This window comes from Urocampus carinirostris, chromosome 17 (assembly GCF_059441175.1).
Source record: "Urocampus carinirostris isolate Australia breed hairy pipefish chromosome 17, RoL_Ucar_1.0, whole genome shotgun sequence".
NCBI classification, from domain to species: domain Eukaryota; kingdom Metazoa; phylum Chordata; class Actinopteri; order Syngnathiformes; family Syngnathidae; genus Urocampus; species Urocampus carinirostris.
Window position 1 is genome coordinate 33,833,860 of NC_142365.1, and position 121,896 is coordinate 33,955,755.

Sequence of the window (121,896 nt, forward strand, 5' to 3'; positions counted from 1 at the left end):
CAGGTTACTCAAACAAGGATGCAGAAAACTTGAACGAAAATGGCGCACTACTAAGCTGGAGGTCTTCCGACTGGCCTGGTGTGACAGCTTGCTGAAATATAAAGTAGCTCTTGCCTCAGCTAAAGCATCGTTTTTCTCTAAGATTATTGTTAAACATAAGAATAATTCGAAATTTTTGTTTGACACAGTGGCGAAACTTACCAGACAACAACTTAACCCAAATCGTTGCAATTATTCTGCTAACGACATTATGGAATTTGTTAATAAAAAGATTCAACTAATCAGGAATGACATTTTAAAAGAACGCTCTGTATCCTCCTCCTATCGCAAATATGCGGAGGTGTTGGGTAAGGACCGTGTCGGCGGTTGTTCAGAAACATTCTCCAGTTTCAATGATTTGTCCCTTGATAATTTAGCACAGATGGTCAGTAGGGCCAAACAAACTACATGCCTGCTTGATCCGTTTTCAGCTTCACTGGTAAAGGATCTGTTTGGGATCTTAGGACCATCAGTTTTAGATATTATTACTATATCGCTATCCTCGGGTATTGTTCCTGTAGCCTTCAGACAGGATGCAATGTGTTAACTATGGCAATCTGACCTCTAAACAATCTAATGTCCCCTGTGGTGTTGCAGATGACACTCAACTGTATGTGCCACTGGAAAAAAATGGACATTTAAGTTGTAGAAATCTGGAGGCTTGCCTTACTGAGATTCAAAGATGGATGTCACTTAATTTTTTACGCCTTAACCCAGAAAAAACTAAAATGTTGATTATTGGTCCAGCACACTGTCGTCAGTTGTTTTCAAACACTACCCTGAACCTAGACAAATGTAATATGTAATAGTGACTCGGTCAAAAATCTAGGTGTTATATTTGATCCTAATCTGTCGTTTCAGTTACACGTGAAAAATATTACTAGAATAGCTTTCTACCACCTCCGTAATATTGCGAAGATTCATTCGATGCTGTCCCAATCAGATGCATAGGTTTTAATTAATGCGTTTATTACTTCTCGGCTTGATTACTGTAATGTATTGCTTTCTGGTCTCCCGATGTCTAGCATTAAAAGTTTGCAGCTGGTTCAGAATGCGGCAGCTAGACTTTTGACTAAGACCAAAAAGTTTGAGCATATTACTCCTGTATTGGCCAGCTTGCACTGGCTCCCAGTCCACTTAAGATGTGACTTATTAACATATAAATGTTTGCATGGGCTTGCACCCTCTTATCTTTTTGATTTGATTTCCCCCTATGTTCCTGCACGGAGTCTGCGCTCGGAAATGCCGGTCTACTTGTGACTCCGAGAGCCAAGAAGTCTGCAGGCTCGAGAGCGTTCTCCATTTGGGCCCCGGTGTTATGGAACGCCCTGCCTCCGGAGATAAGATCTGAAACCTCAACGGAAGTTTTTAAATCGAGGCTTAAGACACACTTCTATTCCAAAGCTTATGATTGATGCCCACCTCATATTCTGTATTGCCTGTCTTTTTCCGACTGCCTGCCTGGCTGATACGAAGGAGAAGGACAATTTGAGATGAGTCAGCGGACCAGCGTCTGACCTGAAGCATGTCAACCCCTGCATTTACCAGCTGGCAGAGATGGGAAGCTGCGTTGTGGCCGTCATAGACTTTCTGGACTAGTTTACGGGCTGGGGGTGTCGTTGGTGTCATGCTCTTTTCGGACATCTTCAACATCTTACCTAATGTTTACTACTCTGTGTACAGTAATGCTAATTCTAATTCACCCTGGTCAATCCTGGAAGGGGGATTACCACATACGAGGTCCTTTCTCAAGGTTTCTCTTTTTTCCTCACACTGAGGTTTTTGAGTTGTTCCTTGCCCGCATGCTGGTTTAAGATCAGGTAATTGTGCAATTTTGTAATTGTAATCCTGTGCATTCCTTCGAGACATTTTTGTGATTAAGGGCTATATAAATAAATGTGACTTGACTTGACACACATTTTCAATCCAGTTGCAGCTCTTGAATTTATGTGGCAAAGACTTGAACAATCTTATCGAAAATGCATTATTGGAAACAATTAAGGATTTCCTAATTATCAGCAATAAAGACCACATAGAGTTAAGAGAGCTAAGTGACATCATTGAGGATATAGAACATGCAAAAAATTGAGGATATCTTGCAGGCCTTGCATATCTGGACACAGCCCGTGAAGTGAATCCAACTGTGGCAAACTGGGCGCAAAACAACAGCTTGGCACGCCCATGGGAGGAGCCGAGACGACATCTTGCGGGGAGATGTGGGCCAAGAAGAGAAAGCTAAAGGACTTCAGATGAAGGCTTCACACAGACTCAAACGTCGCTACTTCTGCCGTCTTCGATGGAGTACACTTAGTTAAATTGTTAGGGAAAATAAATCTGCCCCCGTTGCAAATGTTGATTTTCCTGATCATTTTTCCCTCAAGAAATGAGCACGCATAAATTGTTGGGTGAATGTAGGTTCTGTTTGGTTAATGGAGTCAGATAACTAATTCGAACAATTTGGCAAATGGCACATTTTGATTATACATTTCCAACAAAGGACAGCAGCGAACTTTATAATTAAGTCAGTGGATAGGAGTGTAAAACTCCCACTCCCAAACTTATTTGAATGTGACATGATCCCAATGATAGGAGAGAAATCCCTTCTCCACAAGTAACGATGCAGTACCCACACTTGCAGAAGATTGCATACAGAATTCCCCCAGTGGAAGACAATAAACCTTCCCTCTTGCTGTTAGCAGGGATCAGAATGGAGATTTTCATTTTCAGCTGAAATAGCCAGCGTCCAGGAATAAACCAGGGCGGAGCCCCCCCCCCCCCCCCCCCCCCCAATTTTTCTAACGGCCGCCAGGGTGCGCCAGAGCAATAAAGGAAAGAGTGAGACAGTCGGATTTTGAATTTGTTTGCTACGCAAGAGAAAAAGTGAAAAAGTCGGAATGCCTTTGGGGTTCAAAAACAGCAGAAATCCGCGGATCCGCGGAAAATTCTGATCCCTGTGTTAGGTATGGATGGCATACATGTACACAAAGTGACACAAGTAATAAATGGGCCAAACAGAACACCCCACGGTCAAAGAATAAAATTAGGCTGACTAAAAGTCAGAGAAACCTGCTTGAAAAAGACCCAAAAGCCTTCTACTGTAAAACTTTTAAAAACCCATCTACTGCAGAATGATCGCGAATCATACATGAGCCCATGCAATAATTATTTTAAACTCAAACAGTGAAGTGATTTCAATTATAAATCCGTCACCACAGCTACATCAGGAAAGGGAAAAGTAAACAAAGACATTGATAAATTGGGACACTCACTTTTTGAGAAAACAAAAGATGACAACAAACCAGCACTGTCAGGAGAAGATAGACATGACATCATCAAATTATAAATCAGCAATCAAGTAGCGTTTTGTCAAAGAAAAAAGGGAAAACAAGACAGAACTTGTATCTATTTTGTAGTCATACAAATTAGGAAAAATAGGCAGGCCCTTTAAAGATGCATTTTCTCATCAACAATTGTAAGCTAAACAAAACAAGTGATTTGACCTTTTTTTTCTCTCCACAAAAACAACATGACATCACGGAGAAAGATGTGTTACGGAATACAAGTAACATTTGGGTGGCACCATTGCCATTTCGCAAATCTAGACTAAAACTTCCTAGTAACAAAGAGCAAGTACTCAAGAGCCTTCAAACACTTAGAGGAACACTGGATCAAAACCTTGAAATGAGAATACAATACACAGAAGTCATGCAAAACATGCTGGACAGCGAACATGCACAGATAGCGTCACCTCTGGACTAAAAAAAAAGAAAATTTGTGCCAACCACCACAAAGTAAAGCGTTTTGGCGGAAAACAACAAAGCAAATAGATTTGGATGAACCACTCTCTGTACAAAAGGAAGAAGGGAGCGGATGGAAAAATTCCTGTGTCTACAGATCTAGACAAGCCAACTCTTCTCACAATACTGCTTACACAGAATATCAACGTAGTATCACACCATCAGGATACTTTGTACCACCAGACCTCTACACCAAGCAGTGGAAACAGGTTCAGTGCCTTGCGGACTATTTTTGGGAGCGAAGGAGAAGTGAATATCTTGCAGCACTGCAACTAAGAAAGATATGGACTGAGGTAAAACCAAAAAAATGTGGGCAACATTGTTTTGTTAAATTATGTTTTAGCTCACAGAAATGACTAAGCTATTGGAAGAATTGTAGAAACAATTTTGAACAAAGATGGAAATGTGAAAGTATTTTTGAGACCCATTGTTGATATGGCGTTACTCTTACAAGATATGGCATAATGCACATTTTATTTTAATGTTTTGCTTACTACCACTTGTATAGTGGCACAATTGTATTGTACCAGGCGAGGAGTGTTCCGCCTTCGGGTATAAATAGAATGGTCTTAAGCGCTCTCTACAGTCCAACAGGTGAATTGTTTTGGCAAAGAAAGTGAAAGCATCAGGAACAAGGAGACTAATGCACTACAGAAGCACGGCGCCACAGTGGTTAGCGAGTGTGCGGCACAGTTTTGACGTAATGAGATTGAACATCCAGGGTGGAGTTTGCATGTTCTCCCCGTGCCTGCGTGGGTTTGCTCCAGGCATTCCGGTTTCCTCCCACATTCTAAAAATATGATTGCCAGGTTGATTGGCCGGTCCAAATTGTCCCTAGGTGAGAATGAGCGAGCTAAATGTCTGTCCCTGTGTGCCCTGCGACTGGCTGGCAACCAGTTCATGGTGTCCCCTGCCCACTGCCCGAAGATAGTTGGAATGGGCTCCAGCACCCCCGTGACCCTACTGAGAATAAGCGGTGCAGCTAATGGATGGATGGATAAATGCAAACATTTAAATAAAGTACTTTTTATAAACAATTTGCAGATTTTAGAAAAAAATCAGGGTAAGAAAAAGATATTTATTTACCCTGGTCATATCCCTAGAGAGGGGTGACCGACAGAAAGACAAACACATACACAAAAACAAAGAAAATAAAAAAGTAGCAAAAAACAAAAAAATTGACCATGCCCAAAAACCCAAACAAATTAGGCACCTCTGCACCCAAGTTGGTCATGCTTTCGTCCCTCCAGATGAAACGGGACTCAAGAAAGCGACCATGTCACTCTGGTCAGGGTGACACAACACACTCTTCTGTTCAACAGCAGGGCCCGACAGCTTTTACTGGTTTACCCCTGCCATATCTTACAGGTGCCCTGCCCATCCCTTAGAACACGTCCAAACTTGTTTTCACAACACCTCTCCACTCATTCTTATCACCAACAAGAGCTCTAGCTTCCACGACATTTAGACTTCTTTTTTCCAGTGCACTCATAACACCATCCATCCACATCAATCGCAGCCTTCTTCTTGGCTTCCTTCCAGGAGGAAGGCAAAAAAACCTGCAGTTTTTTTATTGTTATAAGAGAAAGATGCCGACATAAAATGTTGCTCCAAACAGAGAATCACCAATTTAACAAATGAAAGCACACCAAATTTTGTTTTTGTATACAAATTGGTCTCTTTAAAAAATTACACTCCTATTTGCTTTAAGATGTCGAATGAAAAAGTCAAAATTGAGTTCATTTAGGTTTAATAATTTCTATTAGAGTTCAATGACTGGTCCATGCATCAATTATCAGCACCGTTTATGTTCCCAGCCATTTTGGGGGGGGTGGGCAGGGGGACACCCAGAACTTCTAGCCACCCAGGGGCAGGGCACACAGAGAAAGACACAAATTCCCTCGCTCATACTAGGGACATTTATGACCGGCCAATTAACCTGACCTGCATGTTTTTGGCACATGGGAGAAAACCAGAGTGCCCGGAGGAAAGCCACGCAGGCACGGGAGAACATGCAAACTCCACACAGCAAGGCTACAGAAAGTTACATAGAGAACGAAAAGGAGAGAGAGAGGGAAAGAAAAGGGAGAGACACAAAAAGAACTAGGAACAGGAAAAGATGGAGAGAAAAGGAGAGGGAAAGATAATTAAAAGGGAGAAAGAAAGAGAAAGACAGAGAAAAAGACAAGGGGAAAAGGAAGAGAAAAAAGTAAATGGGAGAAAAAAGCAAGAACGAGAGGAAAGGTAAAGTAGCGGTGAGAAAGAATGAGAGAGAGAGAGTAAAAGAGAGGAAAAGAAAAAGAAAAGAAAAGAGAAAATGAGAAAGAAAGTGAGAAAGAACAAAAGAGAATGAGAGAAATAAAAAAAAGAGACAGCGACAGACAGGGAAAGAGGGAAAAACTGAAGGGATAGGGAGAGAAAGAAAATGGAGAAAGAGAAATAAAGAGAGAGAGAGAGACAGAGAAAAAGAGAGGGAAGGAGAGGAAGATAAAGAGAGAAAGAGAGAGAGAGAGAGAAAAGTGAGAAAATTGGGAAAGAAGGCTAAAAGGAAATAAAGGGGGAAAGAAAGAAAGAGACAAAGAAAAAGGGAGAAAGAGAAGACAAGAGATAAGTAGGAAGAAGGCTAAATTTGAATCAGTTCATCACAAAATCATTTTACTAGAAAATCACGATGACCAGCACTGGTGGGGTATTTTTAGAACAGGTCCGCGGGCAACTCAGCCGTCCTCAAGGTGCCCCCGAGCACTAGGTTAAAGACCCCCTTGCAATAAACCATACAGTGACATCTAGTGGTCAGATCATACACATTGTCCCTTTAAGTTTGAAAAAATTCCACAAATTTGAATCATTGAAATGGGCTCACTCGGTTTGGTTTTATTTCAGTCCACTCCCCAAATTGCAACGGATGTTTTTTTGACACTCAATGACATTCAAAGACACGGCCATGCACATTTAAAAGTTTCAAGAGTCTATCGCTTTGTCCACGATTCAAAAGACTTGATCCAAAACCTGCATGTTTTTTTTTTGCCCCAATCTTATTGTTTTGTCCTTTCGCAAAGGCGGGAAGGAGCCTTCTGATGTACGCCGGCTCGTGAGCACCAGGAGGGTTCCCTGGGGCTGGGCACCTAAAGAAATGTGGATGTAGTCATGAGGGCAGTCTGGGCAGTGCACATGCTATTCCATTCATATAATATGGTGTATGTCGTCGGACATTAGCGTGGACTCTCTTGCCCCCCTACAGCACACAGTATGTGTGACAGTCCATTTAGATTGTTTTTGTGCCTTGTATTCATATACATTGTATTAACAATTATTATGTAACAGTATACACAAAATGATTTAAAGAGGGAAAAAATAGAGCAGAAAAAGATTAAAAGACAACAGTTAAAAAGAAACAGAAGAAAAAAAGGAAATTGAAGATGGAAAAAAATAAAAAGAGAAGAACATCATAAAGGTATTGAAAATATTTTTAAAAATTAAATTAAAAAACAGGAAATAAATAAGAAAAAGGGGGAGACAATCTGTAAAAAGCTAGGACAAAAATAATTAAAAGAAGAAAAAAATTGTAGAAAAAAAGGAAAAAAGAGAGAAAAAAAGAAAAACATCATAAAGAAATAACTAATAAATTTTTAAAGAAACAAAAAAATGCAGGAAATAAATGAGGAAAAGGAAAAACAAGAAAAAGGAAAGTAAAAAGCTACGAAAAAAAGAAATAAAGAAACTAAAACAAAAAAAGGAAATATATAACAAAAGAAAAAAAGGAGAAAACATTTAAAAAGCTAGGAAAATTAGAAAAAAAGGATTAAGTATTTGTATATTGTATTCTTTTTGCTTTATTATTGTATTGTTCTCAGCTCAGGGATGCTGCTGGAAATGTAAATTTCCCTGCGGGGATGAATAAAGTATCTATCTATCTATCTATCTATCTATCTATCTATCTATCTATCTATCTATCTATCTATCTACAGTGGCTTGCGAAACTATTTGGCCCCCTTGAACTTTGTGACCTTTCGCCACTTTTCAGACTTCAAACATAAAGATATAAAGCTGCAATTTCTTGTGAAGAATCAACAATAAGTGGGACACAATCATAGAGTGGAACATACTTTATTGGATATTTTAAACTTTTCTAACAAATAAAAAACGAAAAAGTGGGTGTGCAAAATTATTCAGCCCCATTGAGTTAATACTTTGTAGCGCCATGTTTTAGTGTGATTACAGCTGCAAGTCGCTCGGGGTATGTTTCTATCAGTTTTGTACATCGAGAAACTGATATTTTTGCCCATTCCTACTTGCAAAACAGCTCAGTGAGGTTGGATGGAAAGCGTTTGTGGATAGCAGTTTTCAGTTCTTCCACAGATTATCAATTGGATTGAGGTCTGGACTTTGACTTGGCCATTCTAACACCTTAATATGTTTTTGGGTGAACCATTCCATTGTAGCTTTTGCTTTATGTTTTGGATCATGATTTTTTTGGAAGACAAATCTCCGTCCCAGTCTCAGGTCTTTTGCGGACTCCATCAGGTTTTCTTCCAGAATGGTCCTGTATTTGGCTACATCCATCTTCCCATCAATTAGAACCATCTTCCCTGTCCCTGCTGAAGAAAAGCAGGCTCAAACCATGATGACTTTGTGGATGGTGTGTTAAGGGTGATGAGCTGTGCTGCTTTTACGCCAAACATAACGGTTTGCATTGTTGCCAAAAAGTTCAATTTTGGTCTCATTTGACCAGAGAGCCTTCTTCCACATGTTTGGTTTCTCCCAGGTGGCTAGTGGCAAACTTTAAACCACAGTTTTTATGGATATCTTTAAGAAATGGCATCCTTCTTGCCACTTTTCCATAAAGGCCAGATTTGTGCAGTATACGACTGATTGTTGTCCTATGGACAGATTCTCCCACCCCAGCAGTAGACCTCTGCTGTTTATCCCGAGTGATCCTGGGCCTCTTGGCTGCATCTCTGATCAGTTTTCTCCTTGTATGAGCTGAAAGTTTAGGGGGATGGCCCGATCTTGGTAGATTTGCAGTGGTCTGATACTCCTTCCATTTCAATATTATCGCTTGCACAGTGCTCCTTGGGATGTTTAAAGCTTGGGAAATCTTTTTGTATCCAAATCCAGCTTTAAACCTTTCCACAACAGTATCTCAGACCTGCCTGGTGTGTACCTCGTTCTTCATGATGCTCTCTGTGCTTTAAACAGACCTCTGAGACAATCACTGTTCAGGTGCATTTACACAGAGACTTGATTACACACAGGTGGATTCCATTTATCACCGTTAGTCATTTAGATCAACATTGAATCATTCAGCGATCCTCACTGAATAATTAAGCACACCTACTTTTTTTTTTTATTTGTTAGAAAAGTTTAAAATATCCAATAAAGTGTGTTCCACTTCATGATTGTGTCCCACTTATTGTTGATGCTCCACAAGAAATTACAGTTTTATATCTTTATGTTTGAAGTCTGAAATGTGGCAAAAGGTTACAAAGTCCAATGGGGGCAAATAGTTTCGCAAGCCACTGTACATGCATTTCGTACTCCCCCAAGAGACTCATGTCTGGTGAGGCCACATGGCTCAGCACTCTCATAAAGCTTGACAAGAAGAAGAGTAATAATAACAATTTTAAAAGAAACATTTTTTGTTTGTTCTATTCTCTTCTTACATATTAATAGAGGAATGTTCACACCACAACGTACAGAATTTGACACATTCAGAAAATAGAAATGTACAATGGCAAACACAGCAAAGACCAGGGAGCCCACTTGAGGCCTGACCTCATATTTGGCGCCGCAAAGTCGCCTGAACCTTATTTCTTTGCGTCCTTGTCAGCCGGCCACACCCTTATACACAATAGCAAGGGTCTCCAACCTTTTCGAAGCCGAGAGCTACTTTTTTCTTACTAATTAATGCTAAGGGCGCCCAGTTTGAATTTCTTAATTCAACTAGGTAGCTAGCTAAATACCTAAGAAGGTAGCTTGAAAGTAAGGGCCCGGTCACACAGCCGTTTGCGTCTGTATCGCGGGTAAAATTTTGCGATTTTTTTTTTGCCCGTGGTTGCCCGCGATGGAAAATGCGCAAAATTGGCCAACCCGCTGTTCATCGGTGGTATGCCCGCAAAACAGACGCCGGCGACTGTTCCGCTTCCTCATCGCATCATTTCCGCGTGTGGACCACGGGTATCAAAGCTGCCGAGCCGGTGTTGTGCCGAGAAATGCACCCCCTGGCTACTATAACCACTTTGACCTGGTTTTATCTCACTTTTATATCACTTTTCAGGAATGTAATACATACATATAACCAAAACCACTTTGTCTTGCATTTGTTGGGAATGTAATACAACTTAAACCATTCCGTCTTTGTATTTGTTGTGAATGTAATCGAACGGTAATGCACACCGTATATAAATCACTTTTAAGCAGGTAACATGTTTATTTTGCCCTTTTCTATTCAAATCGCTCGTATTGAAACTGTTATGCACTCTACCATAAAGCTTATTTCAGCATAATAAGCTTTATGGTAGAGTGCATAACAGTTCTCAAAAGTGATTTATATACGTGTGCATTACCGTTCGATGACATTCACAACAAATACAAAGACAGAATGGTTTAAATTATATACATTCCCAACAAATGCAAGTCGAAGTGGTTTTGGTTATATCTTCGCCATCACATTCTCGAAAAATGATATAAAAGTGAAATAAAACAAAGTAAAAGTGGTTATAGTAGCGAGGGGGATGCAAATCTCGGCAGGGATGCATTTCTCGGCACAACACCGGGCTGTAGAAATCATAACCGCTCAAGACACAGTCCCGTGAAGATCAAGATTTCAAGCTATGGCACCGAAGAAGCCAATATGTTATTATTTTAATAGAGATTTAGCAAAGATGTTCTGGTCAGAAACAGAGGATTAGAAATTTGGCGGTTTTGTTCGATATGGATTACCGATGAAAATATGAGTACCAAACTCAGTTTTGCTCCAGCTCTTTTTTAAATTTGTTGTTTCGTCCGTGTGATTTAATTTGTAATCAATACTGAAATAAACTACAGCCAAACTCAGTTATAGTTAACAAGTAGTGTCGGATGAATGTTTCAGTGGGTGTAGGTGACTATTTATCAGGGTCAAAAGCTGTGACGTCCTTGGCCGTGATCAGTCTGATAACTGTCAGCCCAATAATTATTATGTTGCCCACATTAGTTACTACTGTAGGCATGTATAATTATCTTTTTTTATGTATTAGAAGCAATACATGGTCTCCTCTCTATCACTTTGTCATGTGTGCAAAGGATGGGAGAGCTTGAGATCAGCCGCATTGCACAGCAAGTGTACAGGCTGTTATGATTGTGCAGGCTTCTGATTCTTAGTCATTACAGTACATTGAGTTTTGTTTTGCTTTTATTTCGGTTTGCGGGGGAGGATCATAGCGCATACACAAGCAACAAATCGAGAGTTTTAATGGGGAAGGGGGAATAAACATAAGACGTTCTGAGGAGCGGTAGGAAGGAAACTAACAACAAGAAAACAGTCCATTTGAGGATGAGGCTGGTAATATAGCAAAGTCCTACACACAACTCTTGGCTAGCTGGACTGTCTTGGATGTGTATTACACTAGGCGATCTAACATTGAATGTTGCCTTTGAATGTGAGCGTCTTAATGAGCACAATGTTTGCTCAATTAACTAATCAGTTCAATGGTGCCCTCTGGCTGGCGTTGGCGTGCTGGAACCTCACAAAATTAATGAAAATTAACTGCTGCGCTAGTTGATTGACATGGACATCTGCAGACAGAGTCTGCAAATAAGTGTCTTTTTCAAGGCACAATATGTTACTTTTCTGTTAGACATTTTCCCGCTGAATCTGTCAAGACCGTGATATTACTCCATAGGGACATCGGGAATCTTGTTCATCACGCGCGTCACTAATTAGATGACCAGGCATTTGGCTACCAAGGAGATACAATTACTCGAGCTGTTTACCCATGCTTCACTGAATGTTTTCACTTTAATATTCAGAGTACTTGGTGGAAATCAAATTGCGTCATCACTTGCCATGTGCCCTTGAGATTCTTTGTTTTTATGAAAAAGTTGGTTTACCTGGTCCTCAACAGTTCTAAGACAGCTACCTTTTGCCATCCCCCTTACGAAAAAAAGACTACGCTGCATGGTTTTGTTAGCCGTAGTCTTTAAAATGTATAAAAAGGGAGCAACTTGTGTGAATTCACGGTAATCAATTCAAACACTATTATTATATCATGTGGAATAAAAGTGATACTGCGGATGCATACAAATTTGTGATTAAAAGCTGTGACAACTACGGCAAAGAGGGGAAAAGATTCCGAGTCAAAGTCCTAAAAATCCTTAAAGGGACAGTATGTATTATTTAGCGCCTACCAGGCCTGAAGGGGGATGGGCATCACCCGGCTGCATTAGCCCAAGACACAGGCACCAGGGTTCCCCCTAAGGACAACTGAGGTGCCGCAGACCTGTTCTGAAAATAGTGCACCAGTGCTGGGTCATTGTAACTTTTGTAGTCTATGTAACCCTATTTTCAAATTATTAACTTTTTAATAACATAGTAACAACATGATAAGTTGTTGTTTTTGAAATGTGAATAAATAAATTCCAAAACATGGGTTTCAGGGACCAAAAAAATCCATTCAAGAATTGATAAGCCACCAGTTCAGGGTGCACCCCCTGTGACCCAAGTTAGGATAAGCGGCGCAGAAAGTGGATGGACGGACAGAAATATTGATAAGTATTTTTCAGCAATTAATAATGAGAATAGAATGAGAATGTATGTGTATAAAACAAATGTATTTAATAATATTTTAATCAATTTAGTTTACAGAAAATGCAACTTACTACATTCCAATTTATGGGTTTTATAAAGCGAATCAGCAAACATTTTGCTGTGTATTTTAGCTAGCTATCTGGCTACCTTTTTAGCTTTGTAGCTTGCTATCGTCCTACCTTTTCAGCTAATTAGCAAGCTTTCTATCTAACATTTGACCTTTTTTGCTAGTTCTTGCTAATCTTGCTTTCTATCAGGCTATTTGGATAGTTTTTACTCTTTTAGCTAGCCATCTAGTTCCATTTTAATATTTCACCTCTTTACCTTTCCAGCTAAGTTACTTTTTAACTCGTTTCCAAACCATCTAGCAAAGTTACTATTTTAGGAATTCTTATGAAACTGGGTGCCCGTTGCGCTAATTAGTAACAAAAAGTAACCCTTGGCTTGTAATGGGTTTGAGTCCCCTGCACTACAGAATACATCGACATCTTGTGGTGAAATAATACAAACTGACCCTTTGAGGATTAGACATAATCAAAAAGTTGACCGTGGAGTCAGATTTGAGCCACATTCGGAATGAAATAAGAGCAATGGTTAGCCTAAAAAAGGCATTTTGAATTCAAGTTCACATACACATATTCGGTCCACTTGGATGGGGCAATGTGGGAGTGGGCTGGAAGAGGAAACTGCACCAAAAATCTCTGTTTTCAGGGGTTTGTCCCCCTTTTTTGGGCTGAGAAGAAATTGATGCCCTCTTCCTCACAGACTGTCTAGTAATACCGCTTGACTTTATATGTACATTGTACTGAAGATGTAAACAGCAAAAAAGTCTTTCTCAGCAGCACAGTGCCGTAATGTTGCAAGGAAAAACGCTGTTTGGGATGCAGGAGAGGGGTCGCCTCTTGGGACCCGTCAGGGATGCCGAAGGGAAATCCTCAGGACTCCACCCAGACTCCTTCATTGCCCCCCTTAGCTTCCTTTGATGCAATTTCTGCCATCTCAACACACAGTCAACGTTTATCTGAAGTAGCCTTGCTCCTCTAGAACTGCAGCATTTCTCAGTATGGGCGCCCCCTATCGACTGCTATTCTTTATGGCTTCCTTGGCAGCTACAATCAGAGGTGTCAGGCTGGATAGAGGCTTGGCCAGCTTGAGGAACGAATGCTGCACACAAAAAAGAAAAAAGAAGTGAAATAACAATTTTAAATGAGGATGGCTGTCAGGTCCTGGAGCTCCACCATTCTCCAGAAAGTGCCAACCAGGTGTGGAGCAAAACCTACCTGTACCTACCTTCTCCACACCTGGTTGTGATTACCCCATTTCTTTATAAGGACAACATACTGGGTCAGGTCATTATCATTATCCTTTGCCTCCAGTTCCATCCTGGTTTATGAGGTTTGTTTTTTGTTTGTAGTTTGGACAGTTTTGTTGTGTTTTTCCACCATTTGTTTGTTTATTACTTTGTTTCTGTGCTTTGTGATGAAACAACTTTTTTTCAAGCACCCCAGCCTCTGCTTTCCTGCATTTGGATCTGCCTAATATCATCACAAAATGACCCAACTACCAAAGGACCCAGCAAGAAGCCTCCACGTCCTTTGTCCTTGTCCTGATGGCAAAAACAGCTGCTTTCCCCCCCCATTCCAAGCTGCAGGGAGAGACCCTGGCCGATTTAGTACCCCTCCCCTGGCTGCCAGGTGAGCTTCCGGCCGCTTAAAAGATCTCTTTTTCGGCTAAGGACTGTGCTATAGCCTTAATGATTGTTTTGGGTCCGTCTGGCATCCAGCCCTTAAGGGAGAGGTAATGACAGGATCTTGCACATCACTGTTCCTTAAAGGGTGCCAACCTGGTGTGGAGTAAGACACACCTGTGCCTAATCTCTCTCCCTCGCCACTTGCAGACGCTGTTCGGTTATCATGTCAGTTTTTTGGGGGGGGTTCAGGTTTGTACATTTTCGTAGTTAATTTAAGCTCTTGTTTGTTTTTATTTGTTGTTTCTAATTTCTGTCAAATTCAATCCTTTGCTGAGCACACCTGCCTCAATGCGCGCTTCCCAGCGTTCGGGTCCACCTGCGCAAACGTAACAATAGCAGGACTAGTGCGTGTTAAACCATCCATTTGGGCTTGTATTTTATTTCTACATTTTGGACAAAATCCATGACCACTTTATCATGTCAAACTCATTTTTGCTAAGGTCAATATGGTAAAAAAACACTCAGTAAAAAGTATAGAAAAGTACAAAAATAATTACAAAAAGTACTAAAAAGCATGGAAGAAGTCAAATAGACCAGTGAAAAGTATCCATAAGTACTAAAATGTACATAAAGTATAAAAAATATACTGAAATGTATGGAAGGCAATATTAAAAGTGCTGTAAGGTATGAAAAAGCCCTGAAAAATATTGAAAAATGAAAAGTAAAAAAGTAAAAATTGTACAAAGTAAAAAAAGTTCTGAAAGTGCAAAAACCTATTGAAATTTACTTAAAATGTGTAATAAGAATTCAAGATAAAGTAATAATTATTGAGGAGAAGTATTGAAATTAGTAGAAAATTTGAGAAAATACTGAAAAACTCAAATGTTCGAAAAAGTTAAAAGTTACTGAAATGTATCAAAACATTCGAAACGTATTGAAACGTATTCCAAAGATCTAGAAGGAATGAATAAGCACTAAAGAAAAAAAAAGTAATGTTGGAGACAAAACGTAGTGAAAAGCACTAAAATAAAAAGTGAAAAGTAGCGGAAAGCTTGGGAATTAAGAGTGTGAACAATTTTGCAACCTTCAGTGGACGTATTTAAAAGTGCAGATGATTTTCTAGGCCCCAAAGAGTCGTTGTTTTTTTGACCTTTGCTACTTTTAGCGATTATTGGCGGGCTGGATCAATCCGTAGGTGGACCTGACCTGTCCCACTATCAGTATCAGGGCCTTCATGGGGTCCTAAGTCAAATTAGATACGGGCCCCCATCACATGACTTGGTCACTTCCATACCGACTATAGAACTCATTCTGTCATTATGTAATCACTTACAAGACTAGATGCGATATGTTTCTGGTGTAGTCCACAGCGAATAAAGTCACAGTAGCAGACAACAAATTTGCAGTAGCTCAGGGGGCGGCAGTAGCTCAGGAGGTAGAGCGCTCGTCTTGGGATCAAGGGATCCCATTTCGAATCCCAGCTCGTCCGTGTTACATGTCGAAGTGTTCTTGGGTAAGACACCGAACCCCTAATACCCCCAATAAGCATGTTTGGGTCTTACATGGTTGCAATACAAGGCCGCTATTGGGAAATGTGGAGCACATTGTAAAGCGCTTTGGGAAGTCATTGACTTGAAAAGCGCTATATAAATGCAGATCATTTCATTTCAGAAAAAAACTTTTTTCAAATTATCATTTGGCAAAGTGAGCAACTTCCCACGAGAATTAACAACCATCATTTGTTAATTGGTTGGATCTGTTAACTACTAGCATGGTAGGGGCATAATTTCCTATGGTGTGTCTTGGGCAGGTACAGCCTGGTAGCACTCATCCCTTTCCAGGCCAATAAATGTTTCCAACCAGTCTTGAATTGGGGACCTTTTGCATATTAGTGGATTCTGTTAACCACGGCACTACAAATTACTCCCCAAAGTATCTTTGCACACTACTGGTTGGTTAGTTTGATCCCTTAACCAGTAGGGAAATGGGGGCACAACTTCCTGTGATGTGTCTTGGGCAAGTAAAGCCTGGTGGCACCCATCCCTCTCAAGGCCAACATTTGTTTCCACCCGGTCTCGAACCAGGGACCTTACTCAAGTAAGCTAATTGTGCTAATCACTGCACTACAGAAACAATATAGCATGTTAAACATGACCATCTGTACCTATGACAACATCTTGCACAGGCTCCATTTAAAACAATGGACTGCCAGCTCCCTTCTAGATGCATTTCCGCCCTTGTGATTGGTCCCATGATTCTTTGTTGAGGGTATAAAGTAAAATGTATAATGTATAAAAAGCATAAAAAGTTTAAATGAATTAAAGTTAACTATAGAGTAAAAAAAGAAATGCTCTAGTAATTTAGTATTTTTTTAGATTAAAAAAACATTGTATTTTGTGCAAATTATTATTGGTAATATATTGAATCAAGGGAACCTCAAAATCGGTCTTTATTTCCTGTTCGTTTGTTTTCTTATTTTTTTATTTATATTTCCCCTTTTACTTCTCTTTTGTTTATTTTTCCCTTGTTTTTTCCACCTTTTCTTCCTTTTTTTCTTCTTTTCTTCTTCATTTACCTTTTTCTTTTTTTTTCTCCTTTTGTTTCATTTCCCTACATCCAATTTTCCATGGGTGGGCAGAACATATCTGTGGGTGGGCACTGCCCATCCCCGCCCCATCGACTTACGCCATGAGACCAATTTTTTACTGTCATGAACCAGGAACAGAGACAGGACCCAATTGCGTTTGTTTTACTCAGTTTTATTTAGAAGGAGGAAAGGACTTGCACCCACGATCCGGGAATCGTCGGTCACGGGTAGCAGATCGCTGGGAACGCAGAACTGGCACTTCCGTGTCGAGCGCAGGCAAAATCGAGAGCAAGGAAAAAACAAGTCGCTGGTCGGGGAGGAGGAGCAAAAACGTAAACGGGTTCAGAAAAAGGTCGGCAACGGGAATCAGACAGAGAACAGGGCAGGATAGAGTCAGGACCAATGTTCCCTCTAATTTTCCACGGCTCTGAGCGTTTACACAAAGTGAGCAACCATAATCCCAAGTGTGGCAAGATAAAAAATTATCAAACATGTCCAAAACTTGACATCAAGTTACATTTTGCTGAGTTTCCGGCAATGCAAAATTATTTTTCTCTTTTGAATGAATTGACTCATGTACTATTGCAAAGGTTGTACGGCCTACAAACGTCGTTTGTTCTTACAATTCTTTCACAAGATATCCATTTCTTTTTTTTTCCTGATATATTTTGTCGCATAATATTAACATTTTTGGGGGCTTATTTAGTCGGTTGCAAGATACAGAACTGTACTAAGTCACATTTTATAGTGGAAGTACAATGTTGGCAACAAGATTCACTTGATACAATTGGAAATTATTTGAATCCAACATAAACTTTTTCTTCTTTTTTTCCGTGTTTTTTTTTTTTTACTTTTTTTTAAATTCCTTTAAAAAAAGTCTCATTGTGTTTATTTTTTCCAAGCTGTTACTTTTGTTCTTTTTGTTCTCCATTTACTTTTTTCCTATGTTTCTTTTTTTCTGGCTTTTTTTCTAAATGTTTCCCTCTTTTTTTCTCTTCCTTTTGTTTCTTTTTTTCCCAGCTTTTCACTACTTTTTCATTTTGGTATTTTTTTTCTTTTTTGTTCTATTCCCCCCTTCTTTTAAGTCATTTTGTGCATAGTTTTACATAATATTTGGTCATGTTGGGATTAAAGTAGCAAAAACAACCTGAAGAGCCGTTTAGGACCCGAAAGAGCCGGTTTCCTTTTAGTGAGCCGAGCCGAAGAAGCCGGTTCTCGACAACCTATACTAACTTTACTTTTCAACTTCGTTTGACATTGACTTCAAAATACTGCATTTAGGACACAACGTCAGGGGAACCCGTGTATTTTTACCTTTATGCACTGCAACTTTGACTTAAGTTGCTTTTAATTAGTAATTTTGAGCCCTCATTTTTGCGCTGGCTAGATTTTCTTGTGCGCTGAGAATGTGCGAGTAGTGCGCAATTGCGCACGCGCGAAGCTTACAGGGAACACTGGTCAGGACTCACAAAAGTTTGCCTAGCATGTAGCGTAGGTTCACAAACGATCCGACGAGTGTTGTCAGGAAAGCGGGGGTTTAAAAAAGAGAAAGCAGCCAATCAGCGTCCGCGGCTGTTGGCGCCAATGGAGCAGACTCAGGTGCCCCGCATCAGTAATCATGACAGAATCACCCCCTCAAGGGATGGCTTTAGAAGTCCCAAAAAGAAAAACATCAAAGTACCAACACCAAAAGCATAAGTATTCCAGCACGTAGGACCAGCAAAAAATAAAATAAAGTAATGCATCACATAGGAACACCAACAACAGAAGTAATCCATCGTCAGCATCAGGGGGCGTGGCAGGATCCGGAGTAGACTGGGCGGACTGGCAGGTGTCGCAGCCGGATGTCGCAGAGGGGATATGAGACAGTCAAACAGGCAGACGGGCAGGCAGGCATCGTGACAGACCAGTGTTGAGATTAGCCGACGGGCGATCTGGGTGTGCAGGCAGAGGGACGTCGAGACAGGCGGACAGACGGACGTCGAGACCGGTGGGCAGGCATGCAGGCGGGCGAACCGGGCAGGCGGACAGACGGTCCAGGCGACCAGACGGGTGAATCAGGCAAGCAGACAGGAATCTCGGACAGATCGGGCGTTGCGGGAGGAGGCCTGGAGCGGACAGGATGAGAGGCTGTGTGTAGGCAGGTCCAGGGGCATTCAGCCCCCCACTCCAGAGCCCTCCCGGACAAGTAATTAATGGTGAAGACCACTTTGGCCGCTTCGGACGCCAAGCTGCGGGGTTGTAAGTCGAAAATGAGCCGGCAGTTCTCGAAGAATGCGCGCACCTGAGCGGGATCGCCACAAAACTTCTCCGTCCGCTATTGGCGCGTTCATGGACGGGAGGGGCGGGTTGTGCGACGGCACGGCAGGAGGAGAATTCCTGGGGGGCGGGGCCGAAGAGTGCAGCAGACTGGCAACCACCTCTGGGAGCGCGTCAAGTCATTGTTGCTGGCGCTGATGCAACTGTTGTTGCTGCCGGACCAGCCGAAGAATGGCAGACACTTCGCTCAACATCCGTCAGACCTCCTCCTCAGTCCGATGTGACCGCTGCATGGCGGGGGGAGTCTCCATCTTGCTTCGATCGGGGCTTGTAAGAGCGTACGCTGGGTCCCTTTGTCGCGAACCAGGAACGGAGACGGGACCCAATTGTGTTCGTTTTACTCAGTTTTATTTAGAAGGAGGAAAAGACTTGCACTCACGATCCGGGAACGCCAAAGTGGCACTTCCGTGTCGAGCGCAGGCAAAGTCGGGAGCGAAGAAAAAACAAGTCGCTGGCCGGGGCGGAGGAGCAAAAACGTAAACGGATTCAGAAAAAGGTCGGCAGACGGAGAACAGGGCAGGATAGAGTCAGGAGTCACAAAAGTTTGCCTAGCGTGTAGCGTAGGTTCACAAACGATCCGACGAGTGTTGTCAGGAAAGCGGTGGTTTAAAAAAGAGGAAGCAGCCAATCAGCGTCCGTGGCTGTTGGCGCCAACAGAGCAGACTCAGGTGCCCCGCTTCAGTAATCATAACAATTTACTGCAAACACAATCTCCTTTATTAGTTTTTTTAATTATTTGCATTAACTAGTGTACAAATGAACTGAATTTAAACTCTAACAATTACTTTAATAACTCACTCACACACAAAACGAAATATGTATCAATCCATTATCTGCCATGCTTGTCTTCAGTAGGGTCGCTGAGGGTGCTGGAGCCCATCCCAGCTGTCTTCAGGCAGTTAGCAGGGGACAACCTGAACTGGTTGCCGGTCAGTAGCAGGGCACACAGAGACAGAGAACTCACTCGCTCGCTCATTCGCAACTTGGGGCAATTTGAACTGGCCAATTAACCTAAGATGCATGTTTTTAGAATGTGCCGCCACACCCACACCCTCTCACACACACACACACACACACACACACACACACACACACACACACACACACACACACACACACACACACACACACACACACACACACACACACACACACACACAGACACACACACGTATTGGAAAACATTCAAAATGCTTGAGTCATTTTTATTATCCTACAGAAACTATTTCATTTTCCATTATCAAACATCATTGAAATAGCACTATGGAGCGACTAGGGAGCACCAAAGACCCACATGTGGCTCCAGAGCCACATGTTGCTGGCAACCACTTTAAGGTTTCCCCTTAACTGCCGTTAATTAAATCAATAATAAAGTACATAATTTTTGGGGCTGTTTTTACCTGAAGCAGCTTTTTGGCAGAACCTCTCCGGTCCACATCCATCTCCAAGCAACAATTAAGGAAGTCTCTGAAGACTGACGAGAGTCTTTCTGGGTTTTGGAGCTCAGGTGTCCCGTTTGTCGCAATCAGGTACAGCGCCTGGAAAAACAAAATATGGAAGCCGTTGTAGAAAAATACATCATTTCTGGTTCTGTGTTTTTCTTACCCTGAGAGGGTTCTCATTCAAGTATGGCGGTTCCCCTTCCACCATTTCAATGGCCATGATGCCCAAAGACCAGATGTCCACTTTGGGGCCATAAGCCTTGCGGGTCACCACTTCTGGGGCCATCCAGTAAGGCGTTCCCACCATTGTGCTGCGCTTATTCTGCTCCGGAGTGATCTGAGCACAGAAGCCGAAGTCGGCTGACAAAAGGGGACAAAAATAACCTATTAAGATCCACGAGACACTGGCGGTGTCATGGTTGGTGCCTGCAGTCCCTCTTTTCACCAAAAGATGGCAGCCTTATTCCATTATCCAATCTCCTTTACCTTTCCTTTCCTCTGCTATTTTCAGATAGAGAATCAGCTTCCTATCCTATAAATACACCAAAATCATTCCTTACTTTGCTTAACTGTTTTTATCCATAAAGCCGTTCACTCTCAAGTCAAGTCAAGTCATTTTTATTTGTATAGCCCTTAATCACAAATAGTCTCAAAGGGCTTCACAAGTTATTACATATAAGAAGTTTAGGTTATTCGTATGCTATAGAGTAAAAGTGAGTTTTAAGCTTGGATTTAAACATTTCCACTGAGGTTGTAGATCGGATCTCAGGGGGAAGAGCATTCCACAACACCAGTGCCCGGATGGAGAACGCTCTCGAACCAGCGGAACACTTCTTGGCTCTTGGGATCACCAGGAGACCGGCGCTCTCGGAACGAAGGCTTAACTCTCCAAAATGACAAGCCTTTGCCCTTCTCGTTCCAGTTTTGCCACACCATCTCCTCCTCCGGTTCTCTCCTTGTCCCACGATCATCTGCCCAGGCCGGCTTCTTTAAAGGTATTCCCAAATCTTCACTTAAAGAATTTTATTCACCCCAAGACCCCATCTCTGGTTTCCCTTGCAAACCTTCCATTTAAAATCTCAGTTTTTTTGCTGTTCTGGTCCCACACAGCCTTCTTGCCGTTTCATGTTGTTGTTTCGGATTAAATAAACGCCCCGTCTAAAGGTGTTAGACCACCATCCCTTGTGTCTCGTTTTTGGGACTGTCCGACACCTCATGACATGGCAGACATAGTCATACACTTGAAATGCGACAAAAATAAAAAGCAAACAACATCATAAACTAAGAGGTTTGAGTGAAGAACATACTGAGTTTGACAGATCCATCCATTCCCAGAAGGATGTTGTCACTTTTGATGTCTCTGTGTATGACCTGGTTTGAGTGGAGGAAATCCAAAGCCTGCAGACACTGAAAACAACACCGAAAACATAACTAGACCTTCAATTTGTACAATGTCTGCAATCTTTTTGTTGTCTGATGATGGTTCCTGTCCTTTCTTCTTTTTCAGATCTTTTCAACACAATTCTTAATGACTGGCTGATAGGCCCAAGAAATGTGATTTTGGTGGATTATAATTTTAGTTATTTTTCCATTTAAAAGTTATATGGTAGAAAATTTTTAAAAAACAATAATCGGAACAATCCACTATCCAGACAATGAATAGCATAAAAAGTTTGCCATTGCTTGAGGGATAGGAGTCTTATTCAAAGCTCAAAATGGTGATTCAGTGATGTAAGATTTGATTCTAAACCAATATTGAGGCTGTTTTTGTAAAAAAAAAAAAAAAAAAAAAACACAATTGAATACATTTCTACTACAGATTATTTAACTCAAGGAAACTCATGTAGACTGGAAAGTTCACAAAAGTAAAATAAAAACACTAATTTAAATGATTGATTTAATGATTTAAAAGTCTTTCTTCTTTTTTTAAAAATTTGGAATGCTTACCTGAATACGGGAACTTTGCTGTTAATTTCTTGTATATTACATAAGGGAGTTAAGGCTTCTTTAAACTACTGCAAAGACACCCAGGTGATCCTTTTTGAGATTTGTATTTTTCATATGACCTTAAAAAGCCCTTATATATTAGGGGAAATAAAATTTAGAATGGTTTCCTCAATGTTCTCTGGTTGATTAATGGCAGTCTGCAAATACAGCTAGAGTAGGGGCTTTGCTGGCTTTGACGACATCCAGCGGAAATATTTACAACTGAGTCATTGTTTTCTCATTTATCTATTGTGCTTCTCAGCATTATTTTCACAGGAAGCATAAAATGATGTGGTGGACCACATTTGGCCCACGTGTCACGAATTTGACACGCGCACTAGTTTAGTCACTGAGATGAAACCCAGATACAGTCAAAAGCAACAGCGGCTCTAGTATTGAACCTGGATTCGACTAGACCAAGATATCAACGTTTACTGCCAAACAAATTGATTCCACCAATCAGATTGTGTTACTTATTTTTTGTCGAAGCTTTGAATGTGTGTGTGTCTCACCTCCCTGCAAACAGCCGAAATTTGTCCCTCATCCATGCAGGTTTCGGTCACCACATCGGTCAACGAGCCGCCCGCCAAATACTCCATAACTACCCAAAGCTCGTCTCCAACCAAGTAACTGAAAAAAAACAAACAAGCCACACACATTTCAAACACAGATATTTTTTGTCTGTGTGCATGTGTGTGCTTTGTGTCAAAAAGGACAGAGGATTGTACGGGTTGGCAAATTGTTCCAAATATTAGGGGTCTCCAAGCTTCTTCAAGCATTGAGCTACTTTTTTTCACTAATTAGCACAAAGGGCACACAGATTGAAATGCATTTCAAAAAAAGCAACTTAGGTAGATGGCCTGCTAAATAGTTAAAAAGTAGCTTGATAGTTAGCTAGGAAGGTAAACAGGAAAAAAACTAAAATGGAGATAGATAGATAAGAGTGTAAAAACCATGTAAATAATTAGAGACACTAAAAGGCTGCTAGTGTGTCATAAGATTATACATTCATTATAACTTTCAAATTTGATCTAATTGTGGTTACACTTTCTTTGCATCACTGATTTAATTTTTTTTTTATAATGTGGATTGAAAGGTACCGTATTTTGCAGACTATAGGGCACACCTGATTATAAGACGCACCGCTTGTGAAAGATTTTTTACATACATAAATCATATGAGATTAAAATAGGACTAAAATATTTCACAGAACAGAAATATTGGGGAATTTGCTTTCACGACTAAAATTATTTAATTTATAAATGTATGTAGAAACATTTATGTAGTTATACATTTCTGAATGTCCTCTTGTATTTCCGGCTTTGAAAAGGTGTGCTGGATTATGAGCCGCACTCTCAAATCTCCTAGTCCAGTTTTCTTTTCTACTATTTGGCCACCGAGCTCAAATGAGTTTGACATTCTGCTCGAACTTGTTATTTAAGATGGTGATGACAACAAGATGCGGTTTGTCACGATTGCATTGTGACCTGCATATTTTTGCCAGAAGGTGAAGCTTTTCATGAACCTTCTCAACAATGACATAATTAAAATAAGCCTCTAATGCAGGGGTCTCGAATTTGCGACTCAGGGACAATTGCCAGATGATAGTTGGAGGCCCCTGGTCCAGATGGAGTATCCCCCCGACTGCTAAAGGCCTGTGTGTTGGAGCTGGGAGACCCTCTACAGCGCATATATTCAACCTGAGCCTGGAACAGGGGAGGGTCCCTCAGCTGTGGAAAATATCTTGCATCATCCCAGTCCCAAAGAAATCAAGACCTGAGGAACTCAACGACTTCAGGCCGGTCGCCCTGACATCACATGCGATGAAAACCATGGAGCGGTTGCTGCTGCACTACCTGAGGCTACAGGTCCGCCACGCCATCGACCCTCTGCAATTTGCTTACCAGGAGAAGGTGGGAGTGGAGGATGCTATAGTCTACATGCTACACCGATCCCTCTCTCACCTGGATAGGGCTAAGGGGGTTGTGAGGATTACATTTTTGGACTTTTCCAGTGCCTTCAATACCATACAGCCTCTGCTACTGAGTAGGAAACTGACAGAGATGGGAGTTAGCTCACACCTTGTAGAATGGATTACGGACTACATGACAGGCAGACACCAGTATGTGAAACAGGGGGGCTGTACATCGGACACTGTGGTTAGCAGCACAGGATCTCCGCAGGGGGACCGTGCAGCTGGACAACAAACTGGACTGGACTGCCAACACAGAAGCTCTATGTAGGAAAGGTCAAAGCCGACTTTACTTCCTCAGAAGGCTGGTGTCCTTCAACATCTGCAAAAAGCCCCTGAAAATATTCTATGAGACTGTTGTGGCAAGCGCCATCTTCTATGCAGCAGCATGTTGGGGAGGCAGCGTCAAGAAGAAGGATGCCTCTCGCCTCAATAAACTGGTGAGGAAAGCGAGCTCTGTTGTGGGCACAGAGCTGGACAGCCTAACAACAGTAGCTGAGAGACGGGCACTGGAAAAGCTGTGGTCAATCATGGACAGTTCATCACATCCATTACACAGCATTATCTCCAGACAGAAGAGCAGCTTCAGCGACAGACTGCTGTCACTGTCTTGTACCACGGACAGACTGAGGAGATCTTTTCTTCCTCATGCCATGAGGCTCTTTAACTCCACCCGGCGGAGTAAAAGCCCACATCAAACCACACCCCCCACATTGCATATTACCGTATTTTTATTGCAGCATGTATTCTGTGTAGCACTATCTAGATACTCTATACAACACGCTACATTGGGTATTAACACGTCACATTAGGTATTTGTGTATTGTATTCTTTTTGCTTTATTATTGTTTCGTCCTTCAGCGCAGGATGCTGCTGGAAATGTGAATTTCCCTGCGGGGATAATTTACTATTTATTACTGTTCTCCTGTCTTGTTTGCTTTCATTTCTGGACAAATGCTTGGCCAATAATACCCATAGACGCGGAGAACTTAAAATTGAATTTGGGTTGTAGTCTAAATTATGACTTTTTTGGCACTTTTTATGCCATTTTTGATATCCTGCAAGAAATACAAAGGGTTCTGGGATCTCCGTGGGTGGCCAACCCACTTACGAAGCAGCGGAGACGCCCTGTTAACCGATGCCTGAGACACAACATGGCCGAACGGCGACACTTTCAGCGAAGTTAAAAGATTCAGCACAGCTAAAATTTGCACTTTTAAATATTAGATCGCTTGCTCCTGAAGCTTTACTTGAGGATGATCTTATTCGTGATCAAAAACTTGACCTGATCTGTGCGAAACTTGGTTGAGACCGGATGAGCTTTTACCGTTAAATGAGGCTTCTCCCCCTGATTATTTGAAAAAGGGTCGGAGTATTTCTCTTATTTCTGAAAATAAAATATTTAAATTTACTGCCCTTGCCTCTAATAATTATAAGGCGTTTGAGGCTCTTGTCATGCGGTCCTCTCTCATGTCAATTTTTGTAGTAACTATCGCGCCCAAGGACCATACTCGGTTTTCTTAGATTAATTCTCGGAACTTGTCCGACCCAGTAACCCATGCAGACAAAATAATAATTATGGGGGACTTAAACTTTCATATGAATTCCCCACTCAGTTAACTTACTGTTGCGTTTCAGTCTCAAGTTGACAGGAGTTTCAACCTCAAATATGATGGTGTTACTGTGTACAAACATTATTTCTGATCATTATTTAGTCACATTTAAGGTGCTGGCTAAATGTGGTATTGAAGAAAATAAAGGATTTGTCGGCCACAATATTGGCACTGGTACAGTTTCTGAGCTCTCTGATCTTCTTTCAGGGGTAGTTGCATCGTTTCCTTTATAAGGCTCTATCGACTCGCTATGAATGATTTTAATGCTACTCTGGATAGTTTACTGGATTCCGTGACGCCCCTACTGCTTAAATCACGACACAAAAGACGCACGCCATAGTTGACTGATAAAACAAGACTGCAGGAAATATGAACAAAAAATACGCGTTACCCAGCTTGAGGTTTTCCATCAAACCTGGTGTGACACCTTGTTAAAGTATAAAGCAGCCCTTAACTCTGCACAATCAGCCTATTTTTCAGAGGTGATTTCGGCACAAAAGAATAACCCCAAAATCCTCTTCGACACTGTAGCATCGCTAACAAGGCAACAGATTATTCCAGATAGTCCTACCCATTCAGCCCATGACTTTATGGTCTTCTTTAATAAGAAGATTCAACGTATATGGGAAGAGATTTCTAAAGACCATGTAAATACGTCATATGTCAAAGGTCTGAAAATGATAGATGTGCGACATGGTGGCTGTCCAGGGATTTTTTTCCCCGATTTAGTAATCTGTCACTTGATAATCTTACACAAGTGGCGAGTACACCCAAATTGACTACTTGCCTGTTTGACCCGTGTCCGTGTTCTCTTTTAAGGTATTTTGTGGGTCTGTGGACCTTTAATTCTAAATATTATAAACACATCACTCTCCTCAGGTGTTGGTACAGCGGCTTTTAAGTCCGCTGTTATTAAACCTACACTGAAACGAACCAACCTTGATCCAGATGGCTTATGTAATTATAGACCTGTGTCAAATATACAGTTTCTTTCTAAAGTACTTAAGAAAGTTGTGGCACAGCAACTGAATGATTTTATATCTGAGAATAATCTTTTTGAAATTATGCAATCAGGTTTCAGGGCTAATCATGATAATGATCTTCTACTGGCAATGGACTCTGGTGCTTCATCACTCTTGCTTCTGCTAGACCTTAGTGATGCATTTGACACTGTGGACCAAAATATCTTACTAGATTGGTTAGATAAATGGGTTGGTCTCTCAGGAACCGTCCTCTTAAGGTTCAGATCCTACCTCTCAGATGGGAAGCACTGTGTTAAATATGGTGAAATGATATCTGAGCCCTTCAGTGTTCACCGTGGTGTTCTGCAGGGTTCAGTACTTGGTCCCCTTCTTTTCAGCATTTACACGCTTCTGTTAGGTGATATTATTCGCAAGTATAATATCAGTTTCCATTGCTACGCAGATGACACTCAGCTATATCTTCCGATGGAAGAATCTGCCCCACTTTGATAATACAATGTATGTCAACTCAAATTCTTGCGCCTCAAAAAGACCGAAATGATTAATGATTAATTACTAGTTTATCTAAAGGCCATGACTTGTTCTCAAAAACTGCTCTGAACATTGACAAACGTAACATCACCCAGAGTGACTTAGTCAAAAATGTAGGCGTTACATTTGACCCCAATCTGTCCTTCCAAACACACATTAAGAATATTACTAGAACAGCTTTTTTTCCATCTTCACAACATTGCTAAAATTCGCCCTATGCTGTCCCAGTGTGATGCAGAGATTATAATTTATGCGTTTGTTACCTCCCCTCTCCATTACTGTAATCAGGGATGTGATTTGACCAAAGTGAAATTATCTGAAAATTAGGCGGGGGTCTGGGGGCCGCGGGCACCCAGCTAGGTCCAGGGCAGTGCCCTGGTGGGGGGACAAGTGGGGCGAAGCCCCCCGGAGCTCATGGGTTTTACGTTTTTTTAAGTACTTTCAATGCACTCAGATGACAAAGAAATAGACAAAACAACAGCATCAATTTTCAATGTATTTTGAACTATCCCATATAAAATTACAGTTTAAGTCAACTCAAAATCAGTCACATTAAAAAACATTGGACTGCCTTTGCTTTTAAAAACTATCACTGAGAATATCATCATATCTAACTCATGTGATTACTAAGTTAACACATAAATCATGTTGAAGAGTTCAAATTTCAGAAAAATAATTGTATCATGACCAAATGAAAAGTAACTCATATTAGAACATACCACAAATGTCTTTGTTATAGCAGAAGATGTTATCTATAAATGAAAGTACAATAAGTATAGGCCCTACAGTAAAGTGTTGGTGTAATGTACACATCAAAATCTATTATTGTAATTGTTAAATATTTATGGCCATTTTTATTACGTTATAATATTTTCGAAAAAAAGGGGGAAACTGTCAAATAAATTTGAAAAGTTTACCACCTACCTCAAAATTCACGACTCTATCAGCCAACTGGTACAGGTTTTTGGGGTGGATCACGTCTCTCTATTACCGCTTCCGTTTGTGGTGTCAATAAGGGATGGAGGCCTTAAAGTTTTGGAGTTTTCGTTTGGGCACCGAAACTACCAGCGATGGAATAATTTGTTGTTCTTGACTGGAGTTCTTTCACGTGTTTTTTGCTCTTTGCGTGACTTTCAAGAGCTTTGAAACCTCTCCCACCATAGACAATGGTATCATGGCATGTCAAGTCAAGTCATTTTTATTTGTATAGCCCTTAATCACAATTAGTCTCTAAGGGCTTCACAAGTTATTACATATAAGAAGATTAGGTTACTCGTATGCTATAGAGTAGAAGTGAGTTTTAAGCCTAGATTAAAGTCACTGAACAAATTCGTCACAGTCTTCTTTCCAACAATTGTAGATAATTCCTTCTCCAACCAGTCCGATCGAAACTTGTTTTTTACGATCTTATCAATTTCTTTACCTCGCGGAGCATCTTTGCGTTCGATCTCGGACATCTTTCTTTAAACACTCGGCAAAAACGTGTGAGAAATGAACAATGGCATACTCCTACGCCTTTATAACAAGCGCGTTTATTGGTCAACACGGAGACTTCAACCAATCGCAAGTACGTTTCATTTCAGTTACGGAAACACTAAAATGGAATGCTGTAGAGACGAAATCGTTTTTTTTACCAATTAAAAAATCGGAAATCTTAAAATTTTATTTTTGGAGATAAAAAAAGCGGAATTCCGCGAATTAGTGGAAAAATCACATCCCTGTGTAATGTACTTCTCTCCAATCTCCTAAAGTCCAAAATCAAAAGTCTCCAGCTGATACAAAATGCCGCAGCGAGGCTTTTAACTTAGACAAGAAAGTTTGATCACATTACCCCGATTTTAACTAACCTGCATTGGCTCCCTGTTAGCTTAAGATGTGATAAGGTTCTGTTGTTATTATACAAAATCATGCATGGACTTGCTCACTCATATTTTTCAGATTTAATTTCACCCTATGTTCTAGTCCGGAGCCTTGGCTCTGAAAATACTAGTCTACTAGTGATCTCAGGAGCCAAGAAGAGAACCACGGGTTCGAGAGCGTTCTCCAGCCGGGCCCCGATGTTGTGGAAGGTTCTTCCCCCTGAGATTCGATCTGCAACCTCGGTTGAACTGTTTGAATCTAGGCTTAAAGCACACTTCTGTTCTATAGCTTACAATATCGGTGTATTATTTGTTATTGCAACATCCATTTGCTGCCTGGTCATCCTGGAAGGGGAAATACCTCATACCGGTCCCATCTCAATGTTTCTTCATTTCCCTCATGTTGAGGTTTTTTAGTTTTTCCTTGCCTTCATGTAAATTTTAGATGAGGGTATGGTGTAATGATAGTCTGTGGTTTGCAATAATCTGCGGTCCGTGCAGCCCTTTGAAACTCCTTGTGATTAAGGGCTATACAAATAAACATGACTTGACTATCTTTGCCTCAGTGAGTGAAAGGGGCAGGTTTAGCCATAGCTCAATGGCATGGACTAACCTATTCAAGTAGTTGACTATATTAGAGTTCTTGTTTTCCCTCATGACCAGGATCTCGTTGATGATTAACTCCTTCTTGGGTTGCTGCTGCAGGTTCATCTGCTTGATGGCAACCTGAAGATCGCCAAAACAGAATTAAGATTCAAAAATAGGGTTTCAACTCATGGGGCTCTTATGGTTACTTGCCTCTTGGCCGGTTGCTATGTCGATGGCGGTATACACAGTGCCTGAAGCTCTGGAGACAAAGAAAATTACATCAAAATTGGTCTAGAACAGGGCTCTCTGACCTGGTGCCGCCCAATGACAGCTTAGGTGCTGTTCTGAAAATACTCCACCAGTGCTCGGTCATTGTGATTTTCTAGTCAAATGATTTTGTTTTTGTGGTCGACTGAGTCCAATTGAACCAACGTCCTACTTATCTCTTGCCTTCTTTTTTTCTCTCTTCTTTTTTCTCGATCTTTCTTTCTTTCTCCATTTCTTACCCTTTCTCCATTTCTCTCTACATATCTTTTTCTTTCTATTTTTTTCTTGTTCTCTTTCTCTTACTGTTCTTGCCTACTCTCTCTCCCACTCTTTCTCTTTGTATCACTGTTTCTTTTTCTCTTCCTTTATCCCTTTTTCTTTCTCTCTTTATTTTTTTCTCTTTCTCTTTTCTCCCTTTCTTTCTTTCTCTTGCCCATTTTGTTCTTCCAATAATTAACCGCATAATAACAGGTCAACAATATAGTTGTAGTACAAGATACGTTGATCTTTAGAAATGTATATCAAATTGGGTGCCCTTTGCGCTAATAAGCAGCAAAAAGTAGTTTGACGCTTGAAAAAGGTTGGGGACTTCTGATATAGAGGATTCTATAGAGCCATACAGCCAAAACAGGGTCTGTTGGTATAACACCGTGACTATAAACTTTAGCTTAAACTCTGCCTTATACATCCTGGAACAAACCAAGAATCTAAGGTGTTGCTTCGGGTTAGCATATGCGACAATTGAACGGTTGAACAAAAATTAGCATGGCTTTTCTTTTATCTCTGAACCATATGTACGCATGAAAAAATACGAGCCATGCGTTACCGACCCCCCTGATATACGACAGAAGAATATTTTCAGAGGGTGGGCCTTATAATTTGGCGTGCCTTATGGTGCAGAAAATATAAGTGATTTAACACTGGAAGTGCCACAGACAAGCCAAGCAAAACTCTGGTGTGAACAACTCAGTAATGACCCTTCGCATGTGAATGTGAAGAAAATAATAATGTTTGGTTGGACCTGTATTTTTGTAGTATTGCTCTAGTTGTATTTTTGTGGTATTTTTGTAGTATTTCTGCAGTCTGATTTTTGTAGTTTTTATAGTATTATCATACTTTTATTTTGCAGTATTTCTACGTTTTTTGGAGTATTAGGATGGAATATTTTTGTCATATATCAGCAGTATTTTTGTAGCAGTCGTATTTCTTTCATAATAGTTATACAGCAGTATTTTTGTATTAAAATATTACTGTAATATTTCTGTCAAAGTATTTGAAGTATTTTCTTCTAGTATCTTTGTAGCATTTTTCTAATATGTTTTAGTATTACTGTAGTTGAAATTTTGTAGTCCACCTGTTCTCATATTTCTGTAATAGTATTTTTGTATCAATGGTACTGTAGATGTATTTTTATAATATTTTTTTCTTATAAGAATGAAGACAAAATACCATATTAGGTCTTTGTTTTGAAGCACTAGATTTAATGTTTTGTTCTGGAGTAAATTTGTAGTATTTTTGTCGTATTTTTGCCAACTGACTGGATTAGTTTCACCATTGATCCTGTGCACAAGCTCTTTATGCATTGATCAACACCAGCCCAACCTGTATTTACAGAGCAATGGTGACAAGACAGGCCATTGAGTTGTTAGTTTTAAATAACACAGCTGGTCATTCTGGAGGGGTAAGAAAATTCCTGGGACTTCCAGTATTAAGTTTAGATGGGAACACTTACCCTTGTCCTATTTTCTCAAAGCGCGTGTACTTCTTTTTGGGATCGCCCACACTGACGATACTCCCTGAGTCAGAGACAAAAAACAAACCTTATCATTGTAGGTGTTATGCATTTGCAGCTTACTGTAAGCTGAAAATGAATAGTAATGGCTCAAGAAACATACTGAGTCTCTCCAAGATCTCTTCGTCTGTCATCTTGGACTTCTTCCTTTGGCGCTCAGTGTTTCGATACATCGTGCTGGACGTCTTGTCGGGCCGGACTTGCGACTCGGGCAGCGTCACAACTTCCTTGATGGGGGTGGGAGGCTTGGGTGGCTCAAGAACTGAACGGGTGTAGATCTGAAAAATGGAGGTGGACAATATTCAATGGCTTATTTTGCAGATTGCTGTCCATTGATAGTTAAATGCACGGCGAATGACCAATCAAGCTGTTAGTCATGTAAAATAGGTAAACTGTGCCATGAGTGTCTTGTGCAACTGGCAAAATGAACCAAAATTTTCAATGATCCACAGTGTGAGCTGGTGGTTCAGAAGGAAGCGGGTGATGAGTTTCTCGGCTAGGAGGTGAGGCTGCATGGTGTTGGATCTTGATGAGAAGTCTGCATTCAGGAGTCTGGCTGTGGTGTTGGGGGTATCCAAATGCCTGTGGATAGTATCATGATGAAAATCTGAAAACCAACCCGATATGCGAACTGAAGAGGATCCATCAACCGGTCAGTTTCTTTAGTTATGTGACCTTTTATGATCCTCCCCATGGCCTTCATCACCAGGGAGGTGAGAGCCACAGGTGTTAAGTTGTTGAGGATCTTGGTGGTGCCCTTCTTCAGGATTGAGATCACTGTGGAGTGTTACCATGACCCGGGGACTGTGCTGCTGGTCAATGAGCTCTGGAAAAGATACTGGAACACACCTCCCAGCCGCTTAGCACAGAACGTTAAGGTCGCCCACAGATGTTGTCTGGGCCTGGAGCAGCAGTAATTTTGGTTCTCTTGAGGGCTCTCACCACCTCTTCTGTGCTGATGGTGAGGACAGGATGAAGATGGTCAGACCTGAGTTTGGAGATGGCTGACTTGAGTTGGGTGGTGTTGTCATTTTCAAATCTGGTGAGTGATGTTGGGTTGCTGCCTGCAACCTCGATGGGTTTGTGGCTGGTGGACACATAGTTCACCTGCTGCCATGTTCTTAAGGTTCTCATGGTGAGCAGAGGTTACCCTGTGAGAAAGCCTTCTCTATCTTGTTTTTATATCTCAACTTGGCAATTTTAATGGCACGTTTGACCTCTGTTAACCTCCTTCTCAGATACAGAGACAGTATTCAGAATTTCTTTCAGCTTTTTAGTCACCCAGGGTTGGTTGTTTGGTTAAATTGTCACCTTTTTGACTGGAATAACGTTATCCACACAGAAGGAAATGTACGCTGACACTGTTTCCACCTTCTCACAGATGTTATTAGAACAGGACACAAGGGTATTCCAGTCGGTGGTTTCGAAACACTCCTGTAGCCTGTCAATGCTGTCAGGTGTCCACTGTTTGATGTCCCTGACAACGTTAACTGTTTTTTAAACTACAGGAGAATATGCAGCGGCAGGCAGAATGCTGTGGTGGTCAGCAGAGCCGAAGGGAGGGAGGGGAACAACTCTATAGGCATCAGGGACTGAACCATAGCATTTGTCCAGCATTTTCCCCTGACGTGTGGAGCAGTCGACATACTGATGGAATCCTTTACGTGATCTGTCTACTGAGCAGTGGTTGAAATCACCCAATGAATTGGTGGGCCGTCCGGGAATGCCAGAGCAAGTTTGTGCAGTGTGCTTTAAATGTATTTATTCTATGGCTATGGATGGACTTGCTTCGGGATGGCTATAGACCAGGATGATGAATAGTTGTGGGAATTCCCTGGGGAGGTGAAAAGGACGCAGGGAGAAAGCTATGAGTTCTATGTCAGTGTTGCACAGCTGTTCCCTGACAACAACTCTGTTACACTATTGGGGGTTGACATGTAAGCAGACACCGCTGCAGTGCTGTTTACCTGTCAGCTTAGTGTGTCTGTCCAGCCATAAAGGGAGGCCAAAGCCATCTATATGCAGGCCATTATTATTCTCATTCCCACTCAACCACATTTCAGTCAAAGCAACAATGGAAGCAGTCCGATATTCATACATGTGGTGAACATTAGCTTGCAGTTCATCAGTCTTGTTGCACAGTGTGCGCACGTTGGCAAGAATAACAGCGGGAAGTTTACTTTCACCCCGCTTGAGCCTTGCTCTTATTCCACCCTTCTTGTTACTCTGTTTTATTTTGAAAAGTGTTCATACAGTCAAGCGGATGTTGTATCTCCTCGGGTAGATTGTCAATGGCTGCGTGCTGGTGAAAGTGAGACCACAGCTGCAGAAGAAAGTCCCGGGAGTATGTAGTCCGCTGATTGTCTGGGAGAGCACAGTTGCTTGCCACACATGACAAGCAGTCCAAGAGGTGTAAAAGCAGCACGGAAGTCCATAAAGTCCCCGTGCAGTCCATGCTACCTGGTTCCGTGCTAACGCTAGTAGTAGCCCTGTTGATGGGAGGTGAATGAAAATACAAAAAGCATGAAAATGCATATAATTGGTACCTCCACACCACAAGGGTAAAGCGCCTGGATCATAGGGGCACTACTTGTGGTGTGTCCAGGGCACACCAGGCCGTTTTTTTGTGTAGAGGTGTAATCCGCCACATGATTTGGTTCTAATGGTTACCAGTAGCAAGAGAATCCTCCTGATCTGACTCAGATACACCACCATCACCTGGTCGTTGTTTTTTTTTCATTGCCAGCAAGACAAAGACATACACAAAAACAAAGAAAAGGAAAAAGGAACACCCAATCAAGTTAAGCACTTCGGGATCCAAGTTGGTCATGCTTTCGTCCCTCCAGATGAAACGGGACAAAAGTAAGCGGCCATGTCACTCAGGTCAGGGTGACACAACGCACTCGTCAGGGCCCGACAGCTTTCAACTGTTTTACCCATGCTGCATCATACAGGAGTCCTGCCCATCCCTTAGAACGTGTCCAAACATCCCACTATCCTTTCACAACACCCCTGCACTCATTCCTATTACCAACAAGAGCTCTAGCTTCCACTACATTTAGACCTCTTCCTCCAGTGCATTCATAACACCATCCATCCATTTCTATCGCGGCCTTCCTCTTGGTCTCCTTCCATTTACTTCTGCTCTGTGGATCCTTTTCAACATTCAATTCTCATCCATCCGAACCATGTGTCCGAACCAACCGAGTACTCGCATATCCACACGCTTGCTCAGTTCCACTACTACTCCAGTTCTGTCTCTCAAAATTTCATTTCTCAGTATATTCAATCTTATCACTCCTTATCACTTAACATACTCCTCAAACACTTCATCTCAAAAACATTTAAATTCCTTCTCAATTCTGCGTTCAGGCTCCAAGTCTCTGCACCATACAACAATACTTCATCACCTTACTCTTCCCAACATTCAGACATAACTTACGCCTGTCACACACTCTTCCAAATTCCATTACCAACCTTCTTAATGTTTCCTCAGAATCAGCCACAAGCACTGTATCATCTGCAAAGAACAACTGACTTAACTGCCACACCATTCCACTGTTATCAATCATCTCTACACCTCTGCCAAATACTCTTGTGTTCACTTCTCTCGCCACACCATCCATGTACACATTAAACAGCCATGGCGACATCACACACCCCTGTCTCACACTAATCAACACGGGGAACCACTTACTTGTCTCACTCCCTACTCTTACACAACGCTCAGCGGTTCAGATAAAAACTCTTCAATGCTTCCAGCTAGGGTTGCAAAGGCTTGGAAAGTTTCCGGAAATATTGGAAATTTACCTGGTAAATTTCGGAAACTTTCAACAGCTCGGAAATTTGGGAAATATTGTGATTTTTATTTGACAAATTCTTTTTAACGATATTTTATATTTTGATTCACAATTTCACAAGGAATTTATGAAATCAATTAGTTGTTTTTTTTACTGCTGGAATCAGCCTCTCAAAGTCTATTATAATCTGACCTAATTTGAAGCTGATGTCATCCTGCCAAGATCACAGTGATTTCGCAAGGTCTTGTGTCAGTTGTGTTTCAGCGGCTCATTTGATCATTGCCAGTTGGGTACGGGTATTTTCTAAGGTATGTTAATTTTGTTACTTAGCTTTGTTAATTACTGCAATACAGTATTGTAGCTTTTATATTTCCACAGCACATTGTTTATAATGCATTGAGTGGTGCATTAACAGAAATAACAATTTACATTTCAGGTCCAGACATGCCTCGTCAAGAATCAGATGTGTTTCAACATTTTACCGTAGTCAATGAAGACAACAAGCAGTTTTCAATCTGCAAGTACTGTGATCAAAAATTTACAAAAAAATGCAAAAAAACAAAGAGCTCATCTAGAGAAGTGTATGAAATATCCGAAGAGGAGCAGAAGTGTCAGTCCTGGTCCAAACGCCTCAACGACAAGAGAGAGCCCTGTGCCAAGCATTTCATCCGCAACGAGTGCATACAGTGGTCTACCTCAGCCAAGTCCGAGTTCCCATTCTCTGCGCAAATTCTTTGATGTCATAATAATAATAATTAATAATTTCCTTTGTATTGTCATTCTTTGTAACAATGTACACAGAACGAAATGTCGATACACCTGACCCGTTGTAGCGAGCCGATGCAGCCGCAGCCAACAGAGGGCGCCGCCATTTTACCAATTAGGTATGACTCGGCCGAGGCGCGAACCAGCGACCTCCCAGTCTCAAAGCGGGCACACTACCATCTAGGCTACTGAGCTGGTTATATGGATGCCAAATCTCAAGAGCGAGCAGATGAAAACTTAGCGAAGGCAATCTATGCAACAGGGTGTCCACTTTCCCTAACATCAAACATCTATTGGCAGAGATTTTTGAAAGATCTCCGACCTTCATACGTGTCACCATCCAGACACATGCTGTCCACATCCTTGTTGCAAGGAGAATATGATAGAGTCCACAAAAAGGTTATGAATCTGATCCAGTCATCAGACTGTGTTACACTGGTATCAGATGGTTGGTCTAACATTCGCAGGAAGGAATAATTAACTTTATTGCCTGTACACCTCAACTAGTTTTCTTCAAATGCATTGATACAAAGGACTATAGACATACTGGTGCCTACATTGCAGATCAGCTAAAAACTGTCATAGAAGAAATAGGGCCTAACAAAATTTACGCAACTGTAACGGACAATGCAGCAAATATGAAATCTGCATGGACCGAAATTAGGGAAGCCTATTCACACATTACACCCATTGGATGTTCAGCTCATGGGCTAAATCTACTTCTTGGGGACATAATGTCCACACCAACCCTACAAGCAATATACAGTAGGGCAAAAAAGATAGCAAAATTTGTCAGAAATAAACAAATAGTGTCTGCCACCTTCGCAGAGAAACAAAAGCAAAAGGAAAACCCACTTCTTTAATGTTCCCTGTCGTTACAAGGTGGGGTTCCACAGTGATTATGTACCAAAGTCTCCAGGATGGAAAAGAGTCTCTGCAAGAAATGGCAATCATGAACTCTTTGGACATTGCGGGAGATATCAGAAAAACAATATTAGTCAATGATATATTTTGGGCACGAATCACTTCCTGTTTGTCAATCCTAGAACCCATAAACAGTGCCATTGCAAGTGGAGAGTGACAGTGCTCGCCTATCCGATGTCTACAGGCTTTTTCATGACATAAAGCTGAAAATCATTGAGGCTCTACCAACTTCCCCCTTGCAGCGACAAGAGGAAAAGAAAATTCGAGACTATATTGAGAAACGACAAAAACATTTTGTCACACCTATTCACAAACAAGCATTCATGCTTGATCCACAGTTTCGGAACAGCAACTTACAGGATGATGATGATCATACAGAAGGCATAGCTCTCCAGGAAGAAGAAATCGGCAGATGCTTCATTGAAATAAGTAAATTGGCAGAACATCTCCATCTAGACCAAGGAAAAGTTTTGGCAAGCCTTGCCAAGTTTAGAGCTAAAGATGGCCTTTGGAAGGGAGAAGGGGTATGGGCCTCTGCTAAACATGTGTCGCCATCAACCTTGTGAAAGGGCCTATGTGGTACTGAAGCTGTCTCACCAATTGCAACAATTCTTCTCCAAATTCCTCCTAGTTTGGCATCATCTGAACGCAACTGGTCTTTATTTGGCAATATCCACACTAAAACACGCAAGAGACTAACGAATGACAGAATACAGATGCTGGTTTCTGTAAGGGCTAATCTTGGACTGTTTGAAGCCAGCTCTGATAACACTAGTCTCCTTGAGAAAATCACACATAAATGAAGCCTATGACACAGACGATGAGGATGAAACGTCAGACATGGAAATGATGAACTACCGTATTTTCCGCACTATATGGCGCACCATGTTATAAGGCGCACCTTCAATGAATGATATATTTTAAAACTTATGCCATACATAAGACGCACCCCATTATAAGGCGCTATAAGTGCATGCTGGTTTAAGATCAGGTAATTGTGCAATTTTGTAATTGTAATCCTGTGCAGTCCTTCGAGACATTTTTGGGATTAAGGGCTATTTACGGTAAATAAATGTGACGACTTGACTACAGTAGAGAATGTAGTTACGTTATGCAACCTCTAGATGTTGCCACGCTCAAGGGAATGTCAACAAAAAATTCAAAAAGGTCAAACTTTATTAACAAACAAGCTTTCCACAACTCCATTCACTCCCAAAATAAATAAACAGCCGTTTTATTATTTTCTCTGAGGTAAAGCATTTTCGTGACACATCTTTAACATCTTTGGACAACATCGACATATCATTTTATTTTTTGTCCATTTAGTCAACACGCAAAGAAAAAAACGTCTGATACTGTTATTTTAAATGAAACGTTAGTGCAATCGCAATAAAGTGACACTCGTAATGTGCAAAAACAACGAGTGCAAAACGATAACAATAAAGCAATAACATAATAACTGTAAAATGTAAAACGTAAACACACAAAAGAAAAACAAAGATCACTCTATAAGCTCCTCATCGACGAATCCCTCGAATTCTTTTGCTGTGTTCAAATTGACCATATCTCAGTGAATGGGCCATCCAACACGTCCGGTGTTTTTGTGCCAGCGCTGTTGCCTTCATACGTATAGTTATCGTACTGACACTTCTGCTTGCCGCTCTTTGTTGAACAACCCACTGTTCAAGTGTCTCCTCTAACTCTGGCCATCTTGCTTTATTGCCACGGAAACTTTGTTGAGTTTTCCTTACTTGGCGGAGCTTATCTTCATCCTTTCTCCACTTCCGTACCATCGATTCATTTAAGTTTAACTCTCTCGCTGCCGCTCTATTGCCGTGTTGTGCTGCGTGACTGATCGCTTTGAGTTTAAACTCGGCGTTGTACGCGTGTCTCTTAACAGGAGCCATTTTTTATACAAATGCACGTATGAAAGAGAATCTCGCTCTCTCTCTCTCTCTCTCTCGCTCTTTCTCTCTCTGTCAAACGTGACATTCTGAATAATTCTGCGTTTGTTTAAGGTAAATTGTGCTTTACATCTTCACCAGTCAAAACCCTGGATTCAGACAAATACTGTATTTGTTGAATATGAATTAAGCAGTTTAATGGGGTAGCCATTTTGCCACTTAGTAAACAAATACAACACGAGCCCCGGCAACTACCAATCGTTTAATATTTCCCAGTATGCACAGCGCGAAAAATGGAGTCGGCGGCTGTTTCTCGTAGTTGCGAGACCTTGCGAATTTAATATTGAGCCATATATAAGGCGCACTGTGTTATAAGGCGCATGGTCAGCTTTTGAAAAAAAATAAGACTTTTAGGTGCGCCTTATAGTGCGGAAAATACGGTAGTTACTACTAAGTGTTCTGGACCTGATAATTAAGCTACTACAGTTCTTAAGTCTTTTATTAGGTCAAAATTTCATAATTTATTGTTTGTTCAGCAAGTTGTATAAGCCATGATTATGGTAGATTTGAGGCAATTTTAGCAAAGTTAGACGGTTAGACCTAATTATTTGTTGGGAATTTTCAAATAAACATTATATTTCACAAAAAGTTATTTTTTCTGTGTTTTTTTTGTTCATTCTGCCAATTCTTATACTGTCAGCATTGCAGCTTTTAGACTTATGTGTATTATAAATCAAGACTTTATTTGCAATTGTTATTAATAAAACAAAAGACAAAGCAATACGTCCTGAATGTTCCCAATATTTCCCAAAATTCCGGACAATTTCCAGGAAAATTTCCCTAAATTGAAAATTCCGGGAATTTTGCAACCCTACTTCCAGCAACTGTTCACCCACTCAAAACATTAACATCACCTGCCACAACGCCTCTCTATCGACTCTTTCATACGCCATTTTCAAGTCCATGAAAGCCAAACAAACATCCTTACCTTTTGCAAAATATTTCTCACACACCTTTCTTACTGAAAACACTTGATCCATACATCATCTTCCTTTCCTGAAACTACTCTGCTCCTCCATTACCACCTCATCTGTTTTTCCTCTCACTCTCTCAATCAAGACTCTTCCATACAGCTTACCCGGCACAAACAACAAACTGATACCTCTCAAATTGCTACATACATACTTATCACCTTTACCCTCATACAATGGCACCACATATGCACTACACCAATCAAGAGAAACCACACCACTTAAAAAGCATACATTCAATAAGGGTACTAACCAGTCAATCATAGCCGTGCCATTTTTCTTCAAGCATTTAGCAGTACAACCTACCAACCCAGGCGCCTTCCCCCATTTAATTTTTTTCACTGCCTCTTGTACCTCTCATATTTCCACAGGCTCAACATTTAAATCACCCAACAAGGGCATTTTCCCTATACCACTGATCGCTTGGACTCTCAATTCTCTCCCATCCCCCACATTCAACAACTCCTCAAAATGCTCTGCCCATCTTGTCCTGACTGCACTACCACTAACCAGCAATCTACCGTCCCTATCTTTCACTTTCTCTTCCTTTCCAGACTTGCTCTTTCAAAACCGATATAATTAAATAGTTTATTTAAATGTCTGTGTATTCATGTATTCATAAATGCAAATCATGCCATGATTTACTGCACTTGTATTTATTGTATCCCTCCTATTGAGCCTTTGCATGTGACGTCACATTGCCTTCTCTGGCAGAATGAGAGCCATGACGGATGACAAGAACTCTTTGATCATTTTATTTTGCAGATGGTAGATGTGTATGCTCATTTTGAGAAATAGTTTCAACCCAGATTAGAAAAAGAAATACCCTGACCGAAATGATCTGAAATCAGCTACATGAGAAAATGTTTATTTTTAGTAATTTGTTTTTATGCTCCTAATATAACAGCATCTATTCAAACTTTTATCTTCCTAATTTAGGTCATCTGTTGGATAGCATAATAAAATGTTTTGCACAGCAGTGACAGTAAAACAAAGCAGTTGTGTCATCACAATTAAAACAACAAAAAAGGTACGAGTGGGATTGACCTTTTTTTTAAATAAATCGTATTTCTGCAGAAAGTATCAAATTTTCACAGCAATCAATTCATAATGTGCGGCCCCTTCTCAACGTTTCTTCTTTCTCCTCATGCTAAGGTTGACAGAAGGAATGCCACGATCGTAGTCTGTATAATGTGTTTATTAAGAATTATTGATTGGCGTGATTAACAACAAAAAACGAGTGTGCTTTTGCCTGAAGGGGGTGAGATTCGACATGGAATCGGAAATTAACCAGGACTAGTCACGTCAAATACACTCAATGTAGCTACTGTAGCTAAAATCAACATGATTAACAATTTGAGTAGCTTTCAGTTACAGTCAATTTGAGATCTAATGGCACCCTGGACAAAACATTACCATACACAGCTAACGTTAGTGTCTCACTCTGCAATAATAAGGTGCCAGCATGAGTGAGCGACGCAGACTAGTAACCCAACCAGCTACGAAGAACTGGTAAGTATCCATACTTTCATAAGATTCTAGATCAGCACCGGTTAATGGGGATATTTCAATTACAATATAGCGAACCATATTGTATAGATTGAAGTAAGGGAGACTTGACAACTTGTTTTAATGTGTGAATATGTCAGGAGGAAGACTGTATATGTCAGTAGTTAGTAATGCTAATGCTATCCTCAGTTTCTCTAAATTGCGCTCTTTGTGCTTTCCAACCAGGTAAGCCACCTCATCCGACAGCTGCACAATATTGGTTTGACTTGTCATTGCCAATGGTATTGAATAGTATATATTTTTTGTCATTGTTGACCACTGTTTACTTGCCTCATCCACTGTATACAGTTTACTACTGTCTGTCATGGTGTCGTCACGTTGTTAGGTCAATGTGTGCAAAAGGTATGTAGTGAGCTCTCAGTTCGAGAAAAGTAAGGAATTGTCAATGAACGTGGTTATGGGGGCTCAGTAGAACAGACCTGACGCCAAAATCAAAAGTATTTTCTGAACATTTGGCAATTTGTATGATATTAGGAAGACAAAGTCATTTTAGAATAATAGGGAACTTGTTGATTGTCTTTTGGGTAAACAGGTACTTAATGTGACTTGTCAGGTTAAACATTTGTTTTTCATTTCCAGCGCTTGGTCTCTTTTTGAGGCGAGCTACCCACTATCTGTACTAATAGTGTTATGAAATTGTGTCCTCTGAAGAACTCTTAGAAAATAAATACTCACGGATTTTGTGTGCTCGGGTCGAGGAGCAATGACCGGGGGCACTTCGTCATCGTCGTCTTCTTTATCCTCGTCTTCTTCTTCCTCTTCATCCTCCTCTTCTGAGACGGGTGGGGCGATGGGAGGTTCTGACGCTGAAGTTTTGGCACCCTGCTGGAGAGAGGACTAAAAACAGTTAGAGCCAGTGGAGCCCCAACCCCGAGCTTAAAGCCCTGTTTGTTTGAATCCTTCTTAAAACCTCGAAAATAAATCAAAAACGTTCTAGAATTCAGAATTGAATGGTGTCATTAAACGCTAAAGGAAAATGAAGCATCGTCATTGAAGGAGGGACTGCGCTAGGGCAGGAAGGTGTCAGGTTACGAATTCGGCTGCACCATAGTCAAGGAGAAGGATTTCATAGGGTTTGTGTCCGCCAAGATGTATTTGATGAAGATGTACTTGAATACGATGCTTATATATTCGCCAATGCTAAGTGGAGCAAAAATGGTGCAACGTTGCCCAAATGTGCAATGCGGAGATGACCTGTGTCCATCTTGGATAGGCATGATACCATTCACCGAGTGCAAAAGTCTGAGCTAGCGGGCTTTTCACAAAATTGGTAATGCCGCTTCTCTGACTGAAACTCATTTATTAAATACGCTTTTTTTACTAGTCATGCAAAAATGTAGCAGTGCAGCGGTGTTCTGTTGAATAAACATCAAGAAAAGACCCAGCCCTTGGTTTATTTAAGTCCACCAGGCCCCTGGACCGCCCAAAGAAGGATTGGGTCATCAATGCACTGAAAAAATTAAAGAGACACCAAGTCTTGGAGTAGAGCAATGCATATATAAAAGAAATCAAAATAAACAAAGGCCAAGCTGTGTTGAAATTCATTACAACTCCCCACCCAAAAGGGCTTCTCCTACTCACACACTCCCTGATATCAGTAACCGTTATCATCCTGTTCGCTTGTAGGCTTGGAATAAGAAACACTTCCAACAGACTATTTTCCACTAAGAATTTGACTTACTTTATATACAGGAGGGGCAACTACTACTACATATACATATACAGTAATCCCTCGGTTAATGGGAACCAAAACCACCCGCGAAAAGTGAAAATCCGCGAAGTAGCGACGCCCTTACAAAAATGCTTAAAAAAAAAGTTTAAAAAAAAAAAAAAAAGATTATATATATTTTTTTTAAATTATTTTATTTTACTAATTTTTTTTTTAGACCCGCAAAGCTCTGAACCCGCAAACGTGGAACCGCAAAGTAGCGACGCCCCTTCAAAAATGATTAAAAAATAAATAAAAATAATAATAATAATATATCTTAATTTATTATTATTATTTTTTTAGACCCACGAACGTGGAACCGCGAAGTAGCGAGGTATCACTGTATATATATATATATATATATATATATATATATATATATATACACAAATACATGTACATATTTGGCTCTCTATACGTTCTCGATCCCTGCTTTAAAAGGACAGTGCGGATTATTGGACTGCTAGATGTAACTGTATGGTGTATTGCAACCAAAAATAAGTGCTTAACTGCACAGCAAGGAATTCAAACTACGGAGACTTAAAGTGAGCAAAACAAAAGGCACCATTTTACTTCTCATTTTTTAGTTATTTGTGTACCCGTAACAACAAGATGGTGGACTATCATGTCAGCTACCTTCAGGTAAGTCTCATTTTACGTAAACTATATTCTAATTTCTCAAACGGAGTACTTTTTATATGCTCATTTATATGATAGTTCGTGTAATTTGTTTATTATTTGAATAGAATTGTCTTTCATGTCATTGATATCCAAGATGTGAAATATGTGCAACCAGATTAGACATAGCACTCCAGGGTAAACATGTAATAAACAGAGAAAAAGAGAAGACTGGCATGACAAATAGGAAAGATATTTACAAGGTAAAGCTTGGAGTTAAGTGCAATAACATTTAGAAGCAACAAAAATCCCCAAATAAGTCTCAAGTTTTATATATTCACAGTTTTAAATCAATATTGAGTTGTTTTTAATAAATGATTTTGGGTTTTTTAGAACAGGTGCTAAATAATACACACTGTCCCTTTTGTATTATTTTTCAGGTTCTATGTCTGTCTTTTACATGGGAATCATACAATTTCCGGTATATATTATCCAGTCTAAGGGCAACTAAAAATGTCGTCCACCAAGTTGTGATTGATCATATCTCAACTTGAAGCAGAGTCAATCATTTGTTTATTTTTTCTCGTGAAGTATATTTTCCTACATTGGATTTCTGATGGATTCTCTGATTTTTTTTCTAATGTTTTCTTGTAGGGGCAGCACGGTGGCGCAGTGGTTAGCGCATGTGCGGCACAGTTCTAAGTTCTTGGGAACCTTCTGTGTGGGTGAAATCCAGATACCGGACTTACTGTGCAGAGTTTGTATGTTCTCCCCGTGCTTGCGTGGGTTTCCTCCGGGCACTCCGGTTTCCTCCCACATTCCAAAGACATGCATTTTAGGTGGATTGGCCGGTCCAAATTGTCCCTAGGTGTGAATGAGCGAGCAAGTTGTCTGTCCCTGTGTGCCCTGCGATTGCCTGGCAACCAGTTCAGGGTGTCCCCTGCCCACTGCCCAATGATTGCTGGGGTGGGCTCCAGCACCCCCGCAACCCTACTGAGGATAAGCGGTGCAGCTAATGAGATGAGATTTTCTTGTAGAAAAATCAGTACCATATATTCAATGTTAATCTGTGGTTTTGGACAGAATGTTGGTTTTAATCATACCCTTATTTTGAAGTATGTAAATAAACTTGTATTTGGACTGAAACTTCACTAATCGGGTGTTTTAATTAAAAAATAAATGTGGTTGCAATTTGCCGATGCTTAATTTAGATCAAACGACCTCAAAAGCCAATGCAGAGATGTGTAATTGTAATATGGAGCATTTACCTTGTCAAATAATGCGCTGCAGGTTCTAAGGCTGACAGGAGGCCCAGATGACAGCAGTCGATTCTGAATGTGAAGGTTAAAAATGGGACGTTTTACTCAAAACAAACTTACACAGTCTTGAAGAGTGGGTGACTTTCAGAAAAAGGGCTTAATGGGTATGGCTTGGCATTAAGGAGCTTTCATTTACAGACTTTAAGTCCATAAAACTGGGCTCTGGGCACAGCATATACAACATAACTCATTTCCATTTCAACTGCTTGTTCTTAACAAACTTTTGTGGTCTAACCCTCAATAAACAGAACAAATCCCCGACTTGTTATTTATGGCATACTTGTTGACAGGTACACAGACTATGAGATATTTCAAGCTCTCTTTTAGCCAACGTACAGTGTTTTCTTTAACAAACCATAAAGAAAGTTTTCCAAGCTCAAATTACTCTATTTAGACAACACAATTAGCTGAGGCCAGATCAAGCTGGCTACTTGGTCTTTGTTAGTCTACAATTGGAGTGATAACTGGAAGGACTGAGGGAGCAATTCATTTTGGCTACATTGACTCATCACATGATACAAGTGGCATAGGGTCGTTACATCAGACATTATATCTTAATATGTGGCCAACTAACACATTTAGAAACTAAAGTGTTAGGGTTAACGAGACTGAATCCAGGTCCATACACAGGCGTCAGTTTGAGAGTTTTAATGGGGAAGGGGAATAAGCATAAGGCGCTCCAAAGAGGAAGGAATAAGGAAACTAATAACAAAATAAATAGTCCATTCAAAAACGAGCCAGGTAATAAAGCAAGGTATTACATACAATGTAAGGTGTATCTGGAGTTTCTTGGACGGGAACCTACAGTGAATGTTTGTCACAGTTGCCTTTAAATACTAAAGTTTCAAAGAGGACAATGTGTGCCCAATTACCTAATCAGTACCATGATGCCCTTTGGTGTGCTAAAGCAAACCACAAGGGCTATGCATACAACTGTAGGTCTCCATGCTCCAAAATCAAGGTCCCCATGGGTCACTTGAAAAATGATGTCCTGCAAAACACTTTGGATCATCATGCACAATGTAAGGGACCAACTAAGCATGGAAAAAGGAAAAGTAATGGCCGACATTAGCTCAGGAGGTAGAGCGCTCGTCTTGGAATCAAGAGGTCGCAGGTTCGATGCCCAGCTCCTCCGTGTTATATGTTGAAGTGTCCTTGGGCAAGACAATGAATCCCTAATGCCCCTGATATCAGGTAGTTGCCTTGCATGGCTGACGCTGCTATAGGTTAGTGTGTAAAAGGGAAAAGTGTAAAGCACAATGTAAAGCGCTTTGGGAGGTCCAAATGTGCTTTACATCAACAAATTGAACCTGTCACCAAATTGAAATATATTGGAGCTGTCATATCAGAGAGGGGTCAGAACCAGAAATCATGACCACAATTGCTCAAACCACAGCTGCACCTGCCGGACTTAAACCCATCTGGAGTGACAAAGTGTTGTTTCTAAGGCTTTCTTTGAAGAGACAAGTTTTTATTTCTATAGTGCTGGCGTGGACAGGGTCTTTACTCTCATGTTGCTCGTTTGTGAACCATAACATAAAACTCCAAACATTAGGGTACATGTCCCAGTTGGAGTATCTCTGAGGCACACAACATCTCCAGGGAGTTTTTTTTTGCAGTCCAATTATACAGCTGCTTTTGTTTCACTCTTTGGACTTTTTTTGCCATTTTTGCACTCTTTGGCATCAGCATGTCCTCAGAAACTGGAAGAGTGGATCGAATGTGTCTCCTCATCAGCATTTGGGCTCGTTTCAGTCCATTCTGTAGTGGAGAACTCCGGTAGATTAGCAGATTATTCTGTGATTTCTTAGACAAGGTTGTCATTGTTTCGACAGAGCATTTAGCAAGGCCATTGGTCTTTGGATACATGGGGCTTAAAGTATTGAAATCCCCATTCCTCAGCAAAGGTGGAGAACTCCTGGATAGTAAACTGCAGTCCATTGTCTGAAAATAGTTCACAAGGAATGCAATGTCTGTCAAAGACAGACTTTAAAAAAACGTATGATCATTTTACTTTATCTTGATGGTAAGGCTCCCACTTCAGGATAATTGGAAAACTAATCCGTCACGAGTATGTAACTCTTTCCTCCACAGTCAAACAGATCCGCCCCACCTTGTAATAAGGTCTGTGTGTCACCTGATGATTCGTCAGTGGCTCAGCTTTTTTTGGCCTGTGCTACAAATCTCACAAGAGGCAGTGGTCTGACTAATATCTTGGTTGATCCTTGGCCAGTACATGCCTTCTCTAGATCTTTATTTACACTTCACTTCTCCAAAGGTGATCTTCATGTATTTTATGAAGCATTTGTTTGCATAGTAAAGATAGATCTAGAAATGTGCTGCTTTTCATGACTAGGTATTTAACAACTGTAAGCTCTGCTCTGCAATTTCAATTATCTTGAATATTTTCAGGTCAATCCTTTGTGTTTTCAAGCCAACCTTTCAATATTGTGTTCTTTAATTATTTCATTGTGCTATCTGCAAACATTTATTTTCTTATTTGTTCTGTTCTGTCTGCAGACACGGGTAGAGATTTCACAATTATGCTTACATAAGCCTGTATTCGTTTGTCTTTCTCACTGTCTTCACTTTCATTTTTATCTCCTGCTCGAGCCAAGGTATCGGCCGTATACATGTTTTTCCTGGTGTGTATATCATGTGCACATCATATTTTTGTAGTCTGATAAGCATTCGCTGTATTTTTACTGGACAATCATTTAAAGTTTTGTTCATGATAAACACCCGCTGTTTGTGATCAGTTTCTACCTTAAATCTTTGACCATAAACATATTGATGGATTAGTTTACGTTCATACAAACTTGCTAGAAGTTCTTTTTCAATCTGAGCGTACCTAGTCTCTGCGCTTGTCAACGCTCTCGATGCATAAGAAACCGGTGACCGTTCTTTATGGTATTGCTGCAACAATACTGCTCCCAGACCGTAATATGATGCATCTGTTGAGATCCTGGTGCTTCTTTCTGGATCGTAGAACTCGAACAAAGGGCTCCTTTGTCAGAATTTCTCTCAGCTTTTGAAAATATTGTTCATGCTCGTGGGACCACATCCAGTCATTCTTTTCTTCAAGAAGACTTCTAAGAACAGCTGTTTTTGTCGACAATTGAGTATAAACTTGACAAGATAGGTCACAGTTCCTAGGAAACGTCTCACCTCATCTTTTTTGGTTGGTCTTTCCATTTTGTTGATTGCTGAAGTTTTCCTATGGACGGGTTTTACTCCTGCGCTCACATCTCCCATGAAGGTAAGTGATTTGACGACAAACTCACATTTTTCTTTAAGTTTCAGATTCACCTCTCTTATCTTTTCAAGCACTTGTTGCAGTCTTTTGTCATGTTCATTTTGAGTTTAACCCCATACAATTATGTCATCTATCATTGTATCAACTCCAGGTACATGCTCGAAGATCATGTGAATAGTTTTGTGATACTCTTCTGGTGCTGTCAAGATACAATATGGCAAACGAAGAAACCTGTACCTACCCTCTGGTGTGTAGAAGGTACACAACCGGGAACTTTCTTTATCTATCTTTACCTTCCAGAAGCCAGGCGGTGCATCTTGTTTACTGAACCATTTGTCTCCTGCAAATTGTGGTATGATTTATTTTCTGGTTGGTAACTTGTAATGTTCTCGCTTGATTGTTTTGTTTAAGTCTAGCGGATTTAGACAAAATCTTTGGGCAGATGTTTCCCTTTTACACACTATCTAATCGATAGCAGCGTCAGCCATGCAAGGCAACAACCTGCTACCGGGGGCATTAGGGATTCAGTGTCTTGTCAAAGGACACTTCGACATATAACACAGAGGAGCTGGGAATCGTACCTGTGACCTCTTGAACCCAAGATGAGCACTCTACCTCCAGAGCTAACGCCAACCAGTGAGATAATCCATTCTGTTGGCTCATCAATCCTCTTGATGATTTCCTGTTTCTCCATTCGCACCAAATCATTTTTCAGTTTTTTTTTCGTAGTGCAAAAGGAATTTTCCTGCAAAGATGCACAACAGGTTTCACATTTTTATCACGTATTTTATGAAATCCAGGTAGACATCCAAGTCCCTTAAAACAGACCTAATACTCTTTCATGAGTAAGGTCTGGGCGTTTCCAGTATCTGATGATGTCACTTCAAACACTTTCTTAACCAGTTTAAGCCTTTTGCAAGCTGCAAGTCCCAGGTTTGGTTGTGCACGCATATCCACAACCAGTATCTGTGCTCTTATCTGGTGATCTTTATACTTGAAGGTCGCAATACACCTACCTTTAACAGGAATGTTTCTCTAGTGTATCCGCTCACTTCTTTTTTTTTACAGGGAGAATTTCGCTTTTTACTTTCAGCTTTTGGTAGCCCTCCCAAGATATGAGGTTATCATGTGCTCCTGTATCCAACTTTATTGTGGTATTGTTCATTACTATAGGTTGAAGCCATTCCTCTTTTTATATTGGGGAAGCTTGCAACACATTTGCAATCTCTTTTTCATCCTCCTCATTAACTGTGTGAACTCTCGGTCTCGTTGCATTCATGCAATGTTTTGCATAGTGATTGCCTTTTCCACGGTTATTACAGGATTTTCCATATGCAGGGCAACATTATGGCTTGTAGCTTTCTTCATATTTAAAATAATAATAATAATAATATATTGTACTTTAAAGTGCCTTTCAAGACACCCAAGGTCGTTGTAGATATAATAGGACTAGGCAATAAAGAAAGAGTAAAACAACAGTAGAACAAGCAAGTAATAAATAGCAAATAAAACACAGAAGAGTTAAAAGGGGGCGGTGTGTGAAACAGATGGTCAAGAAAAGGCAAGTCTAAAGAGGTGAGTTTTGAGTCCGATTCGAAGGGGGGACAGGATCGCAGAATTTCGGAGGTCAGGTGGCAATGAGTTCCAGAGCTGGGGGCAGAGCGGCACAAAGCTCTGATCCCCATGGAGCTGAGGCGGTCAGCAGGTAGTGAGATGGAGGGAGTAAGATGATCTGAGGGTGCAGAATAGCCTGGCAGTGTGAAGGAGGTCGGTGAGGTAGGTAGGGGCAAGATATTGAATGGCCATGTAGGTGTAGAGCAGGATTTTGTAATTGATTCTATGGTTGATTGGGAGCCAGTGGAGTTGCTGAAGGACGGGGGTTATGTGCTGGCGAGAGGTTTTTTTTGGTGATGATGCGTGCAGCAGAGTTATGGACGAGCTGAGGTTTATGGAGGGACTTTTAAAGGTAAACCGTAGATGAGGAATATGCAGTAATCGAAGCGTGAGGTGACAAGGCTCTGGACGATGATGTCGGTTGTGTGACGCGTGAGGGAGGGGCGGAACCAGTTGATAGAGCGCAGGTGAAAGTAGGCTGACCGGGTGATGTTATTTATATGAGAGTTAAAGGAGAGTGTGCTGTCGGGGATGACATCTAAACTCATGCCCACAGGGGAGGGAAAAACTGGGGAATTTTAAGGGAAAGAGAGAAGGAGTAAACTTGAGAGAGGGTGGATTTTGTGCTGATGAGAAGTAATTCCTTTTTATTGCTGTTTAGTTTTAGGAAGTTGACGGTGAACCATGATTTTATTTCAGAAATGCAGGAGTTGTGGTCGGGTGGTGTGAGTATCGAATTGGGTTTGCAGGAAAGGTAAAGCTGGGTGTCATCCGCTTAGCAGTGGAAGGAAATATTCAATTTCCTGAGGCCTAGGGGAAGTAGGTAGCTTACAAAGGAGCCTCAGTTAAAAAGTCAGAATGAGGGTTGGGGTTGTTTAATGGTGGCAATAACAGTGGGAGATGAACCAGGCAGCGTGAAAACAGTGATTTTTAATGAGCTGAACGTAGAAACTAGAACCGGCAGAGCTTTCCAGCTTTTTTCTTGCGGTGAATTATCCCGAGACCGCCACCGCGAGCGTTGCCAAGGGGACCGCAGATGTATACAGACCCGGCCGGTGTGGATGCGTTGAGTTGGGAAAAGTCATTTGGCTCGTGCCACGTTTCAGTTGAACAAAGAAAGTCAAGCTTGCGGTCTATGAAGATCTCCTGGATGAGATGTCCCTTGTTTGAAGGTGAGCGGATGTTGAGCAGACCAAAGCGAACGGTGGAATTGACGCGTTTTAAGCGAGCATTGGAATGAGCTGACCAAGCCATGTTGGTCAGGACACTACTATCCGCAACCCAACCGGAGTTTCTATGCAAAGGGCGTTTAGTGGACTAGAATGATTTGATTGTTAAGGAAGAGTTGTGGAGATTGGAGAACCTACACGATGGAGGTATCTCAGGCGTGGGAATAAAGAAATGTCCAGGTTGGGATGGAGTCTCAGTAGACGCAGCACAGGGAGATCCGGCAGATCCGGAGGAGTTTGGTAGCCGTGTACTGCAGCGGCTCCACCCCTAGATGATTGCATGACGGCAGTGGAGTCCATGCCGACAAATTTATTATTTTTAGACCCGGTTAATGGGGAACAAAACCACCCGCAAAAAGTTAAAATCTGCGAAAGTAGCAACGACCCTTCAAAAAGAAAAAAATATATATATTTTAACCCGGTTAATGGGGACCAAAACCACCCGCTAAAAGTGAAAATCTGCGAAGTAGCGACGCCCCTTCAAAAAAAAAAAACCCATCTCATCTCATTATCTGCACCGCTTATCCTTATTAGGGTGACGCCGCGTCCGCCAAACTCGCTCCGTCGCGCGGCCCGGGAGTGACCTTAGCCTTTCTTTTTTTTTAAACTATTACAGACCGCGAAGCTCTGAAGCCGCGAACGTCAAACCGCAAAGTAGCGAGGTCCCACTGTAATCTTATTCGTGCTTTTTGGCACTTGTTTTTGGTTGCACTTGACTACACAATAATTGATATTGAGTGGTCCAATATTAAATAGTGTCCCATTTAGTGGCTTCGTGCAATATGAAGTACTCTTTTTTGGCATTTTAGGTCACTTTGCATATCATTGTGTATCCAATGCACAATTTAGGAGCCTTTTTGCAGTGTCTGAAACTCGTGACAAAAAGTTACCGGACAACAGGGGAGAGTACTCTGAGAAGTTGCCTGCCCAGCAATAAAGGTGCCTGCCCCATTTTTTCCAAATTAAAACACAATAAGACGACTAATCGCAAAAAAAAAAAAAAAAACCATTGTTGCAAAGTATTAAGGATTGCTGATCAGAATATAACAAAACTTGAAAAATGAGTTTATTATAAGTCTACTTATAACATTTATTGTATGTATATGACATCGCTGTTTTCCATCTGTCATCAGTATGTACCTGTATTTACTCATTTTCATTCATGCAATGTTTGCGTTTCGTCGTCTGCTACGTGAACTCTTCTTTCCACGATGCTTTTAATGTACGTTTACGTTTTGTAGCATCATAAATGTTTCTTTGAATCTTTCTTCTGGGGCTGAGGTTTTGGCTTGATTTAACCACTTATCCATTTTTCTTGTGTTCTCTGTGCATCCACTTTGGAAAATGATATGCAAATGCACGCTTATAACGCTCGGGAAAGTACGGAAGCACGAATTTATTAGATTAGCTGATCGGCTGCCAACTATGCAAATTGCTAAACGAACCGAAATTCCGAAATTTCCAAACTGAACGAAGATTTGGAAATCGGAATAAAGAAAACGTTTGATTTAAAAAATAATAAAAATAATAAATAAATAAAAATTAAAAAATATATATATTTATTTTTTCTTGAAAAAGTTGTTGGCCACCCGGGCAGAGACGTTTTGTAAGTTGTACGCCTGACGTAAAAGCTACACGCCCCTGACGTAAAAGATACACGCTATTTCAAACATTGCTTGTTGCAACATTAGGTTCTAAAGTAAAACATAAAGTTGTAGGAAACTACACGGCCACAAAAACATTTCTCCTAACGTTTCCCAACCACTGACTCTGCCAACCCAAGGAAAGACTTAAAGTTCGTCACACAAGAGCAGGGAACATGTCAGCCCCTTCATCTACAGGGAGTGACCAGACTCCCCAGCTGTATGATAAAGCACTGAACCCAAGAGCGTTAACTTGTAATCAAAAGATTAATTCGGTGCCTATGTATGTCGTCATGTTTCCTGCCAGAGATTTATTTTGTTATGTGTCCAAATAAAATTTTGCCTATTAAACAATCAGTCAAATGGAGAATTATATTTTAAAATATGTCAACAGGAAACTCTGACCTGTCATAAGACACACCTCCGACACCCATGACCTCATTGGAATTTAAAAGGGCAGGCGTGCTCGCTCTCTTTTTTTGCTCTTGCTTCCAGGACAGCGGCCCAAAGGGGGGCTCTGGCTTGCTTTCGCTCCTTGGACAATTGAGACAAAGAAGGCCGAAGCTCAGGGCCTTGTCCATTCTGCGAGGAAGCTTGTTGCACGCCAATAACAAAGCTTGGATGGTCTGTGGTTCTTTCGCTCCTTCTTGAATGGCTGAAAGCACCAACTGGTCAACGTAGAACCCTGCCCCCACATGAAATTTTATCTCACCAAAAGGTAACACAAGAAAAGATGACGCATCAAACCGTTCTTGGCTCTAATCACAAATATAATTCAGAAACGCAACGTAGTAATTCATGATTATTTGAAATGAGTTGATTATCTTGAAATTGGGCATATTGATCAGTACTTGCAACAACTGCATAATTTTCTCCCTGCCCCCTTGCAATTTCAAAATCCAGACTCCCGTCTACTAGAGTTTAAACTTATCAGTCCCTGTGCTATTATTAGGACAACAATACTGGGCGTAAAACTCTTTCTATTTCTTCAAAACGTCCTGTGCATCCCCATTTGTCAAAAATCAGGCATTTTTGTTGCCCCTCAAATACATACATAAGTATATACAGTAATTATATACCACCCTGAGAAGGCCTGATATTGAGAAGCTAAGCAGGGAATAAAGGTGCTGTAAATCGCTAATTTTGCGCACATTCCTGAACATTACCAATACCAGGAAGATGGTGGTGGACTTCAGGAGAACTAAAACTCACCCGGTTCCTGTAACCATCAAAGGAGAAAGTGTAGAATTTGTCCAGACCTACAAATACCTGGGTGTGCAGCTGGACAACAAACTGGACAGGACTGCCTACACAGAAGCTCTATGTAGGAAAGGTCAAAGCCTTTACTTCCTCAGAAGGCTGGCCTCCTTCAACATCTGCAAAAAGCTCCTGAAAATATTCTATGAGACAGTTGTGGCAAGCGCCCTCTTCTATGCGGCAGTGTGTTGGGGAGGCAGCGTCATTAAGAAGGATGCCTCTCGTCTCAATAAACTGGCGAGGAAAGCGAGCTTCTGTTGTGGGCACAGAGCTCGACAGCCTGACAACAGTAGCTGAGAGACGGGCACTGAAAAAGCTGCGGTCAATCATGGACAATTCATCACATCCACTACACAGCATTATATCCAGATAGAAGAGCAGCTTCAGCGACAGACTACTGTCACTGTCTTGTACCACGGAAAGACTGAAGAGATCTTTTCTTCCTCATGCCATGAGGCTCTTTAACTCCACCCGGCGGAGTAAAGGCCCACATTAAACCACACCCCCCACATTGCATATTACCGTACTTTTATTGCAGTGTGTATTTTATGTAGCACTATTTAAATACTCTATACAACACGCTACAGTGGGTATTAGCACGTCACATTGGGTATTTGTATATTGTATTCCTTTTGCTTTATTATAGTATTGTTCTCAGCGAAGGGATGCTGCTGGAAATGTGAATTTCCCTGCGGGGATGAATAAAGTATCTATCTATCTATCTATCATTCTGCTGTGACAGTTATCACTGTACACCCAGTACAGTCAGTGAAAATGAAATTCCCTAAGGCAGGGGTCTCAAACTCAAATACATTGGGGGACATTAAAACTGGTGTTCGGGCAAGGTGGGGCTGAATGGGGTTTTCCACAAAAACAGCATTGGCCCTGTATTTGGTCTTCTTCCATTGTGCTTTTAGAACTTATTTTGGTGGCACAACAAAATACAGCGATATCTACTGGGTAAAGAATACACACTGTACCTTTAAATTTCATATTAGGGCAGGGGCCTCTAACTATCATCCGGGGGCTGCGATGTTGAGACCCTTGCATATTATCACTATATGTTTTGAGTGCATTATGGGATCACGGTTAAAAAATGAAAATCACATAATCCAGATAAAGCCTGACTCACTACTTTTGATGTTATAGCCATGGACTTCACTGCCACTTAGTAAAAAGTTGTGCCTGTTGGACACACTCAGATCAAATACATCTATGTTGCAAAAAGTGGAACAAATTGAGAGCAGTCCACACGCCAGAGAAACGCCCGAGACTCCTTTTAATACTGCATCACACGCAAAGTCCAGGGGGGTTAAGCCTCTCTAGCCCATCCCTGCCCATAGAAGTGGGATCTCTGCATGATCCCGGTGCGGTCAGCTGGGGGCGGCCCACAAATCCCCACAGCCCCCTCCCCGTCCCACTCAGATTGGGCTTCTTGGCCCGGAAAACAAGACGTTAAAGGCTAGAATGAGGTCAGACTGGTGGGTGCGAGTCTTCCTCACTGGACTCGCCCATTCTTTCTTATTTAAACTCAAGATAAGTGAGAAGATGGAGAAAATACATAAAAGATCAGTTTTTGACTGACGGACTGGATTGTCTGGAAAGGGACTGTGAGAGGACTGAGCACATTTTACCCATTGAAAGGAAAACTCTAGACAGACAGTAACTAATTCACTTCCATCAATACAATAATGCACAAAAACTTTCCGTAAATTCCAGACTATTATTATTAAAGCTTTGAAAACTCTCTCGGTGTACCGTCTTTCTTTGTACGTGTAACCATGTGTAATATGTATTTGCAAGTGTATATTTTTGTAATGTATTTATTTTAGAAACTTATTCTGATATGTTTTGGACGGGCAAATAATAAAAGAAGGGGCGGAGCAAACGCGGGCTGACGGGAAATGGAGTAAAGGTGAGACATGTTTGTTGCCGCGGCGGACAATAGTGGATATATATTTTTCCCACCCTTACCTTTGGAAATATACACTTTTTTCCTTGGATTACTTTCAACGGGCACCCGGACTCTGCAGGTCTGAATCAAACCTTAAGTACCGGTATAATTTTCCGTTCATTTTGCCGGCTGTGATTTTTGGACTGTGTACTTCTGTGAAGGACTTTTAGTTTCAATCGTGAGACTTGAAGTCGGGATTGGGTTAATTTTATGTTTGTGTTACATTTTTTTAATGTGGGCGCATGCGGCTTATATACAGGTGGATTGGGTTTATTTTATGTTTGTGTTACATTTTTTTAATGTGGGCGCATGCGGTTTATATACAGGTGCGGCTTGTGTATGTACAAAATCGTTTTTCCTCCCAAAATGTGGTGGGTGCGGCTTATAATCAGTTACGCTCTAAAGTCTGGAATTTACGGTAGTTTTAAGCCTTACATGGTACCCTGTCAAAATTGATCACAATTTGAAAAATTGTGGCACAATGTGTTACCTGTCTGTACTAGACATTTCCCGACTGTTTTTTCTTTTTTTAAATGTAAGAAATTGACATGAATGCGTTCGTTTTAATGGCTGTTTAAAATACAGTGCGACTGGTGCAAAAAAAGTTGCTTTTCTTTCGTAAATTTGCGTGTGGTAAATTTGCGCATGCGGCTTTTAATAAGATGTGCTCTGTGGTCCAGAATTTACGGTATTATTTGGGTGCCTTTAGCTTGTCCTTTACACATAATTCTATATAGTTTTTTTATATTATACCAATATTCTTATGCAGCCAAACGTGGCCAAACCTAATATTCTTATAATGCCTTGCAGGAAAATCAGCCGCATCGTATTATTGTAAACTGCTGTTTCAAATGTAGCAAAATAGGAGCTGCTTGTTGTCAGGAATACACGGTAATAATATCTAAAAATTTATGAATAATAAACCATCTCGATGTAATAACTCACCAGAGTGTTTGCTGCTGCAATGTAACCATGGGCTGACTTGTCTGAAATTGGAAGAAATCATGTAATTATAATAAAAGTAATTGATTGAAAATCTGATTTTGTGCCTGGTACCTCCTGAGGTGAAGCTCATGTACTTCTGATTGTTGACGGTCTCTTTAGAATCGTAGAACTTGAGGACATCTAGTACAGCCTGTGGGTTCTTCTTCTGCTCCAGTTTGGTGATGTTGGATGTCTGCAAGAGGCGAGCCCATTGCTCCGGAATGCCCTGTAACCACATCCAGGGGTTTAAATTACAAAGAGTTACGCCTCAAAGCAAGATTATTTGTCGTTGAAAACAATGATCTATAAACCTTTCTGTACCACCGACCACTTTAATGTCTAACAATATTCTCGCGGCCCGGCCCAATAATAACATTCTTAAATGATAGGATTATTCTAATTTTATAATGCATTACCTACAAATATTGATCATCACACATACTTTTACAGTTGAGTAGTATTTTCCTAGCTCTAAATAGTTTTATCATGCTTTGGGGAAGTAAGATGTTTCAAAGAGCCTTATCTTCTTGTGATCTACTCAACCTAATCAACCATTTGCCTGTGGAGTAAAGCTGCATTCCTCTGTTTGATGTCCCCTTGTATTACATGGAATGTCCCCAACTTCCTTCCCCCAACAATTCTATGGCTGAGCTGTTTTAAAAAAGGGAGTTGTTTAAGTTTTGGTCAGATGAGAATCAGGCCTAGAACTGACTACATCTCCTCATGAGCTAAAATGAATGTTACTTGTCTCTTATTGTGTGTTTTATTCATACATCTAAGGTGATATACCTAACCATAATAATAATGATAACAATACAATAATATTATTTTTTTTAGGCCTAAATCCACTGTGTAAACAGTAGACATCTACGGATCTACCTGCTATGGGAAAAAAAGCCTTCTATTTTATCTCATTATCACACTATTTTTACTCATGGTACCACATAGTGCAACTAGGGTCGGGACGTTTTTTGACCCAAAAAGCATTAATGGGAAAAAAGTTGTATTTATTTTGTATTTGCGCCATACCATATATTTTAAGACAAATTTGAGCAAACCCTACAAACCCGCTCTCCGGAAAAAAGAAAAAAAAATTCAGTTCATGTTATTTCACTGTGTGACTGCAATAGATATTTACAGACTGTGCCTTTATTCAATGAGCAGTGAAAGGTCAGTGCAGGTTGGTGGAGGATGTTGTTTACAGAACAGAACGTACTGCTGATAAGATAATCAGCACATCCAGACATTGTTGACGCAGGCGTGGTTTTGAGTACCCTAGACATCGGGACCCTCGTCTACGAGATGGTGAAGCCTAGGGGGCTTCCTTGGCACGCCCATGGGAGGAGCCGGCACACCATTATGCGGGGAGAAGATGGCCAATAGGAGAAAGCAGCATTATTATCATCAGACACTGAACCCCTAATGCCTCTGATATGCAGGTAGTCACCTTGGATGGCTGACTCTGCTATGGGTATGTGACTGGGTGTGCGAATGGGTGAAGTATGTTGTAAAGCGCTTTGGAAGTCCTCAGTGACTGGTAAAGCGCTATATAAATGCACTTAATTTACCATGTATGTATCGGTTGGTGCAGTCCTAAATCTTAATGAATGCAAGCAGATAGGATATGCGCAAAACTTGCCGCTCACCGTGAATTCTCCCGTTACAGCATCGAATCCCACATGGATGGTGTGTTCAAAGTCGGAAGGAAGTGAGATCTCGGGACGCTCTTTCTCCTTCTTCTTGTTTGCTAGACAAATAATTGAAAACAGTGAAAATATGATTTTGATGATAACAAGGTGAGAGGTGAGGGGGGCAATGGCTGATACTGACTTTTGTCTCCTCCAGGGAAAATGGACCGCAGACGAACTTTTTTGTTTTTTTCTTCGGGGGCCATCGGAAGTGGTTTAGAGGCAGGATTTGCTGAGGAAGACTCTCGAAAACTACTGTTCATTCTCAAGGGGGGAGCCGGTGCTTTCTCCTCAATATCCACACTAGTAGACATCTTTCGTTGCACTCACAATGTCCTGAGGTACACAGAGATACATAGGAAAACAGTGACAAATGACTCGGAATTAATAGAGCATCTTTGGTGTAGTTTTACCATAACAGCAGTAAATGCTTGTAAAAGCTTGAGAACCCACCTGATATTTTTTATTTATTTTGTATTATTTCTTATTTCATCGGCGTTAACGGCCCCTTATAAGGTTTATTCTTTCTTTTTTCTTTCTTTCTTTCTCTTACTACCGCCAAGAATGAATCTGGTAATAACATAGTAATGATGAAAAAAAATTATGAAATATGATAGTTTATGATTGAAAATTACTGCCGCGCGACACACTGCTCCTTCCAGATGACCTTAAAATCGTCAAAGTGGTCATCTCCTCGCATTGGACGAAACAACTTTGTAGAGCCTATTCTTTATTTGATAGGATTATTGTAAATTTACGTGTTTACTCTAAATATTGACCATTACAGAGTCCTTACAGTTGAGTAAAGTATTTTCTTATTTAAAAGAGTCTTATCTTCTTGTGATCAACTCAACCTAATCAATCATTTGCCTGTGGAATAAAGCCCCATTTTTCTGTTTGATGTCCCCCTGTATACAGTGGAGTGTTCTATTCTTCCTCCTCCCAAAAATTATGTGACTGAGCTGTAATAAAAAGGGGATTTGTTGAAGTTTGGGTCAAATGGGAATCAGGCCCTGAAATGATTTCATCTCCTCATGAGCTGAAATTAATGTCTCTTGTGATTTTTATTCAGAGATGTAAGGTGGTAGTCCTAACATTATCTTCAGGAACTGCGCTCGCCTTTCTGTTGGTATTCACTCAAAATGAGACCTCTCACAGACTATCTGGTTTTCAAAAATGCATTATAAACAAGAAACATCTTAAGTTGTCACATGTGGTAAAGATGTCAAAGACAAACTAATTAAAGAGACTTATTTCTAGGGTTTGAAACACTCTTGTATAATAATCATCAAGGAGACCTGGCTCAATCTGTGGATCCCCTGGTGCAAGCATGCAACTAGCTGGCCGCTCTCTACATTGCTTTCTTACACTGAAAGGAGAAGCTCACCATTTTAGTTGTACTATTGTATAATGACAAAAGACAATTCATTCATTCATTCAATATAGTCCATGGTGAGGACTGGCTGCATGCCCTATGATAAGTGTGATGCGATCGATGAGGAATGACATTTAGTCACCGATCACAAGGGGAAAACCTATCAAGGGGAAAACCTATCAATAACCAGAATTAATCACTCCCTCTCACTCTACAGTTCCTATTCAATCTTAACACCTCATGTGTTTCTTTTTGACATACACAAAAACAAACCACATGAAACATAGTCTTTTGTCTTTTTTTTTTTTCAAGTTAGTAGTCCACACCCGGAATTGTCCTGAGTAGCATCACATTTAACAATCTTATTGCCATTTTTGTTGGTTTAACTTTTATTATTATTATTATTATCTTTATTATTATTTATTAGATCACATAGATTTATTTATAATTAGAATCATAACTTTTAAAAGAAATGAGCTAGGGATTTGGTTCTTTGTTTGACATTTACAGTGGGCTGAATTAAATTATGTCTGTCTAACCAGACTTGACTGTCATGAAGCAAGTTGTCAGATAATTAGTAGTAAAATACACATTATGGGGGGAAATGCTCTACGAAAATAGAAATTCTACGCTATTGTCATTTTGAAAAGATTCTCATAAGAAAGTATTCTCTCGTGCATGTGTCCTAGGTTAGTATGTAGCTCAAATAGTGACCTCATGTACTGCAAAAATGTTGTAGGTCATAGACTCCATTCCCAAAAAGTTCAGCAAAATGTATTTGTCCAAGTATATCAGTTAGATTTAACCCCCAGTACATATGATGTCCAATTTGGAGATTTTCAGTGTTTGATACATTTTAAAAACCATTTAAAACAAACTATTAGGTTGCTAAGATTAACTAAGATTGTTAAAAACAGGATAAAATTTAACAGGACCAGGCGGAAAGTTCAGAGAGACAAATTCAGAACATTGCATTAATCCCTCGTTTATCGCAGTATTACGTTTAAAAAAAGGACCTGTTTTTTGTTTCGCGACTAAAAATACAGCATACATTTTTTTACAAACACCTACCGTACCATCAAATGATAATTATAATAACAATAAGCAGAGAGTTAAGCCCAGCGGTGCTGATTACGGCCATCTAGATTGACTGGTAGAAAAGATATTAGTAGATCAGGAGAGACAGTTTTCAGTGCTTTCTAATTGTAGGGACACTCTTGACATTTAGTTGTCAAATACAGCCTGTTAGTAGTACAACTTCTGACTTTGCATGTTTTACAATTTGTTGCTTTATTTTGAATAACCACACTTGATGCTGTTGTTGTCGTTGTTGTTGTTGAGACACTCAAGGCGCCTAAGGTAATCCTTAGTAGAGCTAGACTCGCTCGTGGGAGGCTCCGTAGTTCTCCGAAGGAGAGGGGGCTGCGACTGTCCTGTGCCGCCAGGCCTGACGGGGTGTGACCCAAGTAAACCAAGCATACGAAGCCTCTGAAGTACTTAGTACGTTCGGACAGGCCGGTGCATGATTTATGGAAGCCCCGTGGGCAGGTAGTACAGGCGATTGGGGGCCAGGGTTACTCTCGAAGTCGCCCGCCCTAAGAAGAACGGAGAGAGGAGAGTAGAAGAGAGAAAGATAGGGACAGATAGAAAGAGAAAAACAGACAGAGTAAAACGCAAAAAGGGGGAAAAGAGAGTGAGAGAGGTGGGGAGAGAGTAGGAAAGAGAGGGATAGAGAAAGTGAGAGACAAGAGTGTAAAGGGGGAAGAGATAAAAGGAGATACAAAGAAGGAGAGAGGACGAAGAAAGATAGAGAGAGCGAGTCTGAGTGGATTGAGTTGGATTCGTAAGGCTCCCCCGGGAGAGAGCCCTTCGCAGGACACCACGGGATGGTTCTTAGTCTTTGTCCTGCTGATGCTGTTGTCACGAAGCAGAGCGGAAAACAGGAAAGGACCCATTCGCGTAGACGTACTCACACAATTTATTGGGGGAGGATGAGGAGGGTGCCCACACTCGATCCGGGGATCGATGGTCGCGGAGTGGATTAGAAATCCAAACAAAAGAAAAGTTGTCCAAAGCGGATCAGACCAAAAACAAAGCAGGGTCAAACGCAGGCAAAATTACCAACTAGGCACTTCTCAGAATTAAACAGAACTTGCAGAAATCTCACAGAAGTCTCAGACGTTTCACAGAATCTTAACAGGTATAACAAACGTGTCGGCAAAGCACAGTTTGAAGGAGCGCGTTTAAGTACCCAAAGAAGTAATCAGTAAATGCGAGTCAGCCGATGTCCATGGGCGAAGAAGACTGGGCGTCATGGCAACCGCGCAAGACATGACACCTGTTTATGCTTAGTTTGAGAAATATTGTCAGCAATCAATTAGACAAATTGCGAATTTGTTTGTCAATGGAAGTTGCTATTGAATCTTCAATCATTTTATTTAGTTTTTAGTTGAATTAAAAAATGAAAATAGAATCCTCAAAGCATTTTTAAATATATGTCGTAGATCATTTTGACTTGCTCATTTTTAGATAGCTCATATGCTGAAAAAATAGAAAACAGAATGCAAACAACAATGCACAAAACCAATTTTTGAAGTAGCCAAATGTGAAAAATATATTGCATAATAATGAGGGATCACTGTAATGCAATTTCAGGTAAATTGTTGTGCAAATACAAATATAATGTGGGTCTGTGGATTTTATTTCTTTTATTTGAATCCAGCCCAGTCATACATGTTTTTAAGCAACACATGGTATAGTTCTGATGCTGTAAAACAATTCCTCAAATGTAAACAATTGTGATAATGAAATCAGTCTGCTTTGCTTAATAAGGGCTCTCAGTGTAGTTAAAAGCCAGGGTAGGACTTCAACACTCAGACAGAGGAGGTTTTTACATTTCTCTCTCATGAAATACACATTTGAGCACGAGTAGCGTGCCATTAATATTGAATTTGAACTGCTAATTCAGGAAGAGCCCCAAATCTTGAATCCACCGCAAGCCAGTACTGGACACAGCAAACATTATTTTGGTGATGTAGCCATAGTTAACAGAGAACAAAACTTCTTATCATGGTTTTATCATCTCTGCCATTTTAGGACCAAAAAATGGGCTATGTTGAAATGTATCATATCATAGACAATGATTTATTGTGTTTCTATTTTTAGGTCTTCTTGTCCAAACATCTTTTAAGATGTTAAGATCTTGTGATTACGTAAACGGCAAGTATTTACTCCTATAATGCCAACTGGAGCGTGACTACACAATATCAAAGGCCAAGATAATGGACTTGTTGAGCGCCGCCTGCACTCATACTTTCAAAAGTCCATTTAGCTGGACCCGTAGCCAACCAGCTAAAATATGAAAATGTCTCGGAGGGAGATTATTTGATGTGTGAAAAAAACAGCTATCTTTGTTAGCAGAGTTTATTTTAGGGTTTCCTACCTCTTCCTATCACCAGAGGCCCCCAACCAGGGCTTAAACTTGGTACAAGTGTGTCGAATCACCACACCAATTATCCTGTACCCCTTTGATGATAAAATTTTGTCATTGTGTATTTCATTCCACCACCACGCCATGTTTGTTTATGTTTTTCTTTTTTTAGTTTGCACCATGTATTTTCCATGTCGGGTTTGGTGTTTGTTTTCTAGTTTGGACTTTGTCAGGTTTGATTTTTGTTTCTGGTTTCTTGTTTGAACATTTTGTTAGTTCCTTTGCACCCACTTCTTTGTGGCGACGTCGATCCTGGTTTTGTTATCCACTGTACAACCTTGTTTTTAGCACCTCTGCCTACAGTTCCAGCTTCCCAAACATAAGTCTATCTACCACGACCAACAACTTAACCTGTCTGTCTGAACAGTAAGCAGTGTTGGGAGTAACGCATATTATAAAGGAATGCATTCCTGTACCACAATTACTTTTCTCTGTAATGAATACCGTAATGAGTTATCAATAACATTAAGAAACTCAACTAACACTACAATATGGTTTATTCGTTTGCTACTGTTTAAAGTCAGTTCATGAATTACAATGTGGCACTTTCTCTGCCTATCTGCTCATGAGGCATCATACCTACTTCGATCCACCAACAACACAACACTGGTCACCACCTGATGAGTGTGTTTATTTAGTTGTATTTTGTAGGTAGATATAAAGTTTCAGAGGCATCATATCAAGCACAGATCATGAGGAGGTGTCATTTCTCCCTAATTATATTCTGAGATCTTTCTACTGAATATACTCACATTAAAGCCATATATACAACTATAGAATAAAATACCAAAATTCGGGGGGAAGTTTATATATGCATATTTGTATGTGTGTCACTAGTAGCTAATGGTAGGCAGTGTGTGGGGGGAGTGGGAGTGGCTTTTACACGAACAACTAAATCAGTGGGGCAAATGTATGCACAGGATTTACCTTAAAAGAGTGCTGAGTTTTTGCTCTTTTTATTTGTAAATTTAGGTTTGCAAAACACCATGCCAGAAGAAAAAAAGAAAGTGTCTTGAACTGTGTCCAGAAATGGAGAATGAGATCTTCAAATGCTTTGAAGCTCAAAGACAAAAAATTATATGAAGAGTCTTAGATAAGTGTTTGTTTGCTATATGAAGGGTTCACCGCTTCCACAGGTTAGTGTACATGTTTTCTTCTATTTTTATATGATGTGACTAGTTTTTAGAGGTTGCCTTCAATGTGATTATTTATGGTAATTTGTAACAAGGTAGTCACTTTTAGAGTATCAGCTACTTTTTGATGCTATTAATCTGGTGGGGGTAACATAATTACTTTGAAATAAAGTAACTAGTAGCTGTAACTAATGACTTTTTTCAGTAACGCAGCCAACACTGTCAGTTTCTGAGGGGGGTTTATTAGCCCCTAGCCCGATGTCAATGTAAATGGTAAATGGTCTGCATGTCTGATCTTGTTTAACTTGGTCATGGACTTGTGCTGCATTAGGTCAAATGACAAAACCTCATTTAAGAATTCAAAAGAACCTAAAAAAAATGTAGAAATGCATGACTAATTGTTTTTGTTTGGAAGCTAGTTTCGGTATTTCCTGACTATGTAAGTTGATGGCCTCAAAACAGTTGAGTGCTGACGTTGAAACTGATCACACTGGTTTTTCTGCCCTGCGGACTGACTAATTTATTCATCGGTCTTGCAGCCCCCCTTACTACGGAAACGTGACAGCCCAGGCCGTGTCCTATTTCAAATGGAGCCCTGTGTTGCTACAATGTAGAAGCTATACAAAAGCACACTCAAAATTTCACATTCGAAGATCATCTGCACTTACAACTCACATTGTTTTTTATGAACCTTTGTCATTAAAGCAAATAGAAGCCACACAGACAGTCACCCAACAATAAAGCCTTTTTTGCCCAATGACATTTTAGTAAAGGCTAATAAAAATGTCAACTATCTTTCTGGCAAGTAGGCATCACCACATCTGGAGGCTGTCATTAAACTGAAACAGCCATTCTTCCAGAGCAGCCATTGTAGTAAAATGTTTTTTTTTAGAGAGAGAGAATGCCCTATATTTTAAGACAAAATATACCAAAACTACCAAACCCGCTCTCCAGACAAAAGCTAATTCTTCCAAACATTTTTTTTCACTGTGTGGCAATGATTTGATAAAATGTATGAAATACATTTGGGGGCGGCAGAAGCTCAGGAGGTAGAGCGATCGTTTTAGGATTAAGGGATCCCAGTTCGAATCCCGGCTTGTCCGTGTTACATGTCGAAGTGTCCTTGGGTAAGACATTGAACCCCCGATTACCCCCAATAAGCAGGTTAGCGCCTTACATGGCTGCACAGATCACGGCCACTATTGGGAAATATGAAGGGCACTGTAAAGCGCTTTGGAAAGTCATTGACTTGAAAAGCGCTATATAAATGTAGATCAAATGCAGATCATAAGAATAATGCCAGATCCTGTGTAGCTTCCTGTTCGCTTAAGATGTGATTTTAAGCGCCAGTGATTCGGTGATCGCTGGGCAGAAGAAGTAAGACAGAAGTCCGGCGTGGAAAAACAGGAAGCCAGAGGCTGACTAGATCGATACCAGATACTGGGGACTGGCGCAGGAAATTGGACAAGAAGAGACAGGCGGAATCGATACCAGATATTGGAGACTGTAGCAAGATATCAGACAGGACGAGACAGACGGGATCGATACCAGACACTGGAGACTGGAGTCAGATAGCAAACAGGAAAAGATAAATGGCTTCAATACCTGATACTGGAGACTGGAGTCAGATATCAGACAGGACGAGACAGACTGGATCGATACCGGACAGGATTCACAAGCAGGATACCAGACAGAGTCAAAACACACATCTTGCGGGTGCAGAGGTTAGTTGACGGACTGACAAGAGGTGAGTGAGAGCACTGAGCTTCAATAGGAGGGAAGCCAATCAGGCAATGAACCGCAGCTGGCGCCAATCGGGCAGGGCCAAGTGAGGGCAATGGACAACAGTGACACATACCTTTATCCGTAAGACTTAATCGGCATGAGTCCAATTATTTCTATAACCTGAAAAGGTTAAAAATAATCATTTATTTCCAAAATCCGTGGGATTGTAGTTTCGGGTCGGATTACATACAGAAGAATGTCATCTGCGTTCAAGGAAAACTTATTGCAACTATGTTCAGTGTTATAGCCAGCGTCAGTGTTATAGAGCAAACGGCAAAGGGCTCAATACACATCCCTGTTTGCAACCCTTACCAAGTATGAACTGTGAGAACAGTGTCTGACTGGTCAGTGTACTGGCAGAAGGATTGCTGTACAATAGCATAATCCATGAACCGGTCTCCAATCCCAAGAAATCCGAAGAAAATTCTACCAGGTCGAACGCCTTTTCCGCATCAAGGCTTATCACAACAAGGTCTTCCCCAAGGCCTCTGGGAGAGAGCATTACATTAAAAAGGAGTCTAAGATTGTGAACTGAGTTTTGCTTGGGATCAAACCTGACTGGTCTGGGTGCACCATTTTGCCCATAAAAACACTAAGCCTCCTTGCCAAGGTTTTAGCTAGAATCTTCTGATCAGTATTTAATAGGGAAATTGGTCTATAACCCCGCTATTTCCAAGTCTCTATTCTTCTTCGGAATCAAGGTGATAATGGCTTCATTCAAGGTGGGTGAGAGGGTGCCATCCTCCATAGCTTTGTTAAACATCTTAAGGAGGTAAATCGTTTATATAACTCATTACTCAGATCATGAGGGCCAGGGCTTTTTCCATTTTAAAATGTTTTAATACAATCCATGATGTCTGCACAAGTAATTTCTGCATCCAGTCTCTCCCTATTAGTCTGGTCAAGCTCCGGTAAACCACATGAATCTTAAAATGTTTGCATTACTCCTGGCTCTGCAGTACTCGGAGACGAGTACAGCCTTTTGAATTCTCTATTAATATCTTCATGTTGAGTGTGGAGAACACCGGAGTCAGATCTTATTTTGTTTATAGTTTGGTCACTTTCCAATTTGCGTAATTGTATTGCTAGCAATTTTTCTGGTTTATCACCAAATTCAAATTATTATTGTTTCACATGCAGAAAAGCTCTACTTGTTTGGTCGGATGATAAATGGTTAATTTTATGACAAACCAGGAACGGAAACAGGACCCAATTGCGTTCGTTTTACTCAGTTTTTATCAAGAAAGAGAAAAGGACTTGCACCCACGAAATTGAGGTCAGATCCAATTAAAGGTTGGTACTTGAAATATCTGGTCTTAAACTTAAAACTTTCCTAAAAAAAAATCAGCATCATCAGAATTTGTCCCATAAATATTCAATAGTGTAAAATGGACAGAATACAATTTTCCCTGGACCGTTACGTAGCATCCATTCTTGTCTGATATTGTAGATAAATGTTTAAAAGCCACTCCTTTATAAATCAAGATTGCTGTTCCTCTAGCTCTGGATAAAGATTTTGAGTGGTATATTTGACTTATCCACCTACATCTCAATTTCCCATGCTCATCGTTTATCAAATGTGTCTCTTGCAGGAATATTATATCCGCCTGTAGGTTTTTTAAATGGGAAAGCACCTTACATCTTTTTTTCTGATTATTGATACCATTGACATTCCATGAACAAAAACCCAAACCAGTAGACTTATCCTGCATCAAAGAAGTGATGAAATCCGGGCCCTATGGCCCACTCTGTATTTACTGAACATTAAGTAGCGCTCTATTCCACCCCATACCCCCTTAAGACCTAAGCTAAGAAATAAAAAAAAAACAAAATAAATACAAAGAACCTGAAAAAAATCATAATTGGCTGAATCCTTTTGTATAATAACTAAGCATTCTCAACCTCCTCACTGCCCACAAAGTCACATGCAGTGTTTCAAGACAGGCGCAGTCACAAAAAAAAGAAAGAAAAAGATATATAAATATATACTTACATACAAATATACACACACATACACGTATATATATATACGTGTATGTGTGTGTATATTTGTATGTAAGTATATATATATATATATATATATATATATATATATATATATATATATATATATATATATATATATATATATATATATATATATGTATACACACAAGCTGCATTAGACAACTTGACAGAGAGCCTATGTGCGTGTTTTTTCACAATGTTTAAAGTCTTATCTACACCACACTGAGCCCGTTGAAAATGATGGGGAGAGGGGCTGTAGTCGGTGAAAAAAAACGACCTTAGCTCCGCGCCATTCCAGCTCTCTGGGTTTCCCGGTTCGGGCCTCGACTTTATCCTGGAGGTAATGGAACCTGACGATCATGGCTCTGGGTTTTCCATCGCGTCTGACGGGGCCAACTCTGTAGGCTATGTCTAATACCGGGGAGCTGGGAACATGTCGCTCAGTACTTTTAAGAAGAATGAAGACATGAATTGTGTAGCATTTTGTCCACCCGCCTCTGGGTACTTCTCTTTGATATAAGTCACTCTCAAGTTGAATCTCCTTCCACGGTCCACAGCGTCAACAACGAGCTTGCACAGTGTTTTGTTTTCGGCATATAGCACCTCACAGGTAGCCTCCAAGGACGCTATTATGTTGCTGTAAGAGTGAAGCTCTTCCTCGAGGTGCTTGATGCGCTTGTCATGATCCACTTCGGAGCACTCAAGACGTTCCGAGTGCCTAATTAATTGGCCCAATCACCACTTGAATCATTTCTGTCATGTCCTGGACCAGCAGTCTGCGTAGCGCCTGCAGCTCTTCTGACACCGCTGGCTCTGTTGCATCCTTCATGCTGCTAGCCAGTTGTGCCTGTGTTTTCGTGACGCCTCGCTCTTTCTCTCTTCACTCATACCTCAGAAAAACGACCTCAGCATTTCAATGTTGGTTACCGGCAGTCCAAAAAATGAACCTGAATTACATTAAGTTGCGGATTAAACGATGTTTAGCGGGAGCTCCCCCTGACCTACGTCTACTCCACTCACATGTCCAACCGGAAGTCTTACCAGATCTTGAGCCATTAGTTCCAGAACCCTGCTCCAGAGGGACAACCCATCCATCCATCATCTGCATTGTTTAACCTCACTAGTGTTGTGGGGTTGCTGGAGCCCATCCCAGTTATCTTTGGGCAGTGGGCAGGGGACACAGAGACAGACAACTCACTCGATAATTCACACCTAGTGACAATTTGGACCAGCCAATTAACCTGAAATGCATGTTTTTGCAATGTGGGAGGAAACCCGAGTGCCCGGAGGAAACCCACGCAACCACTGTGAGAACATGCAAACTTCACACGGGAAGGTTAGTAGCTGGATTCGATCCCATGATCTCAGGACTGTGCCGCAGACGCTCTAACCACTCATCTGCCGTGCTGCGAGGGACAACCCATTTAAGTACATTTTGCAAGGCTTTAACTTTCATTTTTGTAGCCTTCACGTAACTAACTGCTATATTCAAGGTTCTTACACCTGTTTCATTGCCAAATTCAAGCACTTTTTTGGGACTTTCAAAGCCAACTTTCTAATTTCTCCAGTACCAATAAGATGAGAGATCTGGTTTCAATCGTGCATTTTGCAGAGCCACAAATCTATCTGCAATTTAAAATCTTGCGTTTGAAATTATCAAGCCAAAGGACTTTTGGATCTTGAGTAAATTGTGAATTAATTTGTGGATCTGAACAATATGTGTGTAAATATTTGTGAGACAAATCTCTTGGATAAAAAGTATTATTCTCTGTATCATACATTTTAGTTGCAGTTGACTTTAAAAACCAATGCCAGCTGCTGTTAAGCATTAAGGGAAGAAGAAATGCAATGGCAAAGCTAAGCCACCAGAGAAGTGTTGACGTAATTTTTAAGCAGGCCTGCTGAGAAACATGTATTAACAAGCACTTCACCCAAAACGTAGTCACTATTCAGCCGTTGCACCTATGTTTTACAGAGGTGTTTCATGATTCTGAAACCTTATCATGACAATGCATCCCCTAGCATTCTCATGAGACTTCTTTTGGCTTCAGAGCCAGCGACCAATAGTTGCACATCTCTACAGCAGAAAAAATGAGCTGAGTGCAATATTTCCCTTTGCACCTGCAAAGCATGGTCAAACCTCTGCAATAACGAATTCTTGGAAATTCAACTCAGCTAAATACTGCAGCTGGAGAAGGCAGCAAGTGTTGCTCCCACAGTCGAAAAAAGGCCCATAATGCCGTTTGACAACACAAGCTATAGAAATACAGTCCATTGACCATTTGACATCATGTTAGGGAGCTAAACGTAACGGCTCACCATGCAGCTGATACTTTGCTTTCCAAGTTCAAGCCAGGCCTCGGCCAACACCTGACCCACTGAAACTGGCTAATCTCTTAAACCTTTTTCCAACTCGGCAAAATGTCAATGTTTTATCTGTCTAGTTTTATCCTGAGAATCATCTCACACATTAGTGTAGTGGTCGGGATCAAATGGCCCACGAGCCATAAACGGCTCTTTTTATAAGTACATACTGTATGGCTCGGAGATATAATCGAACTTATATAATGTAAGGTTGCGCACTAATGCACCAAGACATTGCCTAATAATCATATTATTTGGTCTAGCGTCTTATAAAACAGTTTACAGTCAAGGTGTCACACCAACAGACCTCGTTTTGGCTGTGAATTGGTAAATAATCCTGTATATGGAAGCTCACTAAGCATTCTATGTTCATTCTTTCGTCACTTTATAATGAAAAGCCACACAACAAATTTTAAATACACAAAAGCTCAACAAGGCACCTAGACAGGACACATGCACTCCTTCTTGCCCAGCGCCGTCTGCACAAAAAAAAAAACATGCTAGTATCCTCGTTTGCCATATTTTGTGACATTTTCACAAAATAATTTTGCTTGCACCTTGTTTTGAAGCCATTATTTAGGACAAAAATGAGCATCAATATGCTTAAGTACGGGCGGGTGACAAATTTTAAGTGGTATATTTATATTGATATGGGGCAGGCTCTGGCAGAGTTATTATTTCATCACACAGTGAAATAATATGCGCTGAAAAATTAGCTTTTGTATGGTGAGCGGATTTGGTGGTTTTGTTGTATTTTGTCGTAAAATATATGGTGTGCCTCTCTCTCGAGAAAAAAAAAATCTAAATATTTTTGCTTTAATGGCTCTTTGGGTCAAAAAAGGTTCCCGATCTCTGGTCGAGAACTTGTTTCTCAACTGGTAGATCGGGACCCAAAAGACGATTGCTGACCCATTTTCAGTTGGTCGCGGGCCTTAACAATATGGTAACTGGATGAAAAAGACAAGACAAGCTTCAAAATGCATTATCATTGTCTCAGTCCAGCTGTCCGGTTTGATTTCCTTTCTTTTCCTCTCACTCGTCCTTTACCTTAATTGGTCACTCACTTCTTGGCTCTAATGTCTAACCCACACCTGATTACTCTCCAATCTCACCTCTCTCTCTTTATTATAGAAACCCTCTGTCTCCTCAGCTCAGCACTAGTCCATTGCCTTGTTCCTTTTTTGCCAGGTTCCAAGCCTTATTGTCATAGCTGTTTGTTTCTTGTGTCCCCTGCCCTTATCTCCTATCCTGACCACAACTGCTGCCTTTGGTTTTCCAGATACTGCTGCCCCCGATGCCTGATTCCCCGTGAGCTTCACAACACAGATTTTAAGTGGGCTACTTAAAACATCAACTGGTCTCTGCAACTTTGTTTATTACAATATGATTGCCTATAGCAGGGGCCCCCAATACTTTTTCAAGCTGAGAGCTACTTTTTGTTAATTCATAGTGCAAAGGGCACCCAGTTTGACATTAGTTTTTAACATAGAAACTTAGCTAGATGGCTTGCTCAATAGCTAAAAAGGTAGATCGATTGTTAGCTTGAAAGGTAAACAGGTAAAAAAAAAAAAGATTAGCGGGAACTACATAGCTAGCTAAAAGACTAAAAAGCCATCTAAACAGTCGGATAGAAAGCTAAAAACCAAAGCTCTGTAGCTGGCTAAAAAGGAGCCCAAAATGTTTCTTCATAACCTGCAAAAAAAGGTTAAATATAAGCTGGATAGCATGCAAAATAAAAAATAAAAAGCTAGATAGATGGCTTTCTAAATTGCTAAAATGGTAGCTTAATAGTTTGCTAGAAAGATAAACAGGTGAAACACTAAAAGGCAGCTACATAGCTATCGAAAAGAGTAAAAAGCTCACGTTCTTTCCAATTAGTAACTCTGACATTGTATAGATAGATTTTATCCAAGACCAAGTACTACTTCCTCATATTTTCCATGTTTAAGAAATGCATGTGTAAGAGCACAGGATTGTGTTGAAATTCTCAAATACGAGTGATTGGCGCAAAACAGGAGATTAACTGTTTGACAAAAGCTTGAGCAGGATGTTTTGTTTCAGCTGAAATTGATCCAATATTACAAAAGAGACCCTATCAAAAACATCAACACATTCAAGCATGCTGCAGTGCTAAGAAAGCGCAGACATCGAGTAGGGAGGTTAGGGGCCGGTCACACAGACTTTTGCGGCTGAATCACGGCCAGAAATTTCTGCCTCTGAGGCGGACGCTATTGGACGCATTGAGATCGCCATTCAGACGACATACAGCGGTGCTTAACACGAGGTCGGAAATTCGCGCGCGGGTGGCAGCGCGAAACTGTCAGGCGCTGCTCAATTCTTCAGAGCGCGGGTACACAGCCTTTCACGGGCGTATTGAGGCTGAACTACGGCCAGAAATTTCTGGCCGTGAGGCAGTAGCTGTTGAGCGCTGTAGGACGTTTTGAGACCGCCATATAGACGAGATAGAGCAGTGCTTTACTCGCGGTCGGAAATTTTCACGTGGTTGGCCGCGCTCAAAACTTTTGAGCTGCTCAAAAGTTTGAGCACGTGTTAAACCGCGTGCCGCACACGTGGTCAACACGAGGAAATGACGCGGAAATGACGCGCAAACGACGTGCTCTGGCCGCGGCCAGGGCGTGCTTACACATGGGTAGGACGGGAAATTTCAGCAGGTAATTGTGGGTGGAGTATGGTAATAGCATGTTCTGCGCCTGTATCGCGGTGTTATTACGTGAAATTAGCATGTTACGCGTGTGACAGTCAAACGCCTTTCTCCGCGTATAAACAGCGCGAATGCCGAGCATCAGTTGTGCTCGTGACGTCAAGGGGGTGAACATGGATCCCCGTCAGCGTAGTTTCTCTTCATTTCGAATAAATCTTTCGGTGCATTCGCAGTGGTCGCAACAAAGCTTTAATGCCAGGACCTTAGCTTCGCCTTTTGAATAAGAGCTTGCTCTGTTGCAGTACCTCCGGGAGCGGTGCATTCGCAATGATCGCAGCAAGGCTTTAGGGCTAGGACCTTAGCTTGGCCTTTTGGCCGAGAGTAAGTGTCCCGGCTCCTAGGCTTTGTAGCGTATTATGAACTGACCGATAACGGATAATGGATAATGAATAACGAAGATAGAACAATAACCCTTAAAAACCCCTTTTGGCTGAGAGTAGGAATCCCGACTCCTAAGCTTTGTAGCGTATTATGAACTTATCGATAATGGATAATGATTATAAAAGATAGACCAACAACACTTAAACCCACCCCCGTCAGCGTAGTGATCTCGTATTGATCCAATTTTATTTCTTGACATTTCTTTTCAAGATTTTAAAATAAAAATGATGCCATACCTTGAAATATTGATTATCACGTGACTGTGTCTTGTGCGGTTATGAATTTTACAGCCCGGTGCCGAAATTTGCATACCCTCGCTACTACAACCACATTTACCTCGTTTCTTCTCACATTTAGGGAAAGTATTGGCGAACATATAACCAAAACCACTCAGTCTTGCATTTGTTGGAAATGTAATACAACTCAAACCATTCCGTCTTTGTTTTTGTTGTGAGCGTAAACGTAATCGAACCGTAAATTCTCCCCCCCTCGCGTGTACGCGCATTCTGCTGCGCTTCCAACGAAAGCGATCGTATTCTATATAAAACGCTTATTAAAACTATAAAGCGAGCTAATTATAACAATTGGGAGATCCTAGTCTATATAACGCGTTTATTTTAACAATAAAGTGCGATCGTATTCTACAAAATGCGTTTGTAAACGTGGATGAAAAAGTCACGCGAGGGGGTGGGGCAGTGCGGGTGTTGCATAGAAGTTGGATATGGGCACAACACCGGCTCGGGAGCTTTTATACCCGTGGTCCACACGAGGAAATGACGTGATGAGGAAGCGGAACAGTCGCCGGCGTCTTTTTTCCGGCCATACCACAGATGAACAGCGGGTTGGCCAAATTTGCGCATTTTCCATCCCGGGCAACCACGGGCAAAAAAAAAAACGCAAAATTTTAGCCGTGATTCAGCCGCAAATGTCTGTGTGACCGGCCCCTTACCAAGCTATGTTTGTGTAGTATGTAAGGGTCTCCCTCTACGCGTCTCTTCCACTTACTCCCCACTAACGCTACCTCAAAAAAAATAGCCAGATGGCTTCCAGTCTGACATGCCAATCCAACACACACACACACACGCACGCACACACACGCACGCACACACGCACACAGTCAAACACGCACACACACACACACACACACACACACACACTGCAGCCTTTACATACCGATAAGAGGCTGTTTCACAAATATATTATACCTGTTCTCACATATAATAGAGGTGGGTAGAGAAGCTAAAAATTTTACTCAAGTTACTTCAGAATAATATTACTCAAGTAGAAGTAAAAGTAGTCCAAATAAATACTTTGGTAAAAGTTAAAAAGTACTTCGTGAAAATATCACTCAAGTACTGAGTATTTATCGATTTCTTTTTTAAACAACCAATCATATTCTCAAATTATCAAACTCCATCCAATCATCAATAAATGCATTTAATTGTAAAGTAGAATCAAATACTCAACGTAAATTCAAGTGTTTTTATAAACAATAAAACAAATATAGTATAAATAAGATAAATAAATTAAGCACATGTAGCACCAGGTAGCACATCGAAAGCATCAATACTTCTCTTAACAGGCTCTGCAAGCAAACTAGCACATGAGCTCGAACAAAAGAGACATTGCATATTGTAGCTGCTGTTTCGGACCCTTTTGAAAGGGAACATGCTTTCGATGCCAGGGGTGCTCCTCCTCTTCTGTGTTTTCAGAGTCGTTAATAATAAGCAACATTTTTTATCTGTTTCATCCGTAAACAACTTTTCCCCCGCCTAAGTTGAATATGGTCAGGTGACAAGCTTGCTACGTTTGATTGGTTAAATATGGGAGAGCCTGGCAGAGATCTGCGTCATAATAAAGACAGACGCGTAATTATTTGGAGGGGTTATTAAGTAACGAAGTAATGACTTCAATGTTCAATAGCGGAGTAAAAGTACAGTTTTACCTTTACAAATTTACTCAAGTAAAAGTATAGGGATTTAAAAACACCCCGAGAAGTACAAAATTTCCCAAAACTTACTCAAGTAAATGTAACTGAGTAAATGTACTCGGTTACTACCCACCTCCCCATATAACATGTGCACAAACACTACTATACTCTTATACACACAATACTATGCTTTCAAACACTACTATTCTTTCTCACACGCCATCAAAGAACCCTATTCTAAATGTGCATATGCAGTATAAGACTTTTTAAGACTTTTGTAATATACGGGTACATAAGATTGTCATGGTTGCCATGGCGCCCACTTGGCCGCGCCCGTGTGTGTCACGGTTGCCGTGGTGCCCAATTGGCCCTGCCCGTGTGTGTCATGGTTGCCATGGTGCCCGTGTTGTGCCAGCTGCGGCTCAATTAGAAATTGACTTTCTGTGTATATAAAGCTCAGCGCTCTCTCGCTTCAGTGTCAGCCCGTCAACGAACTTCTGCCCCAAAAGACGTGGGTTCTGTCCTGTTTTCCTGTGATATCTGCAGTCCGGTATTGTTCCCGTTTATTTTTGTACTGTTTAATTTCGGGTTTCAGTTTTGTTTTCCGTCTATTCTTGGACAGAACTGAACTGTTGGTTAGTTTCTCTAGTTTTGGTTCCCTGTTTATTTTCATTACCCTGATTTGTTATCGATCTCATGGGTCTCTGGCGTCCTGTCCTTCCACGCCAGACCGGCTTCCTAACGTGCATGACTCCCCATATCCCATAAAATAAAAAGCTTGTGTGAGAACGTCACGCGATTGGGTCCTGTATCTGTTCTGGCTCTGACAAAGATATAGTAGTGTCATTCATCTCATCTCATCAGCCGTACCGCTTATCCTCATTAGGGTCGCAGGGGGGCTGGAGCCCATCCCAGCCATCTCCGGGCAGTGGGCAGGGGACACCCTGAACTGGTTGCCAGCCAATCGCAGGACACACAGGGACAGACAACTCATTCGCTCATTCACACCTAGGGACAATTTGGACCGGCCAATTCACCTGAAATGCATGTTTTTGGAACGTGGGAGGAAACCGGAGTGCCCGGAGAAAACCCACGCAAGCACGGGGAGAACATACAAACTCCGCACAGGAAGTCCGGAGCTGGATTTGAACCCACGACAGGTTCCCATGACATGAACTGTGCCGCACAAACGCTAACCACTGCGCCGCCGTGCTGCCTAGTGTCATTCAATGAAACAAAATTAAATGAGTGTATGAGAGGCATGTATGGGGGTATGTATGAGATTAGATTGGTATTTGTGAAAGAGTATAGTAGTAAGTGTACAAAATTATACTAGTATTTGTGAGATAGTATAGTAGTATATGTGAGAGTGTAGAGTAGAAACAGCTTGTTTCCTAAGGAGATGCCTACCCTAAATAAACGCACAAAGCTGTGAAGACATACAGTATCATGCGACTTTTTTTGTCTTTTTGTTGTTGCTAAATGAAACTAAAAAAAAATGTTATTGAATGAAACTGTGAATATATAAACCTTGTAAATTGCATTGGGTTTTTAAAATTGCTGCTGTTAAATCTTTGGCACCTATTTACATTGCACTGTTGTTACAATTTTTCATTGCATTGATATTATCAAGTTTTTTCTAAGCACTGTGTTGTATTATTTTTGCCTATTTATCCTGATAGTCTTTCAAGCTTTTTCTATTCAATATTATAATTACTGATGCGGGGCGCCTGAGTCTGCTTCGTTGGCGCCAACAGCCGTGGACGCTGATTGGCTGCCTCCTCTTTTTTAAACCCCCGCCTTCTGACAACACTCGTCGGATTGTTTTGTGAACCTATGTAACACGCTCGGCAAACTTTTATCACTACTGACTCTATCCTGCCCAGTTTCCTGCCTGATACCTGTTGCCGACCTCTTTTCTGGACCCCTTTATGTTTTTGCTCCTCAACCCTTGGCCATCGTCCTATTTGTTCGCGCTGTCAACAACTACCTTCGCTCGACGCGGAAGTGCCACTTCCGCATTCCTGCTATCTGCCACCCGTGACCGACAATCATCGGACCGTGGATGCAAGTCCTGTTCTCGTTAATAAAAACTGAGTAAAACGAACGCAACTGGGTCCCGTCTCCTTTCCTCATACGTGACATTCAAAGTCTTTATTACACGTTTTACTCTGGAGTGCCATGTCTAATCTTGTTGCAAACAATGTTTCACAATGTTGATATCAATGACAGTAAAGACTATTCTATTCAGTTCTGTTCTATTCTGTTCTGTTCTGTTGTATTCTATTCCATTCTGTGTTGTGTGGCAGCATTGTAGTGCATATATCAGTGTATAGTAATATGAGAGTATAGTAGTATTTTTTGTGGGTGTGAGTGTGTGAGTATGAGAGTATTTTGCAATTGTGAGCATATGCTGTTTCATAAAAGAGCATGTATGATTTCATTCTCAAACGGCTCGGCATACTCACCTCATGCCCAGCTACTGCTGGAGTCAGAGTCTAAAACAGGCATGTCCAAAGTCAAATGTTTCATGAGCCGTGGCCTCTGTGAGAAAATTCTTAAATAAATGTGTACACCACACACACAAAAAAACTTCAACTTAACACCAGATGATGGCAGTAGTCCTTTGGCCACCTTTCCCTTGGCTTCTGTGAGAATTTTTGCCCACACCATTTTCAAAATGGCAATTGTAAATTAAGAAAGGAAAGTGTATTAGGGGGGCGCTTCCAGGAGAAGTGGAAATTTAAGTATTTTTTCATTGAAATCTAAAACAACTGCGTTTGCTTAATTTGCCAAGAGACTGTGGCTGTTTTCAAAGAATATAATATCAAGAGGCACTTCCAGATCACACATGCTGACAACAAAAAGCTAATTGGAAACAAACGCTGTGGAAAGGTGAAGAAACTGGAAGCTGTTGTAACTGCACAGCAGCACTTTTTCACGAGAACCTGCGAAAATGCTTACAAAGGCAGATGGCCAAGCACTGCAAACCTTACCAGAGTGTACATTTTTTAAAGACTGTTGAAAGAATGCCAGGCTGAATAGTCTGCCCTCACACAATTTCAGCTTGCCAAATCCGTCCCGCTTTCTCAAAAGTTTGGACACCCTTGGCCTAAAACCAACATAGCACCCTCCTTATTCCTGCATTAGTGCAGGACAGGGAATAACTTAATGGTAACTTTTGGGAACAAGCCACTTTTCCCCCTCAATGGCAACAGATGTCAGCCTCCTTGCACACGGATCTGGTTTCCCACAGTCGTTTTCAAGCAGGCAGCCGCAGGCCAAGACCATCTCCTGCTGCATTTGTTAGTGCAGGCCAGGTAACCGAGGCTGAGTGTGTTTGGTTACATCTGCCACTATGGAAAACATCAAAAGGCTCCACAGATGCAAACACAGGAGAAAAATAAGCTGGGACCAAATCGCAGAGCTGAGCCTTGATTGGTCATTAGCTGCGTCCCCTGAGCAACCGCAATGGCATTCTCAGCAGGAGTGTGCGATACTGGGAATTTTGTTGTATATTCGATCCAAGTAATACCAGGGTATTATCTATCTATCTGTCTATCTACCCTGGTCATATCCCTTGAGAGGGGTGACCGACAGCAAGACAACACATCCAAAAATAAAGAAAATAAAATAAAATAATAAAAAGATAAAAAGTGAAAATGTATCAACCAAAAAAAAAAAACACACATACAAAAAATTTTGGACCATGGCCAACCCAAATGGCCAAATACCCAAACAAGTTAAACATGTCGGCATCCAAGTTGGTCATGTTTTTGTCCCTCCAGATGAAACAGGACACAAGAAAGTGACCGTGTCACTCGGGTCAGGGTGACACAACACACTCTTTTGTTCAACAGCAAGGCCCGACAGCTTTCACTGGTTTACCCCTGCTGCATCATACGGGTGCTCTGCCCATCCCTTAGATCACATCCAAACATCCCAATATCCTTTCACAACACCTCTACACTCATTCCCATCACCAACAAGAGCTCTAGCTTCCATTATATTTAGACCTCTTTCCTGCAGAGCACTCATAATACTATCCATCCACGTCAATCTTGGTCTCCTTCCATTTACTTCTGCTCTGTAGATCCTCTTCAACATTCGCTCCTTATCCATTCTCTCCATGTGTCCAAACCAACCGTGTACTCTCTTATCGACACGCTTGCTCAGTTCCACTACTTTTCCAGTTCTGTCTCTCACAATTTCATTTCTCAATCTATCCAATCTTGTCACTCCTAACATACTCCTGAAACACTTCATCTCAAAAACATTTAATTTCCATCTCAAATCAAAGGGTATTCAAAGGGTATTATCGATCGATACAAACACGTTTTGCATGAAATAATCATTGAATAATAAACGCTTCCCTCTTGACTTAGTTTATAAATACATCGATCAACATCACACCCACCACATTCCATTTAAAATATCCCCACCTGGCCACATTAACAAGAAAAACTGTGTCAAGATGAGCCGATGAGTTGTTAGTTTTAAATAACACATCCTTTTGGCTGCCCGCTGGCCATTTTGAAAGGGGTAAGACAATTGCTGGGACTTTTAGTGTTAATTTCTAAAGGTTAGCGTGTATGGAACAGTAACATGGTTACAATTTTGTTTGCTGCTCTGTGCTCTCTGCAGGGTGAGCTTTTTCAGGTGATTATGTAATTTTTTTGTGTTGCCACAGTAGCAGACAACTTTAACCACACAAATTACACTTAGCATTTTCATTTTCTGTTGTTGAAAAAGGCCCCACGACATTGTGCTTACTGTCGGCCTCTGGCATTTTAGCTTTGATTCAATGTAGTCGACAAAAATAGAAGATTAAAACAGTTAACAAAGAATTCCATTGTTGACTATTGTCGCCAAAAGAGTGAGGCTTCTTTCATGATTATAATCTCTCCTGAGAGTCGGTCATGCACAATAGTATCTGTCTCAACTGGTGACATGCAGATATGATGGCGTCAACAACAAGTTTACAGATCCCTTAAGCGCCTGGGTTGCCGGGGAACCTCTTCCTGTGGTGAGTTTTGAGCAAGTGCAGCCTGGCGGCACCCGTCCTTCTCACAGACAGTTATTTTGGGTAGAGATTTTCTCCTCCACGTGAAACAAATAGTACTGGTTTCCATGGTTACCAGTAGCATGAGAAATGTCCTGATCTGACTCAGCAACAGCACTTTTATCATTTGGTCGCTGTTGTTTTTTTTATGTAAAGCGTCATCCCACTCTTCAGAGATGATGATTACGGTCATGTGGATAACATAGGATGTTCCATGTGCTGTGAATGAAGATGTGAGGACTTTGCTTGCTAAAATAAAAAGGAGGCGACTATTTGTACAGCATTGGCTAAGCAAACCTTGTCTTCAACCGGCATCTTTTCAAAATCTGACATCGTGTTGTTCCAAAAGACAAGCCAACCCATCAGCTGCACCGCTTATCCTCAGTAGGGTCGCAGGGGTGCTGGAGCCCATCCCAGCCATCTCCGGGCAGTGGGCAGGGGACACCCTGAACTGGTTGCCAGCCAATCGCAGGGCACACAGGGACACCCAACTCGCTTGCTCATTCACATCTAAGGACAATTTGGACAGGCCAATCCACCTGAAATGCATGTCTTTGGACAAGCCAACCCACTGAACAAAAATATACAGTAATCCCTCACAGTATCGCAGTTTACTTTCGTGGTCTTGCTACTTTGTGGATTTTCAAAGTGCATTGTGTTCTGCATTCTGATTGGCTAAACAGTCCTATTGCCCGTTTTCCGCTCGTGTCTGCTTTTGTCTCTATAACGTTGCAGTTGAAACCGTACTGTCCAGTCTGCACGCATATGTAAAACAGCTTGATGAAGCTGTAGTACTACAACATATTTTTCGATTCAAATTTTCTGGACCAAAAAGTTAATTCCAAAAAGGAACATGCTATTGCCAGCAAAGTTGTCCTTGTCGGCACGCTAGACGTCCACAAATGTTCTTTCAAATTTCAATGTGAAGTAAAGGGGGTAGTTTTGAAATGTTTGCATTTCATCTTTAAATATTTGTTTATTACAGCCTGGCAAACAAAAAGGGCAAAAATATAATAATAGTATACTGTCCCACTAAAAACATTTCAGAATTCACTTTTTAGGCCAGGTTGATATTTTTGCCAAAATTGGGTTTTAATAAAAACCTGCTTAATCTGCACATGTGCCAAAATCGGTCATACCAATATATTCAATCAATAGTCAGTGCAATATTGTACCAAGCTTAATTTCCAAATTACTTTTGACAATAAAGAAGATATTCATGAAAAAAAGTATTATTAATCACAGTACCGTATTTTCCGCACAATAAAATTCTTACTTTGCTGTCCACACAGTTGCCAGCAAAAAATCAAATGGAAACTAAGAAATGTTTGTTTGGTGACATCGTACGGACACCGCATCCGCACGTGTCTACGGCACGTATTTGCTTCTTGCAAGCTTTTGGAATGTTAAGGGGGTAATAAGTTTGACTGAACTATCTGACTGTTTTGTCGACGTTCCCATTGTAGCGCCTTATAATCCGGTGCGCCTTATGTATGGGAAATATAGGACCAAAAACTATTTTTTGGGGGTGCGCCCTATAACCTGGTGCGCCTTATAGTGCGGAAAATACGGTACTTTTATTTGCTTGAAATGTTCTTTCAACGCCACATTTTTGTCATCTACATTATGGCAACAAACTGTCATTGTAGTAGTGTAAATCCTGTGCTGAATCAATACAGTAGTGCAATAAAGCAGAAGAATGATTCTAAAATTATAATTTGATGATACAGAAGGTTTTTGTAAAAAAAAAAAAAAAAACACAGACCAGTTTAATGTTTGCCTATATTCTTGCAGCCTGCCTCAATAATGTCATTAGTAATAACAATGATAATACTAATAATAAGCCTGAATACACTGTGTTAACATCACTGGGGATCTATAAGACATAAGAAAAGGCATTCGATTATATCTCATCATGTTGTTTTGGCTGAACTCTTTCCCATAATGCTCCATTGCAACATTGTACAACACGGCACTGAGAGTGAAAATAATGTGATGATTAAATGAGATACAATGCCTTTTCCTTTGCCGTCTACAATCCTAGTAGTCTAGAGATTCTGACCACCGCAATCCAGGTTCGATTCTAACAAGCAATACTTGTCTAATGGACAGTCATTGGTCAATTACGGTGATATACTAAAGCAACACACCCAAAAATATTGACACATCAGGAAGCTTCTGCTGCTACTGTAATTATGAAAACCAGCACTGTTCCATGTGGGGGAGCAAACCCCGACACAAAAAAAGCTTGCCTGGAGAGGTAGGGGCACTGCCAAGACACAATGCAGGTAGTTGTGCCCCAATGACCCTGGCGGTCAATACGTGAACTCTGAACTACCATAAAACCATAGTAAAACATGAAAATACGTGTATACACGAATACATGCAGAAAATAGCAGAAAATGTATTTTCTTTTCTTTTCATGCAGGCCAATACCAAACGACCCTGGTACTGTTCTGCAGCCCGTTAGTTGTGGACCATTGGATTTTTTTTTTAAAGTCGTCCAATTTCGTTGTCACATTATATCCATGTTGTAACAATGACAATAAAGGCATATTCTATTCTATTCTATTCTAAATAAAGATTTTCTACTTTGCTGAATTGACTAGTGCGGCACGTTTTTGGAACGCAACCCCCTACGATAAACAAGGATTACTGTACGGCAAAATCATGCTAGCAAGGAAGAAACACCTTCAGTTGAGTAACCCATCCCCCAATTCCCCTTGCTATAATTTCACTCTGCGCCTACATCACTGGGTCGACTCCCTAAAATCTTCCTAGCGTCTGACCGCTAGACAACACCTTTCCCAGGACCAGACCTTGTGCTTTGCAAATCATTTGGAGATTGACATCTACCTTTGTAACTCACCCCAGGCCGAAACCAGCGAGCAATCGTCTGGATGCCACTGTCTCAAAGGACCGGGACCAGTCCCCCTCTTCATACAATCGAGACCAGATATTACATTTGCCATGAAACAACTGTTTGTGCGACTGGTTACTAACCTCCCCCCACAGACAAAAAAACATTTTTTGATTCCTGCATCATTGTTTTTGGGGCTGCTGTAAAATAGACCATCACATAGATAAAAAAAAGAGAGAGCCATGATGAGCATATGCAGCATTCATACATAATCTGGGAATCAGAACTAAACCCAGTGAGCAAAATGGCTGCATCATAATTCGGGGTCTTCGTGTCCCCACTGCAAGCGCTACTATTGATTGGAATTGGAAAGAACTCCCCATCCATCACTAATTTGAAAGGAGCTAGATGAGATGCAGAAGAGGCGAGGAAGGTGGGAGAAGTGGCGCAGATGTAGGATGATATCAAGTAAGAAGATGTGAAAGCCAATCTAATGACTGCGCTCTTACGGGAGCAGACTGCAGATCAGACAGCTGCCAGCTAACCCATCTCTATTGCGGTCGGGAAAGGACTGCAACAACCCACGCCGCCTGCCTGCCTCCCCCCAATGTCTTACCCCTCCACTCACTGACATCCCCGTATTGCACACACAGAGAAGGAATTACCTGAAATAGGTCTTTACGTTCTCTCGGTTCACATTTTGCCCATGAATCAGCCCCTGGAGTAGAATCATGGTCTTCCGTCCTGCTCCCAGTGACAGTATAGAGCGGGATTTTCATTCTCTCTTGTCAGAACAGTTCCTGACCCTGAAAGCAGCCAGCCAGGCAGGCTAGCTCACAGGCAGGCAGGCAAGCTGGATGCTTCACTGGTTGTTTGCTGTTCCCTAGTTCGTGACGCCATCCACCCCGTTACACCCATTGGTAGCGAAGGTGAATATTCATGAGGAGCGATGCGAAGGGAGGAGCCTGCGTAAATTAATGCGCTGTCGGTTTGCAATTTCACCGAACCCCCCCCCCCCGGAAAAAAAAAAAAAAAAAAAAAATAAAAAAATATATATATATATATATATATATATATATATATATATATATATATATATATATATATATATATATCATCTCATTAGCTGCACCGCTTATCCTTAGTAGGGTCACAGGGGTGCTGGACCCCATCCCAGCAATCATCGGGCAGTGGGCAGGGGATATATATATATATATATATATATATATATATATATATATATATATATATATATATATATATATATATATATATATATATATATATATATATATATATATATATATATATATATATATATATATATATATATATATATATCATCTCATCCCATTAGCCGTACCGCTTATCCTCATTAGGGTCGCGGGGGGGCTGGAGCACATCCCAGCCATCTCCGGGCAGTGGGCAGGGGACACCCTGAACTGGTTGCCAGCCAATCGCAGGGCACACAGGGACAGACAACCAGACATGGGACCAAGTCACACATGTGCAAGTCTCAAGTAAGTCTCAAGTCTTCACCTTCAAGTCCCAAGTAAGTCCCAAGTATTTTTTTCTTGGGCAAGTCATGTCACAAGTCAAGTCCCGAGTCTTAGATTGCCAAGTCCAAGTCAAGTCACAAGTCATAAAAACAGCGACTCGAGTCGACTCGAGTCCAAGTCACTAAGTCTCAAGTCCCCATGTCTGCAGACAACTCATTCGCTTATTCACACCTAGGGACAATTTGGACCGGCCAATTGTGCTGCCCTATATATATATATATATATATATATATATATATATATATATATATATATATATATATATATATATATATATATATATATATATATATTGTGGGTTCAAATCCAGCTCCAGACTTCCTGTGCGGAGTTTGTATGTTCTCCCCGTGCTTGCGTGGGTTTCCTCCGGGCACTCCGGTTTACTCCCACATTCCAAAAACATGCATTTCAGGTGAATTGGCCGGTCCAAATTGTCCCTAGGTGTGAATGAGCGAATGAGTTGTCTGTCCCTGTGTGCCCTGCGATTGGCTGGCAACCAGTTCAGGGTGTCCCCTGCCCACTGCCCGGAGATGGCTGGGATGGGCTCCAGCCCCCCCGCGACCCTAATGAGGATAAGCGGTACGGCTGATGAGATGAGATGAGATATATATATATATATATATATATATATATATATATATATATATATATATATATATATATATATATATATATATATATATATATATATATATACGGGGGATGAATAAAGTATCTATATATATATATATATATATATATATATATATATGGGAGCACGGCGGCGCAGTGGTTAGTGCTTGTGCGGCACAGTTCATGTCATGGGAACCTGTGGGTTCAAATCCAGCTCCAGACTTCCTGTGCGGAGTTTGTTTGTTCTCCCCGTGCTTGCGTGGGTTTCCTCAGGGCACTCCGGTTCCCTCCCACGTTCCAAAAACATGCATTTCAGGTGAATTGGCCGGTCCAAATTGTCCCTACATGTGAATGAGCGAATGAGTTGTCTGTCCCTGTGTGCCCTGCAATTGGTTGGCAACCAGTTTAGGGTGTCCCCTGCCCACTGCCTGGAGATGGCTGGGATGGGCTCCAGCCCCCTCGTGACCCTAATGAGGATAAGCGGTACGGCTAATGAGATGAGATGATATATATATATATATATATATATATATATATATATATATATATATATATATATTAACCTGAAATGCATATTAACCTAAAATGCATGAATCTGGAAGGAAACCCAGATTTATGCACTTCAGGTTAATTGACCGGTACAAATGGTCTCTAGGTGTGAATGAATGAGTGAGCTGGCAACCTGTTACGGGTATCCCCTGCCCACTGCTCGAAGATGGCTGGGATGGGCTCCACCGCTCCCGCAACCCTAGTGAGGTTAAGCGGTGCAGATAATGGATGGAAGTGGAAGAAGAAGAATCCAACGCAAGGTCCAGCATTTGTGTCATGGGTGGAGCTCCACTCATGTCTGTGTTTTAAATTTACTACATGCGATTAATACTTTTTGTAATAGGCCTTCCCCTGGTAAACATGGCATAAACAGGATAATAGGTCACGTTGGCTCATCCCTGCTGCAGCATCATCCACAACAACCACTACTTTTAATACGCTCTGTGTGTGTGTGTGTGTGTGTTAGTGTGTGTGTGTGTGTGTGTGTCTGTGTGTTGGCATAACAGATTAGCACTCAGCCACTCCAAAAAAAACAAAAAAATACAATTGAGCTTACTCTATACCAGGGGTTGGCAACCTATAGCGCGCAGTGGCACGCGAGGAGTTAACCAGTGGCACGCGAGCGCACGGCGAAGTAATAATGATTTTTTTTTTATATGCGCATTGTTACCTGAAATTTAGACATTTTCATTGCGCGCTGTATTGTTTACCGGCTTTACGGTGAACGTGTGTCTGCGCGGTGCCTCGCAGAGGAGGAGAGATCTGTGTTTTAACCCTCTCTCAGAAACACCGGCGCGCGATAAATGAACGAATCGCGACAGCCGAATAAAGGCGGCTCCTTGAGCGGAAAAAATCTTGTTCTTTCCAGCCAGCGTGGACAGACTAATGGGGCTTTGAGCAAAAAATGACCGTGCTGTTTGTGCATTATGCCTCGAGAGCGTTGTACCTCGCACGTTAAGTGTTAAACGTCATTACGAGACAAAACATGAACATGAATTCAAGGACAAGTTTTAAAAGGCGGATACATTAAAACGCGCTGTGTCCAGGTACGGTGTCGTGCCTAAATCCGACTCCCCTGCAAAATCCTCTCCCCCTCGCGTGAACGTGCATTCTGCTGCGCTTCCGACAAAAGCGATCGTATTCTATATAATAGTCAAGTCAAGTCACATTTATCTATATAGCCCTTAATCACAAAATTGTCTCAAAGGACTGCACAGGATTACAATTACACAATTATGTGATCTTAAACCAACATGCGGGCAAGTCAAGTCAAGTCAAGTCACATTTATTCATATAACCCCTAATCACAAAAATGTCTCAAAGGACTGCACAAGATTACAATGACACAATGACCTGATCTTAAACCAGCATGCAGGCACGGAACAACTCAAAAACCTCAGTGTGAGGAGAAAAGAGAAACCTTGAGAGAGGACCTCACAAGTGGTAATCCCCCTTTCAGGATGACCAGGGTGAATTACATTTAGCATTACAATACACAAACATAATAAACACTAGGTAACATGTTTAAAATTTGTCCGGAAAGTGTATGACAGCAACGACGCCCCCAGCCTGTAAACTAGTCCAGAAAGTCTATGACGGCCACGACGCAGCTTCCCATCTCTGCCAGCTGGTCAATGCAGGCGTTGACATGCTTCAGGTCAAACGCTGGTCGGCTGACTCATCTCAAATCGTCCTTCTCCTTCGTATCACCACCAGGCAGGCGGTCGGAAAAATACAGGACAATACAAACTATGAGGTGGGCATTAATCCTAGGCTTTGGAATGGAAGTGTGTTATAAGTCTTGATTTAAAAACTTCCCTTGAGGTTGCAGATCTTATCTCCGGAGACAGGGCATTCCATAGCACCGGGGCTCGGAGGGAGAACACTCTCAAGTCTACTTCTTGGCTCTCTGAGTCACAAGTAGACCGGCATTTTCCGAGCGCAGACTCCGTGCAGGAACAAAGGGGGAAATCAAATCAGCGAGATAAGAGGGTGCTAGTCCATGCAAACATTTGTATGTTAATAAGAGAACCTTAAAGTCACATCTTAAGTGGACTGGGAGCCAGTGCAAGTTGGCCAAAACAGGAGTAATATGCTCAAACTTTTTGTCTTGGTCAATAGTCTAGCTGCCGCATTCTGAACCAGCTGCAAACTTTTGATGCTAGACACCGGGAGACCAGAAAGCAATACATTACAGTAATCAAGCTAAGAAGTAATAAACGCATGAATTAAAACCTCTGCATCTGATTGGGACAGCATCGAGCGAAACACCACAAGGGGACATTAGAGTGTTTAGAGGTCGGATTGCCATAGTTAATACTTTGCATCCTGTCTGACAGGTAGGACCTAAACCACGAGAGTACAGTTCTTGAGATACCAATGCATTCCAGACAAACAAATAATATGTTGTGGTCGACAGTATCAAAAGCAGCACTAAGATCCAGCAGCAGTGACATTGATGAGGCACCGGAATCTATTGCTAAAAGGAAATCATTGGTTACTTCAGCCAGGGCTGTCTCAGTAGAGTGATTTGCCCTAAATGCTGACTGGACAGTTTCAAATAGGTTATTTTCTGACATGAAGTCATTTAGCTGCTGTGCAATGACATTTTCAAGTAATTTTGCAAAAAATGGCAGATTTGACACTGGCCTATAATTACCTAAGCTTTCTGGGTCAAGGTTAGGTTGCTTAAAAAATGCGTGGGTTTTATGACGGCGGACTTGAAGGCTACAGAAACAATACCCGAGGATAGCAATATATTAATATTTAAAACCATGGTCCTAAGATCCCAAACTGATCCTTCACCAGTGAAGCTGGAAACTGATCAAGCAGGCAAGTACTGTATTTTCCGCACTATAAGGCGCACCTAAAAGCCTTTATTTTTTCTCAAAAGCTGACCATGCGCCTTATATTACAGTGCACCTTAAAGTCTTGCTACTAAAGCAAGCAGCCGCCGACTAGATTTTCCTCAGAAGGCGAAGTACTCCGCGGTGTATGCTGTGATTTATATACCGGCGTTTCATTTCCTAACCAATGTGTCGATCATCATTTGAATCAGTCACTTTTGGCTAAAGTTATTCGGAGGTAAAGGGGGCGGATCCTTTTTATCATTTACAGGCTCGCATAGGCTAAACGGGCGAAACAAAGCCTGCAATTGGCCGAAAAAGATGAATGTGAATCACACGTTGGTTGGGTTGCACTACGGCATAGAGAAAACATTTCTTAATATTCTGTATTTGTAAATATTTTACTCTCCTGGATTTACCACACTCATGGTTGTAAGAAGACCATGGTTACGTATCATTAATGAACATGAAGGCTGCAAGAGAACTTTGGTGAGCTATGCGGATTTATATTTTCCCGGTATCTTGTTTTAGAACGATCTTGATGTTTCTGTGATGAGTCTATTTTTAAACTAAATTCAATTCAAAGTGTTTATTGTCATATGCACAGTAAAGAACCCTGTTTCCCTGCACAATAAAATTTTAAGTTTGCTGTCCACAGTTGCCAGCAAAAAATAAAATGGAAACTAAGAAATGTTTGTTTGGTGACATTGTAAGGACACCGCATCCGCTAGTGTCTACGGCACGTATTTGCTTCTTTGCAAGCTTTCGGAATGTTAAGGGGGTAATAAGTTTGACTGAACTATCTGACTGTTTTGTCGACGTTCCCATTGTAGCGCCTTATAATTCGGTGCGCCTTATGTATGGGAAATATAGGACCAAAAACTATTTTTTTGGGGGTGCGCCCTAAAGCCCGGTGCGCCTTATAGTGCGGAAAACACGGTAGTTTGTTTGGCCCTACTGACCATTTGTGTTGGACTATCAAGGGACAAATCATTGAAACTGGAGAATGTTTCTGAACAACCGCCGACATGGTCCTTACCTAATACCTCTACATCTTTGAGGTAGGTAGAGGTTACAGAGCGTTCATTTAAGATTTCATTCGTGATGAGTTGAATCTTTTTTTTTTTTTTTAATTCCATAAAGTCATTAGCAGAATAAGTAGAACTATTTGGGTTAAGTTGTTGTCTGGTAAGTTTCGCCATTGTGTCAAACAAAAATTTCGGGTTATTCTTATGTATAACAATAATCTTAAAGAAAAACGATGCTTAACCTGAGGCAAGAGCTACTTTATATTTCAGCAAGCTGTCACACCAGGCCAGTCGAAAGACCTCCAGTTTAGTAGTGCGCCATTTTTGTTCAAGTTTTCTGCAACCTTGTTTGAGTAACCTGGTTTCTTCAGTAAACCAAGGTGTATTCATCTTAGGTCCAAATTTATGCCTTAGAGGCACCACCGAATCAAGAACATTAACCAAAGCAGTATTAAAGTTGTTTTTAAGTGAATCAACAGACCCAGTGTACGAAGGGAAGGCTGCAATTACCGTAGGTAATAGTTCTTTTAAGTCAAGTCAAGTCACATTTATTTATATAGCCCTTAATCACACAAATGTCTCAAAGGACTGCACAGGATTACAATTACAAAATTACACAATTACCTGATCTTAAACCAGCATGCGGGCAAGGAACAACTCAAAAACCTCAGTGTGAGGAAAAAAGAGAAACCTTGAGAAAGGACCTCACATGTGGTAATCCCCCTTCCAGGATTGACCAGGGTGAATTACAATTCGGATTACTGTTCACATAATAGTAAGAATTAGGTAAGATGTTGAAGATGTCCGGAAAGAGCACGACACCAACGACGCCCCCAGCCTGTAAACTAGTCCAGAAAGTCTATGACAGCCACGATGCTGCTTCCCATCTCTGCCAGCTGGTAAATGCAGGGGTTGACATGCTTCAGGTCAAACGCTGGTCGGCTGACTCATCTCAAATCGTCCTTCTCCTTCGTATCACCACCAGGCAGGCGTCGGAAAAAGACAGGGCAAAACAGAATATGAGGTGGCAATCAATCATACGCTTTAGAATAGAAGTGTTTCTTAAGCCTCAATTTAAAAACTTACGTTGAGGTTGCAGATCTTATCTCCAGAGGCAGGGCATTCCATAACACCGGGGCCCGGATGAAGAACGCTCTCGAGCCTGCAGACTTCTTGGCTCTCGGAGTCACAAGTAGACCGGCATTTTCCGAGCGCAGACTCCGTGCAGGAACATTGGGGGAAATCAAATCAGAGAGATAAGAGGGTGCAAGCCCATGCAAACATTTAAATGTTAATAAGAGAACCTTAAAGTCACATCTTAAGTGGACTGGGAGCCAGTGCAAGTTGGCCAATACAGGAGTAATATGCTCAAACTTTTTGGTCTTAGTCAAAAGTCTAGCTGCCGCATTCTGAACTAGCTGCAAAATTTTAATGCTAGACATCGGGAGACGAGAAAGCAATACATTACAGTAATCAAGCCGAGAAGTAATAAACGCATGAATTAAAACCTCTGCATCTGATTGAGACAGCATCAAACGAATCTTCGGAGGTGGTAGAAAGCTATTCTAGTAATATTTTTCACGTGTAACTGAAACGACAGATTAGGATCAAATATAACACCTCGATTTTTGACCGAGTCACTATGGGTGATATTACATTTTTCTAGGTTCAGGGTAGTGTTTGAAAACAACTGACGACAGTGAGCTGGACCAATAATCAACATTTCAGTTTTTTCTGGGTTAAGGCGTAAAGAATTAAGTGACATCCATCTTTGAATCTCATTAAGGCAAGCCTCCAGATTTCTACAACTTAAATGTCCAGTTTTTTCCAGTGGCACATACAGTTGAGTGTCATCTGCATAGCAATGGAAACTAATATTATACTTGCGGATAATGTCACCAAGCGGGATCATATAAATACTAAAAAGAAGGGGGCCAAGTACAGAGCCTTGGGGAACACCACAGGGGACATTAGATTGTTTAGAGGTCAGATTGCCATAGTTAACACATTGCATTCTGTCTGACAGGTAGGACCTAAACCACAAGAGTACAGTTCCTGAGATACCAATGCGTTCTAGACGAACCAATAATATGTTGTGGTCGACAGTATCAAAAGCAGCGCTGAGATCCAGCAGCAGTAACATTGATGAGGCACCGGAATCTATTGCTAAAAGGAGATCATTGGTTACTTTAGCCAGGACTGTCTCAGTAGAGTGATTTCCCCTAAATGCTGACTGGACAGGTTCAAAGAGGTTATTTTCTGACATGAAGTCATTTAGCTGCTGTGCAACGCCCTTTTCAAGTAATTTTGTAAAAAATGGCAGATTTGACACTGGCCTATAATTACCTAGGCTTTCTGGGTCAAGGTTAGGTCATTTAAGCGTGGGTTTAATGACGGCAGACTTGAAGGCTACAGGAACAATACCCAAGGATAGCGATATATTAATAATATTTAAAACTGATGGCCCTAAGATCCCAAACAGATCCTTCATCAGTGAAGCTGGAAACGGATCGAGCAGGCACGTTTGTTTGGCCCCACTGACCATCTGTGTTAGATTATCAAGGGACAAATCATTGAAACTGGAGAATGTTTCTGAACAACCGCCGACACGGTCCATACCTAACACCTCCACATCTTTGATATAGGAGGAGGATACAGAGCGTTCTTTTAAAATTTCATTCCTGATTAGTTGAATCTTTTTATTAAAAAATTCCATAATGTCGTTAGCAAAATAAGTGCAACCATTTGGGTTAAGTTGTTGTCTGATAAGTTTCGCCACCGTGACAAACAAAAATTTCGGATTATTCTTATGTTTAACAATAATCTTAGAGAAAAACGAAGCTTTAGCTGAGGCAAGAGCTACTTTATATTTCAGCAAACTGTCACACCAGGCCAGTCGGAAGACATCCAGCTTAGTAGTACGCCATTTTCCTTCAAGTTTTCTGCAACTTTGTTTGAGTAACCTAGTTTCTTCAGTAAACCAAGGTGTATTCTTCTTAGGTCGGAATTGATGCCTTAGGGGCGCCACAGAATCAAGAACATTAACCAAAGCAGTATTGAAGTTGTTTGTTAGTGAGTCAACAGACCCAGTGTACGAAGGGAAGGCTGCAGTTACCGTAGGTAATAATTCTTTTAAGGCTAATACCCTTTTAGGGCGGATATTGCGACTGCTAAAGCCTAGATTTTCCTTATCACAGTAAACATTTAACAGCACCTCACACTTAACAAGATAGTGATCAGATATGGCATTAGGATACGGTAACACTGTAACATTTGAGACTACTACGCCACGGGTCAGGACGAGATCTAGAGTGTTCCCATCTTTATGAGTGGGCACATCAACTATTTGATAAAACCAAATGTATCAATCAGTGACCTAAAAGCAATTGCAAGGTAATTTGATGGGGAGTTTATGTGAACATTAAAATCACCAATAATTACAACATTGTCCGCATAAGTCTGTTCACAGTTCCGAAAATTCATCCAAAAAATTTGAGTATGGTCCAGGTGGGCAATACACAACAACTAAATAAATTGGTGTTGACATTAAGGACCTCATAACAAGTGCTTCAAACGTTTTAAAAACAGTAGGGGTACCAGGTGTAAATTTCAATTTACTTTGCGATATCAGAGCAACACCTCCACCTTTTTTGCATGGTCGCGCTAAGTGCGAACTCACAAAGTTAGGGGGAGAAGCCTCATTTAACACTACAAACTCATTTGGTTTTAACCAGGTCTCACAAAGGCCAATCAGGTTAAGATTGTGTTCATTAATAAGGTCATTGACAAGTAAAGCTTTGGAGGCTAGTGATCTAATATTCAGAAGGCCAAACTTCAGCACTGTGGACTGAGCTGAACCCTCTCCCAAGTTTTGAACCTTAATGGTAACCTTAGTGGTAACCTCCACAGGATTATACAGCCAGTCCTGGGTCTTGTGCCTTGCATGGCGGCAGATGCGTCCCGAATTCCATACCACAAGAATATTGTTGACAGGTGGAGTAGCAGGATGACTAGTGGTAGAAAATAGTGTTATTTCTTCTCCCTCCTCACCTAACAAGGGAGAATCAGAGGTAGGAAGCACAGAAGAAGATGCTATAGAAGAGTACAGATCAGGGTGTGTGGTGCAGGCAATGGAACGCTCTAAACTACAAAAACTATGTGAATTGAATGAATCTAGCATAGCGCTAGGTAACTCTAGCAATACAGACTCCACACCCGTGGTTACAGGTTCACTAATCACCTGTGACCTGGCCTGCACAAGTCCAGCCTGCCATGGATGGCTTAAACAGTATTCTATATTTTTAGAAAGAGTGAAAGCACCTTCCCAGTTAGGGTGAAGGCCGTCTCTCCTTAGAAGGTCAGGTCGGCCCCAAAAAGCAGGCCAGTTATCCACATACCTAAATCCCTGCTGACTACAGAAAACTTGCTAGCCACCGGTTTAGCGAGACTAGTCTGCTAAACCTCTCATCATTGCCTCTCGCAGGCAAGGGGGCAGAGACAACTACTCGATGCCGAGTCATCTTTCTGGCGAGATTACAGGTCCAAGCAATATTTTTCTTTGTAATTTCAGATTACTTCATTTTAGTATCATTAGAGCCGCCGTAAATGACTATATCAGTGTAGCTAGCCCTGTCCTGGTGTCTGGATCTGCATGTCAGCTCCCTCAAATTAGCCTCAATGTCGGGTGCTCTGGCCCCATAAATACACATAACCGTGGCTGGGGTGCTAAGCTTTATGTTACGGGTGATGGAGTCACCTATAACTAGGGTGCGGGAGCCAGTAGACCGGGGTGGAATGGGACTAGCTAGGGGGCTGAACTTATTATGTGTCTTGATTGTCTTACCGCGATTAGCATGCCGTCTAGGGCTAATGCTAACGGGACTAGCAGGTTCGCTACAACCCATGCTAGCAGTGGTGTCCGCGGCACCTAACATTTACCTTTTAAACTGCTCTAGCTCACTGACACGTCCCTCTAGAAGGGCTGCTTGCCTATGGAAGCGGGAGCAACCTTTACAACAACGCCGCACCCGCTGGTTTGGCCATGTCCTTCGTCTACCACCAGACCATCCGACACAAGCCATTCTCCGGTTTGACCCAAAGGCCGCAGGCTGGAGATGACCACGAGGGAAACGCCGCACTCGATGGCTTGACGTCGTTGCGGGCGACCTCCAACAACATGGAGTTGCTGTAGAGGATGCAGAACAGCTGGCACAAGACCGCCAGCATTGGAAAAACCTGGTTCATCTGGTCGGCTCAACGCACAGGGACGGGACCCCCCGACCTACGCTGGAGCAATAATCAATCAATCATAATCACTTGTGGGCAGTCAGAAGCCAAACAGCGTCTTAGCAGCTGTGGGAGGGGTTTCCCTTCACCAGCGATCGGCAGCAGCGGGACTGTAAAACAATTGTGCGCGGAACTTTTTTATCTTGAACAACTTTTCAGCTGTTCAAGATAAAAAATCTCAGTCCAGAATTCTGATATAACAGGAATCCGCCCTCCGCCTACTATTAACCTTGCCCGTTACTGTAGCTTCTGGGGATAGAAGCTTCTCATTGCGAATGTTGATTAAAACATATCTCCAGTCAACTATGTCCCAAGATCAACTTTCTGGCATTGCACTCATCTCTATTGAGTACCGGGTTTGAAGCTCTTTGAAACTTGAGCACATAGTCACAGTGTTTGCTCAAGCCAAGGCCCTGAGATGGATCATGTAATCGGGGGTACTTCTTATATTGGAAGTGATTGGTCTGTTTTAATTAATACAAAGTGGAGCGTTAGCAGGGGTTAAGGGGGCGTTTGGAGGCTTATGGTGAGATTCAAGGGGCGTTTGTTTAAAAACAATTGTTGAGAACTGTTGCCTTCAACAAAGGCTTTAATTTTAAAGGCTTTTTGTTTGTCTGTTTTAGTATAATGTGAAAATAATACATGTTAATGTAATATCATTTTTGATATTGCACACTGTTAAAATGAACAGAAAATTCACATATTTGTGTATGCAATTAATATCTATAACTTGTGAAGTAAAACTAAACAATACTTGCTACAAATTGTTGTTGTTTTTTTTAAATTACAAAGGCCGAGAGTTTGGGGGCCAATGAATTACTGCTTGAGGCCCCACTTGACCCGAGAATCGCCACTGGGTACCCGTTACCTCTGGCAATGTCTAGAGATAAATTCTTGCAGCATTAAGCGGCAACAATGTAGATAGAAAAGAAAACGAAACAAGCACCTCCATATTAGACAAAGTTTTTTAACACCTTCTTTAACAGCGACTTTCTGTTCAGATTGTGACCGTGGTGTGGCTCGAAGAGGCTTCTGCCTGTGTACTCAAGCCCGGGCCGAGAATTGCATCCCTGCCGAGATTTGCATCCCCTCGCTACTATAACCAAAATATATATATATATATATATATATATATATATATATATATATATATATATATATATATATATATATATATATATATATATATATATATATATATATATGTATTTGTTGTGAATGTAATCGAACGATAATGCACACCATATGTAAATCACTTTTGAGAACTGTTATGCACTCTACCGTAAAGCTTATTATGCTGAAATAAGCTTTATGGTAGAGTGCATAACAGTTTCAATACGAGCGATTTGAATAGAAATAAACATAATACCTGCTCAAAAGTGATTTGTATACAGTGTGCATTACCGTTCGATTAAATTCACAACAAATACAAAGACGGAAAGGTTTAAGTTGTATTACATTCCCGACAAATGCAAGACAAAGTGGTTTTGGTTATATGTTCGCCATTACATTCCCGAAAAGTGATATAAAAGTGAGATAAAACGAGATAAAAGTGGTTATAGTAGCTAGGGGATGCAAATCTCGGCAGGGATGCATTTCTCGACATAACACCGAGTCACACTGAGCGCATCTCTGTGACCCCGCCCCCATGGCCGATAGCTCCAAGCTACGGTACAAGCCCATGCTCCGATGCACCGCGGCACTCTAACGCCACATTCACTTCTTTTACCTACTTCTTTTCCGACTGACAAGCCAATTGGGAATCGGACCAGGCCATTGATAGCAGTGTGTAGTGTTAGACATTCAAGAGCGTAGCCACACGTGCTTTGTTTATATTCTCTTGCTATTATATTTTTGTTAGCCGCGTGTTAGCATCGATATGGCTCCCATTACGTGCTAGTTAGCTGCTAGCTGACGTTAGCTTAGCTGTTGACAGCCCAACCGGAGGTGCGGAGAACTGCAATTAAGGTGAGACCATTATTTTGATAGTGTCCTCACTCCGGATTGTGATCAGAAAATTCAGCCCTTCTTTCATTATTCTTGGCTCACGTCAAATTTTAAATGAGTTCCAAGGCAGGTACAAGTCAAAGTAGGCACTTTTTGGATGTCTTTTCAACTGAACGTTTATTCGACGTTGGCTGGATGCTAAGAGCTAGCATGCTAACAGTGTAACTGTCCAGCATCGTGGCTCTAACTTTTCTTCGCTTTATTTAATCCCTGATTTTTCTCAAACGCCACCTTTCAAATTTTAAGTTAAAGAAAAATAGCTGAGTTCGAAAGACAAGTCAACCCGATTGAAATTTTGAAAGTGACTAAATGTACTTGATAAGAAGTTGTATTGTGCTTCTTCAATGTTGTTGGTGGCAAGGTAGACAGAATTTTATTTAAAATTTACAGATTTTTAAAATGTTTAGTTTGAAATAACAAGGAACTTAAGTCCAACGTGAGCGTATTACATTATGATAAATATTTAGGTGTCTCTTGTCCTGTTTTTTTTTTAAAGATGATTTAGTTTTCGAGGAAAGTGTGTCCAACGCACGATTCACGGGCTGGATCTAGCCTGTTAATTTAAACCAGCCCACCATACATTTCTGAGGGTCGAAAAAAGAAGTAAGTATTTTGGTAATTTCTTTCAAAAGTTATGATTTGTTTAAATATTTAAAAAAATGCTCTCAACAGTCGCGAGAGGTTAGTGTTGAGTTTATATAGCGTAATGAGTTGGTTTAGGTATAAAACTGGATGTACTCAACTGTTAAAATAATACAGTAACACATTCCATGCCAAAGATGAAAAATCTTTTCCTCCACTTCATAATGAATGTTTTGAATTTGGAAAATATCCCTTGTCATCCTTGTTTATAATATAGAGGCTAGGTTACTATTGTAGGCTAAATGATGAAGCCTTATGATGAAAAACAAGGCTAAAAAACTTGAACAGACATTCTTTTACTGATCTGGGCCGCTCGAGAACAAAATGTCTGAATTTCGCCGCAGAAGTAAGACCTTGGCCCGAAATTCTGGCCGGGTTCAGGCTTAAAATGTCAATCATTTTTTTCCACTCCCTTTGTGGAGGTTCTGCACAACTTTTACCCAAGTAATTATTTAGATGACTGATTTTAACTTACATGACTGATATTTTTCTGACGTAACAGTAATTTTACTTGAGTAACACACCGAATTTCGGATCTGCAGATCTGGGCCGAAATGAGCACTTTGGCGGGGGGGGGGCACTTTGTTCAGTTATAATTTGCTGCACTTCGCCAAAATGCGCACTTTAGCGCCAAAGTGTTTATTTTGGCGCTTTACTTCCAAGTGCACAACACTTGATTTGAGGGACTGGGCCCAAAGTAAACCTAAAGCGCACAATTCAGTGCCGAAACGCACACTTGGGCGCTGAAGCGAAGCTTTGGGTTTTCTTCGGGTCAAGTCCCTCAAATCAAGTTAATCGGTCGGATTCAGCTTTATATACCCGCGGTTGTTATTCCGAGAATTGCATCCCCGCCTAGAATTTTATCCCCTGTTGCGGGAGCGCGCACACGTCGCTCCTGTTGCTACAACCACTTTTACCTCATTTTATCTCACTTTTACATCACTTTTCGGGGATGTAAGGGCGAACATATATCCAAGACCACTTCGTCTTGCATTTGTTGGGAATGTAATACAACTTAAACCATTTCTTCTTTGTATTTGTTGTGAACGTAATCGAACGGTAATGCACACCGTATATAAACCACTTTTGAGCAGGTAATGTGTTTATTTTGCCTTTTCCGACTCAAATCGCTCTTATTTAAACTGTTATGCACGCTACCATAAAGCTGATTATGCTGAAACGAAGTGTCAAACCAGGATAAGCGGTGTAGCTAATGAGATGGGAACTGTCAAACCATCAACAGATAAACGGGAGACGAACCTGTTTAATTTCTTCTCATAGTCAAACGAAGACGTAACACGTCGATAATTGTATTTTGTGTTTGACTTGAATAAACAGATCATCGTGTGCCTAATATTGTCACAGCAACGGTGTCATTTTTTTTTTTTTTCTAGTACAAATGATCCAACGTCAACCTAACAAATGTAAACAATGCTGGTGGGAGGGACAAGCCTGGCTGCAACAGCCTGGCTGCCGACAAATGCACCCCCCATCCATCTCTGGCTATGAAGGTCGCAGGTCCATGAAATTTACCCTGGTTACTAGTGGTGGGCCCATATCCTCACAGTGAAAAGCACACCTTGCTGGATGCAACTGAACCTGTTTTAAGAGGGGGTGCGTTTTTGGTCGCATAAAACCCCTCAAGCAAGCATTATAATGTTGATTAATCAGGGAGGAATCATGTATATCTTTAATAACCAAATGGTCGAATCATTTTTACTTAAATTATTTTATGAAATTAAAAGGGACATTTAATACAAGAAAAAAACATGTGATCGTCTTCGTTAAAAGACTGCAAATAGGCAAGGAAGAAATAAGCATTAATCAACATTATAATTCTTGCTTGAGGGGTTTTATGCGACCAAAAACGCACCCCCTCTTAAAACAGGTTCAGTTGCATCCAGCATAGTGTGCTTTTCACTGTGAGGATATAGGCCCACCACTACCAACCAGGGTAAATTTCATGGACCCGCGACCTTCATAGCCAGAGATGGATGGGGGGTGCATTTCTCGGCAGGCAAAAACGCACCCCCCTTAAAACAGGTTCAGTTGCATCCAGCAAGCTGTGCTTTTCACTGTGAGGATATGGGCCCACCACGAGTAATCAGGGTAAATTTCATGGACCTGTGACCTTCATAGCCAGAGATAGATGGGGGGTGCAATTCTCGGCAGACAGGCTGTTGCAGCCAGGCTGGTCCCTCCCACCAGCATTGTTTACATTTGTTAGGTTGACGTTGGATCATTTGTACTAGAAAAAAAAAAATGACAGTTGCTGTGACAATATTTGGCACACAATGATCTGTTTATTCAAGTCAAACACAAAATAGAATTATCAACGTGTTACATCTTCGTTTGACTATGAGAAGAAATCAAACACGTTTGTCTCCCGTTTATCTGTTGATGGTTTGACAGTTCCCATCTCATTAGCTACACCCCTAATCCTGGTTTGACACTTCGTTTCAGCATAATCAGCTTTATGGTAGCGTGCATAACAGTTTAAATACGAGCAATTTAAGTCGGAAAAGGCAAAATAAACACGTTACCTGCTCAAAAGTGGTTTATATACGGTGTGCATTACCGTTCAATTACGTTCACAACAAATACAAAGAAGAAATGGTTTAAGTTGTATTACATTCCCAACAAATGCAAGACGAAGTGGTCTTGGATATATGTTCGCCCTTACATCCCCGAAAAGTGATGTAAAAGTGAGATAAAATGAGGTAAAAGTCGTTGTAGCAACAGGAGTGACGTGTGCGCGCTCCCGCGACAGGGGATGCAATTCTCGGCATAACACGGGCCGGGTTGGGTTGGGTTGGGCAATATTTTAGACCAGATCTTACCTCTTCTGCAGTCAAACTGAGTTGGACATACCTGTTCCACAACAAATGGTCAAAGTTTTGAAAATTCCCTCCAAAAAGTTGCTTTAGGGACAGTGTGTATCATTTGACCATTCGATGTCGCTGTATTTGGTAGTGCAGTTGCCAACCTTTTTGAAGCGGAGACCTACTTTTTTGGAAGAACTGCTACCAGTTTCATATGCATTTCAAAATTAGAATGTTGTTACCATGTTATTACATGGTTGTAGTTATTAGCGGTCAAAGGGCTCAGTCAAACACTAAGACCCCCTGGTGTAGTGCAACCAAAAAGTGCTAAAAAGCAGAGAGAATACCAACTACAGAGACTTAAAGTGTCCTTAAAGCACCATCTTTTTGCCTATACTTTAGCAAGGTTTTTGGTTTTCCTGTATCAGAAACATAGGGAACAATTATGTCAGTGCTCTCTAGGTGAGCATTATTTTTGCTTATATTTATACCAATTATTTTTAATGACATTTTCACGTCTTGGATGCACTAAATAAATAAGCACTGTCCCTCTAACTACGAATTTGCTTGTAATACTGCAATTATTAATGTTGGTATAAACTAGTAGTCAACCCAAAAAGGTTTTGTTGACAAAAAATACTCTCGATGCTAGTTTTTATGTCAACTTCTGGATCCTTTTCATTTATGGCATCTTTTATGGAACAGCCCAATCTACCTGTTGTATCCATGTCAGGGAGAGACTATTGTGTCAATTGCTGTTGCTTGAGAATGACATAAGAGTTGCTCATGCCTCAAGTAAGGAAAAACCAATATTTATCGTTTCTTTTTGCATTATCAAAATTTTTTTACGCCAATTTTTAATGTTTTACAGCAAATGTGTATCGGCTACGAACATCGGTTATTGGCCTCCTCTTGACACTAATAATCGGTATCGGCCCTGAAAAACACATATTGCTCGATCCTTATTAAGTATGTGTTAACAATGCCCGACTGTGTTCAAAAAGCCTTTATAATTATATATATATACATATATATATATATATATATATATATATATATATATATATATACATCCATTCATTATCTGCACCGCTTATTCTCAGTTGGGTCGCGGGGGTGCAGGAGCATATCCCAGCTATCTTCAGACAGTGGGCAGGGGACACCCTTAACTGGTTGCCAGCCAGTCGCAGCGCACACAGGGACAGACAATTCGCCCGCTCATTCACACCTAGGGACAATTTGGACTGGCCAACTAACTTGACATGCATGTTTTTGGAATGTGGGAGGAAACCGGAGTGCCCGGAGGAAACCCACGCAAGCACGGGTAGAACATGCAAACTCCACACAGGGTGTCCGATCTCATGTCCTCAGAACTGCGCCGCTGTGCAGCATATATATATATATATATATATATATATATATATATATATAATACATTTAGATCCAAAGTAAAAACATTATCACCACACTTATTTTTCTCATCGGTGTTCCGTCCACGCCTACACTAGGTTGGACAAGAGAAGGCAATGAGGCGGGGGGAGGCTATTTCTTGCATGTGCTCGCAGTTTTGCTCTACAGACACTGCCCGACTTACGAACTAGGTTTCAGACGATTGTTCGTAAGTTGAATTTGTTCGTAAGATGCTTTAGTGTTTTTTTTTGGTTGTTTAATGTTTATATAAGTATGTTAAAGGATTGTATAAGTAACCTGTATTGTTTTGTACTAAAACATAAACATTTCAGTGTAACTTACTTGTGGAAGATGTGCTTTGAGTTTGGTAAAAAGTGTCCGAAAAAAAAGCGTTCCGACAATTTTCTCAACCGCATCAAGCTTTATTCTTACACTTTCATTTCAAAAGAAACGGCTCGCCTCTCCTTTACACTTTACACTAACCATATTGAATGCATGCATGAGCTATTAAACAATAAAAACGTCAAAGTTCTGAGCGTGCTGGAGATTCAGTACACATAGCACTGTATGTTTACATACGAACTAGAAAGAGGAAGCTTTTTTTACTTCCGGGTGAATTCTGGGTGACCTCTCACTGCGCGACAGCGGAGAGAAGCACTACAGTAATGTCCTGTACTCTGAAAAAGGTGCACAAAATAAAAAAAAAATCTAACTTACAACAATGTCTGGATATTTTTCGACATCCTGAAAAAAATGTTTGTATCTACCGTTTTATGTAAGTCGAATGGTCGTAAGTAGGAGAGCGTCTGTATTCGACAGTGAAAATGGTGAAAGTAAGAAAAGGACTGTTTCAAGTACAGTCCAAATGCCAAACCAAACCGCCAAAAAGTAGAAAAATTAAGTTGATTCAAGCACATCTAAAAATGTCACATATTTGTCAATCGGCCATCTTAGTCCTGGCAGCGTGACCCCCTTCCCAAGAGGGGAGCTTGTAGGCAATTGGAACGCGGGTAGAAGAGAAGTAGAAAGCTGTTTGCGCTTCTTTTAAAGTGATGATGTCACAGTCACTGGTGGCGGGTCCTGTGACCGTTGAATTCCAAGTGGATGCTTTTCAAAATAAAGTTCTACAATAGGTTGATTATAATTATTATAATAATTATAATTGTTGATATCAGCGGATGGTATCATTATCGTCTGTAATAATAGTTTGCAAAAGTCTTTGATCTGTGCAGCCCTTTTAGACTCTGTGATTAAGGGCTATACAAAAACACATGACTTGACTTGACTTGCATGTGGAACAAAAAGAGCTGCAATAATGATTTCAGCCATAAGATGGTCAGCTTGTACTTTTGATGTTACGGACACCACCTGTAAAGTTTAAGTCCACCCAAATACTTCCCCAAAATACTATATTGTATTAGCTAAATTAGTCCAAACACAGCATTTTGTGTTCGTAAAATTCAGAAATTAGAAGTTTGACTTTTGAGGTTTCTTTATTTTCCTCATGTTGAGGTTTTTGAGTTTTTCCTTGCCCTCGTGTAGGTTTTAGATCAGGTGGTATAATAATAGTCTGCAGTTTACAATAATCTGTGGTCTGTGCAGCCCTTTGAGACTCTTTTTGATTAAGGGCAATACAAATAAATAATAAAATGGGCTTTAAGAAACAAGACTATTTTATTATATTTATCAATCCCAGTAGGCTGCCATTTTAATTTACAGTGATGTTGATCAAAGCATCGGATTACGACCAGTTATGGCTCTTCTTTAGATAGCAAGTAAACCATGACTGGTTGTTTGCGATCAATAAAAATAGCATTTTTAGACCCTGTGGTGGCCCATACAAAATATCATTGTTAGGAAGTCCTTTGGATTGACTTCCCGATTGAATCATGTACTTTTTGTTCATTTTTATTTCTGATGTCTCCTCTAACCACAGGTCTCATATACGTTTCCATGTTCAACGTGGGTAGGTAAATCCAGCATAATGTCTGTTGTCGAAGACACCGTCAAAACTGATAGCCTCCGAGCGAGCTTGGCTTCTTCTGTTCAGCCCTCAGAATGTTTTGGAAGTTGCAGTGGCGCATCAAACATAGCAAAAGGTGCAGCTAGGGTTGCCCTGGACTTGAATGGTTCATGTCCTGTTCCTGGCACCGCTGCTTCCCCAAAACACACCAGTGCAATGGATGCTCTGAGCCACTTTCACGGAACAGAGTCAATTTTCAAAGGGAATGAGTCAAGCATCAGTCGAAGAAACAGCTTCCATAACAACAAGCAAAATCAACAAATGAGAGTGGCGAAGCGTCGCAACACATCAAACTTCAGTTTCAAGCATCCGAGCTCTGGTAAAAGAAGACGACGGGCAAACTCAGAAAGTGACTCCGTCCTGCCCACTAACTTCCTCCTTGGCGGTAACATTTTTGACCCATTGAACCTCAACAGCCTTCAGGATGAGGAAGTTAACAGAGCACTGAATGCAGAAACGCCAAAATCTTCGCCCTTGCCTGCAAAGAGTCGTGACCCTGTGGAGATCCTTATCCCCAGGGATATCACTGATCCCCTTAATCTAAACAGCTGCATAGGCGATAGCGTTTATCTGGTGTCCCCCCTAAAAAGTGTCGGAAGAAGGCGGCATCGTAACAGACATCACGGTGGCAGCTTTTCAACCCAGTTACACCTTTCAGACATTGGCAAAAATGAGGGTAAGACAGGAAACTCTGAATCACTTTCTGGTTTGGTATTACGCTCCTGTCTGGAAAGTTCAAAAGCCTCAGACAGAGTGTCTGGCGGCAAGGGGGAATCTTGTGACCACTCTGCTGACGATTCATCCAACTTTAAGGAGGAAGTTGCATCCATGTCTGCTGATGATTCTGCTTCATCAGTTCTGCTTGGGGCTAACCAACATGTAAGCAAACGCAAGAGGAGGCGAAACTCAGGCAAACTGGAACCCCCTGTGACTCACTCAACCCTTGTTGCCAAATCCGCCTTCGTTGGGCAAAATCATAAAATTGGGGGATCCAAAAATCACATTAACGCGCCCAAGGATAGATCCAAATCCATTACGGGGGGTCGGCAGCTCAAGCATCCCCATAATCATGCCAGCGACCAACAAAACACTAAGTTCCAGTTTGGCAACTACAATAAGTACTACGGGTACCGCAACCCGAGTGCGAGTGAAGACCCACGGATACATGCTTTGTGTCCAGAGTGGTTTGAGGGTAAACGTGTGTTAGATATAGGCTGTAACTCGGGCCACCTCACGCTCTACATTGCAAAAATGCTGCGTCCTGCTCGCATATTAGGTTTGGACATTGACAATGGGCTTGTGCAAGCTGCACGCAAGAACATCAGGCATTACCTCTCCGAGATGCAGACGCAAGAAGCCAGGCGGACAACGCCAGAATACACAGGCTGTGAGGGTGAAGGGTTTTGTGCGGCCAGCAAGGAAAATGGCAACGACATAAAAGGCCAGGCTGCCATCAACAAGGATTCTTGCAGCACCCAACAGGTCCGGCCCCGCAGACTAGATGGCCAAATGCAAAACATGGAGTGCCAAAGTAGTGATGAGGCCAGGAGCTGCTCTTTCCCTCTCTCCCTGCAGATCTCCCGAGGTCCCATTGCTGCACCTCTTATTGAATCATCCAACATGAAACCAGCTGAGTTCCCTGCTAATGTTTCCTTCATCAAGGTAAGGAGATGTCTAGTAACTGTCATATGTTCATTGAAAACCAATAAAACAACTTCCATTGTCAAATATTGCATTGCACCTTCCACACAGCAATAGTGTTGATTAGTTTGTTTCTTTAGTAACAGTTTTTATAGGGCTGTCAAGAATATGACATATTTGTCTAATCGCAAATATGCAAAATATTAGCGAATATTTTAACATCGTAATAAGTTTTTTTTTTGTTTCACCTCCCTTTGGGACTACCTATGACTACCTATTAACGCGTAGCAACGCACACGGTGCAAACAACATTGGAAATCTGTCATGTGGTGATCATGGCAGCGCAACTCTTAGTTTCAAACCCACGCACCACTTCAGTATTTTGGACACATTTTGGGCTTATACTGAGCGACACGTAAGCCCCAAAATACCGAAGAAGCGATGCACAAACTTTGTTTCAAGAAGGTGCCAATGATAGGAGCTATCACAATTAATTTCTGGGGTCTGGGGTTGTGACATAAATAATTGGAAGCACTTTCTCAGGGCAATGTGGCATAAACTTTAGCACAACCTTATCTCTACCTGTAAATGCCACTGTTTAGACTTCAGTGCCTGTTTGAAGCAGTCTGCAGCAAAAAATACAAAAGATGGATTTCACTTTGATTTATACTTACAACGGTTAGACTCTATATGGAATTCTAATACTTGAATATAGTTCTTTTTTGTTGTTTTGTTTTTAATGTAAACTACTAAAAGCAATCAATTTAAAGCATGACCTTTTCCTGAAGTTCGAACAACATTGGTTTGGCAAAGACGGTGCTAGAAAACACATACTCATTTTTCTGCAATAGAAATATGTGTTGTTAAATCCCATTTCTATGTTTCCCCAGGCAAACTATGTGCTGCAAAATGATAACCTACTCCTGACTCAGCGGCCAGAGTATGACGTGATCCTGTGTCTGAGCGTCAGCAAATGGGTTCACCTCAACTGGGGTGACAGTGGTCTCAAGCGCCTCTTCAAGAGAGCATACAGGCATCTTCATCCTGGCGGCATCTTCATTCTAGAGCCGCAGCCATGGCAATCCTACGCCAAGAGGAAGAAGCTGACGGTGAAAGAAAGCTCATTTCATTTCAAATAATTTGCTGCTAGACAATAATAACATTTTTCTGTCTTGCCCGCAAGGATAACATCAAAAGAAATTTTCACAGCATCCGTCTCAAGCCCGATCAGTTTTCATCTTACCTAACCAATGAAGTGGGCTTCACCAGTTGTGAGTTCCTCGGAACTCCTCAAGGTTTAGCAAAAGGTGGGGGAATTAGTGTAGTCTCCAGACAATAAGGCACACGCAAAAACCACATATAGGCCAGAAATTTTAACGACCGCCTTATAATGAGGTGCGGTGAGCATTAGAATATTGATATGCGTTACTATATTTGTACAATATTGATCAGTCTAAACATTTTTTTGCTGACCAACTATGCAATTGTGGCAACAGGGATCGAACTGAATAGCAATGTTAAAAGCACCGAATCCTAACCACCAGGCCGCTTGGGACATGGATGGATTTTCACAATTGCATAACATTGGATGCAATGGGAATCAAGTCCAGATCCCATTCGCTCGACCACTAGGGATACAGACGACACATGAAAAGGAATTAGATCTGATCTCATTATCATGCTTATTTTAATCACTGTAACAGATGTAAGACAAAAGAAAGTGATTAAAATCGGTCTAAAAGTTTGTTTCACCTTTTCTCACTTTAAAGTAAGTATTTTAAGTAGCAAACGTTGAACATGTGCAGCCATGCATGATGACAGCTTTACTTCCCACATTGCCCTTCCCTTTATTCAGTTCCAAATCTCTTGTGCTTTGTAAAGTTTTTGTGTGTTGGCAATACAATATTGTATTTCAGTGGCCTCCAACCTTTTCTGTACTGCGGTCACCCGGCCCAATAATTACACTTACAAATTGTTAATGTGACCAAATTATGAAAATGATGAGACCTAATGCCTTTTCATGTGTCGTCTGTATCCCTAGTCAAGTCAAGTCATTTTTATTTGTATAGCCCTAAATCACGAAGAGTCTCAAAGGGCTTCACAGATTATTACACTATATTACACAGACTATTTTTCAGCCGACGAGAAGAGTTGGTTATTCATATGCTATGGAGTAGAAGTGAGTTTTAAGCTTAGATCCTAGTGGATGGAATCCGTCGCGCTTTCCGCTCGTTTCGGGTATGAATTTTAGTGCATCCAATCGTATGCAATTGTGATTAGTTTTATATACCGACTGATCAATCAAGACACAAATTCTGTATTTTTTTGTGCAACCCTATCCCTTGCAGTAGTTTTGATTCGATTAACCTTATAGTCCGGTGCGCATAATATATGAAATAAAAATCACAAGCATTTTTCAGGAGTGAGCCATATAATGCTGTGCGTCTTAAAGTGGGGAAATTGTGGAAGTTATGCATTGCAATTTCATGTAATATTGTTCCTTCAGGTTTTCAGAGGCCCATTTACTTGTTTCGCAAATGAATGCATCTGCCTGTGGAGGATGGCGACTTGGTGTAAGGCTGTTGGACATTTTCGTCGAATCTTCAGACTGGGGACCAAAGTAGGAGGATCCTTTTCTTTTGGGTAGGGGGGGGTTGTGGGGGAGGAAGGGGACGATGAACACAACTAAAAGAGGATCCTGTTTGCAAGTGTGGTGGGTACTTTGGTATGCTCTGATTTCTGTTTGAATTTTATCATGTGCCACCACTACACATGCAACCCTTTTGTTTGACTCCACCAACTCAGCGCCACCGTTTTTTTGCCTCCTTGATCTTTGTTTGGCCAAAATAAAAACCAGTGATAAATTAAAGTTAACTGCTGCCCAAAAATATCTTTGATGTTTTTTTGTTTTTTTTTTGTTTTTTTGCGCAACGCGTTAGAATGATGCCGAGGAGTAGACTGAATGTGGGGAAATACATCAAATAAAGTCACCACAGTAAAACATTGGATTTGAAAGACACTAGTTAAAGTAGGACAAGTTGTTATTTTTTTGCCAGTGTGTCCTGTCCATCATCTTTTCGGAACCCTTAAATGTAGATCAGAAAACTTCTTGAACACACTTTGAATCAGACAGCTGCCACAAATTCAAAGCTAACCAATGAGCTTTTGTGCTGCTTATCTGTTGTTTAAGATGGATACAAACATTTTAGGGGTCTTTTGCACTTGATTTTTGTTGACAGATTGGCAGCTGTTAAATAGAGAGTTGTCATTGATGATTGAATTTGACCTGCGGATGGGAGAGCCAGAGGATCGTTGCTTTTTAATCAAATGTAGATGGCCGTGTTAGTTTTGCGAGGAAATCAACTCGTCTGATTTAGTAAATCAACTGTTAGATACCTCACTACTTTTTTAGTAGCTTCTTCTTTGTGAGTCCAAGAAATGTTGATATAAAGAAGACCACAAATCAGTTTTCTGAAATCTTTAAATTGTTGGTTCCCTCCATAGGCAAAAAACTGCATCGGCATTCTTCTCTTCTTCATATAAAAACTGATTTTAAAAAGTATTAGAATGAATTTTTTTTTTTTTTTTTTACATTTCAAATTATACACGTTTCAGATCTTGTGTGTATCACACAATATTGAATTGGCATTTAGTTGTAATCGGCAAATAACTTAATTTTGCTAAAACGATCTGGTTTTCAGGTGGGAAACAATACCAATTCCAATGACCAATTTCTTCATATTTTCCTCCCACACACAATTAACAAATTTAATGCTTATCAGCAGGCGTGTTGTTATTTTAAAACCGTCTTAACAAGGATTTGATTTTGGAAATATTACAACGAGGTATTCAAGTTAAAGCTGCGCATAGCGTACGCAACACAACATACATGCACTGTAAAAATGCAAATACTTGCCTTATATTTTAACTTTTAATAAAACAAAATTGTTATGTTTTCAGAAGCATGCAGGAAGAACGTTTTGTACAAAGAGCACTAAAGTTGTAATTCTGTTTTATAGGACACAATATGCTATTGTTCAAACATTTAACATGAAAATGTTGCTCCTAATGTACGATAGAGAAACGTAAGCGACATTCAAGGTTTATCTGCATTATAATTCAAGTTGAGTTTGCACTGATGACTTTGAGGGGAATAAAGTATTTTATGGTTCTGCTGGTGAGATTGGTCTTTGAATTTTTAGAAAGTCCCAAGAGTGAATTTCCTTCTTATGTGCCAAAACATTATATTTTTGGGGGACAGTTTGATCACAAAAGCTAGGGAACAAATTCACATTGTACTCTCAGCAAAGGTTATGTTGCACCCAGGACAGTACTAGTTTAGCTTTTTATTATTAAACTAACGTGTTCATGAAAACTACCACCATTTGGAAATACTGCATTGATCAGTCCAATTATTATTCAGAATTAGCCATCTTTGTGTCTTACATTCACCTCAAACGTTTTCAGGTCAGAGTGACGACAATCATAATACAGTGGCTTCCGAAACTGGGCCCCCTTGAACTTTGTGACCTTTTGCCACATTTCAGACTTCAAACATAAAGATATAAAACTAGTTTCTTGTGAAGAATCAACAACAATAGGTGGGACACAATCATGAAGTGGAACACACTTTATTGGATATTTTAAACTTTTTTAACAAAAAAAAAAAAAAAAAAAGTGGGTGTGCAAAATTATTCAACCCCATTGAGTTGATACTTTGTAGCGCAACCTTTTGCTGCGATTACAGCTGTAAGTTGCTTGGGGTATGTCTCTTATCAGTTTTGCACATCGAGAAACCGGTATTTTTGGCCATTCCTCCTTGCAAAACAGCTCGAGCTCAGTGAGGTTGGATGGAAAGCGTTTGTGAACAGCAGTTTTCAGTTCTTTTCACATATTCTCAATTGGATTGAGGTCTGGACTTTGAGTTGGCCATTCAAACACCTTGATATGTTTTTTAGTGAACCATTCCATTGTGGCTTTTGCTTTATCTTTTGGATCATTGTCTTGTTGGAAGACATCTCAGTCCCAAAACTGTCCCAAAACTGTATGTAACATCCTGCATGCCCACATTTCTTGTGTATATATTGTGTAAATTATAACCTTTATCTTCTTTTTCCTTTATATTGTGTAAACTATAACCTTATCTTCTTTGTTCCTTTATCTTCTTTGTTTTCTTTTATCCTCACTGTTAAATGTGAAACTGGAGTGCCACGCCCAATTCCGTTGTCACAATATGTTCAACCCATCTTGTAACAATGACAATAAAGGTATATTCTATTCTATTGTTGTAAACTTTAAACAACACTTTTTATGAATATCTTTACGAAATGGCTTCCTTCTTGCCACTCTTCCATAAAGGCCAGATTTGTGCAGTAAACGACAGATTGTTGTGCTATGGACAGATTCTCCCACCTCAGCTGTAGACCTCTGCAGTTCATCCAGAGTGATCATGGGCCTCTTGGCTGCATTTTTGATCAGTTTTCTCCTTGTATGAGCTGAAAGTTTAGGTGGAAGGGCCGATCTTGGTGGATTTGCAATGGTCTGATACTCTTTCCATTTCAATATTATTGCTTGAACATCGCTCCTTAGGATGTTTAAAGCTTGGTAAATTAAGCTTTAAACTTCTCCACAACGGTATCTCAAACTTGCCTGGTGTGTTCCTCGTTCTTCTTGATGCTCTCTGCGCTTTAAACAGACCTCTGAGACTATCACAGTGCATGTTCATTTATACAGAGACTTGACTACACACAGGTTGATTTCATTTATTATCGTTAGTCATTTAGATGAACATTGAATCATTCAGAGATCCTCACTGAACTTCTGGACAGTTTGCTGCACTGAAAGTAAAGGTGCTGAATAATTTTGCACTTTTTCGTTGTGTTTTTTTTTTTTTTAAATATACTGGACTGTCTCAGAAAATTAGAATATTGTGATAAAGTTCTTTATTTTCTGTAATGCAATTAAAAAAACAAAAATGTCATACATTCTGGATTCATTACACATCAACTGAACTATTTCAAGCCTTTTATTATTTGAATATTGCTGAATTTGGCTTACAGCTTAAGAAAACTCAAAAATCCTATCTCAAAATATTAGAATATCATGAAAAAGTATACAAGTAGGCTATTCAACTAATCACCTGAATCATCTAATTAACTCGAAACACCTTGCGAGGGTTTCCTGAGCCTTAAAAACACTCAGCTTGGTTCAGTAAACTAAATCACTGCTGATCTGACTGCTGTCCAGAGGACCATCATTGTTACCCTCCATCAGGAGGGTAAGACACAAAAAGACATTTCTCAAAGAGCAGGCTGTTCACAGAGTGCAGTTTCAAAGCATATCCACAAAAAGTCTGTTGGAAGGGAAAAATGTGGCCGGAAACGCTGCACAACCAAGAGAGATGACCGCAGCCTTAACAAAATTGTGAAGAAGAGCCGCTTCCAGAATTTGAGGGAGCTTCAAAGACAGTGGGCTGAAGCTGGAGTCCAGGTATCAAAAGCCACAGTTCACAGACGTGTCCGGGAAATGGGCTACAATAGCCGTATTCCCATGGTCAAGCCACTTCTGAACTCAAGACAACGGAAGAAGCGTCTGACTTGGGCTATGGAGAAGAAGCACTGGACAGTTGCAGAGTGGTCCAAAGTCCTCTTTTCAGACGAAAGCGAGTTTTGCATTTCATTTGGAAGTCAAGGCGCCAGAGTCTGGAGAAAGGCTGGAGAAGAGCAAAATCCAAGTTGCTTGAAATCCAGTGTGAAGTTCCCACAGTCAGCAATGGTTTGGGGAGCCATGTCTGCTGCTGGTGTTGGTCCACTGTGTTTCATCAAGTCCAGAGTAAATGCAACTGTGTACCAAGAGATTTTAGAGCACTACATGCTTCCATCTGCTGAAAAGCTCTATGGAGATGAGGATTTCATTTTCCAGCATGATCTGGCACCTGCCCACAGTGCCAAAACCACCAGTAACTGGTGCACTGACCATGGCATCACTGTCCTTGATTGGCCTGCTAATTCCCCTGACCTGAACCCCATCGAGAATTTGTGGGGTATAGTTAAGAAGATGATGAAAGACACCAGACCTACAAAGGCAAATGAGCTGAAGGCCGCTATCGAAGCATCCTGGGCATCAATAACACCTCAGCAATGCCACAGGCTGATTGCCTCCATGCCACGCCGGATTGATGCAGTAATCCGTGCAAAAGGATTCCCAACCAAGTACTGAGTGCATCAATGGACATTTTCAAATGTTTGATTTAGTTTTGCTGTTATAAAATTATTTTTTTTACTTGGTCTGAGGAAGTATTCTAATATTTTGAGATAGGATTTTTGAGTTTTTTTCAGCTGTAAGCCAAAATCAGCAATATTCAAATAATAAAAGGCTTGAAATAGTTCAGTTGATGTGTAATGAATCCAGAATGTATGACATTTTTGTTTTTTTAATTGCATTACAGAAAATAAAGAACTTTATCACAATATTCTAATTTTCTGAGACAGTCCAGTATATATATAAAGTTTAAAATATCCAATAAATTGTGTTCCACTTCATGATTGTGTTCCACTTATTTGTTGATGCTTCACAAGAAATTACAGTTTTATATCTTGATTTTTGAAATCTGAAATGTGGCAAAAGGTCACAAAGTTCAAGAGGGCCAAATAGTTTTGCAAGCCACTGTAGCTATGATTCCGATATCCACTGTCTTCAAATGCCTCAAGTGAAGAATTATTATTATTATTCTAGATTAAAAGTAAAGACACGACCGATAAATGTGAATGAAGTTAAAATATTTTTTTATAAAACTTAAGAGTACAAGAGAGTTGACTTTGCAGAAGCTAGCAGGAATAGTGGTGTGAGACAATTGACCTCAAGCCAAATCATTGGTGGGATGTCATTGAAGGCAAACAGTTGGGTTTAACATCCGCTCTTAGCATCACCCAAACGTTAACATTTGCATTTTTTTTTCTTTTTAGAAACGAAAACATAATGTGGCAGCCCAACGTTTATATCTTTAGTAAGGTGAGTTGCAGACGCTGCCCACGATCGTTAGTAAGTTGAATTTGCTTCAGTGCTATATTTTGTATGCTTAAGGTTTATAGAAGTATGTATGTATAACCTGTATTATTTTGTATTAAAAAATAAACATTTAATAAAATAATATGCTCTATAAAGATACATAAAGTGAGGTTTCATTTACTTTTGGGAGATGCGCTTCAAGAGGTCCTCCTTTTTGGTAAAAAGTGACTGAAAAAAGGCGTTCCGAGCATTTTCTCAACCGCATCAAGCTTTCTTATTTCGCTTTCATTTCAAAAGAAACGGCTCTCCTCTTTAAACTTTTCATCAACCTTATTGAATGGATGCACGATATATTAAACATCACAGTTCTTAGCACGCTAGCGATACAGTACACGTTGTTATGATTACACTCGAACCAGGAAGTAAAAGCCGGGTGACCTCACACAGCGCTACGCGGCGGAAAGGGGCACAACAGTACTGTCCTTTACTCGGAGAAAGGTGCACACAATACAAAATCTAACTTACTTAATGTCCAGATATTTTTCGACATCCCGAAAAAAATGTAACTACTGTTTTACGTAAGTCGAATGGTTGTAGTAGGGGCCCGGTCACACAGCCTTTCACGGGCGTATCGAGGCTGAATCACGGCCAGAAATTTCTGCCTGTGAAGCAGACGCTGTTGGACGCTTTGAGATCGCCATACAGACGAGATACAGCCGTGCTTTACACGCGGTCGGAAATTCACACGCGGTTGGCTGCGCGAAAAAGTTTTGCGCTGCTCAAAACTCGTGTGTACCACGTGTAACCGCGGGCGGCACACGTGGTACACACGAGGTAATGACGCGGTACAGACACGGAACGACGTGCTACGGCCGTGGCCAGGGCGTGGTTACATGCGGGTAGGATGCGAAATTTTAGTGGGTAATCGTGGGTGGAGCACGGTCATAGCACGTTTGTTCTGCACCTGTATCGCGGTGTTATCACGTGAATTAGCGCGTGTGACGGTCAAACGCCTTTCTCTGCGTATATACAGCTCGATTTGCAGAGCACACGCCAGTTGTGCTCGAGACGTCAAGGGGTGAACATGGATCCCCGTCACTGTAGTGACCTCGTCTTAATCCATTTTTATTTCTTGACATTTCTTTTCATTTCATAACAAGATAATAAAATAAAAATGAAAAACTATTACAATAATAACATATTGGCTTCTTCGGTGCCATAGCTTGAAATCTTGATCTTCACGGGACTGTGTCTTGAGCGGTTATGATTTCTACAGCCCGGCTCGGCAGCTTTTATACCCGTGGTCCACACGTGGAAATGACGCGATGAGGAAGCGGAACAGCCGCCAGCGTCTGTTTTGCGGGCATACCACAGATGAACAGCGGGTTGGCCAATTTTGCGCATTTTCCATCGCGGGCAACCACGGGCAAAAAAAAAAAACGCAAAATTTTACCCGCAATACAGACGCAAACGGCTGTGTGACCGGGCCCTAGGGGAGCGTCTGTACTCCAGGATATCATCTTCATGGCTGGGCTGGTGGCCAGGGGCATTATCGAGAATGAGAAGGCACCACGTGCAGGGAGATTGTTTTCCCATACATTATTTTAATGTTTATTTTTGCATGTAATTGAATTTAAAAGGTTTTAAATGTTTTTTACACCACTCAATGGCACCAACTTCTATTGACTAATACTATGTAGTGTCCAATGCATTTTACACCCGTAGAAGAAGGTTTTTCTTTTGATTACTGGCTCCTTTTTACAGACTCTAATAAATAATCTGATGATATTATGCAACAAATGTATTTCTTTTTTTTTCCAGTCATTGGGCAACCAAACTCCGATTCCAAACCGTAAACACAATAAATAAATAAAATGTTTGTGTCAAGTTAAGGTTAATAAGTTTAAACTATCTGACTGTTTTGTTGACGTTCCCACTGTAGCGCCTTATAGTCCGGTGCGCCTTCTGTATGGAAAATATATGACAAAAATAATATTTTTTGGGTGTGTGCCTTTATTACCCGGTGCGCCTTATAGTCATGAAAATATGGGAGTTTTATTAAGCAGGCCTGCAAAGTGTAAAACTTAACCTTGTATCTAGAGCCGACAGCATCGTTATCAAAGTGTTGCGTGAAACTTATCCCAAGTTGTATCAAGGTTTGGGTTTAATGCAACAATATTACACTATCAAATTGAGGCCAGATAATGTTCCATTTTCCCTGTCTGTACCAAGCCGTGTGCTAGGGCTGCATGATTAACTGAAATGAATCAACATTGCGATGTGACGTAGTGGGGTAGTGAAGCCGCAAACCACTGCGTTTTTTTCCAAAATTTTGTAGTAAGTGATGGAGTTTTGGCCAACCACAATTGTTCCTGTTCATGTTTTAAAAGCGTCGGTCAATCAGAGGCCCATTGCAGAATTTGCTCTTGTGTAGTCGCTAGGTCCAGAGGAAACATAAGTAATTTGTACCAACACCTTAAAATCCATCCATCCATCCATTATCTTCCGCTTATGCGGGGTCGGGTCGCGGGGGCAGCAGCCTTAAAAGGGAAACCCAGACGTCCCTATCCCCAGCCACCTCCTCCAGCTCATCCGACGGGATCCTGAGGCGTTCCCAAGCTAGCCGAGAGACTTGGGCTGCGTCCCATTCTTCTCACTTTCACTCGCTATTTGCCCTAGTCACTCGGTTTTGCGCGTTCACGTGAAAATGGGATGTGTCCCAATACTCTCAAGACCGAGGGAGAAGTGCCCTCAACCCATGAAATAACCAGTTCAGATCGAAGGAGGTCGGTACCTCACTTGGAGCGAAGTGACTACCCAGAAGACTTTGCGAATTCTCAATATCAACAAACATGGCTGGAAAGGAACCACTCAAATGTAAGTAGTTTTCCACAACTAAGCATGTATTTGCAACAAAATATATTGAGATATCTTAGACATAAATGCAATAGAAAATCGTATTTCCGCGTTAAAACATGAACATTGCAAAATCGCTACTTTACAAAGTGCACAAATCTACCAAGGGAGCCGCAAAAAAAAATTCACACTACAAACTGTAGAGTAGAATAACTGCAGAAAATCACGGTTCAGCCCATCCCTGTTTTTATCTTAAACGAGTCGTGCTTTTACATCTACATGGCCAGTCGTTAAAGCAGCATAGTCACAATAACGTTCTGGATATGTGCGCTTGTTTACTGCACACAATTTCGGGTGTCGTGTTTTATTTACAATATGATTCTTTCATGTGAGATCAGAATGCATTACTTTTCATCATCTATCATGAGTAATGTTTCCGAATTTCACGTGGAAATACAGATGAAACTAATAACTGTGACATAGTCCACTGCCTTCTCTGTAAACACGTATGAAATAAACTAATTACCTTCTCAAAATGTTGTCCAAATGTAGAGACAATTTTAAAGCATATGTGATTCTGGCCAATTGAAGGCTCTTCCAGCCATAAGAATAACGTCAGTTTTGTGTATCTATTCACAATCAAATAATTATCCAGAACACATCCAATCATTTCCTGTCTCACATCAACTTGTTCAGCATTCTGTACACAGTTTTTGTACAATACACCAGCATGAAGTAATTCTTGTTTTTTCCACCCACCCTAAAGGCCAATGTAGAACGTCTTGTGGAAGAGCTGGCCACCATCACAGCGACCACACCATCCACACCAACGGTCATGTCGTCGGCATCTTCCACTCCGGCATCAAACCCCAAATCACCCAGAAAAAAAAGGAAGCACGATACACTCCTTGACATTTTGAAAGAGGAGTCTGCCAGAGTGAAGAAAAGGCACAAGGAAACTGAGGCCAAAACTGAGCGGTTCGCGATCCTTTTTGGGAAGCTCGTGGACAAATTTCCAGAACAGTGACATCTCTGCAATGTTTCCCTTTGTTTTATATAAGGAAAATATTTTATTTTATTTAGAATTCAATGAAGTTCCAGTTTGTGTTTTCCAGTTTTATTGAAGTATTGGTATATTTTTCTTACATTTTGTGACACATTATTTATTTGCTATTATGTATTCTGACCCAATGTGAGTTTGTTTTTCTGAAAGTAAACTATTATTTAACCCAGAGTGATTTGTAGTTGTTTTCTGCCCAATAATCACACAGTTCACACACAATATTCAGATTCAGATCTACTTTATTGTCAATCTAGTACACGTGTATACAGAACGAAATGTCGATACATCTGACCCGCACAGTTTCCTTGAATGTACAGATATAAATAAAATTTTGTATTGAGTTGGAGTATTGAGTACTAATAATATACTAAATAATTATGGTTATGTATAGTATTTTACAGTAGTGCAAATAGTGCAAGAGGAGCAGCTAACCAGATGTGCAAAATGGGCAGTCAGGTAAACAGTAACAATAACACTGTAACAATAACACTGTAAGTACAATAGTGCAGAGAAACAGATGTGCAAGGAGTGGCTAGCTATAAATATTATACTATATAATATCTCACATCATTATGAAATAAACCACCAAGGTGTTACTCAAAGACGTTTATTGAATAGTAATGCAGAAAAGCACAGGATGCAAATGTGGGTCTGACTTCCAGAGCCTGAAACATGGCTTTTGGGCAATTTATTCCATATTAACTGTGGACAATTCTGTGTACGGTGGACCTGGGAATCCTGAAGACCCGTGACACCACACGGTAGGACAGACCGTGGGCCAGCCAGTACACGTAGATCAGGACCTCCAGCCATGGTCCTGTTCCCTCTTCAGCAGCTCCTGCAGGGCTCACATGACCTTCTTGCTCAACCTTAAGTCCTGAATGAGTTCTGACTCCACATCAAACCATAAGCACAGGATGGGTACATTCCTGTCCAACCTGTCCATGCTTATGGGATGGGCACTCTGGAACACAACAGATAAGATAAACAATTTGGACATAAATGTGGGCATAGAAAAGAAAAAGACAGCTTTTACTGTGACGTATGCATCATGAGAATATGTAGAAATAATGTTTTTTTATATCCAATGACAACTCTTTTGAATTAAATTCCTTATGAACTAAGGTGTTTGGGTCCTACAGGGAAGTTTGGTGACGATCATGTCAGCTTAAGGGTCAGGTAGACTGTTCCTGTGTTTCTTTACTTTTCATCGTGTCACACATTAAAGGCCCCTACTATATATCATAAAATGGCATTAAGATACTAATAAGTAGGTTGTCATTTATGTCTACACAAACATAGGGTATTATGTGAACGTGCGTTGTACGTTAACCCTTACTGTATTTGACCGAACGGGTTATTTTTTTTAAACGAGTGGACGTACCTTGTAAAGATGAATCAGTGCTAAATAGCGCCGAAACAGTCTTCAATATCGCGCATTTCCCCTCCGTTGATTGGAAACACGGAAAAGGTGATGAGCTTCCAGGGAATCGGTAATAACAGGCATTTTTAACGTTGCACGGACTCTCCAACTGCCACACCACAGGTTGAGACTCAAGTCGTATACTGTACATGTGACGTAGGCCAATACCTCACTGAGGTCCAAAGCCAATTCGTATTATGGCCATCTACTGGACTGGGGTGGAACCTTGCAAGTCCCGTCCAATTTCTTAGGGGACAATCTTCACTTTGCACTTCACTCACCGACGGGACTTCCCTATGGAGGGACCTCACTGGAGGGTTCTCAGGGCCAAGTGAGAGGAATGGGATTGGGCCATAATCTCTCCAGCGTAGCCCTCGGGGCCTTCTGCCGGCGGAGCATACCCGGAACACCTCCCGAGGGAGGCGACCAGGAGGCATCCTTGTCAGATGCCCGAGTTACCTCAACTGGCTTCTCTCAATGCGTAGGAGCAGTGGCTCTACTGTGCGGCCTGCCGAGTGACCATATCCGGTCCGCAAGACCATTTTACATTATTGTTATAAATGGCCCGTTCCCAATCTCGTTCAAAACTTGCACCATTAATCCTGTTTGGATACACACAAAGCCAAACCATGACTCAAATAGAAAGCACTACTTTTCAGAATATATATGGCACGTTTTCACTATGATTTACAGTCAAGGTGCCACACAAAAAGAAACTCGTTTTGGTTGTACAACGCTAAAAAAACCCTTTGTATAAAAGCTCACTATATAACCCGTGTTCAGTGTTCAGATACTTTTTGATGAATCCGCGGAACAAATTGTAAATACGCCAAAACACCGGAAGAGAATTTAAAGTTATTTGATTGGGTAAGTGGGAGGGATGGGTGGAGCTATGCAAAAAGTGCAAACACTCCCATCTCTTGCCCTACTCTGTCTGCCAAAGGTAAGCACATCAGGCTCCCTGTTCTCAGAATGTTGTGACGTTTTTACAAAATAACTGCTTGCATCTGGTTTTTAAACCAATATGTATGAAAAAAAGGGTCAAAATGAGTTTAACCGATCTTGAGTAATTGCAAGAAAGAGACAAGTTTAAAGTGCTATGTTTGTTGATTTTGGGACACGGGCTCTGGCATTCCCTTTTCATAATTTTTATCAAATCATCAAAAATAAATGTGCTGAAGACTAAGCTTTTGTCTGGGGCGCGGGTTTAGCAATTTAGTAAATTTGTCTCATAATATATGGTGTGGCTCTTTCCCAAAGTAAAATTAATATATTTTGCTTTTATAGCTCTTTGAGTCAAAAAGGTTCCCGACCCCTGCTATATACTATATATATACTCAGGGTTGGGTAGGGTTACTTTAACTTGATTACTTTCAATTATTTTTGGATTACTCCAATACCAAATATGCTAATAAAAGACAAAATAAACTAAATATGAATAAAATTACCAAATTTTGTGCAGGCTTGGGGAGTAACGGAATACATGGAACGGCAAAA

The 121,896-nt window shown here is 40.9% G+C and overlaps 2 protein-coding genes and 1 long non-coding RNA gene across 11 annotated transcripts; 2 read left to right on the forward strand and 1 right to left on the reverse strand.

Moving 5' to 3' along the window:
* Window positions 1–11,211: 11,211 nt before the first annotated feature.
* LOC148349865 (serine/threonine-protein kinase PAK 3) lies at window positions 11,212–85,474 on the reverse strand. 6 transcript variants are annotated; one of them, XM_088320504.1, is made up of 17 exons: window positions 84,635–84,670; window positions 79,172–79,247; window positions 59,659–59,852; window positions 59,475–59,575; window positions 57,901–58,054; window positions 57,790–57,830; window positions 45,841–45,903; window positions 42,922–43,071; window positions 32,357–32,531; window positions 32,194–32,257; window positions 30,405–30,453; window positions 30,220–30,332; window positions 23,161–23,278; window positions 21,970–22,069; window positions 20,826–21,022; window positions 20,621–20,758; window positions 11,212–13,788 (listed from the first exon to the last, which is right to left on the reverse strand). In XM_088320504.1, exons 3-17 carry the CDS (start codon window positions 59,828–59,830, stop codon window positions 13,699–13,701), a joined length of 1,725 nt encoding a protein of 574 aa, XP_088176630.1. In that variant the 5' UTR covers window positions 59,831–59,852; window positions 79,172–79,247; window positions 84,635–84,670; the 3' UTR covers window positions 11,212–13,698. The 6 variants fall into 6 exon arrangements, with proteins under 6 accessions (XP_088176630.1, XP_088176632.1, XP_088176629.1 ...); XM_088320506.1 differs by lacking the exons at window positions 79,172–79,247; window positions 84,635–84,670 and adding an exon at window positions 85,291–85,474 and having other exon boundaries at window positions 42,922–43,068; XM_088320503.1 differs by lacking the exons at window positions 79,172–79,247; window positions 84,635–84,670 and adding an exon at window positions 85,291–85,474.
* A 12,653-nt stretch (window positions 85,475–98,127) lies between these two features.
* Window positions 98,128–112,330, forward strand: mepcea (methylphosphate capping enzyme a). Of its 4 annotated transcripts, none has more exons than XM_088321117.1 (6): window positions 98,128–98,473; window positions 99,009–99,115; window positions 105,323–107,071; window positions 107,941–108,159; window positions 108,234–108,357; window positions 109,557–112,330. In XM_088321117.1, exons 3-6 carry the CDS (start codon window positions 105,371–105,373, stop codon window positions 109,589–109,591), a joined length of 2,079 nt encoding a protein of 692 aa, XP_088177243.1. In that variant the 5' UTR covers window positions 98,128–98,473; window positions 99,009–99,115; window positions 105,323–105,370; the 3' UTR covers window positions 109,592–112,330. The 4 variants fall into 4 exon arrangements, with proteins under 4 accessions (XP_088177243.1, XP_088177242.1, XP_088177244.1 ...); XM_088321118.1 differs by lacking the exons at window positions 98,128–98,473; window positions 99,009–99,115 and adding an exon at window positions 98,527–98,578 and having other exon boundaries at window positions 105,323–106,891; window positions 106,985–107,071; XM_088321116.1 differs by lacking the exon at window positions 99,009–99,115.
* A 2,217-nt stretch (window positions 112,331–114,547) lies between these two features.
* On the forward strand, window positions 114,548–119,145 carry LOC148349867 (uncharacterized). Its single transcript, XR_015847287.1, has 2 exons — window positions 114,548–115,060; window positions 118,680–119,145. It is a non-coding gene; the product is annotated as an uncharacterized LOC148349867 (long non-coding RNA).
* The last annotated feature ends 2,751 nt before the right edge of the window (window positions 119,146–121,896 follow it).

Coding starts and splice junctions, on each gene's coding strand:
- LOC148349865 (XM_088320503.1), bottom strand. CDS start 59,830: ATGTCTACTAGTGTGGATATTGAGGAGAAAGCACCGGCTCCCCCCTTG. Junction 22,070..23,160: donor TTTCGGCTGTTTGCAGGGAG/GTGAGACACACA, acceptor TGTTGTTTTCAG/TGTCTGCAGGCTTTGGATTT. Junction 13,789..20,620: donor CTGCCAAAAAGCTGCTTCAG/GTAAAAACAGCC, acceptor TTTTGTGTGCAG/CATTCGTTCCTCAAGCTGGC.
- mepcea (XM_088321115.1), top strand. Junction 108,160..108,233: donor CCAAGAGGAAGAAGCTGACG/GTGAAAGAAAGC, acceptor CTTGCCCGCAAG/GATAACATCAAAAGAAATTT. Junction 108,358..109,556: donor TCCTCAAGGTTTAGCAAAAG/GTGGGGGAATTA, acceptor TTGTTCCTTCAG/GTTTTCAGAGGCCCATTTAC.